Source organism: Musa acuminata, chromosome BXJ2-5 (genome assembly GCF_036884655.1).
Source record: "Musa acuminata AAA Group cultivar baxijiao chromosome BXJ2-5, Cavendish_Baxijiao_AAA, whole genome shotgun sequence".
Taxonomy (NCBI): Eukaryota; Viridiplantae; Streptophyta; class Magnoliopsida; order Zingiberales; family Musaceae; genus Musa; species Musa acuminata.
Genome location: NC_088342.1, coordinates 28799283 through 28943461, shown reverse-complemented (window position 1 = coordinate 28943461; position 144179 = coordinate 28799283). Strand labels below are relative to the sequence as shown.

The following is a 144179-nucleotide window of genomic DNA, read 5'->3' as shown; positions in this document are numbered from 1 at the left end:
CAAAATCTAACTCTAATGGAGATATCTTATTTGTATGCCTGTACATAGATGATTTAATATTTACAGGCAATAGTAGCTCTATGATTAAAGATTTTAAGCACTCTATGAAAAAGGAGTTTGAGATGACCGACTTGACCTTAATGACTTATTTCCTTGGTATTGAAGTTATATAAGATAATGGAGGAATTTTTATCTCACAAGAAAATTATTATGCAAAGGAGGTTTTAAAGAAGTTTTCTATGGAAGATTGTCATCCTACAGATACACATGTTGAATATGACACCAAGTTGACTAAGGAAGGTGAAGGTAAATACATTAATGCAACTTATTATAAAAGTCTAGTTGGATGTTTACGGTATTTGACATGCACTCGACCTGATATACTATTTGGAGTTGGTTTAATAAGTAGATTTATGGAAGTTCCAAAGACATCTCATTTAAATGTCGCTAAAAGAATTTTGTGATATATCAAAGGAACAATTGAGTATGGAATGTTATATTCATCATCTAAAAAGTTGGAGCTCATTGGATATAGTGACAGTGATTGGGCCGGAAACTACGATGATCGGAAGAGTACAACTGAATTTGTATTTTATTTTGGTGAAGCTACATTCACTTGGTCTTCAAAAAAAATAACGAATTGTTGCTCTATCAAGTTATGAAGTAGAATATATAGCAACTTCTTCTAGTGTTTGTCATGCAATATGGCTAAGAAGATTACTCCAAGAACTCCATATGCCACAGGAGAAGTCAACCAAGATTTATGTTGATAACAAATCAACTATTGCCTTAGCCAAGAATCTAGTCTATCATGAAAGATCGAAGCATATCGATACAAGATTTCATTTCATAAGAGATCATATAAAAAATAAAGAAGTGAAGATACATCATGTCAAGACAAGTGAACAAGTGGCTGATATACTTACAAAACCTCTTAATTTGAAATATTTCAACAACTTCAGAAGAAACTTGGCATGCTGGATGGAACAAGTTTAAGAGGGAAGAATGTTAGAATTAAACTTGTTCAAGTGTCATAAAGAGATTCATTTCATCAAAAGAAAGGTTCATTGCATCAAGTGGGAGAATCATTACATCAAGAAGAAAAAATGGATTAAAAGTCTATAGAAGGATAAGTCAAATTGGTTATTGGTTCTTGAAAGGGTTTCTTGAAAGAGAATTATTCATCTTGAATACAATTAATATAATGTATCTTTGGGGATTATATAAACCCCTTGGGTCATGAGTGTAAGAGAGTTTCTGAAATTGTAAAAGTGTTTTTCTTGAGAGAAATATAGAAGATTAAAGCTTGTCCTACTCTTCTTCTGTTTTGATAACTCCATCCCCTCTTCCTATCAAGTTCAACAAGTTGCAACCTACAGTAGTTAAGCTAATTGTCGATATGACAAGAAACTTTTTGTGAGGTTGTTTCCAACGTGAAGCTTTTCGCTGGCCTTTTTCTTTGGTGATAGCATCGAATGGGACTTCGTTTTTACACCAATCGCTTGGCCAAGGCTCAAGTAGTTTTCTTGAAGCCTTTCTGTAGCAATTTCCTTCTCTGTGTTTTCTAGATTCGTCAGTTTCGATTTACGTACAAAAATCCATGCCGACAGGAGTAGTTATATAATGGTTGGGTTTTGTTCGGAGTGATATGAGATGAGGCATTGAAGGGAAGCCCACCAGCAAGAATGATGAAAAGAAGACAGCAGGCAGAGTTTTCTTTTATTTATTTATTTATTTTAATCTTTCCTTCGTTTCTTTGAATCATGATTTAGATGGGGATATATTATTGATATGATGAATAGATATTCAGTCAATTGAATCCAGATTCAATACTTTAAATCTAATGTTTAAAAATAACAAAGTAAGCCAAGGATATTTATGACATCTAGTAAAGATCTCAATCGAAGATATTTTTTCATTTCAAATTCATTTTAATCTTTTAAATTTACCTTAATCATTTATTAACTTGAACGTTGAAATGTAAGTTTTTGTAAATTATCTCGGGGTTCAAACTCCTTAAATCCATATTGAGATTCTACGATGAGATTTTAACATGAAAATACATATTTCAAGATTATGTTAATATATATATATATATATATATATATATATATATATTATGTTTATGCTATTGTTATATGAAAAATTTTAGTGTTAAAAATTAAAATTAAATAATGATAGATCAAATTTACAAACGTACATTTCGATACCATTCAAAAAAAAAAAAAATCTAATATGCCAGGAGTATCATCATTGGATTCGAAAACTGCAACAATACCGATCTACAAAAGAACTAGACTCCTTTTTTCCTCTTATCCTATCCTTTATAAGATCATTATAAGGATTGGGGATTAAGAAAGATTTAGAATAGATTTGTAATTATAATAATTGGTATTTCATATCTAGAAAGTTATGTTCTTTTATTTTATAAGAAAGAGTAAAAGATCTATGATAATAATTAAGAGAGTCTCTCTTCTAAAGAATTCTATCATAATTAGGTTTAATTTTTATTGATCGATAACCATAATCTGAATCTAATTAAATCTATAATATATCTTACCTAGTTAGATAGAAAGACATAATCTAGTATTTTCCACTTGACCCATTAATGGGTAAGATATAAAAGAAATTTAAAATCAAAATAAATGAGGCAAAAATTTATTTGAAAGCAATATTACTTAATTAGATTCTGAAACTTTAAAATACATGAATTTTATCAAATAGATCAATAAGTCCAATAAATATAATAATATCACATTAAGTTTGATTATTAATATGAGTCATATTAATTATATGTTATTAATGTCATATTTTATTCTATTTACCACAACATAATCTTTCTTAATGTGGTCTTGAATAATCTCTCTAATTTATCTTGTCAAGATAATTCTGTTATCATATTCAATCATAATATGTATATATATATATATATATATATATATATATATATATATATATATATGAATAGGATAACAAAAATAAATAATTTTAAAAATATAAATTATGATATGCACTTAAACATGCACCGTTCTTAATTGACATTAATTATGTATAGCTCACAAACCCAATTATAAGAATATATTCTTTTAAACACTTTAAGCTATAAGTCTTAGGTGAATAGATTAACAATCAAGATAGTTGAACTCAAGTTCTTAATTGACATTAATTATTTTTAGAGTTTTTCCTCTGACAATCAAATACTTTATACCATAGTATATAGAACTGCTATAGTACTTACCATTCTTAGAGAAGAAAACTATTGGATATATCATAAAATATTTTTAATAACTTGATAATTGAGTCACATTTTACCAAATCATGAGATAAAAATTTGTAGTCATAAGGCTTGATTAGTGGCCTTAAGGCATGCCACAATTTATATTATTGATAATGCAATGTGAATTGCTTTCTATTTTTTTCTTATAAATTACTCCTTCTAAATATCTTATTATTATTTTTTACAGCCATTTAGTGTTTCATTCCTATGTAGCACTAATATCTACCCAATATTTTAAGAAATACTTTTCTAAATTATTTTAAAAATACTTATTATGAAGAATACCTAGTATTCTAAGGAATACTCTCTTATATGCTGTAATAAATTTTAAAGTCTAAATCTCTTTGAGGTTGGTCAATATATCTTTTCCGAGATAACATTAATAATCTTTGATATTTATTCTTAAATAATTTAATATCAATAATTTAAGTTATCTCATTCATATTAATCATCTTAAAATTTTTTATGAGAAATTTTTTGGCTTCATACAATAAACCAAGGTTAGTTCTAGCAAGCAAAATATTTTTAATATATAGACTAATAAAACAAACTAGCTCCTATTGACTTTCAAATATAAATATTGATCAATAGTATTTTTTTAAAATATGAAAGAAATAATAGTATTATGAAGGTTCATATTCCATTATCTACTTGTTTAAAGTCATACATAAATTTTCTAAATTTGCATGCCAAAATTTATCCTTTTTTATTATGAATTATTTATATTAATCTATATAAATTTTTTATCCAAATTTTTATTTAAAAATTATTTTTACATCCATTGATATAACTCAAAATCATAATGAGTCATTAATGTTATGACAATTTTAATGAGTTTATTTATAAAATAGAGAAAGTATCTCATTATGATCGATGTATTTTTTATGAGTAAAATATTTGCCCATAAGTCTCACTTTTATATTATTCAATATTATCCTTTAGGTCACGTTTTGTCTTAAAAAATATATTTACAATCAACTCTTTTACAATTATTAGGCAATTAAATGAGCTTCTAGACACTATTTTAATCAATCGATTTTAACTCTTCTATCATCACATCATACCACTTTTTAGAATTACTGTTTTTTGTGACTTATGAAAATGATAAGGGGTCCCTTTTAATCATTATATTATAATTATATATATATATATATATATATATATATATATATATATATATATACTATATAATTATCAGAAATGATAGGTCTCCTTTCTTTATCTTTGAGATCTTTCTAAAATTATCGATTTTTATTATTCTACAAGATCATTAGTAGTGACATCAATATCATATGAGAGTTCATCAATATTATTTTATTATGTATCTTCATTAATTATTTTAGTGATTTGAGGAATAACAATCTCTCAGATAAGATATGATAAATGAGTATTAACAATGTATCTCCTCTATATCAAAATTGATCTTTAAAGATTTTTCACTCTTATTAATTTTTTTATTTTCTAGAAAACTTGCATTATAAATTCTACTATTCTTATACCATGATTAGGGTAATAAAATCTACATTCGTCAAATTTTTCTAGATAAATAATAATATATCCAAAAATAGTTTTTAAATTTAATTTCTTTCCATGTGAATTAAAGACTCTTATCACTACAAGATGTTGATGGAATTGACTTACTAAAAATTTTATTCAATATATACATTACGATCTTTACAACTTCTTCTCAGGTAAGAAGAGTAACTCATTATTCTCTTAGTAATATTCATAAGAGTATGATTTTGTATTTCAGCAATCTTATTTTGTTGTGTGACATTGACTAAAATATATTAAGTATAAATACCTCATTTTTTTATAAATCTATTAAAAAAATCAAAATTATGATTGAGTTCATCATAACTTGCTAGTCATAGATGCCCAACAAGCCAATCACGTGAGTGATGAAATATGTGACTTGACACGTAGTATTTTTACTTATTATATTTTGGTATTTATCACTTTATATTATTTATTGCATATATATATATATATATATATATATATATATATATATATATATATTGTGATGTCCTTGGATTTGTGTAATGGGAATCAGATCATGATGAGATCATGATAATGAGACCGATTCACTTTTAAATACAGATCTTTAATAATCCTGGTCATAGGTTACTCGAGAGGGACATCGAGATAACCGAACAGACTAGTGTGCTATATACCCGTCCATATGATAGATACAACTAGTCTCATAGCTGCTCGTGTGGGACACTAGGGATACAGTACAAGTGCTCATTGGAGAATGAGTTCACTAATTGATCCGCTTACGGAATGCTAGATGATTGACGACGCCTTATTATTAGACAACGATTCCGTAGTCCTAGTGGTGTATATAGTTCTTAGACTTGAGATACCAAGGATGTTCTGTATGAGTGCTCCACTTTTTAATACCAGACTTATAGGTTTGGATGTCTCAAATCTAGTACAACTGATTATTGGGAGTGATAGTCAGCCTTGCGAGGACTATTGAGTGTCGATAGAGGATCATCCACTCTCGGTGTCATGAGACGAATATCCCATATATACTTGCTCAAACAAATCTCTGGCCATAGTCATTCAGATTGAGAGAGAAAGAGTTCTCTAGGAGAATCTGATTAAAGCAACACTCGAGTAGAAACCGTATGGGTCTGATAGCACCATGCCCGATATACGGTCTCTGGGATATTAGATAGATGAGGGACTATAGGTAACTGAGGACAAACAAGTCCAATGAATTGGATTCTCCTGTATCATCTGGGGACTGCGGCGTAGTGGCCTAGTACGTCCACAGTCGATGAGTCGAGTGAATTATTATGGAGATAATAATTCACTGAGCCATAAGGAGTTCTAACAGGTATGACTCACGGCCAGCTCGATATTGGGCCTAGAGGGTCACACACATATGGTAGACGTTGCGATGAGTAGAGGTTCGGATATGAGATATCCGTCGGAGCCCTTATCTTATTATATATCCAATAAGCCCATGAATAATAGATCTCATAGACGAGATCCAATAAAAGCCCACGAGAGATTATTGGATAGAGATCCACTAATCTAAGAGACTTGGGTAGTTGGATGAAGATCCAATACCCAATAGGGGAGGATCCATTAGGGTTAAGTTGACAAGGGACCTCTATAAATAGGAGGGATTCAATGGTTCATAGGCTAGAGCATTTGCTTGCCTCTCTTATTTTCCTCTCTCTCTCAACCTCAAAGCAGGTGTAGAGTTTTGAGGAGCGTCGTCATAGCCCTGTTGTATGGATCACCGCTAGAGAGGAGGACGCTTGACCTCCTTCACCCTCTCCTAGAGATTTGCAAGGAAACAAGGATATATGTTCTCCCTAGATAACTCAATATATTCTATATTGTATCCCTAATAGTGAACTCATTCTCCAATGAGCATATGTACTATATCCCTAGTGTCCCCACACGAGCAGCTATGAGACCAACTGCATCCATTATATGGATGGATACATAACACACTAGTCTGTCCGATTATCTTGATGTCCCACTCGAGTAACCTATGACCTAGATTATTTAGGATTTGTGTTTAAAGGTGAATCAGTCTCATTATCATGATCTCATCATGATTCGATTCCTATTGCACAGATCCAAGGACATCACTATATATATATATATACACACACAACAAGTAATATAAAGTGATAAATGTTGAATCTCGGATTTTGATGATGAAATCAATTATAAATTGTTTGATCTAATCTATATGTTAAGAAAAGTGTGTAGGATTAACTACGATAGCAGTAAGACATAAAGCATATGTTGTGCCAGAGTTAAGATTGAGATCTCGTTGGGAGTTCAAGAGTTCGTCGGATGTCCGGACGTTGGTCGGAACTTCTGTCGTAACCAACCGAGAAGTCAAAGAGCTTGCCAAAGAAGCTCATCGAAACTCGCTAAGAAGATCATCATAAAATCCAAGAGCTTGTCGGGAGTCCACTGGAACATTGTCAAGAGTTCGCCGGAAGTTCGCTGGAAGAGCAATTGACGTACTGGAACAAGAAGTATTATGATTATGTCTTAATTATCGTAGTTATATTATAAATTAAGTTAGGATTGTGATGTAATCCCACTAACTTAATTAGGGGCCAGTTGGGCCCTTAACAGGGCTGAATTGGGCCGAATTGAGGATCCCATTCAGCACCTGAATTCTTGGCCGACGATGGCACCACTTGGGAAATAGTGTCCCAGGATATCTGGGCGATGGTACCCCCAGCAGTGAATGCTGCCAGCGATGGCACGACCCCTGTCAGGCGATGATACCGCCTAGTGTCAGACCAACAGTGGTAGCATCGCCCAATAATGATGGTGGTACCATCAGTACCCTGAAATTTAAGGATGTGACACTTTTTTGCTCCAATTTTGAAGCCATTGGGGCCTATAAAAATCCCACCCTTTTCTGCATGAAATGACACGAAAGTGTTAAACATATTCTTGAATCTTTGGGGTGTTAAGTGTTGTAAAAGTTAGAAAGAGTCCTCCCCTCCCTCTCTTAGCTTTGTAAACATCCAAGAAAGAGGAGTGAGGCTTGTAAGGGTTATCTTCTAAACTCGGGAAATGAAAAAAGCGCTGTAAAGAGGTGTTTGGTCTTTATCTATTGAAGGAATGCCTTTAGTGGATGCTAGTAATCTTGTCAGAGGAGGAATCCGAAAGTGGATGTAGGTCACATCGACCGAACCACTCTAAATTCTGGTTTGCTTTTCATTTGTGTAACTTACATTACTACAAATCTCGTTAATCTTCTATTGCACTTTTACGAAAGCTTTCAAGTTCAATTTCTCTTCGAAACGTATTGAATTAAAACCATTTTCGTCGAAATCGGTTTTAATCGAAATAAAGACTTTTGAAATCGGAAAAGTTTTCCACTGCACTAATTCACCCCACATCTTAATGCCGCTCTTGATCCTAATAGTTAGTTAGAGCAAGGTTCACTCTCATTTTGTTTTAAACCCAAGAGAGATGGCATTTGTTGGCAACCAAGAGGATCATTCAATTACACGTCCGCCCATATTCAATGGAACGGATTACACATATTGGAAGACTAGAATGAGGATCTTTCTAATTTCAATGGATTTTGAATTATGAAATATTATAGAAAATATATTTCAAAAGTCTTCTCTTCCAATGAACGATTGGAATGAATTGGAGAAGAAGGCTTTCCCTTTAAACACCAAGGCTATGAATACCTTATTTTGTGCTTTAGATAAAAATGAGTTCAATCATGTATCTATTTATGAAATTGCTTTTGACATTTGGCACACACTCGAAGTGACTCATGAAGGTACTAGTAGAGTGAAGGAATCAAAAATTAATCTTTTAGTGCACACTTATGATTTGTTTCGGATGAAATCGAGTGAGACCATTGGAGACATGTACACCCGATTTACAAATGTCGTCAATGGTCTAAAATGATTTAGTAAAAGTTTCTTGGATTTTGAACTTGTTAATAAAATTTTAAGATCCCTTCCAAAGAGTTGGAACCCTAAAGTCACGATCATTCAAGAGAACAAAGATTTAAATAACTTTTCTCTCGAAGAACTAATCGGATTATTAATGACCTATGAGATGACTTGTAATGCTCATGAAGAGCTAGAGAACAACCTTCTAAAGAACAAGAAGGATATGACTCTAAGAACTTAAGAAAACCACTTGAAAGAAAATTCAAGTGATGAGGACTTTGATGAAGACTTGGCACTCTTAACTAAAAGGTTCAAAAAATTTATAGAAAAAAATAAATTTAAAAATGATGCTAAAAATAAAATTGAACCCAAGAAAGAACAAGTGATATGCTATGAATGTAAGAAACCGGAACATTACAAGAGCGAATGTCCCCAAGCAAAAAAGAGACAACCAAAGAAGAAGAAGGCTCTTAAACCAACATGGGACGACTCAAGTTCATCTGAAGAAGAGGAGCCAACTAATACTGAGTAAGTTGCTCACTATGAACTAATGGCTATTAGAGATGAGGTAACAAGTTTATTAAACGCAAATTTATCTTTCGATGAGCTTTTAAGTGCATTTCATGAATTATTTGATGAATGTAGAACCTTGAGTAAAAAGTATAACTCTTTAAAAAAGGAACATGCTTCTCTTATTAACGATTTTGATAGACTAAAAATTGAGCATGATGATAGTTTAGCTCCCTGTACAAAATGCCATGAAGTAGAAATACTTAGAAAGAAAAACTTACTACTCAAAGAAACCTTTAAAAAGTTTAAGATTGGTAGCAAGTCCTTGAATATGATCATTGTCAATAAGGGTCACGTTCATAGAAAAGACGGAATCGGATTTGTGAGTAGCTCTTACCAAAATTTAACCACCTTTGTTAAAGGCCCTACTTTACATGTTTTACCCCGAAACAAATGTAATTTTTATTATAAATTTAGCCATGTAGCTTAGCATTGTCTATTTAAGAAATGTAGTCAACACAAATTGATTTAGGTCCATAAAAGAACCTCAAATGACTCAATGAAACATAATAAGCTATGTAGATCGATTTTTGAGACACCCAAGGTCAAATGGATATCTAAAAATCATCCTTTTTTGTAGAAACGTTTACCATCACAAGCTAGAGCAAGAGATGGTACCTTGATAGTGGATACTCAAGGCATATGACCGGAGACCCATCTCAATTCTCTAAGCTCACTAGCATAGATGAATGATATATCACCTTCGGAGACAACAACAAGGATAAAATCATTGGCAAAGGAACCATAGATAACAAATCCACCTTTTTTATTGAAGATATGTTGTTAGTTGATGGCTTAAAGCATAACTTTTTGAGCATTAGTCAATTATGTGATAAAGGATACATCATTAGATTTGAATCCAATACTTGCATTATTGAAAAATCATATAAAAATACATCTATGATTGCTCTAAAATAAAATAATATATACACTATTAACATTAATGATCTTTGTAATGAAATATATTTTTCGAATTTGAATGACGATGCTTGGCTTTGGGATAGGAGGTTAGGTCATGCAAGCATAAAACTAATCTATCAAATTTCATCTCAAGAACTTGTAAGAGGAATTCCTCACATTAAGTTCATCAAAGACAATGTGTGTGATGCATATCAACTAGAAAAGCAAATAAAAAGTAGTTTCAAACCAAAGAACCAAATAAGCACCTCTAAGCGATTGCAATTAATCCATATGGACTTATTCGGACCAATTGCTACATCAAGCCTAGGAGGAAGCAAATACGCATTTGTCATCGTTGATGATTATAGTAGATACACATAGACTTATTTTTTGGCATACAAAAGTGATTACTTTAGGTATTTTTCTAAGTTTTGTAAACTTGTTCAAAATGAAAAGGGTTTTATGATTTCATTAATTCGGAGTGATCACGGTGATGAATTTCAAAATCATGATTTTCAAGAATTTTATAAATCTAATGGATATAACTATAATTTCTCTACTCTAAGAAATCCTCAACAAAATGGAGTAGTAGAAAGAAAAAATAGAAACTTACAAGAAATGGCAAACGAACATAGCCTACCCAAATATTTTTGGGCCGAAGCCGTAAATATAACATGTTATATTATGAATAGAGTTCTAATAAGACTATTACTCACCAAAACTCCTTATGAGTTGTGGAATAACAAAAAACTTAATGTTTCATATTTTAAAGTTTTTAGGTGTAAGTGTTTTATCTTGAATGAAAAAGATGCTTTAGGAAAATTTGATGCAAAATCAGATAAAGAAATTTTTCTTGGCTATTCTTTTATTTCTAAAATATTTCGTATCTTTAACAAAAGAACTTTAATTATAGAAGAGTCTATTTATGTTGTTTTCAATGAAGTTTTCAAAGTCAAGAAAAATAATTTTGATGATGATGGTAATTTTGTTACTTTGAATTTAAATGAAACCCCTTCTCTATCTAGCAACTTGGATGCATCTTCTTCCGAAACATCCTTACCCAAGGAACGTAAGCATATAGAAACTCATCCTAAGGAGCTAATTATAGGAGACACATCAAAAGGGGTTTAAACTCGTTCTTCTCTTAAGAATTTTTATGCCAATGCCGCTTTTCTCTCTCAAACCAAAATGTATTGATGAGTGGCCAAGGGTAGATTAGTGGCAAAGGGTTTCAACCAAGAAGAAGGTATCGATTATGAAGAAACTTTCGCTCATGTGGCATGATTAGAAGCCATAAGGATACTCTTTGCCTATGCTAGTAGTAACAATTTTAAGTTATTTCAAATGGATGTTAAAAGTACTTTTCTTAATAGCTTTATTTTTAAAGAAGTTTATGTTGAACAACCTCCCGAATTTGAGAATGATAATCTCCCTAATCATGTGTTTAAATTAACTAAAGCTCTTTATGGATTGAAACAAGCCCCAAGGGCTTGGTACAAGAGACTTAGCTCATTTTTTATCGAAAATAATTTCTCTAAAGGCAAGGTCGATGGTACATTGTTTATAAAAAAAATAAAAAATAATTTTCTTATTATTCAAATTTATGTTGATGATATTATTTTCGGTTCCATGAATGAATCTCTATGTGAATCATTTGCTAAAAGTATGAGTCTTGAATTTGAAATAAGTTTGATAAGAGAATTAACTTTCTTTTTAGTCATTTTGTTGATGATAACGGGGGAGAAGTGGACGAAATCCCTCTCTTTTATTATGCTTACTTTGATGTTGTAATCTTATGTTGTTTACTCTGATGTTGTAATGATGCTTACTTTGATGATAAAACGTTGTGCTTACTTCGATGTTATAACTCTTACTTTGATGTCAAAACTCTGTGCTGCAAATTTTATGATGTTGTGATCTCTTTATCATACAAATGATGCATTATTAGATTCTTAATATTGTGAACTTTTGAATGCTACAATGAGAAATGGGTTTGATGTAATGCTCTTCTCACTATGAAATTTTATTCGTGAATTTCTCCTTCATGTGATACTCATCTCCTATGAATTCTTTCTTATTCTTCTCATGAAAAATGAATGAATTCCAATGGATATCTTCATCCTTGAAAGATGAATTTTCATGTGTGATAATTATTTGCAAGATTGGGGATTTGATTTCATATGGATATCTCAATCTTTTTCATGAATCTCTTCTCTTTGTCAAAATAAAAACATGTTTTAATGAAAACTTATTTATCATTTTTTACTTGATTCAAATCATTTCATAAATTTAGTTCTTAATAGATTCCCTCCTTAACTTCTTTCATCTTCTTCGTACAAAATTATGATGACAAGGGGGAGAAGTTGATGGAATCTATCGTTTTAATGTTGATAACATTTAATGATGAGAACTTTTGAGTGTGAAATATACTTAAATTTTTTTACCACACTTCCATTATTAAATTTTTCTCCTTTTTATTGATGACAAAAGGGGAGAAATAATACCAAAATGTGATAAATTGATGATAAATGTATGCAATATATTTCATCATATATACTTGAAATGTTTACTTGATAAATTTCTTTTATTATGATAAGATATCTAGAGCTTAACTTGCTATTTTACAATTGATATCTTGTCATATAATAATAAATTACTATCTTTGCCATCTTTCATATTTGAAATATCATACTTGAAAAATACTTGATATCATTTTGAGAAATACTTGGCATCGTATTTTGAGAATGTTAGATCATGATAGGAATCATGATGTGCATGTTGATAAGTTTAATGAACTTATCTTATCAATTTGTTTCTTGAATTCAAAGGCCTTGAATTCAAGAATGTCTTTTCTCAAGTATGACATATAGATAGGGGGACTTAAGGTTAACTCCGTCATCAATTGATTGTCATCATAAAAAAGTGAGAGATTGTTGAATCTCGGATTTTGATGATGAAGTTAATTGTAAATTGTTTGATCTAATCTATATATTGAGAAAAGTGTGCAGAATTAACTATGATAGTAGTAAGACATAAAGCAGGAGTTATACCAGAGTCAAGATGAAGATCTCGTTGGAAGTTCAAGAGTTCGTCGGAAGTCCAGATGTTCATCGAAAGTTCTACCAGAACCAACCGAGAAGTCCAGGAGCTTCCCAAAGAAGCTCGTTGGAACTTGCCAAGAAGATCGTTGTAAAGTCCAGGAGCTTGCCGGGAGTCCATCGGAGCATTGTCGAGAGTTCATCGGATGTTCGTTGGAAGTTCACCGAAAGAGCAATTGACGCATCAAAACAAGAAGTGTTATGATTATATCTTAATTATCGTAGTTAGATAATAAATTAAGTTAGGATTAAGAGGTAATCACACTAACTTAATTAGGGGCCAACTAGGCCCTTAACAGGGCTGAATTGGGCCAAATTAAGCAGCCCATTCAGCACCTGAATTCTTGGCCGACTGTGGCACCACTTGGGAAATAGTGTCCCAAGATATCTGGGCAGTGGTATCGCCGGCAGTGAATGCTGCCAGTGGTGGTACTGCCCCTGTCAGGCAGTGGTACCGCTCGGTGTCAGACCAACGACGGTGGTACCACCTAATAACGATGATGGTACCAGCCAATAACGATGGTGGTACTGGCCAGTAACAACGGTGGTACCGCTAGTACCCCGAAATCCGATGATGTAACACTTTTTGGCTCTAATTTTGAAGCTATTGGAGCCTATAAAAACCCCACCCTTTTATGCATGAAAGGGCATGAAAGTGTTAAACATACTCTTGAATCTTTGGGGAATTAAGTATTGTAAAAGTTAGAAAGATTCCTCCCCTCCCTCTCTTAGCTTTGTAAACATCCAAGAAAGAGGAGTGAGGCTTGTAAGAGTTATCTCCTAAACCCGAGAAAAGAAGAAAGAGCTGTAAAGAGGTGTTTGGTCTTCACATATTAAAGGAAGGCTTTTAGTGGATGTCGGTGATCTCGTCGGAAGAGGAATCCGAAAGTGGATGTAGGTCACATCGACCGAACCACACTAAATTATGGTTTGCTTTTCATTTGTGCAACTTACATTACTACAAATCTCCTTAATCTTCTCTTGCACTTTTACGAAAGCTTTCAAGTTCAATTTCTCTCTGAAACAGATTGAATCGAAACCATTTTTATTGGAATCGGTTTTAATCGAAACAAAAACTTTTGAAATCGGGAAAGTTTTCCGTTGCACTAATTCACCCCCCCTCTTAGTGCCGTTTTTTATCCTAATAATAAATGCCAAAATATAATAAGCAAAACGATTGCTTGTCAAGTCACACGTGCTATTACTCATGTGATTGGCTTGCTGGGCACCTATGACTAGCATGAAATACAACACTCGAGGAGGTGGGCGAAGTCAAGTAACCATTGCCTTCTCAACTCTTAAGAGAATGGGCAAAACTGAATACCCCAATTCTCTTGTCTATCCAGAGGAGCTCTGCATAGGTTCAAAGACCCTTCAAAGATAATGGAAGATAATAGTTGTCAAATCCTCACCAATGGTGATCAGTACTACTAAGAGTAGATTATCTATTTCATTTCCAAACAGAATGCCAATCGAAAGTAAAAGTGATGCGAATCTACTTGAAAGTGACAACTAAGTGAAGGAAGAGTCAATGGACAAATTTTGTGTAGGAAGGATCCAAAACTTTAAAAAGTTTACGATGCGATGCTCGTTAAAGCTCCAACAAGCATCCACCCAGTTCAAGCAACCTGAGGCATTTGAGAGACTAGTGCATAGTGAGGATGGTCTTTTCCTTTATCTAAAGGATCCGCATGAACCACTAGGGATCAACACAACTCAGCCAACCCCATACTAGAGTCAAAGTTATTGGTAAGTTGAAGCAGCATGGCAAATCAAAAGTTCTACTACTCAATAATAGTAGTGGAGAGTAGTTGGGAGCCATGAGATGCATTATAGTTGGAGAAGAAGATTGAAGACTCAACGAAGGCGATGAGTTACAGTGTCGGCAAAGGCTTCGACGAGGACGTCGAAGGAATAAGTGGGGGAGCATGTCACGGAAAAAATTCTAAATAAGATGTTTGATATAATACTTATATATGTCCATGTCTTTTGGTTTATTCATGCTTTGTACAGTATGTAGAGGGATGATCAAAGGCTTAACAACCCTATTTTAGTTAGGTTTGGTGGTCATTTTAGATATATAAATAAAGATTATGTCATGTGGACACTTGTGCGATATATTCGGTCTGTAGTGGATATTTTTGATCCTTTGTTGTGCAACCATTCAGAGCTTATAAAGTCTATTTGTAATTTGCATTAGCTATGAAGTGTTTTCTGAAATGTTTGCTTATGGATCTCGAGTAAGGCGTTTTCTCTAACTCGTTTTCTCTTTTCTAGATCCTAAGGCACTATGGGAGGTTTCGGGGAGGTTGACCTTTACGGACGGACACGCAAGGATGTCACACGACTTAGGCAAAACTAGCTAAGTCCTTGAAACTACGTGCGACCTGCCCGCTGGCGCGTTTGCTGCCCGTGCCCATGTGCGATCGTTGCTTACGCGGTTGCCGTCGCTTACGCATCGCTAACCGCGGTTCTTGCCCGCGTATGGCCGTCGCTTGGGCATGGCCTACCCGCGCACTACCGTCGCCTGTGCATGGCTCCTGCCCGCGCACGACCACCGCCTAGACGCGGGTTTTGCCCGTGCGCAGTTGTCGTGTGTATATGCTACCGCCCGTGTGGCTGCCTACACGATCAGCTCAGCGCTCGGCCTGTGCTCGTGAGTGGCTATCGCCTGTGCGACGACTGCTACGATGCGCACGTTGCTCGGTGCAATCGCTATCGCTAGTAGATTCGTTGGCCGTATGCAGCATGGTCGACGATGACCATTGCTGCTTCGTGATCATTGGGGATTGCATTTATAATAAATCTAACATTGCCAACAAACAGAATAGATAAAAATATAGATCGATGAAATATGGATCATTCAAACATCATAAAAAAAAATAATAGATCTAACATATTTGATCTTAAGACCCTAAGCTTTGATACCAATTGTAAGGATAAAATCTATAATATGCTATATTAAATACGGAAACAATCTTTTATGCCAAGATTGAAATCAAATAATATTAGAAATGGTTTTATAATACATATCTTTTGATGCCTTCTGAAAAAGGGATCTCTATATGATATGAAAAGGTAACTCCAAGATCGCTATCAATATGCAAAGAGAATTAGATCCTTCTCATTTTCTATCATTTCACAAGACCATTCAAATTAATGGTTAGGGACTGTAATCTCTCAACTGAATCATCTATGAGATGCATAACATGCCTCATCCAGTCCTTAGAGGTTCTGTCTATTTATAGACGAGAGCAGAGGATCTAGGATAAGTTATTATGAGAGTTTCTCCCATCAAAAACATCCTTTAAGGAATCATATTTTAAATATTTTTATTGGTCAATATTTGTCATTAGAATCCAATTAAAGGAATCGAACAGCATAAATCTGCACAGTGATCTTCGCTGATAAATATTTTGATTGGGTTATCCCGATTCCCAAACCGAAAGTGAACACAAGTATAACCTAAGTGAAGAACAAATACTGTACAAATGACGTGGTCCGATAAATATTTTGATTATCATAAATCTAGAAAAGTTAAATAATTTAGAGAGGGACCCAATATATTTATAAGCCTTAACATTTCGAGTGGCCGATGTCTTCGTAAGTATTACATTCAACTGACATGTATGACACAAACATCAGGATGTAATTGCCCTCCATTTAATGACTAACTCTTTACATGTTTTCTTTCTCCTCTCCAAACTTTTTTATTTTCTTGCATTCCTCTCCCTTGAAATCTTAGTTTTACAATCAAACAACGAAGAGCCAAAGATTGTGACCGTGTAAAGTTGTCATTGATTCGTTGTTTACAAACGTAGAAAGTTTTACACAGGTGAGGACAAATAATTGGATGGATGGATGGATGTTTTTCCAATACTACCCCCACTTAACTATAACCCAATCACTTTTGAGTTGGGAGAATAAGGTGGAATCTAACTAACTCAAGTGACAGTAGCTTTATTAATGCCATGTATAATTTCTTCATGACTTTGAGATTATGTTAGTTTATAAGATCAGATAATAGCCTGTACTATTGGATTTTATTTTTCTAAAAAATATAATTTTTTTATTACATTAAATTAATTGCATGCATGGAAGACGATCTGTGACGGATTCAAATCTGAGGATTCAAATCTGAGGCTAATAATGCACTGACCACCGAGATGTCTCGGCAGAGAGTTTAGGTGATTATTCTGTATTAATTCATTTCAAATTGAGCTACAGTTTCCAATTTTCTAATTCATTTCAACAAACCATTAACAATGGCGTTTCTACTCATCTGAGCGGCCCACAGAAGCATTATTGGCTACGGAATCATGATAGAGAAATCCAGGATGAGTATTCCTTCATTTGCAGATTTAAACATGAAAAAAACAAAAAGAAAGAAAGAAAGAAATAAAGAAAAAAAATTCATAATACTTACTTGATTGCAGCCTTTTATATGTGATAAGTAAGTAGATGAGATTTCCATCTCTCACTCTGTTGAGGAGGGAGAGGAAACTTCTCCCTATAAAAGGAAGGGGATATATTAATAACAATCAACTTCTTCTACATTTGTTTACTCTTTGGCGACAGCAATATCGCCGTGTGTTAGCCAAGCGGCTACAGTAACAAGCTGCGCTCATCCACTTCTTCTCTTCCTTCATTGCCGGTCTTGCTCCTTCTCCTATTTGCTGCCTACAGCAGACACTCTTCGTCGCCGTCATGCAAGGAGGAAAACATTCTCTCACTGCCTCCTTAATAGCGATGAACGGCGAACAGCGGTGTCTTCCTTTGCTTCCCGGCCAGCAGCAGTCGCAACTACTACATCTTCCTCTACCGCAGCAACTTTCGCTGCCGCTTCCCTCTACACAACGGCGCCTCCTTAACGGCGGTGTCCTCCTCCTCAATAGCGACGAACGACGAACGGCGGTGCCTTCCTTGCTTAACAACGGCTGCCGTGTCTTCCTCCTTCGCTGTCGCAGCCGCTTCCCGGCCAGCAGCAGCCGCAACCGCTGCATCTTCCTTCCTCTACCGCAGCAGCTTTCGCTGCCGCTTTCCTCTATACATCTAATTGCTGCAGATTTTTCTCACCGCAGTTTCATTGAGTACCGCTGCAGATTTTCGCAGCCATTTCCCGGCGAACCGCAGTCTTGAGTACCGCTGCAATTTTCGTGGCCATCTTCCGGCGAACTGCAGCCTCTACAATCTGCTGCAGCAAGCAGCAATCCACAGCAGCGAACCGCAGTCTTGAGTACCGCTGCAGTTTTCACTGCCATCTTCCGGCAAACTGCAGCCTCTACAATCTGCTGCAGCAAGCAGCAATCCACAACAGCTGCCGGCAGCTTTGGGCACTGTTGTAGATTGCCCAATCTGCTGCAGCAATTTATAGCAGCAGCCCCCTCCCTCATTCTCCACCTTGTGTGACCTGAGTATCACACAAGGTTCGCTGCATCTCTTCTACAAAAAAAAAAAAAAAAAAAAGTCTTCATTCACTTCTTCTGATGTTTTAGTTCCTGTAGGGACTCCCACTTCTTGTTCTTCTACAGGGCTTATCTCCATCAATGCTGCCACGCTGATCCCCTTTAAGTTATCAAAGGGTGGCAACTATGCGTCCTGACGAGTCAATTTTCTAATCTTTTATTTGGATACGACTTGTTAGGTTACATCGATGGCTCTTTCAGTTGTCCTCCGGCCATGCTCAACATCCCCGGCGATCCCAGTCCAATACCCAATCCAGCTCACAAACTGTGGCTACGTCAAGATCGTCTCATCCTCCAAGCTATTCAAGCTTCAGTTGCTGGATCCGTTGCTCCCTTGATATCTTCATGTGTGACAGCTGCCGATGCATAGTCTACACTGCAAACCACACTGGCAAATCATTCGCGTACTCGCAAGCTCAGTCTTCTATCCAAGCTTATGGTGACAAAACAAGAGGGAAGTACTATCTCTGATTATCTATAACATATCAAGGTTATCATTGATGACTTGGCCTTGATAGGTCATTCCCTATGTGACGAAGAGGTTGTCATTCATACCCTCAATGGTCTCGACACCGACTACAAGGAATTGGCTGCTGTAATTCGGGCGCGCGACTCTCCAATCTCTTTTGAAGATCTCTATGATAAGCTGACTGACTACGAGATGTACTTGAAGCGTGCGGACAAACTGCTTGGATCAACTGTCACAACTCAAGTCAGTCACACGTCTAAACGGAAGAGCACTCAGTACTCGCCGAACATCACCCAAGGTTTGGCTAATGCGCCTCTTGATTCTGTGAGTTCCATGCAACACCCCTCCTATCCTCCTAGTCATCACTTCTCGCAAAGTGGCAACTCCAGCCATCATCCGTTTTGGCATCCTGCCCTACCGAGCCATCAAAGACGGGTCGTTTGCTAACTGTGTGACAAAGTCGGCCACTCCGCTAAAGTTTGCCGGTCTCGTCCCCGCCTCCCTGCTCCGTCACACTGGCCTCAAGCAAATCTCCTAACTTCTCCGACACCTAGCCAGTCCACCTGGATTGTCAACTCTGGTGTCTCTCATCACATCACCACTGATCTTTAGAATTTATCTCTTCATAATCCCTATGGCGGCGATGAAGATATCATCATCGGTGATGGTAAAGGACTTCCTATAACTCATACTAGTTCCACAACGCTTAATTCTGACTCTAATACATTTACCCTCGATGATGTTTTATGCGCCCCTCATATTAAACGCAACCTCATTTATGTTTCTCAATTTTGCAAACATAACAATACTTCCATTGAATTCTTTCCTGATTCATTTCTTGTTAAGGACTTGAGCACGGGGCATCATTGGTCCAAGGCCCGAATAAAGACAACATTTACGAATGGCCATCAGCCTCTCAAATAACCCAACCCACTGTTTATTCTTCTGTTGCGGCTCTAGTTGATGTGTGGTATCGTCGGCTTGGTCATCCCTCGTCCTTTATTCAGCAGAAATTATTATCTCGTCACTCTCTTCCTCTTTTTAAGTCAACTAATTCTATGATGCATTGTGATGCTTGTCTTAGTAATAAGAGTCATCGGCAACCGTTTGGCTCATCTTCCATTTCCTCCTCTAAACCTTTTGAAATTATATATACTGATGTTTGGGGTCCTGCTCCAATCTTATCTTTTGATAAGTTCCGATTTTATGTTATTTTTGTAGATCACTTCTCTAAGTACACATGGATATATCCTCTTTCCCATAAATTTGATGTTTCTCGCATTTTTTCCACTTTCTAGAAGTTGGTCGAAAACTATTTTCAGTTTACCATTAAAACAATATACTCTGATGGTGGCGGTGAATATCAAGCCCTGGCATCCCATCTCTCAGCTTATGACATTCAACACCTCAAGTCTCCCCCACATACTCCTCAACTAATTGGTTCTGCCGAACACAAACATTGGCATATAGTAGAAATTGGACTCACACTTCTACATCAGGTTTCCATGCCTTCAACTTTTTGGACAGTAGCCTTTCAAACTGTTGTCTACCTAATTAATCGAATGCTTACACCAGTTCTACAATACCAATCCCCCTTTGACACACTATTTCACAAACCCCCTAGTTGGTTCTGCCGAACACAAACATTGGCATATAGTAGAAATTGGACTCACACTTCTACATCAGGTTTCCATGCCTTCAACTTTTTGGACAGTAGCCTTTCAAACTGTTGTCTACCTAATTAATCGAATGCTTACACCAGTTCTACAATACCAATCCCCCTTTGACACACTATTTCACAAACCCCCTAACCTTCGTAAACTCCGAGTGTTCGGTTGTTTATGTTATCCTTGGTTACGTCCCTATGCCTCTCATAAGTTAACATCCCGATCTATTCTTTGCGTCTTTATTGGTTACTCACTTGAACATAATGCTTTCCGCTGCTACGGGATAGTTCACAATAAAATAACATTGCAACAAAAATATATGATTGTTAGGGCAACAATTAGTAATACGTGAAAAGTGATTCCTGACATTTAAGCTTCAGAGTTCACCAAATCTGCAACCATCTAACGTTTAAGCTTCCAACATTTGGACCGAAATGTGATATCACAACTATAGAAAGAGCTGCATAACTTGAATCATCAAGTTATACAACCCACAGCTTCTAAAAATTATACATGCATTTGCACCACCAGATGAGGATCGAGGACCTTACAAAGGCAACTAGATCTTAAACCCGAAACTTGCTCTGCGTATTTGGGATATATGCGTGGAGGAGTACGTAAGAGAGGAGAGAGATATAAGTGCAGAAAGGGGGTTCAATGATATGAACAATTATAATTATTAACTCCGACTAACTATATTAGAAGAAAGCCGACCAGAAAGTAAGCCACTCAGCAATAACATGATACACTCAACCTTCCGGACATTAGAATTGAAACACATGTTTCCAAGGAAGCATGATTAAACTAATTGGAGTATAACACTCAGTCGGAGTAAATGCCACAAAAGCTCAAAATTATAAAGCCCCATTAATGGGGCACGAGAAACAAACAAAGCTCTAATGCAAATAAAATAAAAAAAAAGGATTAAAAGAAACACAACAGATACAATTTTGGGGAGCAAACCTTGGCAGCGCCGGTGCTGCTAGGAACAATGTTAAAGCTAGCAGCTTCTACCACCCCTCCAATCCTTACTTGAGGGCCCATCAACAGGTTTTTGGGTAGCCGAAAGGCAAAAAAGCAAAATTGTTGAAGCTCGATGAGTGACAGAATTCAACATTACCATAGATGTTTCACAGAACATTTACCAGTAATTGCATGTACTGTGGTCATCAAACCCTCAATGATACCAAATTGATGACCTGCCAAAATTCACACGAGATAAGCTCCAGTTGCTTGGGCATCCTTGCTAGGAGCATCCTTGCTAGTTTACGCCCACTACAAACATAGAGCAGAGATAATGACCTTCTTGGCACCACCCTGTGTGATCATGGGAAGCAACCTGATAAAGAAAACTCATTTTTTTCTATCCTGGGAACCATGAAGACAAAGGAGTACAAATTCCAAAAGAAAGTTGACCAGTGTTTCTCACATTGCTATTAATATGAAAACGCCAGACGAATGACTCCTACCACAAGTTCACATGAAGAAATTCCAGCAATTACGGTCTAATTCACGCAGGGTAAAAACGTGTTCGAGGGTACACACGGCTTTAAAATGCCACCAATCTGTTTGATAAGGCTACTGCCACTTTTAACGACCGTACAAATCATATATCATTTGATGACGAATCCATCCATCAGCCTCCGTTCGGTATCTCGATGGTAGCCCATCGTTCCTGCGGCACACATCTTTTTCTGTATCAAAGCAGGAAGAATACTAATACGAGTAACAAGTACCAGATGTTTATTGGGCAAAAGGACGCAACTCGGAGTAAAAATTCGTTAGATACACCAATCTTCCCTTCTTTTTATTCTTTAGGAAGGAAGGATGACTGTCAGTCAAACCTTTACTGACATGCGTAGATCCTCACGTAACCCAATTTTATAGTCATGTCAGATGCGATTAGATTCGTAGGATGCTACTAATCGACCGATACACTAGAATGATGATGTGAACAATTAATCGCAAGATTTTGAATATAAATCTCATAATTTCGTTCATTTATATTAAAATCCCCTGGATTCACAAGTTTAATATGTCAAAATAGTTTTGAAAAAAAAAAAAAACTAATATTTAATTCTCTGCTTTTGCTCAACATCCGTTAACAGTTACACATAGCAGAAAGAAATCACATCCATCATCCCGAGAACTCAAGTCTTCCATTTTCGGACTCGCTTCTCTGCTTTTGCTCAACATCCGTTAACAGTTACACATAGCAGAAAGAAATCACGTCGCTGCTATGTAGAGCCACTCTCGCCACCAATCGCCCGAATCCTGACACATAGGATCACACATAATCCACGTCGCTAAACACGACATCGAAAATCCATCAAAATCCATCAAAAAAATGAAAAGAAAAAGATAAGCGCACCATTGATCCCGATCTTGATCTTCCCTGAAAGATTCAAGACAAACAAGAAGAAGAGGAATCAGATTAGAAACCAAAGAACGAACGATTCGAGAATGCAAGAGAGGATGCTTTACCCATCGCGAGCGAAGTCGAAATGAGAGAGAGAGAGAGAGAGAGAGAGAGAGAGAGAGTTATAAGCTAACAAAGAACGTGAGGGGCTCTGAGCGCGCTTATATAAGGTAGGAAAAGATTTATGCCTTCCTAAAACGACAGCCGAGTATATTCACCGAGGCTCGTACCAAAAAGAAAATGTGGGGGGCCCATCGACGGGTTCAGCGACGGATGGGTTTATTTTTTTCCCTCTTCGTTTATTATCATCTCCGCGTTCCGAAGCAGGATGGTCCGCACTCGTGGACGCAGTTCATTGGCTCATCGATCGTATTTCAAGAAATCCTACCTCGTAATCTGTATTAATAGAAGTGGAGAGGGACATTTTAATGCATTCAAACTTTTTCATTCAAAGTTTCTTCAATAAATTTTCTTAAATAATTCTTCTTATCTTCTATTCTTTTCAACAATTAATCTTTTACCTTTTCCCAACGTTGCTCTGTAGCTCCAATGGCTTCCTCGACCCCTCCCGTAGCTCTTTGTCCTCTTTCGAGAGTTCTCTAGAATGAAAGAAACTAAATGAAACCGAACACCTAACAGAATCACAAGAAAGAAAATAAGGAGGATGGTAGAAGAATTTCTGTTTCATTAGCGGAAGAGAAGCTGTTCCACGATGCTGACTATCAATAGCCAGCCAAGAACTTGACAATGTATATTCCACATAAATTTGTATTGAAATTCAAGTTAAGACATCTAATGTTGAGTAAAATATGATTAATGATGCAAGTGTATGTGAAAGTCAGCACTCGAATGTATAACATTACTTTGCAGTCATCATTTGAAGTAAAATGAGATTAAATAGATTCTGGTATATGGAATAATATCTCGGTCTGCACTTGTGTTGGTAAAACAGATACTGTAATGGTTGCATGTTTGAGTTATCAATGAACTCAAATCAAGTTGGCGAACAAAATTCCTTCAAACAAGATCGTACCATGTCCTGATGGACCCTGTCATTATTTCTTCCTACAGTTCTAACTATTTTATCTGTTGAAAATTCTTCCTTACAATGTTCGATTGCCTTCTTCCCTGTATGTGTGTTCGGTAAGCTGGCCATCACTAACAAGGATGTTACAGGTCCACTTATTTGGATAGAAAGTGATGCAAAACTGGTGAAGTAGTTGCATTCATTTGATAACAAGGTAGGATGAGATCAATCAGCGTAGGTAAATATGATTTAGTCATGGCACTACTTATTTTTCTTCGATATGTCCAACATTTAACGTGGAACCAACGGAAGAAGAAGAAGAAGATTTTTATAAAATAATTGATTAGGTCAATTCTAAAAAATGAAGCTAATTAAACTTCATCAAAGGAGCCTACTTTGAAGTTTTAAATCTTTCAAAATATATTGGTACTTGAGGAGTATAATATATGATTGCACATATCACATGACGATCTATAAGTAGCAAGATCTAGTCAAAGACATCATGAGAAGACTATTTTCAAATAGCCTAAAGTTATCTACTTATCATTTTTTTAATTATTTTACATTACTAATCAATTAATTTTCAAGGTCTAGAATTAGTATAAATAATGATCCTCTCTAAATCTATGGGATTATAAATAAAAATAATATATTTTAAGTATTGTAAGAAGCCTCTCTAATACAAGGACTTAATTCTTTCTTCCCTCTTGATAAGCTTAGTTTGCTAAAATCATTTCTCATAGTATTTTCTTGATTTTGTTTCCAGAGCCTTGCTCTTGGTATTAGCATAATAAATTTGTGGTAAGAAAATTAAGAAATATATTAACTTATAGTGGATCTTATATATCGAAACGTACAACTCTATAGCCCATCAAGATGAAGTCTAATGAGAAGTGAAGCTTCTTCCCTCTTTGTAAGCTTAGTTTGCTAAAATCATTACTATGAGCTTTGCTCTTGGTATTAGGATAATAAGTTTGTGGTAAGGAAATTAAGAAATATATTAACTTATAGTGGATCTTATATATCAAAAATTTAATTTACAAAGTACTACTAGGCTTCCCCACTGTTGATTTTCTACTGCTCTAATGAGTTGTGCTAAAGTTTCATCAGACATAATGAGCTCAAATTGGGATCTGAACATGCTATATGAATGCTAAATTATACAACCCAGAAAAGATTTGGTGTGTGAAGATGAATACTCTAGAATTAAATGTTAGATATATGCCTTTCAAAGTTATGTATTTGGCAATGATCAACTAAATCATCATATGCATAAAAATCACATGTGGTCAGAAGAAAGATGAAAAGTTTGGATTCAATAAAGGAGGATAAATCTGGTTGGAAGAGAAGTGTATATAGTCTTAAAAATCTCATATAGGACTTCTTATCATAGATTTCATGAGAGGCAGAGACAAAAGGTGAAGATCTCCCACCATATCAGGTCTGTGAGACCAGTTTCTGTGGTGACACAGCATTTTCTATTGATGACTAACAAAGTGATATCCACAATAACAAATAACCAAAAGAAGATCTAACCCTTCTTTAAATATTTTCTATTCCCTCATTCTGAATTCTGATAAAACTGCATATAATGATCTTGCTCAGATCCTACATTCACAGAAATTTCCTGTGATCGACCATCCTTTTTATTTTTATAGAGTATGTACAGACACATCTACTTCCTTCGTAGCCATTCTGGCTTGACAAACTCCAACCTTGCTAACCTGTTGCTTACTGGATTGTGCAAAATCTTGATATCCACTATCAACAGCATGTCAACTCTTTCAAACATAGTCAGACAAATATATACAAACATATTGGATATATATGAACTTCCTCCATAAAGAGACAACATTTTTGACCTTTCACATAAACACTACAGTAGCCTAATTCTCTGAAACTTTCATTCGTGTAGGTTATCTACAGGCGTCATAGGGCAATGCCACCACAACTTAGGGGTGCATTAAACTGCTGGCTATAGAAGAAATTATCCAGTTAGGCTTGCACTGCTACCACACCATGATGTTCCTAATACTTGCTAACAATTCTCAGTTGGACTATGTTTGATATATCATAAAACCGTAGAAGAAAAAAAAAAAGACTCCCGTAGCTGGGTTTCTGGTACCAGATATTCGTATATTGATTGATTGCTAATCACTGAGCAATTTCATGCCCTGGTACATAGCACCTGGACGAAGATCATCCAGTGTAACGACATTTTTAAAGCTGCTCAACTCCCTTAGGCCAGCCCAACCACGGTGGGAGAGGAAATCACGGAAGTCATCTTCGGTGTAGAGTGTCTTTTCTTCAGTATGAACTGCAATGCGGTCAGTTTCTTCATAGATACAAACTTTGATACTTATCCCTGAGAAAATAAAATGAATCAATCTAAACCTTGAAAGATGTGTGTGCACTCTATTTGCAAATAGAAACAGCAGATCAATAATTAAAGAGTTTGAATGAGAAAACAGGAACGAAGAATTTTAACAAAGTGGAAGAAACTAAGAATTGAGGAAAAAAAATCATAAATTGTAAGTAAACAATATTTTTCTACATTATTTAGAAAATGTTCTGTGCATTGACCTGTGCATGCACTCAACACTCAGTCATGAACTCTGTAACATTGTGCATAGAGTGTATCGTATGGAAGTTATAACACATGTAGCCAGTAAGATAATTCAAACTAATGAACAAGAAAGATTATTTATTGGAAAATACCCTAATATAAATTTTGGTGAATAATTAGGTAGCATCAATCAGTCCCTTGTATTTTTGAAGTTTAGTGCATTACTATCATATGACCTTTCACAAATCTCATATTCATATGGTCAACCCTAAATAGTTGGGATATTACGGCTTTGTTATTATTTTATTAGCATTATTATCAACACAAACAAGCACAATGGTAGTTGGAAAAGCAAACTTTTTCGATGCTGTATTAGAAATAGTACTCAATCAGAGTGTTCTGTATTTCACTCTCTTGGGCCTTGAACCATGACCTATCACAAGTTGACAATGTTGACTTCTTAAGCATTAAGCATTAACCATTTCCACCCATAATTCAATAAAAGCCTTGAGTTTACACTATGAAGAAGTAATCATCTGTGATTTTCATTATTCATGATGAGAAGAACATCATGGTCATTAATGCAAATAAAAACTGGGCTAGGTTACTTCAAAAGGTAGATGAAGAGTTTGACAGTTCTGATTTCAGATAAATAAGATCCTGATGGTGCTAAAAGTGACAATGAAAAGATGATAAGATGATGGAAGGCAAGGGGATTACTGTTGCACTTGTGATGCAGGAGAGAGAGGATCTTATCATAAGTTAAGATACTTGTAGGCCTGCTCATCAAGGAACTTTGTACATGTAGACATGGTTTATATCATTTATAATACTAAAGAAGAAAAATGGTTTGAGGCTTGGGTTCCACCATCTCAATATATATAGCCATAAGATATAAAAAGAAGGAAAATCTCTACCATATCTTATCAGCTTCCTATATCAGTGGAACACGTGCAAATCATGTCCGCTAAACCACATTCCAGAACCTTTCAACAGTTCTCAGTCTCAGAATACTCTGACATTCAAGACACGCACTGAACATTAGGAAGTATAAAGAGTGAATCATCAATTACACTACCTTATAGTGTGAGTTGAGTATGATATTTGTCTATGCAAATTTTATAGTAGGTCACAAACTAATAATCAACTTTTTCATGATTATGCGTTAGATGGCTAGGCTCTCCTGCGCAACAAGTCGAACACTCACTGCACTATGCAATCTTGCCACATGGTCCTGACACGGTCAAAACTGGCCCTTCTGGACCATTTTTGCATGCTATGGAAACTATGAATAAGGGGACGAATCCTCAGCACCTTCGAACCCTTCGGATTGCATAGAGCTAGATAAGCCTCCATGTAGCAAATTGATTACTAGAGCCATCTGCATAACCGCAACATGGGCAAACTTGCTGGTCTTGGACTGTTTTCGAACATTGTGGTGGCTATGGTATTTCAAGTGAAACATCAGCCATCTCAACATCCTTGAGATCCTCGGGTTGTCATGGACAGCCGTCATGCGCCAGCAACACCTTCGTCCATGGACTGTTCGTCACTTTTGTTTGCTTGCACATTTGTTTGGCAATATATTTTGTCTTATTTTGTATGTTTTTACTTAAAAACTGTAAGCAGGAATAGTTTGCTGAGCTACATAGCGAACGCTCACCAAAATGGGCAAAACTGACCCAAAATGTCCCAATTTTTGCATGTCATGGCCTGCTTTCTACAGACTACAGTGCGGTGCGAAACGTCAACCATCTCAGTATCTTGGAACCACCCGAGTGGCACAGGACTTGATGGGGGTGTGGAGAAATGTTGTCCATTGATTGGATTCACAAGTTCGCTTGTAACACCTACGAGGACTTGCGAATACACCTGACACTCGATCCACAGTCATTAGTGGACTTGCGACTGTTCGTTTGCCTTGTAAAGTCATTGTTTTCCCTTCCTCTCTTTTTTCTCTTGCACACCAAGTGTTTACTGAATTGCTTGTAAAACTGTCCTCTTTGCAAGACGTCGGGACTTGTCCACCACTCGTTTTCTGAACTATTCTATTTGCTCTTTTATAGGTCCTTTGGGACCCAAGTAAGGTTGCATCTAAGCTGGCCTTTTACGGACGGATAATATAAAGGTGCATCACAGCTTAGGCAATACAAGTTAAGTCCGTGACATTTGGTATCAAAACGAGCAAGTGATTCAAGCAATAGTGAAAGTTTGCAATCTCGCCATGACAAAGCTCTAGTAAATCGAGCAAGACAGGACAAGCTGGGCCATTGCCCCAAGCAACCGCAAGTGGGTTGCAACTGCAAACTTGCACTCAAGTTATTGGAGTAGCTTAAGAGGAGCACAACAATGAGAATGGTGAGCGAAAAATTGGCTATTCTCCATGACTGAAGGAAACACAATCTGGAGTGCCAATTGGAAAACATAAGTCATAAGGAGAGGCTTCTTGCTATAGAAACCCAATTCGATGTTCTTCAAGCAAGCTTAGAGGAACTCTACCTAGAACAACGAAGGCTTCTTGGGATAGAAAACTCGCAAGAGGAGCCAAAATCTAGGTTGAGTCCCGAGTCAAGCGATTGATAGAAAACACCAATGAGTCCATGCAGCACCTATAAGATGTCGTGGCAGACCTCACGACAAAGATTATGTTGCTCACAAGGGCTTTTCATACAGGGGAAAACAACACCCGCATTGCTCCATCGCAAAACTTGAAGGCACCCGAGCCGTAGTATTATGGTGGGGCTAGGAACGTGAAAGAACTCGAGAACTTTCTGTTTGACATGAACCAGTAATTCCAAGCAACGAAGCCCAACTCGGAAGAAACCAAAGTTTCGATAGCAACCATATATTTGAATGGGAACGCAAAACTCTTGTGGTGGACGTGATGAAGAAATCCAAAAAGGCGATGTCGAGTGGACACATGGGAGGACTTGAAGAGGAGTTGATAACTCAATTCCTACCTGAGAACACTAAGTTCATGGCATGAAGGAAATTGAGACAACTCTGTAATAACACTTCTATCCGAGATTATGTGTAGCAGTTTTCAACATTAATTCTAAACATACACGACACGTTTAAGAAAGACAAGTTGCTCAACGTTCTTTATTACCTGAAGCCATGGGAGCAACAGGAATTGCATCAATAGAATGTTACTGATTTAGTCGAAGGAATCGTCACTACTAAGAGGCTCACGGACTTTGTTTCCTTGAAGGATTCGGGGAAGAAGAAATAATCTTCGGAAAATCACCCACCTAAATATTCTCGAGGGAATGAGTCTACACTCGACCCGAGCAAAAGAAAAAGAGTTCTCATAAGGGGCCGAATTCAAAAGGCAAAGTCCCAAAGGTCGATAAATGCTATTTGTGTGGGGGACCGCACATGGTGAGAGAGTGCCCACAAAAACAAGCAATCAATGCATTGACAACATCAATCGATCCCCCAAGATCAAACACCAATGATGAAGAGTCAAAAGAACCTCGGATGGGAGCAATGCGTTTCGCGGGAGCCCACAAAAGCAAAGCAACAGAAGGCAAGGAGCAGTGAGCTGATGCAACATGGGAGTACCTAATTTGCTATAATCAGCTTGTGTGGATCTTACTGATCCTATGGTATTCTCTACAACCACAATGTTGTCTTATAGCGTTAACCCAGCCCACTCAAATATGATAGCTCATAGGCATATTCCTTAGACAAAGTTAAAATTGTTTCAATATGCTTTTCTTCATAACTAAGTTATACACTAAAAGGATTAGTTACTAACTGTAAAATACTTAATTTCGTAATTTCCTATGCATGAAGGGTTGTTTCATACATAAGCACTTATTTTAGTGTTTTGGGTTAGAAAAGAGTTTAGGAACTAATGATATTGGTAGAAGCTCTGTTGGAGTTCTCTCTTAAACTCTGTATCTTTTGGATGCTTCCTTGAGTGGTGAGTCTTTTGTTTTCAGTTCTGTATCCTTGTTTATTATCCTTGGTGTGGTGAACTTTCTGTATCCCTTTGTGATTTTAAACTTTGTGGTGAGCTATTTTTCGAATTTATTAAAGTATTATTGTGAGTTTGTTGCTTTTCTATCTAAAAAACTTATTTTAACAAATACAACTGTACTATCGGCTTTCTTTCAAAATCTATTCTGCATTACCCCGATATCAGTTTGGTACCAGAGCTAAAGGTTAGAGATCATGACAAGGCAGAATGACAAAGATGTAATTGATGAAGGTAGCGGCCATGAAGATGATGTTGATCCCTTGAGACTGCAGCTGCGAAGATTGCTACATAGTCTATAAGAAAAAAATAAAATCATTGAAGAACTTCGAAAAGTAGAAACAACCAACATGAAGATAATGCTTAAAACTATACTTCTGATGATGATACACCTCACTCAAGAGAGTCAGGAAGATTTCGGGCAAGGCATAGAGTCCAAGATGAGTGACAAAACAAATACAACCCAAGATTAGATATTCCGGAGTTTGAAGGTAAAATCAATGTCGATGACTTTATTGATTAGCTTAATACAGTGAAAAGAATATTCGATTTTCATAAACCACTATAACAAAAGAAGGTAAAGCTTGTAACACTCAAACCCAAATGGAATGCATCTTTTTGATGAGAAAATCTGAAGAAGCAAAGAGAACGTGAGGGGAAGAGTAAAATCATGACATAGGAGAAAATAAAAGGGGAGTTAAAGAGGAAATACTTATTTGACAACTATAAGCAAGAGATTTTTCTCAAAATCCATGATTTCAAGCAAAAAGATCTTAGTGTGAAATATGAGATTGCTAAAGCGATTTAACTCCAACCATAGTAGTCTTTAAATGATGTGAGCAAGTTGGTTTTAAAAGTTGAAAAGCAATAGAAGTTTGAAAAAAGTTCTCGGTATGGGCCAAAAGAAGACTATACAAAAGGAGGAAATTTCAAACCTACTCTCCAGAACAAGGTGGTATCAAAGGTGCAAGACAAGGGTGAAGGATCTACTGGCAGCAAACAAACACATAATTCTTCTATCCCAAGTAGCCAAAAATGCTTCAAATGTCATGGTTTTGGGTATATTGCTTCAGATTGTCCAAATAGGAGGATTGTTACTTTAGTTGAATATCATAATGATGAAAAAGGAGATGATACCAACGACGAACCAAAATATGACGATGATGAGGAAGAGGTAACTTATGCTGATCATGGATTGTCTATTGTATTACATCATTAGCTTATATGTGTCCTATGTGGCTAAGGATGAAAGTTGGGTGAGAAAGAACGTGTTTCACACCAAATGCACTTCTCATGGTAAAAAATGCTTAGTGATCATTGATAGTAGCAGCTTTGAGAATGTAGTATCTTTGGAGATGGTGCAAAAGCTAAAGTTGGACACAATCCCTCGTCCACATCCTTACCATAATCCTTACCAACTATGCTGGCTGCAAAAAGGAAATAACATTAAAGTAACTAAAAGATATTTAGTTCCGTTTTTTATTGGCAAGTATTATAAAGATGAAGTATGGTATGATGTTGCTCCTATGGATACTTGTCATTTGCTGTTGGGTACACCTTGGCATTATGATAGGAGGGTATTATATGATGGCTACCAATAAACTTATTCTTTTAAGACGAATGAAAAGAATATTATTTTAGCTCCATTATAACCTTTTGAAATCAATGCATCAAAGAAGGAAGTTAGTGCTTTTATGTCCTATGGTAAATACAAGGGTGAATTAGAAAGGGATAGTCATGTTTTGGCTCTAGTAGTAGTAGAGAAGAATGAACAACACAAGGAGACATCAACAATCATGAAATCAATCATGGAGGAGTTTCAAGATGTTGTACCGAAAGAGATTCCACATGGCCTTCCACCCGTAAGAGACATTCAGCATCACGTTGATCTTATTTTGGGGGCTATCCTACCTAACAAGGCAGCCTACAAAACGAGACCCAAGAAGCATAAGAACTTCAAAGGCACGTAGATGAGTTCATGGAAAAGGAATTGATTCCGAAGGGCATGAGTCCTTGAGCGGTTCCAGCCTTATTGGTGCCGAAGAAGGATGGTTCTTGGAGAATGTGTGTGAATAGCTGCGCCATCAACAAAATTACAATTGACTATTGTTTTCTCATTACAAGGTTAAATGATTTACTTGATCAATTGTGTGGTACTTCTATTATCTCTAAAATTGATTTGAAGAGTGACTATCACCAAATAAGAATGAGGCTTGGAGAAAGTAGAAAACAATATTTAAAACTACCAAAAACTTATATGAATGATTGGTTATACCATTTAGGTTATCTAATGCTCCTAGCATTTTCATGAGATTTATGAATCACATACTTAAGCCATGTATTGGGACTTTTGTTGTGGTTTATTTTGATGATATAGTGGTGTACAACAAGAGTGAACAAGAGCATATAAATCATTTTAAGGAGATCTTTTTTATTTTGAGACAACAAAAGCTTTATACTAATCTGAAGAAGTGTGATTTTTTTACTCATAGTGTGGTGTTTTTGGGATATGTTGTTTCGAAAAATGGAATCATGATGGATCAAAGTAAGGTAGAAGCTATTCTTAATTGGCCAACATCTGCTTTATTGCATGATGTGAGGAGTTTCCATGGCTTAACTTCCTTTTACAAAAGATTCATCAAGGGTTTCAGCTCTATTGTTGCTCCAATCACCGAATGTCTGAAAAGTGATAAATTCAAATGAACTAGTGAGGCTAATGATGCTTTTGAGTAATTAAAAAGAAAGATGACCGAAGCTCCTATCTTAGTACTACCTAATTTTGACAAAGTGTTTGAGGTTAAATGTGATGCCTCTAATATGGGAATTAGTGTTGTTTTGAGTCGATATAGAAAGCTCATTGCTTTTTTTAGTGAGAAGTTGAATGAAACAAGGAGATATTCTACCTATGATAAGGAGTTCTATACCATTTATCGAGCTTTATCTCATTGGAGTTAGTATCTTCTTGCTAAGCCATTTGTCCTATATTCTGATCATGAGGTATAGAAGTTAATTAATTGCCAACACAAGCTAAATGAGAGGCATGCAGTTTGGGTAGAGTTCTTGCAATCTTATAACTTTACAATCAAGTATAAATCTGGTGTTCAAAACAAAATTGCTGATGCATTGAGTAGAAAGCATTCTTTATTATCAGCAATGGAAGTCAAAGTGGTTGGATTTGAAACATTCAAAGATCTCTATGAGAATGATGTGAATTTTAACTCAATATAGCAGAATTGCAAATCAGGTTCTTTTCAATAATTTTTTATTTTTGATGATTTTTTTTCTTGTGTGTTCTATCTTGTTCTTTGAGATAAGAAATTCTAGCTAAAGCACATGGTGGTGTTTTGGGAGGACATTTCAGTAGGGACAAGACTCTAGCTCTAGTTTAATCAAATTTTTATTAGCCTAATATGTTCAAAGATGTGGAGAGACTTGTAAAGCAATGTCAAGTGTGTCATTTGGCAAAAGCAAGAAGTCAAAATTCTGGTTTGTATACTTCATTGTTAGTGCCTAATGCTCCATGGGAGGAAGTGAGTCTTGATTTCGTTTTGGGACCGCCAAGAACTCAACGGAACAAGGATTCTATCATAGTTGTTGTTGATAGATTTTTAAAGATGTCTCACTTTATTCCTCACAACAAATCAAATTATGCATCTCATATTGTTGATTTGTATTTCAAGGAGATTATCATATTACATGGTATTCCAAGAACTATAGTGTCTAATCAAGATTCAAAATTTCTTAGTCATTTTTAGAGAACTCTTTGGAGGAAGCTGGGTACTTCTTTGAATTTCAACAGCTTACATCATCCACAAACCAATGGGCAAACTGAGATAATGAACAAAAGCTTGGGAAACTTGCTTAGAAGCTATGTTGGCAAGAACATTAAGCATTGGGATCTCATTCTTCCACAAATAAGTTTGCCTACAATCGTTTCATGGATCATAGCATTGGTAAGAGTCCTTTTGAGGTTGTTTATGGTGCTAATCCTACTGATCTTTTGGACTTAATCCCTCATTCTACAACTAAGCAATTTAGTGGAGATGCTGATGAGAGGGCTAAGTAGATAAATAAGCTACATGAGGGTGTTAAAGCAACCATTAAAAAACAAAATGAGTGGTACATGCAAGCTGCCAACAAACACATAAAACACGTGGAGTTTAATACAGGTGATTTGGTTTGGATTTATCTAAGGAGAGGTTTATACCAAGCAAACTTGAAAAATTGAAACCAAAGGCTGATGGTCCATTCAAGGTGCTTAAGAGAATTAACAAGAATACCTATGAGATCGAACTACCTGAAGATTATGAAGTGTCTCCAATATTCAATATGGCTGATTTAAGTCCTTATCATAATCATGTTGATGGAACAAATGAGGACTTGAGGACAAGTCTTTCCCAATCAAGGGAGATTGATACGGGAGTGCCTAATTTGCTACAATTAGCTCGTGTGGATCTTGCTGATCCTATGGTATTCTCTACACCCCACAATGTTGTTTCATAACCTTTAACCCAGCCCACTCAAATATGACAGCTCATGAGCATATTCCTCAGACAAAGTTAAAACTGTTTCAATGTGTCTTTTCATGACCAAGGAATACATTAAAGGAGTTTTTTTACCAATTATAAAACACTTAATTTCGTAATTCCCTATTGTCACGGACTTAACTGGTTTTGCCTAAGTCGTGCGGCACCCTTGCGTGTCTGTCCGCAAAGGTCAGCCTCCCCGAAACCTCCGATGGTCCCTTAGGACCTACAAAAGAGAAAACGAGTTATAGAAAGCGCCTCACTCGGAATCCACAAGCAAACATTTCAGAAAACACTTCATAACCAATGCAAATTACAAACGGACTTTACAAGCTCTGAACGGTTGCACAACAAAAGGTCAAAATGGTCCACTACAGGCTGAATATCTCTTACAAGTGTCCACATGACACAACTTTTATTTACAAGCCTAAAATGACCACTAAACCCAACTAAAATGGGGTTGTTAAGCCTTCGATCGACCCTCTAAATGCTGTGCAAAGTATGAACAAACCAAGAGACACGAACATACATAAGTATTACATCAAACATCCTGTTTAGAATTATGTCCATGACATTCCACCCCACTTATTCCTTCGATGTCCTCATCGAAGCCTTTATCGACACTGCAACTCCTCGCCTTCGCTGAGTCTTAAATCTTCTACTCCAGCTACAATGCGTCTCTTGGCTCCCAGCTGCTATCCGCTGCTATTGTTGAGTAGTTAAACTTTTGATCTGCCATGATGCTTCAACTCGCCAATGACTCTGACTCTAGTGTGGGGTTGGCTGAGTTGTGCTGATCCCTGTTGGTTCCTGCGGATCCATCACATGAAGGAAAAGACCATCCTTACTATGCGCCAGTCTCTCAAATGCCTCATGCTGCTTGAACTGGGTGGATGCTTGTTGGAGCTTTAACGAGCATCGCCTCGTAAACTTCTGAAGTTGAGTCATTCCTCCATAAAAAATTACCTATTGACTCTTCTTTCACTTAGTTGTCACTTCCAAGTAGATTCGTATCACTTCCGCTTTCGATTGACATTCTTGCTGGGAAATGAAGCAGATAATCTACTCTCAGTAGCACTGATCACCATTGGTGAGGATTTGACAACTATTATCTTAGATTATCTTCGAAGGGTCTTTGAAACTGTGCAGAGCTCCTTTGCTAGATAGATAAGAGAATTGGGGTACTCGGTTTCACCCATTCTCTTAAGAGTTGAGAAGGCAAAGATTACTTGACTTCGCCCACCTCCTCGAGGGTCATACTCTATGCATCAAGCTGGTTACTGGCCTTCGCCTGCTCTTTGCTTACACTTCTGAAGCACTCGAAGTGTTTGCACTCCTTGCATTGAGTTAGTTACTATGATTCACCTTCTCAATGCCATCGAACTTTTGGAATGCAGGAAGTTTTCACCCTAACTTGGAGCAAGTCTCTTATAGATTTGGTCGCCTCTAGGATTGTACCGTCTTCTCCATCAACTCTGCCGCCTACTCTACCGAGTAGTAAAGGTACAACACCGTGTACTGCCTGCTTCGCTCCTTGGTTGTGTACTCTTGCACGACCCGAAGTCCTTCACTTTCGGTTATCTTAATGAGAAGCTCGTTGACACCAATCTTATGAAGTTCCTTGGCCTCTACCCTTCAACCTTGTCCTAGTACTTGGAGTTTGCCTCTGCATGCTCCACCTCCTCGGCCCCTTTCACGACCAAGCGCTTATAACTCCCTCCATGAGAACAAGGGATCGATGATTTCACGGAAGTCCCGCCTCTGCTGTACCATGGCGTTACCATGCCCATGGCCCTACTATCCGTCACCTCGCATCTGCATCCCTTTTCTTCATTATCGGTAGATATACCTCTATGGCACTCTTTCGAGTCCACCTCCATTCTAACCGATACTTTGTTTTAGGTAGCTAAGTCCCTCTGGACTCGTCGTCGCTTCCTCGCCCCTTTCGACCCCTTGCTTCAACATCTCTGTGTTCTCCAAGCAGTTCCCCTTGGTCGATGGAAAGACAAACTGTAACTCCCATGCATGGCCTCTACCATCATGTTGTAGGGTTTACACCGATTCTATTCTCCTTAGCTTCCTTGGTAGCAACGTTCGCTTACTCAACCTTGTCCTCTGACTTGCCGGGCTCCCTTAAGCGAATATGGGCTTTAGAGCAGTCCAACTCTCCAGCTGTTTCGATAATACCTTTGCATGATCAAGTCCTCCCATGGGACTCACTAGTACTTGCATTCGAACTTTTCCCTCGGTGGTACATAGCCCTCATATGCTGATAACCAAGGCTTTCATCCGATGCAAAATTCGATGCACGCACGGAAGACCCGCCTCTGCAGTACCATGACCTTCACTCCTTAAATCCATAACCCTTCTTGTCGTCGTGTTGTTCACCGAAGTGGAGCACCCAGTAGCTGTCGATCATACCTCCGTATGATATAGTCTTATTGTCGTGTTGTTCACCAAAGTGGGGAGCACCCAGTAGCTCTCGATCATACTTCCGTATGATATAGTCCCTCACGAGACTATATTCGTGTGTATCGCATTGCCACGAACTGTTCCACCACGATTCGTTGCACCATATCACATCCTGGTGACATCTCCATTGTATTCCGATCCTTGTGGGATGAACTCGAATTGTGATCCCTCTATGTGCGGCCTCTGCCAATACATCGCAGGGTCTCTTCCACCTTTGATTTTGTTCGCTCATTTTGGCAATCGACATTCGTCCATCCACTCTCGAGTCACACTCAGACGAAACACAACTCTAGGACAGTCCGTTGCCTAATAGCTCTCGAAGTCCATCGACTTCGCTGAAATCGGTATACCATTTCTGGATCCTGGGCCTTTGCCCCTACCAGTGATTGCAAAAGGCGCTCAGGCGCTCGCCTAGACGCTCGGGCGAGGCGAGGCGAGGCCCGAGCGCCTCGCTAATGTCCCAGGCGGCGCGCTTCAAACAGGCGCCGCCTGGGCGCTCGCCCGAGCCCAAGCGCTGGGCGCTTCGGGCGAGCGCCTAGGTAAACCAAGGCGACCGAACCAGAATTTTAGGTCTGGTTCGGTCCTGGTTCGGTTGTTAGTTAGTTCAATCGAACCAACTAAACCGATATAACCCCAACCCTAACCCTAACCCTAACCCAACACTAACCTGCTGCCGCTGCCGCTCTCGATCCCGATCCCGATCCCGATCGCGATCTCGTCGCTCGCTGCCGCTGCTCGTGCCTCCCGCGAGCCTTCCCGCTGCTCGCGCCTCCCGCGAGCCCTCTCGCTGCTCGCGCCTCCTGCGAGCCCTCCCGCGAGCCCTCTCGCTGCTCGGGTCTCCTGCGAGCCCTCCCGCGAGCCTTCCCGCTGCTCGCGCCTCCCTCGAGCTCTCCCGCTGCTCGCGCCACCCGCGAGCCATCTCGCCTCCTGCGAGCCCTCCCGTGAGCCTTCCCGCTGCTCGCGCCTCCCTCGAGGCCTCCCGCTGCTCGTGCCTTCCGCTCCCTTTCCCTTTCCCGCTGCCGCTGCCGCCGTTGCCGTCGCTCGCTGCTGCTGCTGTCGCCACTGCTGCCGCCGTTGCTGCCGCCGCTTGACGCTGCTGTCGCCGCCGCCGCTCGCCGTTGCTTCCTCGTTTCTCCATCAGGCTCAGTATACTCTTAATATTAAGTTTATTTGAATTTTGAAATGATTAATTTTCTGTTAATAGATTAATAATATATTATTTTGATTTTAATGTTGTTAATTTTTATTTATTTGAAATTATTGTTATAATTATATTATATATTTTTATAATTTAGATAATTTTAAATAATTATATTATATATTTTTATAATTTAGCGCCTCGCTTCGCTCGGGCGAGCGCCTCGGGCGTTTGTGGACCTTGGCGCCTTTTGGCACCTAGCGCTTTTTAAATCACTGGCCCCTACCAGCACAATCTCCGTTGCGCACCGCTTTCTTCATGGCAATTTGAATGGCAGCACTATGGCATATTCTTCAAGAGTACCCGCCTCCGCGTCGTCTTACCCCGTGTTAAGGCCTTCTAAACCCAACTTTGCCTCCGCAAGTTGAGTCTCCTTAGTTCCTCCATCAAATGCTTCTCCGAAATAAGGTGCATGTGCCTAGAAGCTCCCTTCGTCTTTGGCACCATGCAAGATGAGTTCGCACCATTAGAATAAAGGACCCATGGAACGACATGATCCCGCTCTTATCTCTACAAGAGTTCATGTCCTTGATCTCTATCCAAGGAAAGTTCTATGCCTCCGCTCCATGTTCTATCTTCTATGCCAGCTCCCTACATGCGGCTTGGGTACTTCGCCAAGTTACACCCAAGTTGCTCCGCTCCTCGTTTTACATTGAGTTGATAGTGGCCCTCGCGCCCACCATTCCACGGGTCAGCCCTCCCTTGAGTCTGATCTCCATATCAACTCCAAATGTGCCTTCATTTGTGTTGCTTTAGGTTGCTCCCCCACTTGATCTTGCAATACATCCACCAATGCACTCTCTCAAGCGAGATGATGCGACGACTCATCGCCGCTCGTTCGATCCATTGAGCTTCGTGGAGTTATTGTTTTTGAGGTACTACTCCTCAACATGTGCAGTTCATTGCATATGATTCTCCCTCTAGAGTGCCGGGACTTATCTCTCCTGGATATCTATCCCATTGGAGCAACATCTCTCTTCGTTTCCTTTCCTATGAAAGTTTCAAAGACCACCATCCCCTTGGACTACTCTGACTTGATGAACTATGCATTGTTCTGCCTCCAGCAAATGCACTTGCTAGATTGCGACTCCATGTCAATACAGTCCCCGCTGCACCACTCAAGGCCTAACAACATGTTGAACTCACTGCACACTTCAGCCTCCCACGGATGTATCCTTTTCATGCCGAAGAGAAAGTTTCAATGCTCCATGGTGTCGAGTTTCGGTCGCCTTGGGATAGCCACGAACATTCTATCGTTTGCATACAAGCCCTTGCATGAGTATCGAATTCTTCGAGTTAGCAATTCCCCTCACCTTTGTGAGCTTTGCACAATTCTTTCGGTCGCTGAGCAACCCATTCCACCTTGCTGGTCTCCTCCTTTACCAAGGGCCTCGCTTGCCTTAAGCACCATCAAGTACGGTTGTCAACGCCGAGCCGTAGCTCGAACTCAGTCATCCTAACCTTTGTGCGCTACGCATTCTTCCCAGCTTACTTGTCCTCATAGTGCCTCTTGCGCGAAGGGTTGGCCATTCCTCCGAATGCCAATCTTAGATGCCCGCGCCTTTGAGCGACTCCTTTTCCTTACATCCCCATGCCCGTTTTCCCCAAAACGGTCGCGCGTGCTAGCTGCCCTCAACACAGGCCCGCTAGGTCCCCCACGTTTGCATGCCAAGTGTTTCTATGAGTGCTTGTCCCGCTCTGATACCATCTGTCACGGACTTAGTTGGTTTTGCCTAAGTCGTGCTGTCACAGACTTAGCTGGTTTCGCCTAAGTCGTACGGCACCCTTGCGTGTCCGTTCGCAAAGGTTAGCCTCCCTAAAACCTTCCATGGTCCCTTAGGACCCACAAAAGAAAAAACGGGTAAGAGAAAACGCCTCATTCGGGATCCACAAGCAAACATTTCCTAAAACACTTCATAAACAATGCAAATTACAAACAGACTTTACAAGCTCTGAACAGTTGCACAACAAAGGGTCAAAATGATCCACTACAGACCGAAAATCTCTCACAAGTGTCCACATGACAACCTTTATTTACAAGCCTAAAGCGGCCACCAACCCAACTAAAAATGAGACTATTAAGTCTTCGGTCGTCCCTCTACATACTGTGCAAAGCATGAACATACCAAAATATGCGGCCTCTGCCAATACATCGCAGGGTCTCTTCCACCTTCGATTTTGTTCGCTCTTTTTAGCGATCGACATTCGTCCATCCACTCTCGGGTCACACTCAGACGAAACACAACTCTAGGACAGTCCGTTGCCTAATAGCTCTCAAAGTCCACCGACTTCGCTGAAATTGGTATACCATTTTTGGATCCTGGGCCTCTGCCCCTACCAGCACAATCTCCGTTGCGCACCGCTTCCTTCATGACAATTTGAATGGAAGCACTGTGACATATTCTTTAAGAGTACCCGCCTCCGCGTCCTCTTACCCCGTGTTAAGGCCTTCTGAACCCAACTTTGCCTCCGCAAGTTGAGTCTCCTTAGTTCCTCCATCAAATGCTTCTCCGAGGTAAGGTGCATGTGCCCAGAAGCTCCCTTCGTCTTTAGCACCATACAAGATGAGTCCGCTCCGTCAGAATGAAGGACCCATGGAACAACATGATCATGCTCTTGCCTCTGCAAGAGTTCATGTCCTTGACCTCTGTCTAAAGAAAGCACTGTGCCTTCGCTCTATGTTCCATCTTCTATGCTGGCTCCCTTCATGCGGCTTGGGTACTTCGCCAAGTTACACCCAAGTTGCTCTGTTCCTTGTTTTTGCATTGAGATGATGGTAGCCCTCGCGCCCACCATTCCACGGTTCAGCCCTCCCTCGAGTCCGATCTCCATATCGACTCCAAGTGTGCCTTCATTTGTGTTGCTTTGGGTCGCTCCCCCACTTGATCTCGCAATGCATCCACCAATGCATTCTCTCAAGCGAGATCATGCGACGACTCCTCGCCGCTTGCTCGGTCCATTGAGCTTCGTGGAGTTATTGTTTGTTGAGGTATTCCTCCTCAACATGTGCGGTCCGTCCCACATGATTCTCATTCTGGAGAGCCGGGACTTATCCCTCCTAGATAACTGTCCCGTTGGAGCAACATCTCTCTTCGTTTCAGAGACCACCACCCCCTTGGACTACTCTGATTTGCTGAACAAACTGTGCATTATTCTGCCTCCTGCAAACGCACTTGCTAGATTGCGACTCCACGTCAATACAGCTCCCGCTGCACCACTGAAGGCCTAACAACATGCTGAACTCGTTGCACACTTCAGCCTCCTACGGACGTATCCTTCACATGCCGAAGAGAAAGTTTCAATGCTCCATGGCGCCGAGTTTCGGTCGCCTTAGGATGGCCGCGAACATTCCATCGTCCGCAGACAAGCACATGTATGAGTACCGAATTCTTCGAGTTAGCAATTCCCCTCACCTCTGTGTGCTTTGCACAACTCTTTCGGTCGTTGAGCAACTCATTCTACCTTGTATGGTCTCATCCTTTACCAAGCGTCTCGTTTGCTTTGAGCACCATCAAGTATAGTTGTCAACATTGAGCCGTAGCTCAAACTCAGCCACCCCAACCTTTATGCGCTCCACATTCTTCCAAGCTTGCCTGTTCTGGTAGTGCCTCTTGCGCGAAGGGTTGGCCATTCCTTTGAATGCCAATCTCAGATGTCCGCTCCTCCGAATGACTCCTTTTCCCTACATCTTCATGCCCGTTTTCTCCCAAACGGTCGCGCGTGTGCTGCCTGCCCTCAACATAGCCCCGCTAGGTCCCCCACGTTTGCATGCTAAGTGTTTATATGAGTGCTTGTCCCGCTCTGATACCATCTATCACGGACTTAGCTGGTTTCGCTTAAGTCGTGCGACACCCTTGCATGTCCGTCCGCAAAGGTCAACCTCCCCGAAGCCTTCCATGGTCCCTTAGGACCCACAAAAGAGAAAACAGGTTAGAGGAAACGCCTCACTCGGGATCCACAAGCAAACATTTCCGAAAACACTTCATAGACAATACAAATTACAAGCAAACTTTAAAAGCTCTGAACAGTTGCACAACAAAGGGTCAAAATGATCCACTACAGACCGAAAATCTCTCACAAGTGTCCACATGACACAACCTTTATTTACAAGCCTAAAGCGGCCACCAACCCAACTAAAAATGGGACTATTAAACCTTCGGCCGTCCCTCTACATGTTGTGCAAAGCATGTACATACCAAAAGACATGGACATACATAAGCATTACAACAAACATCCTGTTTAGAAGTTTGTCCGTGACAATGCGGCACCCTTACATATCCGTCCGCAAAGGTCAACCTCCCCGAAACCTCCCATGGTCCCTTAGGACCTACAAAAGAGAAAACGGGTTAGCGAAAGCGCCTCACTCGGGATCTACAAGCAAACATTTCAGAAAACACTTCATAATCAATGCAAATTACAAACGGACTTTACAAGCTCTGAACGGTTGCACAACAAAGGGTCAAAATGGTTCACTACAGACCGAATTTCTCTCACAAGTGTCCACATGACACAACCTTTATTTACAAGCCTAAAACGGCCACCAAACCCAACTAAAATGAGGTTGTTAAGCCTTCGAACGTCCCTCTACATGCTGTGCAAAGCATTAACAAACCAAAAGATACTGACATCATAAGTATTACATTAAACATCCTGTTTAGAATTATGTCCGTGACACTATACATGAAGGGTTATTTTATGCACTAGTACTTATTTTGGTGTTTGAGGATTAGAAAGGAATTTAGGAACTGATGATATTGGTAGAAGCACTCTTGGAGTTTTCTCTTAAGCTCTGTATCTCTTGGATGCTTCCTTGAGTGGTGAGTCTTTTATTTTCAGTTCTGTATCCTTGTTTATTATCCTTGGGGTGATGAACTTTCTGTATCCCTTTGTGATTTTAAACTTGGTAGTGAGCTATTATTTTATTTTATTAAAGTATTATCGTGAGTTCGTTCCTTTTCTATCTGAGAAACTTATTCCAACAAATACAACTATACTATCAGCTTTCTTTTAAAATCTATTCCGCATTACCCCGATATCATGATGTATGCGAATATCAAGCAAAAAGGTTAAACAACTCGTGTAATAATGGACATGGGTGCTACCCATAATTTCATCGCTGACCGTGAAGCAAGACGACTAGGACTGAATCTGGAGAAAAGCTCAAGTCAAATGAAGGCGATAAACTCAAAGGCTAAGTAGATCTTTGGGTTGGCGAAAGGGGTCTCTATCTAAATTAGGATGTGGAGCGAAAGCACCAACATGATGGCATTACTGTTGGACAACTTCTAAGTGATCGTCGGAATAGAGTTCATGCACATAGTCAAGATGGTGCCAATGTCACTTCTAAACTCTCTATGTCTGATGGGAGGTGACGACCTCTGTATGGTTCCAGTTTCTCGAGGAACCAAGGACCTGTAACAACTATCAGCATTACAATTGAAGGAGTGTGAAAAGGTAAATTAACTTTTGTAGATATAGTGAAGCTAGAGCCACTTGATATAGAGCTTGCTCGAGAACCTATTATAGTGGCAAATGTTTTGAAGTTCGTAGATGCTATGCTACTTAAGTTGCCGAAAACTTTACTTCTACATAGAAGCATGGATCATTGCTTCGAGCTAGAGCCAGGACTGAAGCCTCAAAGCAATTAAATAAATGGTTAAACGGTGGCCTCATCTGTAGTTCCAAAGCACCATTTGAAGCTCCAGTTCTCTTCCAGAACAAACAAGATGGGAAACGATATTCTCAAGAAGAATACCCTATTCGTGAAAAGAGAAAATGCTACTTTGCTTAGATAGAGATTTTATTCTTGGAGCACCAAGACGATGGGGATCAATTCAGGTGGATAAATCGAAGGTGCTGGCTATGACAGAGTGGAGAATATCAAAGATGGTACTGGAGCTGAGATCCTTCCTTAGTTTCATCAACCATTATCAATACATATCTGGATACTTGAAGCACATAGCTTCACTAACGGAGTTGCTAAAGGAGCAGCCTTGGCAATTGTCAAACAAATGTGAAATGACATGCCAAGACCTAAAGGTTGTTGTGTTAGAAGAACCAGTGTTCAAATTGCGGAACTATGGGAAGTCTTTCGAAGTCCACACAGATACTTTGAACTTTGCTATTGGAGAAGTACTAATGCAAGCGGGTCACCTAGTGCCCTACGAGAATCGTAAGCTCAATAAGACCGAGCGATGATATCTAGTGCACGAGAAGGAGATAATAGTGGTGGTCCATTGTCTACAAGTATGGCGGAAGCCAGTGGGCCTTTTAGAGCCATTACCAGTACTAGAAAAGCTATTGGATAGCATTTCATTAAACTTCATATCAAGCTTGCTGATAGTAGGGGGACTTGGATCAAGATACTTGTGGTGGTCAATCAGTTCTCAAAGTATGCAACATTTATCGTTGTATCCTACACTACTTAACGGAGGAGGCAGCCAAGTTGATGATAAAGAATGTGGTGAAGAATACGACCAAGTTATTGCACTCCTACACTGCTCAATGACCGAGAAGCATGGTTCTTGGGGCGGTTCTTACGATATGAAGAAGCAGTCATCAAAGCCTACCAGCAAGCGTCGACGAGGGCGTCAACAGTTTAAGTGAGGGAGAATATCATAAATAGCCATCGTACACTCATAACACCTTCATCAATGGACCGTTTGTCGCTTTTGTTTGCTTATACACTCGTTAGTAGTGTGTTTTGCCTTGTTTTTGTGTGTTTTTGCTTGAAAACTGTAAGTAGGAATAATTTGCAAAGCTATAGAGCGACTGCTTACCAGAATGGGCAAAACTACCCCAAAATGGTCGAGTTTTCACATGCCATGACTTGTTTTGTGCAAGCTATTGTGCGGTGTGAAACCAGAACCCTAGAACTACCTGGGTGGCACAAGGCTAGATGAGGGTTTGAGGTAGTGTTGGGTGTTGATTGGATTTAGAAGTTCGCACGTAAAACCTATAAGAACTTGACAACGGACCCGATACCCGATGAGCAATCGTTTGTGGACTTGCGACTATTTATTTGCCTTTTAAAGTATATGTTTTCCCTTTCTTTCTTGCACACTAATTGTTTGTTGAATTGCTTGTAAAGCTATCCTCTTTACAAGATGTTGGACTTGTTCGTCACTTATTTTTTGAAATAATCAATTTGCTTTTTATAAGTCCTTTGGATCCTGAGCGAGGTTACATCTAAGCTGATCCTTTGCGGACGGATAATGTAAGGATACCTCATGACTTCGGCAATTTCAGCTAAGACTGTGATAGGATGGCATAGGAATGAATGGCCTCCCAAGAAGTGGGTTTGTCCTTTGTGACACTGAAAATTTGTTGGTCACAACATTGATAACACTGGCCTATTTTGGATCAAATTCACATGCCACATAGACTGCAATGTGCAGCAAAAACCCAAAAACTATCAGCAGGTTGTGCCTCTAGTAAGCAGGTTGGTCCCTCACCATGCTCCATAAGCTCATCGTGCAGCCGTGACATGGGCATAACTTGCTTCTTTTGAACTGTGACACTATAATGGAACTTTTCAGTGCAGATACATGGGTTTGTGCTAGGGCTCCTTAGAACCAGGTAGGTTGCAATGGATGTTAGAAGAAATTTCTATAATATGCTTTACTTGCCATAACAAACTTGCATAAAATTCCTTACGAGGACCGGTGGTGAAGAGGTAGGGACCTCTGAAATTTTAACTAGTAAATAGTAAAAGATACTTGCATGATACTGCCCTACATGGATCTCAATTGCAAGAAAATATCTAAGTATGTATCCAACTCCAAGTAATTCTTCTGAGATATTATCGCTTCCTTTTGTTGTATTCTCTGCAAAAGTGCACTGATGATAAGTTCTGTCGTGTGTTGCAAGAGATTTAATAGCAGCTACCTCTAGATATCCCATTTACCAGATCGTAAAAAAATGAAGACTGTGCCCTCATATGTTTTCTTTTGCAACCTTCAGTTTCTTCAACATGTTCTCCCATGTCTTGATCTTGTATAATTTTGAATTTCTCCGGTTTACCAACTGCTGAATCATTAAGTTGTAGATAATTAGTACCATTTGCATCTAAGGTTTTAAATTTCGACCGATATCAGGTTACCAAGTTTTAAACCATATCAACCAAAACACTGATCACTGGCAACCAGCTCTCCCTTTCTTGGCAACCCTCATCCTACTACTCCGGACAGCCAGAAGCACCTCTTCGCTAGTTTTTATGACAAATTTTTACATCTACTCTCCAATAATTAGATTCAACTTTCTCCATCAAGCACCAATCACCCTCACACCCATTGAAAACCTGTTGAAGTCATGTTATTTCCATGTCCGTCCTTATTTTTCTTGTATTCTTGCAATTAAGAATCAAATATTTTTTGTCTTATCTGCCTTCTGTGGCCACTTTGCTCACCCAGTTGTGCCATCAGCACTCAGCATGTTGGTCATACTGAGTGTTGTTAAGGAACAACACCATTATTACACCAAATGGGGGGCAAGGACCAGTACCAATATGACCCTTGACTGTATCTTGCAAGGCACAGGGCAAATCTCTGAATTCATTTTTTCTATACCATATTAAACCATGACCACACTTTGTTTCAAATTCACTATATTCCTACATATTCAGCATTTGATGCTGTCACAGATGGATAAAATATGCTTGCTCAATCGAGTGGTGGAAATACATGGTGAACAAAGAAGAGAAGAATTAAAGAGAAACCAAAACAAGAAAAGAGAAGACTGAGACTTGCAACTAGTGATTCAAAAAACGCTAGGCGCCAAAAGGTGCCAAGGTCTCAATATGCTCGAGATGCTAGGCGCTCGTCCGAACGAAACGAGATGCTCTGAAATATTAAAATATAAAAAAATATATAATGCAATTGATAAATATGATTATATGAATAAAAATATGATATTAACTACTGTTAACAGTAGATTATCTACTGTTAACAATAGTTAGAGGGAGAGAAAAGAGTCATCGATAGTGGAAAGTAGGGAAGGAAAGGGCAACAGTGACGGAGGAACTTTTGGACGACAAGAGACAGATATACTAGTATGTTAAATCCTTAAAAGATGGGATAATGTACAGCACTGATATCTATTAAATAATAATCTAAATAAACAATAATATACATGACAATGCTTGACATTCACTTAAAAGGACTAAGTTTTAACTAGCTTACCTATCATATTCATCACCAAAGAATTTATTTTTAGTACATAGTACTTCAAGAATGCAGAAAAGATAACAATAATATATGATAAGGGAAGCTAAAAGCATCATGTTCATTTTGCTGATCATGCTTTGGTACTTGATATTAACCACATAATACAGTATATTTAAAATCCTACAGTCACCTCATCCATAATAAAAGATCAACATATATGGATAAAGAAAAGTTCTCTTAAATAACACAAAGTATCAATAACAATCTTAAACATGACTAGAAACATCTGTAATTATTTAAAAGTCAGATACCTTGAGGAAGTATAGGACATGCATCAAGGATGAGGCAAGAAATTTGAAGTATTTGTGCTTTATGGAAGACTAGCCAAACAATTAGATCTGTGTTAGATTTATCCTGATCTCATATTCATATAGAGCAGATCACTCTAGTTGTAAAAGACATGTATATTTACCTTTATTTATGAAGAACATGCAATTACTTCCAAAGATAAAAAATATGCAATGACAATGTCATACTTAGAAGGAAACAAAACAACCGATTGCTTACTAAATATGCAATTACTTAGAACGAAACAAAACAACTTGTATATTTACCTTTATTTATGAAGAACATGAAATTACTTCCAAAGATAAAAAATATGCAATGACAATGTCATACTTAGAAGGAAACAAAACAACAGAGTCCTACTAAAACATTTTCTGATGAAGAGGATATTTCAATATCAAAGTTCAATATAAATAACAGTTAACTGGAAAATGTCAAGCTCGCTAAATCTGTACAGTTCATATTGGAGTTTGATATGGATATCTAATCATTGTCATTACCTTCATCAAGATGGAGAGTGTAGGAACCTAGAGGCATATCTCTATCAAGGCTGCGAATCACATTTTCGTCATCCTCTAGCCAAAATGCCCTTTTGGTTCTTAAACCAAATGCAGACTTGATGGCCTCCTTAATTGCCTCGGCAGTGCCATCGATACCAATCCTTCTTGAGTAATCACCCCATTTGACCAAAATAACCCTTCCATCATAGGAGGCATTATTATCTGCTTAGACAGTAGAAATGAACAATCTAGTCAAAACCAGGGATACTAGCAGTACGTCATGCTACATCTGTTTTGTGTTTACACTGATATATTTGCATATATCACTAGTAATACATCAAGAAGTTGCATGAATGTTCTGAAGCAGTCAAACCAAAATGTTCCTGTTTTCAAGATGATGTTCAAGAAGAAACAAATAAAAAAGTTATATATTTCTATTAGAAGACATACAAGGACCTTACCATTCACAGAAGGATCTCGCCAACTCCAAGGATTTACACCACTAGCTGCAACCGCTTCAGCAGCTGTTATGGCCAGTGGATGTCTATCATGCTCCAGAGGTCTGTCCATGTTGAGTGGTGATCTACCGTTTGCTAGATAATCATGGATATAGCTATTGTTATACACTGAAAAAAGGATATATATATATAGGGGCACAAATATTACTCACGATACAAAAGCTCTTGTAAGTAGCAATACAACTAAGATTACCACCAATAACAGATGATAAGAAAATGAAGAGGATATTTTACCAGAGGAACCTCTAACAAGAAAATAACTAATAGCAGCTTTATTCTTGACAAAAAGAATTTAAGTCATAGTGGAAGAAATCAGCAAAATAAAGGCTTCGTATAGAGAGGCAATGGAACTTGCTACTAGGGAACAACAAGTTCGATGCTTCAGAGAGAAAAATTTTACTAAAATTGTTACAAAGTAAGCATATTTCTAAGTTCTAACCCATCAGTCATCAAGTCTTATCCTTTCTCATCATCCAATGTGGGATTAACTAGGGTGTAATAAGCACTACTCCACTTAAATATTTGAGCTCCACATGATCTCAAGACATATAGCTAAAAATCGCTCTCACTATAACTCATGTCAGTCAATACAAAGGACTCAGATTGATTCAATGACATTTATCATAACTTAGTAGCCTACCGGCATGCCTACTAGCAAAAATTGGCCTTCAAAATGAGACCAAACATAAGGGTTCCATTTTTTGTCTCAACCATATGGACCACGTCCAAGCAGGCAAAAACCAGGATAAAGAATATCTCTTTGCCCAAAATCCATATCCAAGCAAAAACTAATATATGGTATTATAACGAAATGAGGTTCAGGTTTTATGCAGTGAAAAAAGTGGGTCTGCATTACCAAGTAGACATCAGATCAGTCTAAGTGGGCTGAGTCCAGGTTATATGTAGTTCTTTATTATTTATCAAAATGAAAATGTGAACTAGCTGTTATACTTAAAGTTTGATGAAAATTTCAGGTCAACCCTATCAAGTTTGAGTAGATTGAAAAAAATAATGACCAACAAAGTACATAGATTAGCCTTCATATCGCAACAGTGAAATATCATTAGGTTTAAGTTGTCCAAATGTCAAAATTTTGAGTTATTGAAGGGTTCAGATTTTGATTCTTACAGTACGCCCTAAAGCTATTCAATCAAAATCTGATCCAGACTTGTTGACCTTATGTCACGGACTACCACCGTGTGCCTGCAACACCTTCGTCAACGGGCCATCGCCACTTATGTTTGCTTGTACAATTGTTTGACATTGTGTTTTGCCTAGTTTTTGTGTTTTTTCCTTGGTTTTTGTAACCCTAGGCAGTTTGCAAGGCTGCACAGCAACTATTCGCTGAACAGGGCAAACTGAGCCAAAACTGCCTTGTTTTCACATGTTGCGGCCTGATTTCTCAAGCCTGCTATCACGGATAAAATTGTAAATGGGGTGTTTAATGTAATGCTCATGTATGTTTGTATCTTTCATTTTGTTCATGCTTTGCACAGCATGTAAAGGGCTGACAGTAAGTTTAGCAGCCCCATTTTGGTTGGTTTTGATGACCGTCTTAGGCGTGCAAACAAAAGTTGTATCATGTGGGCACTTGTGAGAATTTCGGTCTGTAGTGGACCATTTTGGACCCTTTGTTGTGCGACCGTTCAAAGCTTGTAAAGTCTGTTTGTAATTTACATTGGCTATGAAGTGTTTGCTAAAATGATTGCTTGTGGATCCCGAGTGAAGAATGTTGAATCTCGTATTTTGATGATGAAACCACTTGATATGTGTTTATGATTTAAACTGCATTTTGAGCGATGCAGGTCTACTCGATCAGGTTTAGACAGTTGACGCAGGAGGAATTGACGTTGCGCCGGAAGAGATCACGTCAGGATATTGGATGGCTGAATGCTTCGGACGTCGGGCATCGGGCCAAGGAGAGTGAAATTGTGCCAAGGATATCGGGGTTGCGGAGGTCAATCGCCGATTGGGCAACAAGCCGCAAGAGAGGACGATGCACCGAAGAATCGGACGAAGCGCCAACCAATGACGTGCCGGGCAACAGAATGTCAATTCGCGTTGTAATAATTGTCTAGATCAGAGTTGAGTTTTGGTTTGTGTGTGCAGGATTAACTACGACAACGATGAAGACATAAAGCAAAACAAAGTGCTGGAGTCAAGCGCGAAGAATTCATTGGGAGTTCGAGAGTTCGACGGAAGTCCGAAAGTTCGTCGGGAATGCTGCCGGAACTAGCCGAGAATGAGTAGGGAGCTTGCCGAAGGGTTTTTCGGAAGCTCGCCGGAAGGTTCGTTGGAAGTTCACGGAGCTCACCGAGAAAGATCGGAGCTTACCGAAGAAGCTCGTTGGAACTCACCAAGATTAAATCGTGAAGTCTAGGAGCTTGCCGGGAGTCCGCAGAATGGTTTCCGAGAGTTTATCGAAAAACCGTCGGAAGTTCGCCGGAAGCTCGCCGGAAAAAGTCTTGACTTACGGACTTTGTAATAGTTTAGAAAATGTCTTTAAATTCATAGTTAGCACGTTAATTAGGGTTAGGATAAGGTGTTAATCTTATAACCCAAGTAGGGGCCAATTGGGCCCGAGTTCGGACTGGTTTGGGCCAAGTTTGGAGCCCAACCAGTGAGCTGAATTGGCCTAGGCGGTGGCACCGCCCAGCACCCGAGCACTGGGCAGTGGCACCGCTTGGCTGGGCGGTGGCACCGCCAGCATCGGGAACATAAGATAATTCAATTTTTTGGAGCCCAAATTTGAATCCTCTTGAGGCCTATAAATACCCCTCAAGTCTCAGCTGAGAAGACAACTTTTTGAGCAGCAAGTGTTTGAGAGAAAGGTCTTAGAAAAGTCCTAGCTAATCTTGTTTTCATTTTGCTAGTGTTCACCTCCTTCTTTCTTGCTGAAAATTTGTAAGAGAGTGAACCGCTTGTAAAGAGTTGTAAGAGGGGTATTTACCCTTCCCTTTCAAGAGATTTGCTAGTGGAAGGTGGGAGCCTCATCGAAGAGGGGCCACGCAAGTGGATGTAGGTCATTTGACCGAACCACTTTAAAATCGGCGTAATCTCCGGTTTGCGTTTATGTTTATGCATTTATCTTTCTGTAAACCTTTACTTTGCTAAGTTCACTGCCCTCATCTTATTACGTACGCTTTCAACGTAATTGAAACAATTTCAAACGAAACATTATTTTTATCGTACGAAAGATTTTCTAAAACCAAAGTTTTAATCCGCTGCACTATTCGCTGAACAGGGCAAACTGAGCCAAAACTGCCTTGTTTTCACATGTTGCGGCCTGATTTCTCAAGCCTGCTATCACGGATAAAATTGTAAATGGGGTGTTTAATGTAATGCTCATGTATGTTTGTATCTTTCATTTTGTTCATGCTTTGCACAGCATGTAAAGGGCTGACAGTAAGTTTAGCAGCCCCATTTTGGTTGGTTTTGATGACCGTCTTAGGCGTGCAAACAAAAGTTGTATCATGTGGGCACTTGTGAGAATTTCGGTCTGTAGTGGACCATTTTGGACCCTTTGTTGTGCGACCGTTCAAAGCTTGTAAAGTCTGTTTGTAATTTACATTGGCTATGAAGTGTTTGCTAAAATGATTGCTTGTGGATCCCGAGTGAAGAACTTTCTCTAACCTATTTTCCCTTTTGTAGGTCACAAAGGACCATAGGAGTTTCAGGAATGCTAACCTTTGTGGATGGGCACGCAAGGGTGCCGTACGACTTAGGCAAAACCAATTAAGTGCGTGACATATAGTATCAGAGCGAGACAAGTACACTTAGAAACACTTGGCATGCAAATGTGGGGGACCTTGCGGGGCTGCGTTGAGGGCAGCTAGCACGCGCGACGGTTTGGGGGAAACTAGCATAGAGATGTAGGGAAATAAGTCGCTTAGAGGAGTGGGCATCTGAGATTAACATTCAAAGGAATGGCTAACCCTTCACGCGAGAGGCACCACAAGGACAAGTAAGCTGAGAAGAATATGTAGCACACAAAGGTTGGGATGGCTGAGTTTGAGCTACGGCTCGACATTGACAACCATATTTGATGGTGCTCAAGGTAAGCGAGGTGCTTAGTAAAGGATGAGACCATGCAAAGTAGAATGGGTTGCTTAGCAATCGAAAAAGTTGTGTAAAGCTCACAGAGGTGAGGGGAATTGCTAACTCGAAGAATTCGATACTCATGCAAGGGCTTGTATGCGGATGATGGAATGTTCATGGTCATCCCAAGGCAACTGAAACTAGGCGTCATGGAGCATTGAAACTTTCTCTTCAGTATGGGAAGGATATGTCCATAGAAGGCTAAAGTGTGTAGCGAATTCAGCATGTTGCTAGACCTTGAGGGATGCAGCAGGGGTTGTATTGGCGAGGAGTCACAATCTAACAATGCACAGTTTGTTTAATAAGGCGGAGTAATCCAAGGGGATGGTGGTCTCCGAAACTTCCAGAGGGAAGGACGCAAAGAGAAAAATTACTCCAACGGGACAGATACCTTAGAGGAATAAGTCTCGGTTCTCCAGAGGGAGAATCATATGCAACGAACCGCACATGTTGAGGAGTACCTCAAGAGAACTCCACAAAGCTCAACGGACCGACCAAGCGACAAGGAGTCGTCGTATGATCTCGCATGAGGTAATGCATTGGTGGATGCATGACAAGAACAAGTAGATGAGCGACCCAAGGCAACACCAAATGAAGGCACACTTAGAGCTGATATGGAGATCAAATTCAACGGAGGGTTGACCCGTGAAATAGTGGGCGTGAGGGCCATAATCAACTCAATGCAAATCGAGGAGCGGAGCAACTTGGGTGTAATTTTGTGAAGTACCTAAGCTGCATGAAGAGAGTCGACATAGAAGATGGAATATGGAGCAGAGGCACGAAGCTTTCCTTGGACACAGGTTAAGAACATGAACTCTTGCAGAGGTAAGAGTGGGATCATGTCGTTCCATGAGTCCTTCATTCTGATGGAACAGACTTATCTTGCATGATGCCAAAGACGAAGGGAGCTTCGAGGTAAATGCACCTTTGATAAGACCCTAGGGTTTTATCATGGAAAAAATGGGAGAAAAGGGGATGATCACTTCGAGGGGATTGGCCTTCTAGGATTTGTCAAAAGACTTAATAACATTTCATTGTCTGTTGAAAAAAAACGATTACATCACTATTTATAGAGTTTCACCTAGAGTCCACCAGGACTTAGACTCTTGATAATAAATAAATATTAAATAAACCTCTACCCGACTCTAACTGAACTAAACAAACTCAATAAATATTATTCAAAAGCTCAGAAAATAAAAAGATCCTAACAAATCCTCCCTCTTCAAATCAGCCTTGTCTTCAAGGTTGAGCAGCATCAAACTCGGAGAGTTTCTCTTTCAACACTTCAGTCACAGGATATCTGCGGTGCATCACAACCCGTTGATCAAGTAAATATGGTCTCCACTTCTTGATAATGTAAGCAATAGATTGGCCTTTTGGTGTTTAAGTCTTCTGAAAAACCCTCTCCATCTGATGGCTAGTGGCAGTTGTGACCTTACTTCCACATCTTCCCTTTAGGATCACCTACTTTCCATTAATAAAAAACTTCATGATTAGTTCAGAAAAATTCCATGAAACATTACCCAAAGTTGATAGTCATTCAATTCCGAACACCACTTCGAAGTCTTCCAAGGGTAGTAAAAAAAAGTCTACATGCAACTTTTTGCCCTACAAAGTCAGTTTAATCTTTGAGTACTTGCTATCACGGGTTAAAATCCGTCCATTGACGACCTTTACTTCGAATTTGTTAGAGTCTTCAATGTGGTAGGCTAATCGGTCGGCAACCTTACTGTCTATAAAATTATTAGTGCTACCAGTATCAATCAAAACTGTAAAATGTTGATGTTCCAAAGTTCCTCCAACTTTCATAGTTTGCGAGTTAGAGTAGCCGGGTAATGCATGCACTGTATGTATGATAGGTCCGACATCATCATCAGAATCCATACCTTTATGATCGGAGTCTACATTGTTAGCTTCTGATTCCGCCTCAATTGGTTCACTCATAAGAAGTTGCCCTTGTTTACATCGATGCTTCCTACTCCACTTTTCATCATAGTGCCAGCACAAACCCTTCGCTGATCTTTCCTTGAGTTCTTCTCGGGTTAGTCTTCGAATGTTAGGATTTCAACTAGGAATAGATGGGGTGGGTGGCTTGCTAATCATCTATTTGTTGTCACTTCTGTTTCGACGATTTTCCCTACTAATTTTTTCCTTACGTAAATGTGCAAATAATATCGCAGCGATCATAATGCAAGGTTGACGAGCTTTAACTTCACACCGGATATCTAGATTAAGTCCTTCGATAAATATACCCACGAGCTGTCGTTCAAATCAATCTCTAACTTGATTTGATAATCTTTCAAACCTGCTATGATATTCCGACACTGTAGAAGTCTGATGAATTTTAGCGGGCTGTCCATCAACATTCTCGTATTCAGATAGACCAAAGCGAACAAGAAACTCTCTCTTGAACTGCTCTCACGAAGGAACTCCGTGACAAGTTTCATACCAATCATACCACTGGATTGCATCTTCGTCTAGCTGAATTGAGACTATTTCTACCTTGGATTCTTCTGGGGTCCTGTGAAAACGAAAAAAATTTTCTGCCCTAGAGATCCAACTGGTTGGATCCCTATCTTCCCATCTCGGAAATTCTATCTTAATGCGTGGGTAGTTTGTGTCACAATCTTGGGGCTCTTTTCCTGTATCTCTAAATTTGTTCAACGCAGAACTTGAGCTCCCATCTTGTTGAAATTTGATAAGGCTCTCCGGTAGGCTCTTTTTAAAATTATTAAGTATTTCTTATAGTCAGTTCTCAATTTTGATTTCCAATGCTTCCATTTGTGCTTTCACTGAGTTATCGGTAGCCATTGCGTAAGATTGCAAATCCGTAATTCTTAGTTCTTGTTTCTGATGTCTGATCAAGGGCATTAGCACTATCGACGCGAAGCTGCCGAGGAAGCGGATGCCGAGGGCAGTGCTGCGGTCGCTGCGAGGAAGAGTTGCTGCCCTGTTTCTATCGCCACGAGGAGCGAGGCAGCGTTGAAGCGGCCGGGGTTGAGAAGAGGAATCGGTGGTGCGTGCGTTACTGGGGTTAAGGCAGGGCAGCGCAAGGATATGCGGAGGGAAGGTCGCTTGCCGGGGAGTAGCAACAGCGGTAGTCGAGGAGGCAACGAGGGTCGTGGCTAGGATACGAGGGGCAATCGTCGTTGGCCGAGGAGTTGCGGTGGTGGAGAGGGGAAACAAGGGTACGTGGTAGCCGACCGGGAAACTACGGTTATCGAGCAACTGCGACTGCGACCCAAGGGGAGGCAGCGTGGGTTACGGCTGGGAGGCGGGCGACGGTCGTCGCTAGCCAGGAAGTTGCGACGGCGGTGGTGGCAACTGGTGCCTGCTCTGTTTCTGTCGCACCACAAAAACAGTGACGCCGAAGGATCGTGTGACCGAAGCTGCGACCAAGGGGAGGCAGCGATGGTGGTGCGTCTAGGTGCAGCGTCGTCGATGATAGAAGCGACAAGGGGGTGGTTCGATGGCTATAAAATAGCAGTCGTGGCCCTTCTCGCTCGAGCGAGATGGGGCAACAAGGAGGGAAGGTCGCTGGCCGAGGAGCAGCGACAGCGGTGGTCGAGCGGCCGGGAAGCAGCAGCGGCGATGGAGGAGGCAGCGAGGGTCGCGGCAGGGGTGCGGACTGTCGGGGAGCAGGGGCGGTAGTGGGGAGGTGAGTCGCCCTGTCCGAGAAGCAGTGGCAGTGCTGGAGAGGGGGAGGTTAGTGGCCGAGGAGAAACGGTGGCGGTGGAGAACGCGTTGCCTTGCAGCGGCGGCGATGGTGGAGAAGGGAAGTAGGGGTGCGACTGCCGGCCTTTTCTCTCTCTTCTCTCTTTTTTTTTCCGATGATAACTGTAGCGAGAACGCCGAGGATCGCTACTTTGATACCAAATGATAAGACCCTAGGGTTTTATCATAGAAAAAATGGGAAAAAAGGGGATGATCACTTCGAGAGGATCGGCCTCCTAGGGTTTGTCAAAAGACTTAATAATATTTCATTGTCTATTGAAAAGAAACGATTACATCACTATTTATAGAGTTCCACCAGGACTTGGACTCTTAATAATAAATAAATATTAAATAAACTTCTACTCGACTCTAATTAAACTAAACAGACTCAATAAATATTATTCAAAAGCTCAGAAAATAAAAAGATCCTAACAACCTTATCTCAGAGAAGCATTTGATGGAGGAACCAAGGCGATTCAACTTGTAGAGGTGAAGTTGGGGTCAAAAGGCTTTGACACAAGCAAGAGGATACAGAGGCAAATACTCTTGAAGAATATGTCATAGTGTTGTCATTCGAGTTGTCATGAAGGAAACGGTTAACAGTGAAGATTATGCTAGTGGGGGTAGAGGCTCAAGATCCAGACAATGGTGCACTAATTTCAACGAAGTCGGTGGACTTCGGGAGCTGCTAGGCGATGAAATGTCCTAGAGCTATGCTTCGTCTGGGTGTGACCCGAAAGCGGATGGAGGAAGGTCGATTGGCAAAGGAGCGAACACAATCGAAGGTGGAAGAGGCCCTACGATGCGTTGGCAGAGGCCACACATAGAGGGATCACAATCCAAGTTCATCCCATAATGATCAGAATGCAATTGAGATATCACCAGGAGAAGACATGGTGCAGCGGATCATGGTGGAACAGTTCGTGGTAATACGATATGCAGGAAACTAGTCCTGCGAGGGACTAGATCAAATGGAGATATGATCGGGAGCTACTGAGAGCTCCACTTCGATGAACAATATGATGATAAGAAAGACTATGGATTCAAGGAGTGAATGTCATGGTATCGTAGAGGCGGGTCTTCCATATATACATCGAATTTTGCATCAAATGAAAACTTTAGTCATCGGCATATGGGGGCTGTGTACCACTGGGGGCTATGTACTTCTATATTAATTTTCAGAGCCCTGGCCTTATTGCAAGAATGTTGTTCTCTTCATGAACCTGAGAGGGTTAGAGCAGTGTTTTTGAAAGCACTGAGCGCTAAAAGGTGCTAAAGTCCAAAACGCCCGAGGCACTAGTCATGCGCCTAGGCGCCCGCCCAAGGGAAGCAAGGTGCTCTTGAATATTAAAGTTTAAGAAATACATATTACAATCAATAAATATAATCACAATGTGATGAATTTAAAGCTCCTAAGTTCTAACTCCTAGCAAAGTAACAGTACACCACCTCAATATGGCGTAGCAAGTTACTCGACGAAAGTATTACCTATAAAATGAGAAGATGGAGAAATGGTGATTGAGGAAGGTAGGAGAAGGTGGAAACCGACTGCAGAAGAAGTTGTAACGACGAACATATGAAGCCATAGTGGCAAATGAAGCTAATGAAGTTGTCAGCGACAAAAGAGGAAGGTGACAAAGAGTACGAAAGCAACAAATGAAGCTACAATGGTAGACGACACGTATGAAAGCGACGGACGAGCAATAGGTTTTTGCTTCCGATTTCTTTCACTGGTCGTTGTTAGGGTAAGTACCCGTACAACCTACATTAGTTGGTTCGATTGAACCAACTTTCTCACCCAATTGAGATTTGGTTCGGGTGCTCGCCCGATGTGCCCAACACTTGGGCTTAGGCACATGCTTAAGCGGCACTCCATTGAAATGCCTCGCCCTGAGGTGTTGAGAGGCGCTCAGGTATCGCCTCACCTCGCTCGAATGCCTTTTGAAAACATTGGGTTAGAGACAGCCCTGTATACTCTCATAACCACTGCATCTCCAATTTTAATTACATGCTTGACATAAATGATGCTTATTCTCCTTCTGAACATTCTATAATTTTTTTGTTTTTTTGTGTAAGTTTTGGCAATATCTTCAGATAATCCACCAAAACTACAATGGCTATTGGATTCTCCCCATCTTTGACCTTCAACCCCATAATGGCTGAAGCAATAGCTCTCCATAAGGCTCTCCAGCATGCACATATACACAATGGCCAAATCTGCTGGTGCATCTAACTCCCATCGCCTCATCAACTACATCAATGGATCCTCTATCATCCCATGGCAACTTAAACCTATTGTATATAACATTAAACTGCTAGCTTCTAATTTTTCAGCCATTAGTTTCTATTTAAGATCTCTCAACTCTAAGGCTTATGAGCTAGCCTTTCTTCGTAGAGCCTCATGACAAGGTAGGTTCTTCGCCTATTCCTTTGTCATCTTTTTTTAGTAATAGAAGTTTTGTATTTGAATCAAACAAAAAAAATCAAGTCATATAGACTAACAGAATATTTTCTTCTCTTCCAACAACTAGCAAAACAAGAAACAAGAAAAAATAGAGAACATTATTGATAAAGAAAAAGAAGGAAAGAGAGGTAGTGTTAGGCAATGACTATTGTATCGCTCGAAACGGTATGAAATGAATGGTATATACTAGTCCGAACTGTCACGCACTTAGCAGGTTTTGCCTAAGTCATGCGGCACCCTTACGTGTTCGTCCGTAAAAGTCAGCCTCCCCGAAATCTCCTATGGTCTCTTAGGGCCTACAAAAGAGAAAACGGGTTAAAGAAAGCATCTCACTCGAGATTCATAAGCAATCATGTTAGCAAACACTTCATAGCCAATGCAAATTACAAACAAACTTCACAAGCTCTGAACGGTCGCACAACAAAAGGTCCAAAATGGTCCACTATAGACCGAAATCTCCCACAAGTGTCCACATGACATAACCTTTTATTTACAAGCCTAAAACGACCACTAAATCCAATTAAAATTGGGTTGTTAAGCCTCCAATCGTCCCTCTATACGCTGTGTAAAGCATGAACAAACCAAAAGACACGGACATACATAAGCATTACATCGAACACCCCATTTATAATTTTTGTCTGTGACATTCTCCTCCACTTATTCCTTCGATATCCTCGTCGAAGCCTTTGTCGACGCTGTAACACCTCGCCTTTGCTGAGTCTTCAATCTTCTGCTCCAGTTGCAATGCGCCTCTTGACTCCCAACTGCTCTCCACCGTTGTTGTTGAGTAGTCGAGCTATTAATCCGCCATGCTGCTTCAACTCACCAATGACTCTGACTCTAGTGTGGGGTTGGTTGCTCTTTCCGCACACTTCTGAAGCACTCGAAGTATTTGCACTCATTGCATTAAGTTAGCTACTGTGATTCACCTTCTCAATGTCATCGAACTTCTGAAATATAAGAAGTTTCCACCCCAACTTGGAGCAAGTCTCTATTAGTTTTGGTCGCCTCTTGGACTGTACCGTCTTCTCCATCATCTTTATCGCCTACTCCTTTGAGTCGCAAAGGTATAGTACCGCGTACTGCCTACTTCGTTCCTTGGTCGAGCACTCTTGCATTAACCCAAAGTTCTCCACTTTCGGCTATCTTGATGAGAAGCTCGTTGACACCGATCTTACAAAGTTCCCTGGCCTCTACCCTTCAGCATTGTCTCGATACTTAGAGTTTGCCTCTGCATGCTCCACCTCCTCGGCTCCTTTCACAACCAAGCACTCTCCCTCCAGGAGAACAAGGGATCGACGACTTTACGAAAGTCCCACCTCTGCAGGACCATGGCGCTACCATGCCCATGACCCTACTATTTGTTACCTCGCATCTGCGTCTCTTTCTTCGTGATCGGTAGATCTGCCTCTATGGCACTGTGGCACTCCTTCGAGTCCACTTTCATTCTAACCGATGCTTAGTTTTTGGTAGCTAAATCCCTCTAGACTCATCATCGTTACCTCGCCCCTTTCAACCACTTGCTTCAACACCTCTGTGTTCTCCAAGCAATTCCCCTTGATCGATGGAAAGACAGACTACAACTCTCATGCATGGCCTCTGCCATCATGTTACAGGGTTCGCACCAATTCTGTTCTCCTTAGCAATGTTCGCTTACTCAGCCTTATCCTCTAACTTGTCGGGCTCCCTTCAACGAATATGAGCTCTAGAGTAGTCCAACTTTCCAACTGCTCCAATCATACCTTTGCATGATCAAGTCTCCCCCCCCCGGGACTCACTAGTTTTTGGATAGTTAAGTCCCTATAGACTTGTCGTCGCTTCCTCACCCCTTTCGATTCCCTACTTTAACACCTCTATGTTCTCCGAGTAATTCCCTTTGGTCGATGAAAAAACAGACTGCAACTCCCATGCATGACCTCCACCATCATATTGCAGGGTTTGTACCGATTATGTTCTCCTTAGCTTCCTTGGTAGTAACGTTCACTTACTCAACCTTATCCTCTGACTTACCGGACTCCCTTAAGCGAATATAAGCTCTGGAGCAGTCCAACTCTCCAGTCGCTCCAATCATACCTCTACATGCTCAAGTCCCCCCATGGAACTCACTGGTACTTGCATTCGATATTCTCCCTCGATGGTACACAACCCCATATGCTGATGACCAAGGCTTTTATCTGATGCAAAATTCAATGCACGCTCAGAAGACCCGTGTCATGCCCCAACAATAATCCATAATATTATAATTCAATAATACATTCCAGGATCCAATCACACATTTGAGGATACTGAGAAAACATTCAAGTCATTCATATCTATAATTCCTCAATTCATAAAACCTGTGCAGTTTAAAATCATATACTGCGTTACTCGATGAATCATAAAATTTGAAAACCAACTCACCTAAACAATAACCACCTCATAAATCCATAAGTGTGGTATTCTATATAATCACAAAAAACCAATGTTTACCACGTGTTCATATCATTACACAAATTTACTTAACACTCCAAAATCCTAAACATGAGAGGTTCTTTAAACTTTTACAAAACTCTAAGTTCATATTGACCATCAATATTCCATTAAACACCAAGTGTACTTATACAACAAAAACATATCATTCACTAAAGGTTTGCCCAAAGTCTTCTAGCTTTCCACTGTCGTAGCTCAATTTAAACATTCTAGTGAGCGACAAACTATCCTGAAAAATTTATATAGCAACGAGGTGAGCATATATAGCTCAGCAAGCGACTAACATATCAATGGCGAAAAAAGATAATTTCAAAGCAAATAAGGTACCAAATATAGGGTAGGGATACAAGAGTCCATAGATAGCCGCTCAACGAATGCAGAATTACAATGTCATTTCAATCGAAGCATGTTTTGTTCATAACAAGGGAGTAAAGATTAGTTGGAGCAAATTATTGACGTAATAAAACATTTCGGAACACATCAATGGCGGATGAAATACTTCGGAACATATCAATGGCATATGAAGCATTTCAGAGCATATCAAAGAAAAAATACGAAACAGAAGCTCAAACGTCGCATTGGACGTTGCACACATTTCATTCTTATCCAAAGCACATATAGAAGCACATAACCAAAGCTCTGAATATCATATCAAACAGATAGAAGGTGATATGGGATCCTAAACATAATATAGCTCATCCATTTTTGAATGACCACCAAACATAATCTAGAGCATCGTGGGCTCTAAGCATATGCCCTTTACCATTTTTGGCAAAGGTCCAAATAATCCCTTTACCATTTCTGGCAAAAGTCCAAATAATCCCTTTACTATTTTTAGTAAAGATCCAAATAATCCCACAAAGACCAGAGTACAAAAGGGTATTGTGAATAATAAAATATGACATATCGGAAACACATGTGGAACAACGGAATGCATGTGCCTACACAGAACATTGCGATACAAACATGAACTTTATATAATAGATTCAAGTATGCAAATAATTGAAAGACAAAAGTATACAGGATTTCAAAGCAATACTGTAAAGCTCAACTGAAATAAGGATTTTAGCTGAAATCAATTTCCTAAGAGATGAAACAAGAATAGGTGAAATCGACCAAAGCTCGATTCTGACAAAATTTGAAAGGAACATTTCATGAATTGTTTGGATAACCAATTATGCTCCAATTTACACAAAATAGGTGTCATTCGAAAGATGTATCAATCTATATCTAGATAAATCAAGTTTTGTATGAATTGAAGAGTTCAACATTGAGTTATCAACAGTTTAGTAACCAAAGGTCAGAGAATATTATCTCCATTTTACAGAATTCATATAGTTGATTTGAACATATGAATCAATAGTAATTTATGCTCCAAATCATTCAAATCAGATATGCACAGAAAGATCTATGAGTCTAGTTTCTGATAAATCATGTTTTGCATAAATCAGAGTTTTCAATAAAGAGTTATAAGCAAGAGAGTACTGAAAGGTCAAAACCGACAGTCTCTGTTTTACAGATTTCATAGGGTCAATTGAAATAACAGTTTGGATAGACAAATAGACTCCAAATTTATCAATCATGATATCAAAAGAAAGATCTGTGAGTCTATCTTCAGATGAATTTGATTTCGCCTGAATCCAAAATCGTTACAGAAAGTTATGGCTAGAACAATACAGAAAGGTCAATTCGTCAAAAAATTTCATATTCATAGTTTTGTTCCCAAACGAAAGAAATATCATGTATGAAGCCAAAGTCTTCCAAACTTTTCAGGATTAAAGATGAAATCAGAGATCAAGAGTTATGTAGGAAGGGGTTAGAACACTTTCCTTAAACAAATTTGAGTCCCAAAAATTTGGAATTGATGCAAAATCTCAAGCAAAGCAAAGCTTTTTTTTTCTTCCTCTTCTACTTCAATTCCTCTTGCCTTCTCTTCTCAAACCAACGTTGGCTACAGCTCTTAAGTTTTCCTTCTTTAATTTCTCCTCTGATGCAATAGATTTGGCTAATGTAAGAATTGCAAGGCGGCAAGCATGCATGAAAGAGGCCTATGTGTCATCCTTAAAACAAACATAGATGGCACCATTAGGTTAGCTAGTGACACATGTCCACCATTTTTTTTTTAAACCTAATATGAATCTTTCACAAATTATATTACATTTCTAATATTTATATTTAGGTCCCTACATTACAAATAGGCTCTTACAAAATATTCAAAAATGAGGGATGCTACAACCCGCCTCTGCGATACCATGGCATTCGCTCTTTGAATCCATAGTCTTTCTTACCGTCATGTTGTTCACCGAAGTGGAGCTCCCAGTAGCTCCCGATCATACCTTCGCAAGATCTAGTCCATCGCGGGACTAGTTTCGTGTGTATCCAATTGCCACGAATTGTTCCACCATGATCCGCTGCACCATGTCGTCTCCTGGTAACATCTCCATTGCATTCTGATCATTACGGGATGAACTCGGATTACGATCCCTCCATGTATGTCCTCTACCAACACATCGCAGGGCCTCTTCCAACTTCCATTGTGTTCGCTCCATTGGTAATCGACCTTCGTCCACGATTACCTTCGTCCACCCGCCCTCGAGTCACACCCAGACGAAGCGCAGCTCTAGGACAGTCCATCGCCTAGTAGCTCCCGAAGTCTACCAACTTCGCTAAAAATGATGCACCATTGTTTGGAACCTAGGCCTCTGCCCCCACTAGCACAATCTCCGCTGCACACAGCTTCCTTCATGGCAACTTGAATGGTAGCACTATGGCATATTCTTCAAGAGTACCCGCCTTTACGACCTCTTGCCTCGTGCCAAGGCCTTCTGAACCCAACTTCGCCTATGCAAAATGAGTTGCATTGATTCCTCCGTCAAATGCTTCTCCGAGATAAGGTGCATGTGCCTCGAAGCTCCCTTCGTCTTTGGCACCATACAAGATGAGTCTACTCCATCAGAATAAGGGACCTATGGAACGATATGATCCTACTCTTACCTCTACAAGAGTTCATGTCCTTGACCTTTGTCCAAGGAAAGCTTTATACCTCCGTTCCATGTTCCATCTCCTATGTCGACTCCCTTCATGCAGCTTGGGTACTTCACCAAGTTACACCCAAGTTGCTCCGCTCCTCGATTTGCATTGAGTTGATGGTGGCCCTCGCGCCCACCATTCCATGGGTCAGCCCTACATTGAGTCCGATCTCTATATCGACTCCAAGTGTGCCTTCATTTTATGTTGCCTCGGGTCGCTCCTTCACTTGATCTCATATGAATGCATTACCTCATGCGAGATAATGCAATAACCCCTCGCCACTCGCTCGATCCGTTGAGCTTTGTGGGATTGTTGTCTTGAGGTACTCCTCAACATATGCGGTCCATTGCACATGATTCTCCCTTTGGAGAACCGGGACATATCCCTCCAAGGTATTTGTCTCATTGGAGTAACTTCTCTCTTCGCATCCTTCCTTCTGGAAGTTTCGGAGACCACCATCTCCTTGGACTACTCCGCTTTGCTAAATAAACTATGCATTGTTCTACCCCCGCATATGCACTTGCTAGATTACGACTCCACGTCAATACAGCCCACGCTGCACCCCTCAAGGCCTAGCAACATGCTGAACTCGCTGCACACTTCAACCTCCTACGGACATATCCTTCTCATACCGAAGAAAAAGTTTCAATACTCCATGGCATCGAGTTTCGGTCGCCTTGGGATGGCTACGAGCATTCCATCGTCCGGATACAAGCCCTTGCATGAGTACCGAATTCTTCGAGTTAGCAATTCCCCTCATCTCTGTGAGCTTTGCACAACTCTTTCGGTCGCTGAACAACTCATTCCACCTTGCATTGTCTCATCTTTTACCAAGCATCTCGCTTGCCTTAAGCACTATTAAGTATGGTTGCCAACGTCAAGCTATAGCTCGAACTCAGCCATCCCAACCTTTGTGCGCTACGCATTCTTCTAAGCTTGCTTTTCCTCGTGGTGCTTCTTGTGCAAAGGGTTGGTCATTCCTCTGAATGTCAATCTCATATGCCCACTCCTCTGAGCAACTCTTTTTCCCTAAATCTCCATGCCTGTTTCCCCCGAACGATCGTGCGTGTTGGTTGCCCTCAACGTAGCCCCGCTAGGTCCCCCACGTTTGCATGTCAAGTGTTTCTGTGAGTGCTTGTCCCGTTCTAATACTATATGTCACGTACTTAGCTAGTTTTGCCTAAGTCGTGCAGCACCCTTGCGTATCCTTCCGCAAATGTCAACCTTCCCGAAACCTCCTATGGTCCTTTACCCGAAACCTCCTATGGTCCTTTAGGACCTGCAAAAGAGAAAACGGGTTAGAAAAAGCATCTCACTCGGGATCCACAAGCAATCATGTCAACAAACACTTCATAGCCAATGCAAATTACAAACAGGCTTCAAAAGCTCTGAACGATCGCACAACAAAGGGTCCAAAATGGTCTACCATAGACCGAAATCTCCCACAAGTGTCCACATAATAACCTTTATTTACAAGCCTCAAACAGCCACCAAACCTAACTAAAATGGGGCTATTAAGCCTTCGACCGTCCATCTACATGTTGTGCAAAGCATGAACAAACCAAAAGACACGGACATACATAAGCATTATATCAAACACCCCATCTACAATTTTGTCCGTGACAGAACGTGGGCTGATATGTGGACCATCCCCATTTCTGCAAGGCCAATCAAAATTATAAAAAATAAAAAAAAATAGTGGGACCCATCCAACTTGGCATTAAAAAAAGAAGAAAAACCAAATAAAGGCTAATGAACATGAGCCCTCTTCTTGTGTATGATGTTGCTGCCATTACTGCTGTCGTTCGTGACGTCATTGCCAATGCTGTTGGCACCGCGTTCCTTCTTCTAAGCAAGGTTAGCCATACCGAGGTGTAATACTCGGTACGGGCAATCAGTACTAGTCCAACAAGGGATCGGTATGCGGATCGTCTATACCGGGTGGTAGCATTACATAACACTGTATCGAGTGATATAGGGTATGTACCAGTTGGTAACAGTCAAAATCCGATCATTACCAACCTGTATCGATCGATAATGGCTGGATTTTGACCGTTACCGATCAAGGGTTGAGATTGCTCTGCTTCAAATGGTCAAATTGATTATTTGAACCCTAAAACCCTTTCCTCTCCCCTCTTTCAACTCATTTTACTCTCTCAATCAAGTCAGACTACTAAAGGAACCAAAGACACCCAACCATCATAGTCGTCCGCCCAGCGTGTAAAGGCAAAGGCAAAGAAGAAGGCAATACCATCAATCGCACTGTTGGAAAGAATTAATTCGGACGACAAGACACCTCAATCGCATTCAACAACCCGCTCGGTCCAGAGACATGGCAGCGACATGGACAACAATGCCTCGATCGATAATGACAACAATACCGAGGAGTCAATGGTCTCATCTACACAATTTAAGGGTGGTGCATTGATCGAAAAGCAATATTTTACACATATCACCCAACATTTAGATCATAGAGCTCGACAAGATACTAACCAAGTTCATACACGGAAGGGGAAGGCAATACATCATTTTGAGTACATGCGACAAAGCTTACACGACATAGACACAAAACAAAGCTCATCGTATTCATAGTCGTCATATTATAGAGAATCTTATGGCCAACAGCAATACAATGATCGATCGTATGATATGAAGCAATAGATCAATGGCGAAAGTAGAAGTTCTAACATTCTCCATGCTCCGCACTAATACATGTCATAATCATCCTTGCCTTAGGAGCTGCCTTGGACACTTGTGGTTCACGACGATCAGACTATGATCATCACCACATTAATGCATCAATGACATACGGTGTATCAATATACTATATCGTGAAATCAATTTCATGATTAGGCCCAACAAACATATCAAATTGATATATAGATACATAAACTCGAGGACCTCGATCCAGTGCTCGCAGAGTCCTATCATTAATTTTGATGGCAAAACCAGGTATATCCATCGATTAATTACTTGATTCATTTGAATCTTAAAGTTTAAGTTGTTTAAAGAATAGTCTAACAATTCAAATCATTTCTTTGTAGATAATTTAATAGTAACAGAAGGATGGTCTGGAACATACCACAAAGCTACTCCTCAAAGCTCGAAAAAGATATGTCATTATTCTTTCCTAATTAGATTATGTTTGCTAAAATTATACTAAATTTATATTTATTTTTAACTTAAAAACCCTAATTTAATTTTTTTATTTTTTAAAAAAATTTGGAGTTATTTTCGACTATTTTTTGTGTCGTCGATACGTCTCATCATATCGACACACGATACGTTAGTATGCCTCGGTATGTACCATACTGATGGTTAGTCAGTACACTGATAGGGACCGATAAGGCGAACCTTGCTTCTGGGTATACTCTCGTCTCTTCTCCTCTTCTTCCTTCTTCTTCCTTCTTCTTCCTACACCGTTTCCTCTTTCTTCCTTCTTCCCTCCTCTATTCCTCTCGGAAACACTGGTACATACCAATGTACCATGTGTCGGTATGTCGGTACATACCAATCCGATAGATCACCGAAATGGGTTCGGTACCCGAAACGACGATTCTTGGTGTTAGGAACTATACCCCCTAGCCTCCGTAAGACTAGCTTGAAAGAAAGATAACCATTTTGCTACTGGTATAATAAAGTAAAATAACAAAGAAATAGACTAGAGTCTTGCAAAGCTTATTTGCAAGCTTTCTGTCAATCTGATTATAAGTAGCTTAAGGAGAAAGGCCTAGAAAATACTATTGTTTCCTCTCTACTCAGCCAGCCAAACTTCCTTTTATTGATTGTTTGTTTATTGATGTGTATGTTGGAGACCTCAACGCCCACTTCGATTAGGATGATAAAGCTCTAGAGCCTTCTAGTCCTGGATGGGAACCGGCAAATCAAGACTTCTTGTTCTGTTATTTGTCAGGCTTGAGTCCTAGTCTGCTGAGACAGAAAAATTTCTCAACCCAGTCTGCAGGGTTAAATGGACCTGCTGCTGTTGGAGGCTCCCAGATGGGTCCGAGCTGAGCTGCTGCTTTTGTTGCTGGACACTTCTGGCCAGACAAGACTGTTGCAGCAGCTGACCTTATCCATGGCTTATTGCAGCTGTTGACTGTTTAAGATCATCATAATTGATAAAAAGATAGGGGAATAACATTATTGATAAAAGCCCATGACCAAGAAAACTCCATTCGTTGATGATAAGAATTCAAATGAAGATGCTAGAAGAAAAATAAAGAAAATATGAATCAAACTCAAAAGCTTTTAACAAACTTAAACAAACCTGAATTTAACTAAGACCTGGCTACTTGTCCTATTATTACCTCCCTTTGATAGGATAAAGTTTATCTCAAGATTTATATACCACTAATCAAATTCTTGTTATTTATTATATCTTTGATCAGTAATATGCATCTTAACCATACCAAGTTGATGTTGTTGTCAGTGTCACCACGATGCTAATTGCTAGCCATAAAACTTCAAATCCCTCCATGCAAAGACAATAGATGATAACAAAACTCAAGATGTCTTTAATTTATAGATACCAAGATCCAGTGTTCTATACAAGAACCACAACTGGTCTCCCCAACATGGATCTGCAATAACCCTCTTTTTGGATGCTTCTATCTCCAATGAACTCTGAGATATTTTACTTGCTCCAAATTGTATAATTGAAGAAAGTTTCTTGTTCTATCAGGATGTAAAAAAAATGTCAATCCATACTCAATGTGTTAGCCCCATATCACAAAGCACAGCTATATGTGAAGACATTTTACGGACCTTAATAAGCTGAATATTTTATGCGATCCTCTGTCGCACAACATAAACTCTTGAAGACACTTCCTAAGTTTTATATCATTGTTATTGTTCCTTACTATTTGGAACTCTTTAATGCATGAAGAAGGTTTTTAGCATCAATAAAGCTCTCATCACACTTTCTAAAATTCTCGAGGATAATTTTGATGGTTGTCGTCAAAGCAAACAACCAATTTGTCAATCGTGTACCTTAATTTCTACAGCATGTTCTCACAGAAATTAAGTTAAAAATACATAGAAAACAACTACTCAAACAAATGTGTGAACTACAGAGGTGGTACCAAAATGAGGTTGTTAAAAGAAAGATAACTTGCACAAAAGCATTTCAAAGGTCAATAGATGCAAAGATGAACAGTAAATGGGAATATATTAAAAAAATATTACCATACAAAAGAAAATAGCACAGGAGTATAACTTCTTAATACCTTCCACAGGCCCCAATGGAATATTTGCATCTTCAAGACCTACAAGAACATGTCAAATGATAAATGACAAGAATACAAAACAATAAGGTAAAGAAGTATGTTTATTCATGTTGCTTATTCATAAGTACAGAAAAAGCATAATGTAATTTCAAGACTAGTTAATGTGCTAGTCATGGAAATCGAAAAAATATCAATTTTCAGAAAAGAAAATGTGTTTGAATAAGAGCAAAAAGGAGAAAACTTTGCAGCATAAATAGAGAATAGACCTCAATTTAGTCGAGGAAACAGTTACCTTGGCATTTTGAGGAAATATACCATAACCATAGGTAAGTGATTCCAAATAATTAGATGTTGCATTCTGTCTTATTTAAGCAATATACAATCATCTGGCCATCTGTACAATATTACTAGTTAAAATCCATAGTTTAAATGCCTCATGTTAATTTCTTGATAAAGTAACCATGATAGACAGGAGACTTTTCTTCAATGATTACTTCACGAAGAAGAAGAATTCTGAAGATGAGTAAAAGCCAACACACAGAACCAATATATTATTGAACTAGCCACATAGTCCATTGAGATGATAAAAAGAATCTAATAAACAAATACCATACCAATGTCAAGAACTATCCAATTACAGCTGATAGATATCTTTGAGCTTCATTCCAGCCACAATGGCTTGGGACAAATTTTAGCAGGCATAGGAAGTCTCACCAATCAATGATGCGAATTAGGTAGCTCGTCCAACCCTCTTGCCAAGATTTTCTAAGTCAATGAAAGCTGCTTACCTTAAAAAAAAGGCAAATTCTATTCTACTTTCAATAGAATCACTCAGGAATCAGAGGACACAATATGTCAAGAATATAATTCAATATATCTCTTCTCCTCTATTGGCTTAAGCTTTTACATGGAATGATGATGATCAACAATTAGCCATTGTATCAGAGTGGAAACCTTGTATTTGAATCATCCCACCCCAGGTCAGACTTAGAAAAAAAAAGTCATCCCTGACCAATTCAAGTTCCATGTAGTGAATTTGGGTCAAGCTTCAGACGGAATGACAGTGATAAAAATTTAACATGTCGTATGAGTTTTTACAATTTGTAGTTGTGAAAATGGTTGGCATTACAACAAGTGCTGTTCATGTCTGGAGAGCTAATGGGGTGACTGATGAGTCGTAGAAACATGTGGAGCAAAGTGAGCAAGCCTTAAAAACAAAAGGCAGCCCCTTACATAAGTGAAGAAGCTATGCTCAGACACCTTGCAAAGACACTGAGATAGGAAGATGAAGAGAAGACAACTTTCAAAGATCAAAATTCCATGTTCATCTAATAAATCTGTCAATGCACCTCGAGAATTGAACAAAAAAGAATCGACTCCAGTACCACCATTCCAAATTGTGATCTCGCAAACAATTAAGAACACATTAAGTCCAGCACTGGAATCTGAAAGGGGCAAGAAAACGGCACCTTTATCAGGAAAGTGCAGGTAGGCATCAACCTTGGACGCCGCAGAGCTCTTGAATCCGGCCTTCTTGCTCCTCTCCTTGAGTAACTCATCGAGTTCCTTGTAGTACGACATCTTCACCGACCCACTCCCTTTGATCTGGTGCTTCGCCTTCTTGAACTCCTTCAGCAAGTTCCTCCACTTATCGGTGCACATGGTGGGCGACCGGTCGAACCCTTTCTCCCGCATCTTCGTCGAGATCTGCTCCCACAGATGCCTGTTCGACTTGGAGGTGTTGAAGAGCCCATCTATCTCCCGCCGGAGCGCGATGAGGCTCTTCGTTTCCTCTTGGATCCACGTCTCCGCGCGCTTCTTGGGCGCCCTGACCTCATGGTCCTCGCCGCTGCTCTCCGCCAGAATCATCTGCGGCTGCTGTTGCGGCGGCGGCGGCAGTCCGCCGTTGTAGAAATCAACGCCGCAGGGCTTCTCGGCTGAGTACATTCTCCTTGCCGTCGCGACCGCCGCGTCTTCGCCGATGACGTTTGCTCGGCTGTGCAAGGATCGGGAGAGGAATTGGTCTAGGGTGAGGAGAGACATCGCCGAGGAGGTCCAAAACCACCCATGTCTCAGAGGTAAAATGTGGGATTTTTATGGTTGCTGTCTTTGTCTCAGAGAGGGGAATGGGGGAAAAGAGAGTGGCAGAGCAGCATGGGGACGGGGAGGATAAGATTTGGGGAAAGAATCTCGGAGATCACCATTGATAATAAAAAAAAAAGAGGGAAGGAACTGAAGCAGTGGGGGAAGTGTGTTGGGGTCATGGGAGCACCAACCAGTGAGTGAGACTTTTAATGTTGTCTCGATGTCTGTTGGCCGGTCCTGTTCAAACAGACCCTCAACTCCGTGGCCTTATCTCAACCAATTAAACTTGCATTGCCTTGGTCTCAACGTGCAGCGTTATTCTAAAAGCTGGGCTTAAACATTGTTTATGAAGCCAATTACGTTTAATCCTTGATTTTGGATCAGCACCGTAATATCTCAATTTAATCTCGTATCGGATAAATAGATTTTTAAGAACTCCATGAATGGTACGATGCTATTCTTAATTTGAGCTTAATTATTTTAAATTAATAAAGTTATTTGGCCTCTAATCTCATCTGACTGGAACGTGAAAAATCCAGTTGGAAATTATACATGGCTTGTCTCCATCTCCATCTAGTCGAAGGACCAAGGTTTTGTGGTGTGAGCAATGAGCATTATTACTTAACAAGGCAGAGAAAGCTTGAAACTGGTCATTTGTTTGTTCTGATCCGACTTAGGAGAATCTGGATATTGTGGTCTGAGCAATGAGCATTACTTGAACAAGGCAGAGAAAGCTTGAAACTGGTCATTTGTTTGTTCTGATCCAACTTAGGAGAATCTGGATATTGTGGTGTGAGCAATGAGCATTACTTGAACAAGGCAGAGAAAGCTTGAAACTGGTCATTTGTTTGTTCTGATCCAATTTAGGAGAATCAGGATAGTGGTAGAGAAGTAACATAAAGAAAAAACTAATCAATCAGAAAAAGAACATGACAGATCAGTATGGCTGGGTTAATTTGGATGGTGTAATGATTAAGTAACATAAAGAAAAAGCTAATCAATCAGAAAGATAACATGATAGATCAGTGTGGATGGGTTGATAGGTCATGATAATCAATTGCATCTTCATCATCAAAACCCTGAATCTTATTAACTGATTTGTTTTGTAGGCTTTCAACTTTTGCCGTTCTGCAACTTTACATCATCCACGTTTTTTTTTTCTTTCTTTCTTTCTTTTTTTGTAGGATTGATTTCCTTTTCTGTGTGCTTCTGGCTGTGGGAATTGCCATGCTTCTCTTCCTGCAGAGTTCAGAACCAACAGGTATTTGAAGTATTAGCAAAATAAAGAGAAAATAATTTAATGAGGAAGAATCACAACTATGCTTTGTAAGAATTGGAGAGGAAAAATCAATCTTTTGGGATCATAACAAAGAACTTGGCATTTCATCTTTTCTAAATGTCCATAAATAGTGGTTCTTCATGAGATTTCTAAGGGAATGATTACAAATCACATCCATCTATCTTGAAAGACATAAAAACAATTTCTGATTTACAGTAAGAAGACGAAGACCATGGCCATGACATGTTGTTGGAGATTATCAAATGTTTCAGCTCATCTAACGTCACTTTTCTATTCTTAAATTGTGAAAACAGGAGGATGGTTTTTGAATGATATTTTATCTTAACTGCAGCTAAAAGTGCTCAAATCAAACATTGTTCTGCCACGAGCTCTGATCACGACTGCATTATACTCTGATAGTACAAGATATCAGCTATACCACTGAAGTTAATAATAGTTTTTGTCAACGATAGGTTAAAGTGCAGGGATTGTGTCAGAATATGCGAGATTGATTTGTTTATGGAAGGAACTACATAAACAAATCCAGAGCTGAAGATGAAATCAACCAGAGCTGAAGATTACATCAGTTTCAATTGATTCAATTAAATCCAGTTATCTGAAACCAAGTGGTTTCATCCTGACAAATTTCCACCAAAATTGATGTGTTTTCAGATCCACCAAGAGCTTGGGATCTTCCAAATCAAAGTAAATAGAGATTCCAAAATCAACTATTTCTTCCTTTTCCTTAAGATTTAGGCAGTGATACCATTTGTTATAAAAAGGTTTGCGCTTCGCCTAAAGAAATTCTTAAAATGTTCACTGAAAACTTCAATATTTGAAATTTTAAACATGATGGCTTGTACTTGTTATTTGTGTAATCATATGTTCTACAATTTATAAAGCATGAGAATATTGTCTCTCTTTTAATTGTGAATTATTCCGATATGGTCGTATCATCGAAAGAAAGCTGTCTATTAGGCCAAAACAAGGATCAAAACTGATGTCACAATTATGACAAGTTGGGAACTCCCATGGCCTCTGCCACCACCAGAAATTGTAGGCCATACTTGTGAACTCCCAAGTCAGTATGAGAAGTTGGGAAAATTGTTTCGCTGCATAAAGTTTTAATTTTTTTGAAACTAACATTCCATTTTGTTTTCTGGTGTTGAACTTCTTGTGGCATCTGAATCACTTTCCTAGAGCCAATTGATTTTGAGTTATCAAATAACTTCTTAGTTAGCTTAGCTGGTAAAAATTTTGATGGTTCATCGCAGAGTCTTAGACTCGAATCTCATCTTCGTCACTTATTCTTTATTAAAAAAAAAAAAAAAAAAAGGGACTTCTTTATGTGTTAAAACAGTATAAAGCAATGCCACAACCTATCACCATGAATTAGAACCCAAAAACCTTCGAGTCTACTTAAATATAGAGGAAGATAAAAGAAATGATGTCATTCATCACAACTGGGAGTCTGGAATGGTAGATCAAGAACGGGATGTTAGTATCAAAACAACACTGTGTACACGTCTCCAGGAGGACAATGACCATTGGAGATTTTGAAGACTTTGCATGTAGTCACAGATTCACTGAACTGATCTACCTGTAACTTGAACTTGCAAAGAGGAAAAAAGGCTACAAAAAGGACATAAAAAAAAAACTTAGTATAAAAAAGAAAGGCTAAGAAACTACTAGGACAGATTCACTGAACAGAATACATGGCGAAGAAGGGTTACATCTCTAAAAGAAGCCTAATCTCAAGGTGAGAATGGCAGCTACATAGATGAAGGAGCACAAACAATACAAGCTAAGAGGAGAATGGCAGAGGCCGTAGCATCTTCTTCCTCGCTGAAGCTACTCCTCTTGAACTTGCAGACCTTTTGCAGCCTCATCACCTCTTGCTTTGGGTCCTTCACCTTCACCTCAATGTCCTGCTTACTTCTCTTCATGGATTCCTGCCTGCTGAACCTGGATTCTTCTACCTTGGACACCATCTTTTGCCAACCCAAATTATAGAGAGCAAAGCTATTTGCTTATGCATGGATAACAAGTCTACATGGTGGCATTTATAGAGGACTAAATTGAGATGCCGCTGGATTCTCCTCATTCATGAAACTGCCCTTTATCTCTGATGATATTACGACTCTGCAACACCCACAGATAATAAACCTTGGCTATTTGGACAATTCACTCTCACCATCTTGATTGAAATGGTTGGTTCTACTTGCAGGTCCTGACACAAGCCAGGTTGTTGAACTATGTAGCTGAATTTAGAAGATTCAGAAGATGTTTAATCTGAACTATTGTAGTAATTCTACCTCTCACAAGCTTGAATCCAGAACGTTGCAGTCAACAAATCATTTTGTTTTTGCTCAATGAAAGAGATCATATCGTTAGCAAGCAAACAAAAAAGACATGGCAAGAGCACATGAGTGCCATGTTATGCTGTTGAAAGAGGAGCAAGGTCATATGACTCTTGTGATTTGCATCAGAAAGTGGTAGGGAAACAATGGAAAATGAAGGCAAAATATGTAGCTTCTAATGGATTCCTAAATGCTTTGCCCCTTTCTATCTCAATCACCAGTTCATCTGTTTGTGGCTACTTTAGCCTCAAGGAGAACTAACTACCTTCATGTGCATTGCCATGTGAGCATGTTGTCTTGTGACCCTACCTAATTGTTGTTCCCTAATAATTACCAACCTTTTATGCTGTAGTCTTTTTCAGATCATAGCTCACCAATAAAACAGATAAAAGAAATGATATCCAGGCCTCATTTCTCAAAACCATTTCTTGCATTTCTCAAGCATAAATTATTGCTGCTCTTATGATTCATGTGGCAGGTCTGCAACTAAGTTTGATTATTACAGTCAACAAAAGACCACATCTTAATTATAGAGTTTTAGTCAACAGAAATTTCATCCTATCTCAGAAACATCCATTACCTGCACATGCATAGGATCTAACATCAAGAGTCTCATGTCTCTGTAGCGCATGAAAGGAGCCCATAGTTGAGTGAGTGGTATGATGCCATAATCCACAACACTGAGAGAATGAATGAATGAATGGGGTGTAGATCACTGAGAGAACAAGGACACAGTGGTGGGTTCCAAAGCTTTTGGCTTCATGTCCCACTCACATGTCATGCATATGAGCTCTCACGTCTTTTGTGGAGGTCCACGGCCAAAGCCACATGGAAGCTGAAGGTATGGGAATGGACTGTGGTCTCCACCTTACAGTCACACACCCCCTGGAGTATGTTTCGGTGCATCCTCAATGCTGTATGGTATCAGTCTGACGAGAGAAAGAATTCCTAGTATATTTGTTGACTGTTATACCTAGTGCAATAGCATGAACTGGCACCAGAATAATTGAAGTTGCCAGTTGGAGATTCAAAGAGTATCATCTGCAGGAAGACAAGCAATGATGGTGTTGTTTTGTTATCTGAATTCATCAGCCTATTGGTGTCCAACTCCAATTATTGTCAGTCATTCATGCAGAAATCACAACGAGAATTCACTGACATTGGGCTTCTTTTACAGTTCATTTCCTGACGCAGCTGCCTCATCGACCTGATCCTTGTAAAGAAAACAATGTATGTAAAAGCTTCGATGTTGTGTTCATTATGTAGGAGGAAATATATACATGGTAGGTAGAAGAATGATGAACGATGCATCAAAAGATAGCTTCAGAATCTTTTACCAACAACACAGGCACTCAAAAAAAAACTGTGATTTATGAATGCATTCCATTAAAACATGAACAACCATTGGATGCGTGATTTAATTGGTACTCTGATGTTAGGGAATGAGGTGGGTGGAAGAGTCGGAGTAGTTAACGAATCCCCACTTGGTCTTGCATCATGACTTACTTTGGATTCACTTAATGTGCTTCTAATCTATATTAATATAGATTAATATTGGATGAGATGATAATTGTATCCTTTAATCATTTTCGGTGAAGAGGAATATTATGTGTAATAAAAAATATTCTCTATTCCACTTTTGCTAACGTGGTAGGGTTGGCGATTGAGGATTTTTTTTTTTTTTTTTTGTGTCTTTCTTTTGCTTACTAGGATACCATGGATCGAGCTATGATTGGAGGCGAATATTAATCATATTATCTTTAATAGTAAGATATTTAAATTATATGTATTTAATCTTATACATGATACTAAAAGTCAAAATATATATTTGTTTTTTTCAAAAAACAAGTGGTGAAAACACTGGATTTGAACATATGACCTTATAATAAACCGTCAAGTCAAAGTCTTTACCTTATAATATGAAACTTGTTGATATGCATCCATTAAAATGTAAATATGCAATAAATCATGATATTTGAAGTTCATTTGTCCATCCAATCACTCATCGAAGAATGTGTTTAATCCTCGCATCACTTGTTAAATCTGTAAATGAACTTAAAAGTGTCATAATTTTATTATGATTATTTTTGGAGGGAGTCAAATTACATCAATAAATTGGACCAACAACTTTCTAATCGATGCTCGGATTTTAGCCTTTTACCCGCAAACAATTACTTTGAAATTTCGCATAGACTTACCTGAAAGTTTACGGTATTGTGGGGTGTAGAAGAGTATTCCTTCCTCCCATCGTTGAGATTCCTGCGACAACCTAACATTTTTATCTCTTTGATGAGCCAATAAGAGAAGTCTACCTCTTCTTGCTAATCTTCAATGCTCTATATAGAGAACTCGATCTTTTAATTGCCAACCTACCATTGAATTAAATTCTCACGAGTTTAAAATTTTAGAAGCTTTATTAATCTGAAATTCTAAATGTTTAAAGGCGATTAGGTTTGCTTTGATAGTGCAAAGGTTATAAATAAACTGGCTTTGTGTAAACAGAGATCAATTTAAGAACATGGTGAATCATACTTTGGGATGATCTTCGCATCAGATCTGTATGATAAGAACACAAAAATTGATCCACTACGGAACAAATTTGTATAAAAAGAGCAAATCGGTATGATAAAGATAAGAAAGATACAACCCCCCTCATGACCATAAGTACAAGAAAGAATCACGATAACCCGGACAATGATAAGTACAAGAGACGAGAGAGCTAATAGAATAATAATACAGAGGAAGACAAGGAAACATCAGATACAAGAAGCAGCAGAACAGCAGAAGACACAAGTGAAGCTATCTTCTCACTAGTAGGCAAGGGAGAGGATGGATACGAACGAGACGAAGAAGGCGAAAGCAACGGAAGGAAGCTGACGAACCGAGAAGCTCTCGCCGCCGCCGCCGCCGGTAGTCGGTGGCGGCGAAGGGCCGTCAGCGGCCATGGCTGCCGTACTCATGAGCACCATTAAGAGGGCCAAGGAACTGATCATGGCAAGAATTGTTCTGCTTGCTGCCATCACTAGCTAGCCAGGTAGAAGCAAGATTACAAGAGAGAGATGTGAGAGGAACACTACACCCCTTCATCATCTCTTATAGCATGTTACATGGGAACGAAGCAAGTCAAGGTCATCTCGGAGAGCTAACAGGTGCAGGATTGGAAGTCAGGAAAGTAAGATCAATCATTTGGCATTGCTGGCAACATTTTCCAATTATCTTGCTTAGAGGATACGTAATGGAGAACAATTCAAGAGTTGTCCCCGAAGATTCATTAAAGGAAGGGGAGGAGCAAACGATAGTAGGTTTGACCTAAAGAGAAGCTTCTTACGTGATGGCAAAGCATGCATGGAGTGCATGGCATACACAAGTCAGAAAAGGAGGCTTCCAATGCCAAAAAAAAAACTTTTTTGTCTTTTTATGCCACCAATGTCAACAGCTTCTCCGGAATTTGGCACGTCAACAAAAGCTGCATTTGGTGTGACATCTGCTACTAAGGCATATTAAGACATCGTATAGTATATTTACTTTTCGCGCAAAGAAAATTATGGGACAAGTTTACATGGTTGATGGCTGGACTCCGTGCTAAGTGATTGTTAGTTAGGTGGGTTTGGCGACGACTCGCAGCTGCATGCTGCTATCGTCATGGAATAGCTAAAGCAAATTAATTAATTACTATCAGTTCCAGTGCAAGGATTAGGTCAATTAGATAGCGCGTTCTTTGTATCTGGAACAACCAAGACAATGATTATCATAACCGTGGTTTATTTTTCAGAATGATTATAACTGCAAGAAGATGCACCTACGAAAAAAATGACTCCTTCCCAAGGACGTGGCCTCAGAATTAAGAGATCTCACCGCTATCAAGAAGACTAATTATGCTAAATGTTTCATTCTTTCATTCTCGACCGAGATTGATATACTCTTTTGGGTTTTGGCGTTTCCATTCAAAGTTTCCTAGATCTTCTTATTCTCGTAAATCCATTCAAAAATTGGTTTCTCAAGAATTAAAGATGGAGGATTCAGGAAAGCCATTCCAATGGTTCATCCACTGGAGAAAGCTTATCACCTTTCACACCTGCGGCAATCCATCACAGGCTTCTTGGATTACTCGAGGGAAATACAAGTAGGGAACAATAAACATAATGCGTACAGACCAAGTAGTTGATAAGGTGACAAAAAAATCTCTGCTATTGATCAAGACATGACAATTACAAGGATAAATTGACACAAGTTAAACAAGATTTAACATCAGAACATGAAAAATGGTGGGGGCATCATTCTATTTTCTTGGAGTTGACCAAACTGTTGTTAGTCTAACAAACTAGAACAAACCGTATGTTTTCCTTCACCAAAGGAAAATTTGCAAACATCTAGCTTTTAAGGAGCACTAAACTCTTGACTAAGATCGACTTACATTTGTTTTCGTTTTAATCAAAACTATGACAGAAATTCTAAGCAACATTAAACATTAAACGTCTTACTAAAGTTTTCATATCAAAGGCCAAAGAACCCAAGCTCGCTGGCCCTCTCCTTCTCAAATGTCTCGAAGTATTGATATATGATTGTCACCGCAAGAAGGATTCCAGTTCCAGAACCAATTGCACCCATAAAATCTGCTACAACTGTCAATGCACCAATGCACATGCCACCAAAAGCTGCTGCAGTAGGAATGTACCTGTTCAATTCCTTCTGTAAATTTGACTCCCGATGACCTGGCATAACCATTTGTTGATCCTGTGAAACACCACATTCAGGAACCAATATTAGAACTCAAATATACAGACTAGCAAATTAGAATATACAAGTCTAGGCAGCACCCTCTAATTTTAATATGTTGTCATTTATGCAGTCCTTAGCCATAACATGACTGTAGCATCCAAATCATAAGCCTACTTGGGTATTAGAGCTCTATTCCACCAATGAAGATAATGATCTATGTCCTATAGATTTTGGTAATTAAAATTTGCCTTTCACAGTACAAAAATTGTGCCTTAATTATGCAAGTTACCTGAAATATCTTTTGGCTGTGAGAAAGAGCACAATCAATGTTTTCAAAAGCTACTGTGGGATGTGGGTGGTGAAGACACATGTATGTGGGTTTAAATGTGGTTCAATTAAAAAGATGGAAAAATGTGCCACTAATTATAGTTTCATAAGTACAAATAGATAAACGTGTGTCATGCTCAAATCATGAACATTTGAAGCCATTTTTATGAACATTAAGTCATGTAAATGATAAGTTATAAGAAATATAAAAATCATTAATCATGTTTATATTATTAAAATAAACTAGTAATAGAACTAAAAGCAATACACATTTCGGGAAGAGAGAAAGTTTAATCGGGAACAGTTAGCAAGCTCCGAGGTATCAAAGGCCAATGAGACGGTGATCGGTTGAGCCTATGGGCTCCAACACAGAATAAGCATAAAACTGACAAAGAGAACACCATGATAAGCAGGTGACCACCTCAAGAGGTTCTTGAGCTATGAACAATTTCCAGCATTGCATATGATATATAAGCATTGCATATGAATTGTTCCTTGTGTTTAAACATGAACCTCAAGGAGCTAGTTAAAACACAGAGTTCTGTTTTGTGCCATTAAATGGAAATAGATTATAGACAAATTATTATTGTCAAATATCCAGTAGTGCAAAGAAAGAAATAGAACAGGCTGCAGCTTGTTCTTTGAGCCACAATATGCTATAAACCATGAAATATAATCATATTGCGTCTCAATCAAGGTTCGTCATATTGTACCGTACCGATGTTTCGATCCGGGCTCGATACGGTACGGTAACGGTGTACCAGGCAGTACATCAGGGCGTACCGAGCGTTACACCCTGGTGTACCGAACAATTTTATATTTTTTTTCATACTGTAGCAGCGCTACAGTATAATACTGTAGCACTGTAGCAGGCGGTCCGTGTACCGGTAACTTGTCGGATCGGTACGTACCACCCGATATGGGCGGTATGCTTCGGTATGGCAGACCTTGGTCTCAATATTATTATCCTACAGGCAACCAAGAGTTCTTAAGATATATTTTGTGTTTTGACACTATTCCAATTTCATGTGCAATGACATACTATTAGTCAAGGATTGAAATATCGTACCGTACCAGAGTTTCGAGACTCGCTCGGTATGATATGGTACTATATACCGAACAATATATTTTGATATACAACTTTGTCACGGCCTTAGCTGGAATTGCCTAAGGCGTGAGGCACCCTTGCGGCCAAGACGCGAACTTAGCTTGCGTTGCCTAAGTCGCGCTTCGCCCTTGCGATATTACTCCGCAAAGATCAGCCCACTTGTAACCTCTCGCAGGTCCCGAAGGACCTGTAAAAGAGAAAGTTGATTAGTTCGAAAGAATGAGCAACGGACAAGTCCCGAAGTCTCGCGAAAAGGGGAAGCTTTACAAGCAATTCAGCGAGCACCTTGCGTGCACAAGAGAAAAGAGGGAGAGGGGGAAAACAAGGGCTTTAAAAAGTTGAACGAACAGCTGCAAGCCCACAAACAGCTGCTCACCGAGTCCCGGGCGCGACAACAAGTTCCCGTCAAGGCAACGTGCGAACTTGCGAATGAGTGTTCAACGCCCGGTACTATACCGAAGCCCCATCTAGCCCTGTGCCACCCGGGGGTTTCAAAGGGGCTGAGATGGTTGACGTTTTGGTGAGCGGAGGCAGATTCCAGAAATCAGCCCGTGGCACGCGAAAACGGAACTGTTTTGGGGCTGTTTTGCTCGGTTCGGTGAGCGGTCACTTTGTAACGCTGCAGCTTGTTCGAACTTACATTTTTACAAGCAAAATGACCCAAAACCAAGAGAAAACATGTTGTTAAGCAGCTGTACATGTAGGTGTGAGCGACGAACGGTTCGTTGAACGGAGTTGTTGCGTGTGCGCGACGACCGTTCGTGACATTCTCCCCCACTTAAACTATCGACGCCCTCGTCGATGCTTGTTGGTAGTTGTTGATGATTTCTTCTTCATGTCGCAGGGCGTCTTCAGGCTCCCAACTGGCTTCAGTTCGGGGAAGTTTTCGTCACTTCACCAAGTACTCTGTCTGCTCAGCTCCAGTGGGTAGCTTTATCTTGCGGTCCGCCAGAATGGTTTCAACTCGCTTCTCGTAGGAGGCTGTGATGGGAGGTAGCCGAGTTGGAACACTTCGGGAAGCATCTTGCGGATCCGAGTGGTAGGCTTTTAGGTTGCTGGCGTGAAAAACGTTGTGAATTTTGAACCATGCCGGCAGCTGCACTTGTAAGAGACGTTGCCTACCCTGCTGATAATTGGAAAGGGCCCTTTATACTTGCGCACCAATCCTTTGTGGACTTTGTTCCTAAAGAATTGGAGTGATGCTGGTTGGAGCTTTACCAACACCAAATCGCCAAATTTGACCTCTTGCGGTCGCCTTCCCAAGTCTGCCCACTTCTTCATTCTTCTTGCCGCCTTCTCCAAGTAAGCCCGCGCAATATCTGCATATCGGTGCCACTCCTTTGCGAAGTGGTAAGCTGACGGACTACTCCCAGTATACCCAATCGCCATGGTGTGAGGAGTTGATGGTAGTTGTCTTGTAATAATCTCGAATGGGCTCTTGTTGGACGTAGAGCTCCGCTGCAAGTTGTAGGAGAATTGGGCAATGTCCAACAACTTCACCTAATCTCGTTAGTTGGCACTCACGTAGTGCCGAAGATATTGCTCCAAGAGCGAGTTTATCCTTTCAGTCTGGTCATCCGTTTGAGGGTGGAGGCTTGTGGAGAAGTATAACTTTGACCCCAACAATTTGAATAGCTCGGTCCAGAATCGTCCCAGGAACCGAGCGTCTCGATCACTGATGATATTGTGCAGGACTCCTCAATACTTCACCACATCCTTCATCATCAGCTTGGCTACCTCTTCTGCTGAACAGTGTAGGGGAGCAGCAATGAAAGTTGCATACTTTGAAAACCGATCGACCACCACGAGTATCGATCCGAGTCTCCCCACAAGCGGCAAGCTTGATAAGAAGTCCAAGGAAATGCTCTCCCACGGCCTTTCTGGTACGAGCAACGACTCCAAAAGTCCCACCGGCTTCCGCTGCTCCACCTTGTCTTGTTGGCAAGTAAGGCATGTTCGAACATATTCCTCCACATCAGTCCCCATCTTTGACCAGTAGAAGGCCCTCTCCACGAGAGCCAACATTCTGTGAATGCCTGGGTGTCCAGCCCAAAGGGAATCGTGACACTCTTTTAATAGTTCACGCCTCAAATTGTCCACTCGGGGAATATAAACCCTATTCCCTTTTGTGTAAACGAGTCCCTCCTGGACCCAAAATTATCGTGCCTTGCCTTCTTTGATGAGCTGCATCAGGATAACTGTTTGGGGGTCACTATACAGTCCATCCCTGATCCTGGAAAGGAAGTTGGAGTGCAATTGACTTGCTTGGCCTCCGCCGTCCAATTATGCGGCATTAACACGCTCCACTTTCCGACTCAATGCATCGGCCACGACATTTGCCTTTCCAGGCCTATACTCCATTGCCATATCAAATTCAGCCAGGAAGTCCTGCCATCGCGCCTGCTTTGGGGAGAGCTTCTTCTGAGTTTGGAAATAGCTCAGAGCGATGTTATCTGTCCTCAGCACAAATCGCGACCCGAGGAGATAGTGTCGCCAAACTCGTAGATAGTGGATCACCGCTGTCATCTCCTTCTCATACACTGGATACCGCCGCTCGGTCTCGTTGAGTTTGCGACTCTCGTAGGCCACCGAATGACCCTCCTGCATGAGTACTCCTCCAATAGCGAAGTCCGAAGCATCTGTATGGACTTCAAAAGGCTCCCCATAGTCTGGCAATTTGAGCACTGGTTCTTCCATAACAGCAACCTTCAGATCTTGGAATGCTCTTTCACATTTGTCCGACCACTTCCAAGGCTGCTCCTTCTTCAGTAACTCCGTCAGTGGAGTTGCACGCTTCGAGTATCCCGCTATGAAGCATCGATAGTAGTTGACGAAACCAAGGAAGGATCTCAACTCTGGCACCTTCTTTGGAGTTCGCCATTCCGCAACCGCTTGCACCTTCGACTTATCCATCCGAATGGAGCCATCACCGATTCGATGCCCCAAGAATAAGATATCAGTTTGAGCAAAGTAGCATTTCTCCCTTTTCACGAACAAAGTGTTCTCCCTGAGAACCTTGAAAATTGTCCGAAGGTGTTTGACGTGCTCCTCGAGCGTTTGACTATAGACGACGATATCGTCCAAGTAGACGACCACGAACTTATCCAAATACTCCTTGAATAACTGGTTCATGAGAGTGCAGAACGTGGCCGAAGCGTTGGTTAAGCCGAAAGGCATCACCAAGAATTCAAACGCTCCATACTTGGTCACACAGGTAGTCTTCGCTTCGTCGCCTTCAACAATGTGCACCTGCCAATACCCTGACCGAAGGTCGAGCTTCGAGAAATACTTAGCTTTGCCCAATTGGTCGAACAAGTCCGCGATGAGCGGGATGGGATACTTGTTCTTCACTGTCACTTTGTTAAGGGCTCGGTTGTCGACGCATAATCGGAGGCTTCCGTCTTGTTTCTTCTGGAAGAGAACTGGAGCTTCGAAAGGTGCTTTAGAGCTGCGGATGTGACCACCGCTTAGTAGTTCACCTAACTGTTTTCTGAGTTCCACCAACTCTGGCGGGGACATGCGATAGGGTGGTCTCGCTGGAAGCTTCACTCCTGGCTCCAGCTCGATGCTGTGATCCACGCCTCTACGTGGTGGAAGAGTCTTCGGCAACTCGGGTGGCATAACGTCATTGAACTCTTTCAGGACGTTCGCCACCACAGCAGGTTCTTGAATGGCCTTCTCGTTGAGTGGCTCTAGCTTCATAGCAGCCACGAATGTTAATTCACCTTTTCGCACCCCTTTCTTCAATTGTAATGCCGATATATGTTGAGGCTCCTTGGTTCCTCTCCGAGAGACGGGAACCACGCAGGGGTCGTCACCTCCCATCATACATAGGGAGTTCAAGAACAGCATTGGCACCAACTTCGCCGCATGCATAAACTCCATTCCAAGAATCACTTGGAAGTCATCCAGTGGCACTGCCATCATGTTGGTATCCCCGCTCCATGTCCCGATTTTGATGGGAACTCCCTTCGCCAACCCGGAGATTCGCTTGGCCTCCGAGTTCACCGCCTTCATTCGGCTTGGGCTCTTCTCCAAGATCAACCCAAGTCGTGCTTCTCGATCGGCTATGAAGTTGTGGGTAGCGCCCGTGTCCACCATTGCACGGGTCGTTTGGCCATTTAGCTTGATGTCCACATACATCAGCTCACTACTTCCTGCTTTTTGTAGCTTTGTTTTCATGTTCTCCCCCACTTGACCCCGCATAGCGTTCAACAAACGCATTGCTCCCATTCGGGGTCCTTGCGACTCCTCGTCGTCACTGCTGGATTCGGAACTGCTCGAACTAAGAGCAACAGCTTTGTCCTTGTCCGATCGGGGGGGGGGGGGGGGGGGGGGGGGTGGATGGAAGCCGTCAAAGCATTGAGTGCATGTTTTTGTGGGCACTCTCTCACCATGTGCGATCCTCCGCACAAGAAACATCCTCCAAGTTTTGAGGCCTTGCCTTTCGGGTTTGGCCCTTTGTGGGAACTCTTCTTCTTTTGTTCGCCCCCGAGCTCCTTCCCTTGAGAATGTTTTAGAGGGCGATTGCCTAAAGATTGTTTCCTTCTCCCTGGGTCTTCGAAGGAAACAAAGTCGGTGAGCCTTTCTGCAGCAGCAATTACCCCGACCACATTGGTAACATTCCTTCGATTTAGCTCATGTTGAGCCCATGGCTTCAAACCATCGAGGAAGCTGAACAACTTGTCCTTCTCGGACATGTCCTGTATGTCCAGCATTAGTGCAGAAAATTGCTTCACATAGTCTCGGATGGTGGTACTCTGGCGAAGTTGTCTCAACTTCCTTCTTGCGACGAACTCTGTGTTCTTCGGCAGGAACTGAGTTCTCAACTCCCGCTTCAAGTCCTCCCATGTGTCGACTCGACACCGACCTTGTTGGATCTCCTCCCAACGGGTTCGCCACCAAAGTTTCGCATCTCCGTTCAGATACATTGTTGCTATAGAAACTTTGGTATCTTCAGAATCGGGCCTCGTAGCTCGAAAGTATTATTCCATGTCGAACAAAAAGTTCTCGAGCTCCTTGGCATCTCTAGCCCCTCCATATCCATGAGGCTTGGGTGCCCTCAAATTTTGTGGCGGTGCAACGCGGGTGTTGCTTCCTCTCGCATTTAGTGCTCTAGTGAGCATAGTCAACCTTGAAGTGAGTTCCGCCACAACTTCCTGTAGGTGTTGCACGGAGTCTTTGGTGTCATCAGACAATCGGTCAACTAGGGCCTCGACCTTGTCGATCCTAGACTCCGCTTCCTCTTGCAAGCTCTCTACCCCGACAAGCCTTTGTTGGCCATGGTAGAATTCCTCCACGCTCGTTTCAAGAACATTCAGGCGGGTTTCCGCCGTTGTGAGTCTCTCCTTGTGACTCTTTTTCCCAGTTAGCGCTCCAGATTGCGCTTCCTCCGCTCGCGGAGAGTAGCCAACTTCTCGCTCATCATGTTCGCTGCCGCGCTCCTCTTGAGCGGCTCCAACAGCATGAGAGCGAGTGTGCACATGCAGCCCACCTGCGGCTGCTTGGGGCAAGTGTCCGGCTTGCCCCGTCTTGCTAGATTCGCCACGATGCTTTGCCATGGCGAAGTTGCGAAGTTCCTTCGCTGCTCGCTCGAAGTGCTTGCCCGCTCTGATACCATAATGTCACGGCCTTAGCTGGAATTGCCTAAGGCGTGAGGCACCCTTGCGGCCAAGACGCGAACTTAGCTTGCGTTGCCTAAGTCGCGCTTCGCCCTTACGATATTGCTCAGCAAAGATCAGCCCACTTGTAACCTCTCGCAGGTCCCGAAGGACCTGTAAAAGAGAAAGTTGATTAGTTCGAAAGAACGAGCAACGGACAAGTCCCGAAGTCTCGCGAAAAGGGGAAGCTTTACAAGCAATTCAGCGAGCACCTTGCGTGCACAAGAGAAAAGAGGGAGAGGGGGAAAACAAGGGCTTTAGAAGGTTGAACGAACAGCTGCAAGCCCACAAACAGCTGCTCACCGAGTCCCGGGTGCGACAACAAGTTCCCGTTAAGGCAACGTGCGAACTTACGAATGAGTGTTCAACGCCCGGTACTATACTGAAGCCCCATCCAGCCCTGTGCCACCCGAGGGGTTTAAAGGGGCTGAGATGGCTAACGTTTTGGTGAGCGGAGGCAGATTCCAGAAATCAGCCCGCGGCACGTGAAAACGGAGCTGTTTTGGGGCTGTTTTGCTCGGTTCGGTGAGCGGTCGCTTTGTAACGCTGCAGCTTATTCGAACTTACATTTTTACAAGCAAAATGACCCAAAACCAAGAGAAAACATACTGTTAAGCAGCTGTACATGTAGGTGTGAGCGACGAACGGTTCGTTGAACGGAGTTGTTACGTGTGCGCGACGACCGTTCGTGACAACTCAGTATATAAATATAAATATATATATATATATAAAGTAAAAAAAAAATCTTTTTCGATTATATATATATATATATATATATAATATAAAGGCGACGTCGCCCAGCATCGAGAGAAGAGAGGCGACGTCGCTGATATTTTTTTTTACTTTTATATATAAATATATATAAAAAGTAAAAATATATATATATATCTGCGACGTCGCCTTTCTTCTCCCCACACGGGGCGACGTCGCCTTTATATATATATCGGTCTGCTAGCAGACCGGTATGTACCACCCGGTATGGACAGTATTATTCGAAATTGAAGACCTTGCTATTAGTATTTTTAGGAACAATATCAATCTCTTCCGGGATCGATTCAATGAACAAAATCTATTAGTCCATTTTTGTCTGACGTAGATCACAAGTTTGCTTCATCTATTTCTAATTTAATTCATGAGGAGTAAATCTAAAAGAAGGTATGTTTTCCAAATATGGTTTAATGAATCAGATCTCTATGATTATATTTCAAATATGCACAACAAATACTAGCTAATTTTAATCAGATAAGACATAACCCAAGACTAGTGGGGAGTAAATCTCATGAGATCACATAGGGCCATAGGCTCTGTCAAATGGCCTCTTTTGACACCATCACTGCCAAGGGAAGACTTTGGAAACTTATAGGTCGGTCTACTACCAAATGTCCACAATATAGTTAACCTTCTAACCTCAACTCCCTTTTCATCAGGTTCACCAGAAGATGGCTTCCAAACTCTTCGTTGTCACTATTGGCCTCGTTCTCTTCACTCTCTTGTCGAGCTTGTGAAATCTACCAATACATATCAAAATTATAAAAGACCTACATCAGTTTTGTGTCACCTCATCCTATGAACTAGGTCTAAGTACTAATGATGATTATTTAGCTTCATATTGCTGCATGAATGTTGTGTTTTCTTGCAGAGAATTCAGTAAAAGACTTGAAAGTATACTGTTGTTAAACTGGGGACTGCCAAAAAGTTGCTGATGGTTATGTGACATGCATTCATGCCGATCTATATTAGGGGCAGTGTATCCCTGATCCCTCCGGCAGTGATAAGAACATGTGTTGCTGCAATATATGATAACTTCACATAGAGATTATGAGTGCCTTTGACTTAATCAAATAATAACTCAGATATCATGAAACATGGACAATGGCATCCTTTCATGTTAATTTCAGGACATGTTTTACTATTCTTTGGAGCACATCTTTATGTATGTGAAGGTGATAGCTTTCTACTTCCAAGAGATTCAGAAACAAGAAACTAAAAAGATGTTGACACCATTATCATTGGAGAATCAAACTATATCTCTGATAAATTTGACCAATATAACTTGTTTACTAAATAAAATCATTCCAACCAAGTGTTTATGACTCATTATCTTAAGACTTGCTCTATACTATCCACAATATGGATATATAGTTATTTATATGACATTTTATTTAACTGAAATGGTATAAGTTCAATTACATGATCAAGATTTTGAATTCAATTTACACAATATATAAACAAAAAAAATCCTACGAGCTACATTTTCAATCCATTTTAACATCTCAAATAGTTTACCAAATCTAGAACTTAATTTGTTATGTATTCCAAATCCCACAATACTTTTGTTTAGAGACTCTTATGATCTTCATCCTGAAATGCCAAACCAAGCATTTATATCATTTTAACAATAATGATTTAAAAGAAAAGGCTCCTACAATCAAGTTTGACCAATGCCAAATATGAGATCAAATTTAAGAGGACAAGACATTCAAAATTTTGCAAGAAACCAGTAAGAATCACATTCAAGCATCAACGAATCGGGTATCCTTCAAACATTAGCATGCCAATTTGTATCAACTTACATAACAAAGGTACATCTGGACAGCAACATGATATCAGAAATTCTTGAAAATACCTGTTTGTAATAGCTACCAATAGGACTCTAACATTCTAAAGGTAGTCATAACCTTGGTTACATAAATAAAAGTTGGATTTTACCAATAAAAAAATTAGCAATCCTTACTAGCTGGAGTCGGCTTTTATTCTCTTTTCTCTCGATGAAAGAATTCTAAGAGGTGCATAAAAAATTAACACACTGTTTTGCATTAAACTAAAGCCTATGTTTCAAATTTTATATTGGTACATGTTTAAACTATGATTTAGGCTTTAAGTTGTAAGATAGTCTTTTTACCATAATTTTAAACTTTTAAATGTTCAGATCAATAAACATATCACAATTTCATTATCTAATCAATATTATTATTTTAAATGTTAATATTACTCAAATACCATATCATTCAGTTTGATTTACAAAGTAAAGGTACTATTGTCTTTTGAATTTGTTGAAAATAGGCATATTCATGCTTAAGCAATAGTTCTTGTGCTTCAGCAGAGAGTAAGTCTAATGATTCCATCCTATTTTCTAACACACCCATTCTTCTAAAAAAACCAAACTAGCCTCCAAGCTAGTTGATTTTTTTCAATTGAACCAGTTGGTTCAATCCAGGTATGATTATTTTTCTTCTAATCCAGCTCACCTTATTCAGCCAGCCTTGATCCCAATTTTAATTGTCTAGGACAACAGACAACAGATCAAAACTGGATCCTAATTTTCTATAACTTGTGCTAAACTTGTGAAGATCTCAATTTGATGCTCACCACTATAGAGCATGTCAAAGGTATTGATGAAGAATGTTTAAAGACTGCGAGATACGTGCTATCTTGATAATGCCAAAATTATTTATCAGAAAGGTTTCAAAGACAAAAACATGAAAACAAAAAGGAAATTTATATTTTGGACAGGCAGAAAAAAATGTGACCTAATGCATGAGATTCATATCAATGTAGGTTTAGGAAGGATTAATATACACAGTCTTGCCATGGCTTAAGCCTTGTAGCCCAAGTTGAAGAGAAGCAATCGTACCATTATACTATTGCATACCCTTTATATTTTAAATAAATTACATGAAATTTTTTCATGATAGGAAACACAAAAAATAGATAAATATTATCGGTACTTTCATTTATCACTTATACATGCCACCGGTGATGTTAGCCAAAAAGGTGCATCATTTGTTTCTTCAAAAACTATATTGCACAGCGACACTTTCCCACAAACAATTAAGGTGTATAACTTATAATACACTAGTATATGTGCTTCATTCATTCAAGGTACTATCTTGAACTGCCATTATAATATCCTAGAAAGGTTTAAAAGAAAAAAAAGGCAGAAAAGAAAAAAATATATATTTACATCATAGATAGACAGGAACCAAGAGAGCCCACTGCACAAGCCTATCAGTGAAGGGTTTAGAAAGGATAAAAAAATAGTATTGTCCTAATAAGTAAGAGAATATTTTTCATGAAGACGAAAATGTATCATTATACTATGGTTTGCCCTTTATATTTTAAATAGATCAATGAATAATTTTCATAATAGAAAACACAAAAAGAATATAAACAATAAATATGTTTGCATTTATCACTTATAGATCTTATCTTTTGTTTCTTAAGAAACTATCGCACAATGACAAATTCCCACCAAACTATTAAGGTATACGCCTCATCATGCAATCTATTATGTTTTTTAACATCTAATTCTTGGAAATTTAGCATTTTCTGATATCATAATAAATATGTATCATGTATTTCATTCATTCATCATGACTCTGGCAGAAAGTTGTCATCAGTAATAAGCATATATATATTTCCAAAATTCTCCATTACCTAGCTTGTAGAGGATATCAAGAAGTAAAACTAGCTAGAAGGAAAAATTGTTACAGTTATACCTTAAGCTGCTTGGCCACATCTCTCGCAGATGATCCAGAGACTTCTATCCAAGTTTTGGAGAAAAGTGCACAAGCTGAGAGCATAAAGACTATATAGAAAAGTGCGTGGAATGGATTTGCTGCCATATCTGCCAAGCTGCAAAACAAGGTCCCAAAATAAAGATGATAAGCAATACAAGTAAATGAAAAGGCAAAAAAGGCAGATATAAAGAAAAGGGCAGAAATGTAGAGAGAGAGAGAGAGACCTTGATGGTGCTGTAATATAGTAAGCTATACCACCTACAGGGATGGATTGACCAGAATACTCGGACTCTTTCCATTTACCAAGCAGATTTACAAGGAAGTTTCCACTGTACCTCCTGTATAACAACTACAGTAATGTGGAAAACAGTTAAGATTGAATAATATGAAAAGGTCTATATGGTTCTACAGCTATATCTCTGAAAATGTATACCTGGGAGATAAAATACAGGTTAGAGACAAGAGCTGACTGTAAAATGATGGGCATATTAGAGGTGTAGAATAACTTGATAGGGTAGGAACCTTGCTGCCCACGAGCATTCTTTGACCTCACAGGCAACACAACACGAAAACCTTGGAAGTAGATAACTATGAGAAAGACCAGAACTGTAGCAAGCAAGTTGGTCACATTTGGAAGATTCTGACGGTAGAAAGCCTCACGAAGAGCACGGACCTTATCAGTCCGAGTAATCAGTAGATGGAATAAGGCAATAACAGCACCTTCAAATTCAGCACCACGACCACTGTTGATGGTTGTTGGGCTAAATGCCTTCCAAATGATATTTTCACTGCAAAGTGAGTACAATTAGGATTCTTACCACCCATAAATGGACAAGAGAAAAGAAAAATGTTCACAAACGTACCAGATATTGGTAGCAATGAACAAAGAAATACCAGATCCCAGACCATATCCTTTCTGCAGGAGTTCATCCAAACAGATGACAATGATACCCGCAAAGAAAAGCTGAAGTATAATGAGAATGGCATTTCCAGTTCCAAGTTGGCTGACACTACCATACATCCCAGATAGAACATATGCAACTGCCTCACCAATAGCAATTAGAATACCAAGTAACTTTTGTGCACCATTTCTGAAAACAAAAAAAAAGACAATCTTTGTTGTAATTATAGAACATACCCTTGGCCTTAAACCAAGCATTGATATATAGAATTTGTTTAAGGTCATCAATTGCCTAGAAAAGCAAAATAGACATGACATACAGAAAGGAAACAAGGAAAAAACAAAGGTTATAATACACAGGTGATTTGTTTACAACATGGGACACCATGGATATTATTGGAGCCTAAGAATAGTTCCCTCACACATATGATGCTCTTAATCACCATCAAACAAGTAGCAGCAAAGAAATATATTACAACAGATGATGCTATCATCAATCAAAACTCAGTAATTGGTATACAACTTAAGATGCCTTAAAACATTACAAATGCCTAAGATTTGTTCCATCATACATGTCATGTTTTAAATCAATACAAAACAACTAGCAGCAAAGAAACAAATCAAGACAGAAGGTGCTATCATAAATCAAAACTACGCATATAAGGCAATATTTTCTTACTAACAATGTTGCCCAAACAAGCTTACCTCTAGAAAATGATCCTGCAATTTAACTACGCCACAAGTAATTCCTCCTAATGTTTAATGGTACTCCAACTTCATGTAGCCAACAAAATAGTTGGGAAATTACAGATTGTCATTGTTGTTGTTGTTGTTGTATCTAATGGTATTCAGATTCCATTATTGTGTAAGAGGTAGTGTGAACTCATAATGAACTCAGTCATCTGATATTAATGGAGATTAAACCAGGTTGAGGACCCAAAAATAGTCTGGAGGATCACCTGTTCAATTAAGTGTTAAGACTCCATACAATGACTACAACCCAAATGCTAGTTTCCTAGAGATTGACAAGACATGACTCGTGCTGATTAAACTTCACTTACTGTCACGACCTTAGCTGGAATTGCCTAAGGCGTGAGGCACTCTTACGGCAAAGACGCGAACTTAGCTTGCGTTGCCTAAGTCGCGCTTCGCCCTTGCCATTTGCGTCCGCAAATATTAGCCCACTTGCAACCTCTCGCAGGTCCCAAAGGACCTGTAAAAAGAAAAAGTTGATTAGTTCAAAGAACGAGCGACGGACAAGTCCCGACGTCCCGCGAAAAGGGGAAGCTTTACAAGCAATTCAGCGAGCACCTTGCGTGCACAAGAGAAAAGAGGGAGAGGGGGAAAATAAGGACTTTAGAAAGTTGAACGAACAGCTGCAAGTCCACAAACAGCTGCTCACTGGGTGCCGGGTGCGATAACAAGTTCCCGTCAAGGTAACGTGCGAACTTGCGAAAGATTGTTCAACGCCCGACACTATACCGAAGCCCCATCCAGCCTTGTGCCACCCGGGTGGTTCCAAGGGGCTGAGATGGCTGACGTTTTGTGAGCGGAAGCGGACTGTAGAAAACAGCCCGTGGCAAACGAAAACGGAGCTGTTTTGGGGCTGTTTTGCTTGGTTCGGTGAGCGGTCGCTTTGTAACACTGCAACTTGTTCGAACTTACATTTTTACAAGCAAAATGACTCAAAACCAAGACAAAACATGCTGCCAAGCAACTATACATGTAGATGAGAGCGACGAATGGTTCGTTGAACGGAGTTGTTATGGGTGCGCGACGACCGTTCGTGACATTCTCCCCCATTTAAATTATCGACGCCCTCGTCGACGCTTGTTGTTAGTTGTTGATAATTGTTTCTTCATGTCGTAGGGCATCTTCAGACTCCCAACTGGCTTCAGTTCGGGGAAGCTTTCGCCACTTCACCAAGTACTCGGTCTGCTCAGCTCCATTGGGTAGCTTTATCTTGCGATCCGCTAAAATGGTTTCAACTCGCTTCTCGTAGGAGACTCTAGTAGGAGGTAGCCGAGTTGGAACACTTCGGGAAGCATCTTGCGGATCCAAGTGGTAGGCTTTTAGGTTGCTGGCGTGAAGAACGTTGTGAATTTTTGAACCACGCCGGCAGCTGCAACTTGTAGGAGACGTTGCCTACCCTGCTGATAATTAGGAAGGGCCCTTCATACTTGCGCACCAATCCTTTATGGACTTTGTTCCTAAAGAATTGGAGTGATGCTGGTTGGAGCTTTACCAACACCAAATCGTCGACCTTGAACTCTTGCAGTCGCCTTCCCAAGTCTGCCCACTTCTTCATCCTTTTTGCCGCCTTCTCCAAGTAAGCCCGTGCAATATCTGCATTTCGGTGCCACTCCTTTGTGAAGTGGTAGGTTGACGGACTACTCTCAGTATACCCGATTGCCATGGTGTGAGGAGTTAACGATTGTTGTCCTGTAATGATCTCGAAGGGGCTCTTGTTGGACGTAGAGCTCTACTGCAAGTTGTAGGAGAATTGGGCAATGTCCAACAACTTCACCCAATCTCGTTGGTTGGCACTCACGTAGTGCCGAAGATATTGCTCCAGGAGTGAGTTTATCCTCTCGGTTTGGCCATTCGTTTGGGGATGGAGGCTTGTGGAGAAGTATAACTTGGATCCCAACAATTTGAATAGCTCGGTCCAGAATCGTCCCAGGAACCGAGCATCTCGATCACTGATGATATTGTGCGGGACTCCCCAATACGTCACCACATCCTTCATCATCAGCTTGGTCGCCTCCTCTACTAAACAGTGTAGGGGAGCAGCAATGAAAGTTGCATACTTTGAAAATCGATCGACTACCACGAGTATCGATCCGAGTCTACCTACTAGTAGCAAGCTTGATATGAAGTCCAAGGAAATGCTCTCCCACGACCTTTCTGGTACAGGCAACGGCTCCAAAAGTCCCACCGACTTCCGCTACTCCGCCTTGTCTTATTGGCAAGTGAGGCACGTTCTAACATATTCTTCCACATCAGTCCCCATCTTCAGCCGGTAGAAGGCCCTCTCCACGAGAGCCAACGTTCGGTGAATACCTGAGTGTCCAGCCCAAAGGAAATCGTGACGCTCTCTTAAGAGTTCACGCCTCAAATTGTCCACTCGAGAAACATAAACCCTATTCCCTTTCGTGTACACGAGTCCCTCCTGGACCCAAAATCGTCGTGCCTTGCCTTCTTTGATGAGCTACATCAGGATAACTGCCTGGGGGTCACTATACAGTCCATCCCTGATCCTAGAAAGGAAGTTGGAGTGCAACTGACTTGCTTGGCCTCTGCCCTCCAATTGTACGGCATTCACGCGCTCCACTTTTCGACTTAATGCATCGGCCATGACATTTGCCTTTCCAGGCTTGTACTCCATTGCCATACCAAATTCAGCCAGGAAGTCCTGCTATCGCGCCTGCTTTGGGGAGAGCTTCTTCTGAGTTTGGAAATAGCTCAGAGCGATGTTGTTTGTCCTCAGCACAAATCGCGACCCGAGGAGATAGTGTTGCCAAACTCGTAGACAGTGGATCACCGCTGTCATCTCCTTCTCATGCACTGGATACCGCCGCTCGGTCTCGTTGAGTTTGCGGCTCTCGTAGGCCACCGGATGACCCTCCTGCATGAGTACTCCTCCAATAGTGAAGTCCGAAGCATCTGTATGGACTTCAAAAAGCTCCCTATAGTTTGGCAATTTGAGCACTGGTTCTTCCATAACAGCAGCCTTCAGATCTTGGAATGCTCTTTCACATTTGTCCGACCACTTCCAAGGCTGCTCCTTCTTCAGTAACTCTGTAAGTGGAGTTGCACGCTTTGAGTATCCCGCTATGAAGCGTCGATAGTAGTTGACGAAACCAAGGAAGGATCTCAACTCTGGCACCTTCTTTGGAGTTCGCCATTCCGCAACCGCTTGCACCTTCGACTTATCCATCCGAATGGAGCCATCACCGATTCGATGCCCCAAGAATAAGATATCAGTCTGAGCAAAGTAGCATTTCTCCCTTTTCACAAACAAAGTGTTCTCCCTGAGAACCTTGAAAATTGTCCGAAGGTGTTTGACGTGCTCCTCGAGCGTTTGACTGTAGACAACGATATCGTCCAAGTAGACGACCACGAACTTATCTAAATACTCCTTGAATAGCTGGTTCATGAGAGTGCAGAACGTGGCTGGAGCGTTGGTTAAGCCGAAAGGCATCACCAAGAATTCAAACGCTCCATACCTGGTCATACAGGTAGTCTTCGCTTCGTCGCCTTCAGCAATGCGCACCTGCCACTAACCCGACCTAAGGTCGAGTTTTGAGAAATACTTGGCTTTGCCCAACTGATTGAACAAGTCCGCAATGAGCGGGATGAGATATTTGTTCTTCACTATCACTTTGTTAAGGGCTCGGTAATCAACGCATAGTCGAAAGCTCCCATCTTGTTTCTTCTGGAAGAGAACTGGAGCTCCGAATGGTGCTTTAGAGCTACGGATGAGACCACCGCTTAGCAGTTCACCTAACTGCTTCCTGAGTTCTGCCAACTCTGGCAGGGGCATACGTTAGGATGGTCTCGCTGGAGGCTTCACTACTGGCTCCAGCTCAATGTTGTGATCCACGCCTTTGCATGGTGGAAGAGTCTTCGGAACTCGGGTGGCATAACGTCATTGAACTCTTTCAGGACGTTCGCCACCACAGCAGGTTCTTGAATGGCCTTCTCGTCGAGTGGCTCTAGCTTCATAGCAGCCACGAATGTTAATTCACCTTTTCGCACCCCTTTCTTCATTTGCAATGCCAATATATGTTGGGGTCCCTTGGTTCCTCTCAGAGAGACGGGAACCACGCAAGGGTCATCACCTCCCATCATACACAGGGAGTTTAGGAACGGCATTGGCACCAACTTCGCCGCATGCATGAACTCCATTCCAAGAATCACTTAGAAGTCGTCCAGTGGCACCGCCATCGTGTTGGTGTTCCCGCTCCATATTCCGATCTTGATTGGGAACTCCCTTCACCAACCCGGAGATTCGCCTGGCCTCCGAATTCACTGCCTTCATTCGACTTGGGCTCTTCTCCAAGATCAACCCAAGTCGCTTTGCTTCTCGATCGGCAATGAAGTTGTGGGTAGCACCCGTGTCCACCATTGCACGGGTCGTTTGGCCATTTAGCTTGATGTCTACGTACATCAGTTCACCATTTCCTGCTTTTTGTAGCTTTGTCTTCGTGTTCTCCCCCACTTGACCCCGCATGGCGTTCAACAACGCATTGCTCCCATCCGGGGCCTTTGCGACTCCTCGTCGTCGCTGTTGGATTCAGAATTGCTCGAACTAAGAGCGACAGCTTTGCCCTTGTCCGATCGGGGGGGGGGATAGTGGATGGAAGCTGTTAAAGCATTGAGTGCTTGTTTTTATGGGCACTCCCTCACCATGTGTGGCCCTCCGCACAAGAAACATCCTTCAGGTTTCGGGGCCTTGCCTTTCGGGCTTGGCCCTTTGTGGGAATTCTTCCTTTGTTCGCCCCCAAGCTCCTTCCCTCGAGAATATTTTGGAGGGCGATTGCCTGAAGATTGTTTCCTTTTTCCTGGGTCTTTGAAGGAAACAAAGTCGGTGAGCCTTTCTGCGGCAGCAATTGCCCTGATCAAATCGGTGGCATTCCTTCGATGTAGTTATTGTTGCGCCCATGGCTTCAAACCATCAAGGAAGATTAACAGCTTATCCTTCTCGGGCATGTCTTAGATGTCCAGCATTAGCGCAGAAAATTGCTTCACGTAGTCACGGATGGAAGTATTTTGGCGGAGTTGTCTCAGCTTCCTTCTTGCGACGAACTCGGTGTTCTCCGATAGGAACTAAGTTCTCAACTCCCACTTCAAGTCCTCCCATGTGTCAACTCGACACCGACCTTGTTGGATCTCCTCCCAACGGGTTCTCCACCAAAGTTTTGCATCTCCGTTCAGATACATGGTTACTATGGAAACTTTGGTTTCTTCAGAATCAGGTCTCGTAGCTCGAAAGTATTGTTCCATGTCGAATAGAAAATTCTCGAGCTCTTTGGCATCACTGGCCCCTCCATAACTATGAGGCTTGGGTGCCCTCAAGTTTTATGGCGGCGCAATGCGGGTGTTGCTTCCTCCTGCATTTAGCGCTCTTGTGAGTATGGTCACCCTCGAAGTGAGTTCCGCCACAACTTCTTGTAAGTGTTGTACGGAGTCTTTGGTGTCATATGACAATCGGTCGACTAGGGCCTCAACCTTGTCGATCCTAGACTCCGCTTCTTCTTGCGAGCTCTCTACCCCAACAAGCCTTTGTTGGCCATGGTAGAGTTCCTTCAAGCTCGCTTCAAGAACATCCAAATGGGTTTCCGCCGTTGGGAGTCTCTCCTTGTGACTCTTTTTCCCGGTTGGCGCTCCAGATTGCGCCTCCTCCGCTCGTGGAGAGTAGCCAACTTCTCACTCATCATGTTCGTTGTCGTTCTCCTCTTGAGCGATTCCAACAGCATGAGAGCGAGTGTGCACATGCAGCCCACCTGCGGCTTCTTGGGGCAAGGGTCCAACTTGCCCCGTCTTGCTTGATTCGCCACGATGTTTTGCCATAGCGAAGTTGCGAAGTTCCTTCGCTGCTCGCTCGAAGTGCTTGCCCGCTCTGATACCATAATGTCACAGCCTTAGCTGGAATTGCCTAAGGCGTGAGGCACCCTTGCGGCAAAGACGCGAACTTAGCTTGCGTTGCCTAAGTCGCGAGGCACCCTTGCGGCAAAGACGCAAACTTAGCTTACGTTGCCTAAATTACGCTTCGTCCTTGTGATTTGCGCCCGCAAAGATCAGCCCATTTACAACCTCTCGCATATCCCGAAGGACCTGTAAAAAGAGAAAGTTGATTAGTTCGAAGAACGAGCGACAGACAAGTCCTGACGTCTCAAGAAAAGGGGAAGCTTTACAAGCAATTCAACGAGCACTTTGTGTGCACAAGAGAAAAGAGGGAGAGAGGGAAAACAAGGACTTTAGAAGATTGAACGAACAACTGCAAGTCCACAAATAGCTGCTCACCGGGTGTCGGGCGCGACAACAAGTTCCCGTCAAGGTAACGTACGAACTTGCGAAAGATTGTTTAATGTCCGACACTATACCGAAGCCCCATCCAGCCTTGTGCCACCCGAGTGGTTCTAAGGGGCTGAGATAACTGACGTTTTGTGAGCGGAAGCGGACTGCAGAAAACAGCCCGTGGCACATGAAAACGGAGCTGTTTTGGGCGGTTTTGGGGTTGTTTTACTCAGTTCGGTGAGCGGTCACTTTGTAGCGCTGCAACTTGTTCGAACTTACATTTTTACAAGCAAAATGACTCAAAACCAAGACAAAACATGCTGCCAAGTAGCTGTACATGTAGATGAGAGCGACGAACGGTTCGTTGAACAAAGTTGTTGCGGGTGCGCGACGACCGTTCGTGACATCACGGTAGAAAGGAAAAAACAACTACAACCAACATTTTTTGGTGAAATGTACTGATTATAATCACATGTATTTTTCAAGTACAAGAAAATGGTCGAAGAGTGCCCCGAAGATGCCAGATTAATACATAACATCTAACATTTCATGAACATTAAAAACTTTCACCAGCTTCAACATTCTCATTTGTTGGTATATGGATTTTCTCGAAGAGATCACCAATTGAAAAGCCTAAAACTATATTTCTTTTCTACTGTTATAGGATTTTGTTTCTTATTCACAGGTCAATGTTATATAAATACCACAAGAGGAAAAGCAATTGGGTTAAGATAATATGATTTTGGCCTTTTTATTTATACCAGAAAGAAAGAACAACTGAACAAGCATGTCACAAACTTGCTGACAATAGTTCTTCAATATATGTATAACTAAAGAGATAAAACAGAGGCATATCCCTAAATAGCTGCAGCATATCAACCATAGGCTACAGTATAGACTAACATGTACCTAACAACTACACTTACATTCATCAAAACTCAACCATATTGGATTGACAAAAGGACAGGCTCCATATCGGTTAGTGATTCACTTATACGCATAAAACTAGGAACATAATGTTTTCCTTTTGTATTAGGTAAATAGAGAGATCTGGAAGATGGGAATCACTTGAGCAAAACAACTCTTAGTGATGGTTAGATGTCTCACATGTTTGCTAAAGCTAATTGTGACTTTATGACTTTTGTGATTTGAATACAGTAACCAGCTTCAATTGCACCCTCTTATAATATAGTAATACACAACAAAGCATATGTTAGCTAACTATGTTTGTTCTACATTTATATGGGATATGGCAATGGCAGACCCTCAAGTATCTCAAGTGTGTATCTAGAAGTAGCAAAATACCATTCTGAATGTTTTGCCACTGATCTATGCATATCTCAGAGATGAAAGGTTCCTGTAATAGCAGCAAATATTTTCATGAGCAACACTTACAAAAGAGCACGATCCTCTCGTACACTGTTGTCAACTTCAATAATCTTGGAACCAACCAAGAGTTGCATCACCAGTCCAGAAGTCACAATTGGTGTAATTCCAAGCTCCATAACAGTTCCACGATTAGATGCAAGAATAACACGCATCCAGTAAAATGGATCGGCTCCAGTAGTTGAATGGATGCCATAAAGTGGAAGCTGACTGCAAACCAGAAAGATAAAGAGAGAAATAACAGTGTAGATGACCTTTTCCCTGAATGGAATTTTTCGATCAGCACTCTGAACTTCAGGCAAGAAAGCCAGAAACGGTCTAACAAGATGAAGCATTCTAAATCCTCCCGCCATTGTCCTGCAGCATGATAATAGCAAACGATCATTTCATGAAAGAATGAACAAAAGTGACCAATATAAAATAGCAAAAGCAATTCTATTCCTTGATCAACTACAATATCAAGAGTTGATGGATAAAGATAAAAATGCAGCTGCATGGAAGATGGAGAGGGACATACTCAAGATATATCCTTGGAAAAGAAAAAAATTGTGACCAAATAAACCAAGACAAAATTCACATTTGCAGACAATTAATGAAGGTGAGTAGAAATATGGGTTTACCAGATTCATCTCAGAAAAACAACAAAATCAAATTACTAATGGTCCTGCTAAATGTTTCTCATTGAATCTATTTCCAGCTGCAATTATTTGTCCATTCTCTTTCAGAACAAATGAGATTTATGACAAGAACATTTAGGAAAATTATTCAAATGTACCAAACTCCCTTGCAGCACCATTTTGTTAAGCTATAAGCAAAAGGACTTTCAGCGATTTCAGTTCCCATGTTCCAACCAATTGTTAATGCTAATTAACATAGCGTTAATCTAGGATTGAATCAGTAAATGTGGCCCTTAAATCATATTGAAAATTGAAGCGTCTTTGAGCACGCAACTGCCTGCATCCGCAATCATTTCTGTCCATACAGAAGCACATCAGCAAGGGTTGCATCATGAATAAACATGAGATGTGGGTACCCAGGCAAGCAACAGGAGTAATTGTACTCTGCATAGGTCTCGAAAACAAGAGGAAGGTGGTCCACAATCAACAAAAAGATGAGATACTTATTTTATACACTTCCCATTTTAATTATTTAGATTTCAAGGATTTCCTAATCATATTTTTCAAACTCATTTATATTTTTATTTTAAAACTATTTTTCTCCAGCCCAACCAACAACTTTGAATGCCATTCCCAAAATCCCAAACCCATGTAGAAATAACTATTCAACAAATCATGATGGAGCCAAATGGAAAGGAACAAAAATACAGTAATGCATAAGAACAGGAAAATAACCCAAAGAAAACAGATGTACCCAAAGAAAATTATTCAAATGCCAGCTCACATTTGGCTAGTTACAAAACTAATCAAACAAGTAATACACCAGGAGCAAAAAAGCCATACTCAGTCTAACCAATGCAGCAATCTAATTGGCAGATAAGTGAAAATATGTAACCAAACAGAAAGCCTCTTCTTAAACAAAGAATAATCCAGAAAGATCAAAACCCAGCCAAAACAGGCATCAAAGATGTAATAACGAATCCACCCACAATGCAACAGTAAATGGCAATATATAAAATTGCATTCACTGTCATCAAAACACAGCAGATATTCAAGAGTCAAAAGGGCAGAATAACACATTTGTTATCCTGAGCCATAAGAACAGATGGATTTTTTAGAAACATTAAACAAAAGCGTAGAATGCCCTCTGGTCTAATGAAGAAGAGCACATCTGCTACCTGTCACTTAAGTTGTAAATTAGATGCGTCAAATTAGACGTATTAATTGATGAGAAAAAGAAGACAACAGCTTTAAATCAATATGTCCCTGAGAAATCTGACGCTGAAAGGGAAACTTCCAAAAATGGTCTGACACCACGATAGGGTATCTCCAAGACTCCCAGAACTTGGAAGATGATGGGCTTACCTTGAAAGACACGAAAGATCATTCCTCAAGACAGGACAATGCATTCAATAATGATGATTTCTGACGGAATTCCACATGGATCCACGAGATCGAGTACCAATATTCGTATGAACCGATCCGATATAGCAAAATCGTGAAAATTTAGGATGTGACACAGATCAATTCAAACAGATAAAAAGGGAATCACAGCATAAAAATAATCCATAACAAAAAAGGAAGAACTTTTGGTTAAAAAAAGGAAGTACATCCATGACCCAAGAAATCGAGAACATTCTAACACGAATCAAACAGAAAATAGGCAGAAATTATAAATCAAAGGCAAGCAGCCATAAGCAAACGAGATCAAGAACCAGCAAATGAAACCGCACATGAACAAACAAATCTATACAAATCTGTCCCGATCCAGATCTGCGCAAACAATACACGAGGGTTGCTTCATTACCTCCCAAACCCGATTCACGGTTGCCTCGGTCGGATGGTCACAGACACAACACACACACGGACTCTCTCTCTCTCTCTCTCTCTCTCTCTCTCTCTCTCGGTGTTAACAGGGCACCAGACCCCGAGACATCTCCCCAGATTTATCAGGGTAAAGGATCCTCGGGGGATCGAGGAAGAGGTGACTTGGTCGACGTCCTTCGAAAGAAAAACCGGATACGGGTTGACCTTTGAAACCCGACCCGCAATCCAACCGGTTACAGGTACATATACAATTAAAATGAAAATTTGCCATTTATGTCTTTTAATTAACCTCTCTTAATTTTGAAAAATTAATTAATTAAAGGTCTTGCTTGGTTATTTTTAAAATAGATATAAATTTATATTTATTTGTATCATGAAGATTGAATATCAGCACAACAAAATCTAAACTCATTAAATTATAAGTTAGACTATAATATTAATATATATATATATATATATATATATATATATATATTAGTCTAACTTAAGTTGAATTGAAGTTGGTTGGTTTTGGATGTTGAATTCAATCGATCTTGGTTTAATCAAATTAAGTTGAATCATTTCTGATTATAACTCTCATTTCCGTGATTGATCTCTGAATCTAGAATTGAAGATGAAAATTTTCTTTTTAATTTTTTTTTTTTATGAATCGTCTTGTTATAGTCGATTTTTGCCCTTTACATCCCATATGAAAACTGTTTTAACATCTCATTTTATGTGAGTACTTTTTTTTTTTTTCTTGTGATGATGATGTCTTCATCCAATGGTTTTTCCTAATCAGACACTTGGTCATCTATTGTGGATAGCGTCTCGCTTAGCTTGTAGTCTAACATTTACAGCTCAAATACCTTTAAGGTATTTGTGTAGATAATTATATTGATTAGATTGATTTGAAGATTGGTTTAGTAAATTTGATTAGTTGATTTCAAATAAATTGGAGTTTTACAATTGATTAATATATAAGATAATAAATTTGACAAGTTGATTTCAAATAAATTAAAGTTTTATTATTGATTAAGATATATAATATAAATCGAGCATATGGATGACTAGTATGGATTGTGTGACTCAGAGTTACCAAGATATCAAAGGAGATGCAATCAAACTTGAAGGTTTTCTATAATATCTATCTTTTGTAAAATTTAATTTAGAGAGGATGTTGGAATATTAAATTACCACAACGATGAAGGTTGTTATAATGGGCAAAACGCTGATGGGGATATAAACAGGAATAACCTTTGTATAGGAACAAATACTAGAAGACCAAAATACGCAGCGGAATAAAATGGAAACACAATCAAACATAACACCAAGATATACGTGGAAAACCCCTTCAATGTGAAGGGTAAAAACCACGGGGCAAACTAGAGATAATCCACTATGAGAATAATGAATATACAAATCTCAATCTCTTGCCCAAAACCCAAGCAACAACCACAAGAGAATAACTGGGATACAAGGATCACGTTACTGCCCACAATATCTAAAACCTCCCAAGTAATCACAGCAAGAGCCTACTGTAGATTTGATCTAACCTGAGATGAGAACACTGCTAGATGATTGTGAACAGTCTCTCTGCGTTGTCCTTGTCTTCTTCCCTTTCTTTCTCTTCCTCTTCTGCCTTGTTCTCCTTCTTCTCTTTGGAATCTCGTCGCTACAAAGATATGCCTCGCTGTTGCCTTTTTATAGCTTTAATCTGCCTCTAAAACGCAGCCACCACACCCCCTAATCTTAATTAGGGTTAGGTTAAGAGGGGGTGTGAGCTGTGGGCTGATAAAGCCCACATGGGCTGAATATGGGCCATCAGCCCAACAACCTCCCCCTTCAGCCCATAAGGGAGGCTGTCCCATGACTCCTCAATGTGAAGCCATACCGACCAACTGTCGGCATATCTCCTGTCTTTCTTTTGTTAAGGTCTTCGTCAACATGTTTGCTCCGTTGTCATCTGTATGAATTTTCTGAAGCTGCAACTGCTTCTCTTCAAATACATTTCGAATCCAGTGGTATCTGACATCTATATGCTTTGACTTGGAATGAAACATTGGGTTCTCACACAAATGGATGGCACTCTGGCTGTCACAATGCATCACATAATTTTCCTGTTTCAGCCCCAATTCTTGTAAGAATTCTTTCATCCATAACATTTCTTTGCATACCTCTGTAGCAGCAATATATTCTGCTTCTGTGGTGGAGAGAGCAATACACCTTTGTAACCTGGATTGCCATGACACAGCTCCCCCTGCAAAAGTAAGTACATAACCTGAAGTAGACTTCCTCGTATCTATATCTCTTGCCATATCTGCATCTGTATAACCTGTTAACGCAGGTGGTCCACCTCCAAAGCTTAAACAAACCTTAGAGCTCCCTCTGAGATATCTAAAAATCCACTTCACTGCTGCCCAGTGCTCTTTGCCTGGATTTGCAAGAAATCTGCTAGTAACACCCACTGCATATGCGATGTCCGGCCTCGTACATACCATTGCATACATTAAACTTCCAACTGCTGAAGCATAAGGAACCTTTTGCATTTTCTCCTTCTCCTCATCACTTGACGGACTCTATTCTGAGCACAACTTGAAGTGACCTGCAAGAGGAGAACCAACTGGCTTAGCATTGCTCATACTAAATCTTTCCAATACCTTCTCGATGTATTTCTCCTATGACAACCAAATCTTCTTGTTTTTCTTGTCACGAGAAATCTGCATGCCTAGTATTTGCTTTGCTGGCCCCATGTCCTTCATTGCAAAAGACTCACTCAGTTCCTTCTTCAACCTGTCAATTTTAGACATATCTTTTCCAAGAATAAGTATGTCATCAACATAAAGTAAGAGAATAATAAAATTCTCACCAAACCATTTGATGTACACACAATGATCTGAAGCCGTTCTTTTGTATCCATTTTCTGTCATAAATGAATCAAACTTTCTGTACCACTGTCTTGGAGCTTGCTTTAGCCCATACAAGCTCTTCTTCAACTTGCAGACAAAATTATCTTTACCTTTGACTTTGAAGCCTTCTGGTTGCTCCATATAAATTTCCTCCTCCAAATCACCATGAAGGAAAGCTGTCTTCACATCTAACTGCTCAACCTCCAAGTCCTGGCTAGCAGCAATACCAAGAGCAACACGAATAGAAGACATTTTAACAACAGGAGAAAATATCTCTTCAAAGTCAATACCTTTCTTTTGACCAAAGCCTTTCACAACCAATCTAGCTTTGTACTTTGGTTGAGAACAATATTCTTGAGTCTTCAACCTAAAAACCCACTTGTTCTTCAAGGCCTTCATTCCATTTGGTAGCAGCACCAAATCATAAGTGTGGTTCTTCTGAAGAGCATCCATCTCTTCCTGCATAGCAACTAACCACTTCTCTTTCTGCTCACTCTCAACTGCTTCCTGGTAACTCTCTGGTTCACCTGCATCAGTAAGCATCACATACTCATCTGTAGAGTATCTTCTGGAAGGTTGACGTTGTCTAGAAGATCTTCTCAATTGAGGTTCTGCGGGAACTTGCTCTCCTACTTCTTCTTGCTCAACATGTCCTACAGGTAAATCAATATCAGGCTCTACACTATTTTCCTGCACATCTCCCCCATCACCCTGATATACTGGAGGAATAACTGGGTCACAATCTGCTAATCCTTCTACAGAAGTCTTGGTTGGTGCCTTCTTCTTCAAATCCTCAAAGGTTTGATCCTCAAAGAAGACCACATCTCTACTCCTGAACACCTTCTGCTTTTCTGGATCCCAAAGCCTGTAACCAAACTGATCATGTGAGTAACCAAGAAAAATACATTCTTTAGACTTACCATCTAGCTTGGACCTCTCATTATCTGGAACATGTGCAAATGCACGACAACCAAACACTCTCAAATGCCTGTAGGAAACATCTTTCCCTGACCATACATGCTCTGCAACATCACCATCTAGGGCTGTACATGGTGATAAGTTGATCACATCAACTGCAGTCCTCAAAGCCTCATCCCAAAACCTTTTGGGTAGCTTGGCCTGTGAAAGCATACATCTGATCTTTTCCATGATGGTGCGGTTCATCCTCTCTGCAATTGCATTATGCTGAGGTGTACCAGGAACTGTCATCTCATGTTGGATCCCATGCGACCTGCAATAGTCATTAAACAATCCCATATACTCACCACCATTATCTGATCTTATGCATTTCAATTTCCTTTCTGTCTCCCTTTCAACCCTGGCATGAAACTCTTTGAAGACATTAATAACCTGATCTTTGGTCTTCAAAGCATAAGCCCAAACTTTCCTGGAAAAATCATCTATAAAAGTGACAAAATAAAGTGCACCACTTATACCAAGAACATCAACAGATCCACCAGGAGTTTTTGTCCTCAAAGGACCACATACATCTGTATAAACACGGTCTAAGGCATGCATTTTTCTAGACAAAGCAGCACTAGCAAATGAAACTCTATGTTGTTTACCAGCCAAACAATCAATACAAGGGTTCAGATGTATACCTCTGAGATCTAGTAATACCTCTCTCTTGGAAAGAGCTTGCAGCCCCTTCTCGCTCATGTGTCCCAATCGCCTATGCCACAACTCCATACTGAAGTCTTTATCTGTAGCATTTAACTGCTCACCATAAGCTTTAGCCTGCAACCTGTACAAAGTATGACATTTCTTTCCATTAGCTATAACAAGAGAACCCTTACTGAGCTTCCATTGCCCTCTGTGAAATCTGCTTTCATACTCTTCATCATCTAGTCTTCCAACTGAAATTAAATTTAGCCTCAAGTCAACCACATGCCTCACATCCTTAAGTACCAACTTACAGTCAAGGTTGGTCTTTAAATGGATATCACCCATGCCAATGATGTCTGCTGTGCCATAGTTGCCCATCTTGACAACACCAAAGTTTCCAGACCTGTATGTAGCAAAAAACTCCCTCCGTGGTGTAGCATGATAAGAAGCACCTGTGTCAATCACCCACTCAAGATCCTGACACACACAAGAAAAAATATCATCAGAAGGAGACAAAATCAAATAATCACCACCCTGCACTGTAGCTGTAGTATTATCCTTTGACTCTGTAGACTCCACTTCTTTTCCCTTTTTCTTGTTCTTCTTAGGTTGCTTACATTGGTTCTTGTAATGTCCTTTCTCACCACAGTTATAGCAAACAATATCTTTTCTTGATCTTGACTTGCTCCTACCCATACGTGAACTGCTTCTAGACTTTGACCTTCCTCTGTTCTCTGAGATAAGTGCCTGTGAATCATTCTGAGATGTTGCCGAACTCTTTCTTCTCAACTCCTCATTCAACAAACTGCTTGTTACTTGACTCATAGTGACAATACCATCTGGCGCAGAATTACTAAGGGAAACCACCAGTGTCTCCCAACTTTCTGGTAATGAACTGAGAAGTAACAATGCCTGCAACTCATCATCAAGAGACATTCTCATAGAGGATAACTGGTTAGTAATACTCTGCATTTCATTCAAATGCTCAGCAATAGAAGCACCCTCTCTATATTTTAGGTTCACAAGTTTTCTGATCAAAAAAGCTTTGTTGCCAGCTGTTTTTCTTTCATAGAGACTTTCCAATTTTTTCCAAAGAGAATATGCAGAAATTTCAGTAGAAACATGGTGAAATACACTATCATCAAGCCACTGTCTAATAAATCCAATTGTTTTTCGATCTAACCTCTTCCACTCATCATCTATCATAGTTGTAGGTTTTGCACTATCCCCTTGCAAAGGTCCATACAAATCTTTGCAATACAAGAGATCTTCCATTCTTGGTTTCCATATCATCCAATTATTTCCATTCAAACTAATCATGCGAGAAATATTACTGGCCTCCATGTTCAAATACAAAAATTAAATCACCAAAACCCCGCTCTGATACCAGTTGATGGGGATATAAACAGGAATAACCTTTGTATAGGAACAAATACTAGAAGACCAAAATACGCAGCGGAATAAAATGGAAACACAATCAAATAGAACACCAAGATATACGTGGAAAACCCCTTCAATGTGAAGGGTAAAAACCACGGGGCAAACTAGAGATAATCCACTATGAGAATAATGAATATACAAATCTCAATCTCTTGCCCAAAACCCAAGCAACAACCACAAGAGAATAACTGGGATACAAGGATCACGTTATTGCCCACAATATCTAAAACCTCCCAAGTAATCACAGCAAGAGCCTACTGTAGATTTGATCTAACCTGAGATGAGAACACTGCTAGATGATTGTGAACAGTCTCTTTGCGTTGTCCTTGTCTTCTTCCCTTTCTTTCTCTTCCTCTTCTGCCTTGTTCTCCTTCTTCTCTTTGGAATCTCGTCGCTACAAAGATATGCCTCGCTGCTGCCTTTTTATAGCTTTAATCTGCCTCTAAAACGCAGCCACCACACCCCCTAATCTTAATTAGGGTTAGGTTAAGAGGGGGTGTGAGCTGTGGGCTGATAAAGCCCACATGGGCTGAATATGGGCCATCAGCCCAACAAACGCAACATCGAAGGATGCTACAATGAGCGAAGTGATCACCTTATATTCCTATCTAAAAACACATTTCTTTGATAGTCTACAACATCGAATTATATTAAGGGAATAAAATCAGGGTGAGGCCACAAAACTTATAAGATATTTTCTAGAACAACCTGAATAATATTTACTTGTGTTGTACAAGTAATTTAAATCCTAATGCTAAACATACTTATCAATTCTAAATACAATCTAAGGGAATCTTCTAAATATAGTTATCACTCTCTGATTAAATTAGCAAAGTGAAAATTTATTCACCTTTACAAGAAAGGATTAAAGGTATCGCTACAAGAAAACATCCTATTAGTCATAAAAATATTACCATAAATATTTAAAATTATCTCTAAAAAGTAGTTTAGTGACAAGGTCACTACACAAAATTTTTATGATAAACCATAATTTATCACTAAAAATTTATCATTAAATCCTTAAATTTTGAATATTAATGATGATATTATTACCATCATTGTCACAAAACTTCTTATTTTAGGATAAAAATTTTATGTTGTGACAAATAATATTTTGGTTGATAATATTTTTTATTATATTGAAGGTACCAACTAGTTGAGTAGGTAAACACTATTGAATCTCGTATTTTGATGGTGAAACCAATTGATAATTATTTATGATTTAATCTACGTTTTGAGTGACGCAGGATGCTTCGATCAGGATGAGACAATTAAAGCATGAAGAATCATGTTGTGCCAGGGGAAAACATGTCAGAAGATTGGACGTCGAGTCGGAGGATCAGTTGACGTATCAACAGAAGGCATCGGGCCATGGATTCGGGCATCAGACCAAGAAGAGCGAATATTGCGCAAGGATATCAGAGTTGCGAAGTCAACTCGCCGATTGGGCAATAGGCCACAAGAGAGGACAATGCGCCGAAGAATCGAATGAAGCGTCAAGGGACCAATGACATGTCGGACAACATGATTAATGCTTAGTATTAATTGTTTAGATAAAATGTGTTTTACATGTGCAGGACTAACTACGATAGCAAGGCATGAAGCAAAATGAAGTCCTGGAGTTAAGAACGTGATTTCGTTAGAAGTTCGAGAGTTCGTCGGAAGTCCGGACGTTTGTCGGAAGTTCTGGTGGAACCAGCTAAGAAGTCTCGGAGCTTGCCAGAGAAGCTCATCGGAACTTGCCAAGAAGATCATAGTGAAGTCCAAGAGCTTACCGGGAGTCTGCAGGAACATTGCCGAGAGATCGTCGGAAGTTCGCCAGAAGCTCGTTAGAAGAATAGACTTACGAACTTGTTTAGCTCAGATTATGTCTTAGATTTCGTAGTTAGCATATAATTGGGTTTGAATTTGGGCCAACCCAATTAGGGGCCAACTAGGCCCATGTAAGGACTGTGTTAGGCCCAATGAGAGGCCCAAACAGTGCCCCAAGAAGTCTCATCGTCATGGCACAATCTTCGAGATTATGTCAGGCAGTGGTACCGTAAGTCTAGGCGGTTGTACCGCCCCTGGCAAGGTGCCAGGCGGTGGTACCACTAGTCTGGGTGGTGGCACCGCCCAGCATAGCCTCCCAAGCAGTAGTACCATTAGACTGGGCGGTGGTACCTAGCATAGTGTCAATGTCAGAGTGACACTGGGCAGTGGTATCGCCCGTGCCCGGGAAACCCGGGATGAGATATTTTTAAACTCCAAGTTTGAATCAACTTGAAGCCTATAAATACCTCTCTTATCCCTGGTTAAAACACACAAGCACATAGAGTTTAAAAGTAGAAAAATGCTGTAAAAATCTTTATGAGAATCCTCCTCTAGTCTAAGTGTTAGAATTCTGTAAGAGAGGAGTGAGTGCTTGTAAGGGTTGTCTCCTAAACCCGGTAAAAGAAGAAGAGGGGTGTAAGAAGGAGGTTGATCTTCGCCTATTAAAGGAAGATCGTTAGTGGATGCCGGTGGCCTCGAGAGAAGAGGAATCAACGGAGTGGATGTAGGTCACGACGACCGAACCACTATAAAATTATCGTGTTCTCTGGTTTGCATTTTATTCTTGTCATTTACAGACTGCAAACTACTTTACTTAGTTAGTCACAATGCTTCCATACACTTTCAAGTTAAGTTTTCGAAATTAATTTTCAACGTAAATAATTTGTAACGTACGAAGGTTTTTTGAAGATATGATTTTACCGCTGCACTAATTTACACCCCCCCCCCCCTCCCCCCCCCTCTCTTAGTGTCGACCCCATTCCTAACAATTGGTATTAGAGCCTCGTGATTTCTTAATTGGTTTAACACCCAAGAGAAATGACTCTTTTCGTCTTTCAAGAGGGCTACTCTCTCATTCGTCCTCCCTTTTTTAATGGGATGGACTACAATTATTGGAAAACTCGAATGAGAGTTTTCTTGCTTTCTTTGGATTTGAATTTATGGAATATTATTGAAAATGATTTTCGAAGGTCTTCTCTTTCAATGAACCATTAGAATGATTTGGAGAAGAAGACGTTTTCTCTAAATGCTAGAGCTATGAATGCTTTATTTTGTGCCTTAGACAAAAACGAATTCAATCGGGTTTTTTTATACGAAATGACTTTCAATATATGACGCACTCTCAAAATCACATACGAAGGCACTAGTAGAGTAAAAGTTTTGAGGATTAATCTATTAATGCATGATTTCGAACTATTTCAAATGAAGCCGAGCGAAACTATTATTAACATATACACCCGCTTTACGAATGTCATTAATAGTTTAAAAGCTCTTAGCAAATGCTTTTCAAATTTTGAACTCGTTAACAAGATTTTACGATCGCTTTCTAAAAATTAGGATTCGAAAATAACGGCTATTCAAGAATCAAAGAACTTAAACTATTTTCCACTTGAAGAACTTATAGGGTCTTTAATGACCTATGAAATGACGTGCAATGCACGTAAAGAACTTGAGAACTACCTTCCAAAGAACAAGAAGGATTTTGAACTTAGAATATTTGAAGACCACTTAAGCATAAGCTCAAGTGATGGTGAACATGAACTCCTCACTAAGAAATTTAAAAGGTTCATGAGACAAAAATTAATGAACAAAACGAACGGAACTACTTACTTTGAACGCAAGAAGAAGAACATAAATTGGGATAAATCGAGCTCCTCCGAAGACAAGGAGAAAATCAACAAAGGCGAGGTGGCAAACTACGCCTTAACCACTTTCAACGATGAGGTAATCGAAACCCCCTTAATTTATTTCGAAATTACATGATACTTTTTGTGATGTTTTTTTAATTTATTTTTCTTATAAATTACATGTTTAATAATGTAATAAAAATACAAAAAAAATCATGCTTATCCTTCTAGTAATGATCATAAAAAAATTACATGTGTTAAACAAACTAAATAATATTGATTAAATATACCTTATAAAATCATGCTTGATAATTTAATGCATAATGATCATGCTTAATGAGTTTATCTTTCGAAATGATGCATGATGATTTTTGAGATTTATGGATTATCGATTTTTACATTAATGAACGTGGCCCTTTCAGCTTTAAACTATGATGTATGTTTTCATTAAAAAACTTAAGCATATTGATTTGAAATCATGTTTAATAGTTTTATAATTCATGATGAATCTTGCGATTTATGGATTATCGATTTTTACCATAATGAAAGTGCCTTATTGATCTTTGTCATAATAAATCTTGCACTTTCGGTTTTAAAAATGATACATGTTTTTATTTGGCATAAATGAAATAAAATCATATGAATTGAGACAACTAAAAAGAGGAAAATATTTTTCTTGAAAATTATTTTTCTCTATCTTATTGATTTTGATGAATCCATTTGTATTATTTTTATGAATCTCTTTGACTTTGAAAATGATTTTGATGATTTAAATTTGAATAATTTTTTATCCAAATCATGATCTTGATTTCTTGATATTTACAAATTAAGATTTATTATGAATCAAGATTTTTCATTAATCATTCTCTTACCATTCTTCTTGGTATTTCATTTAAGAGGAGATTTAATATATGAATCATGTCTTTTGGTATTTATATGATCTTATCTCTCATGATATTATTTATTTTTGTATAACTCCTTGTATTCATCACCCAATTAATTTTTCTTAATGAGATGAAATGAACGTGATGAAATAAAAATATGCATGAAATATGGGATACAATGTAATTTGACATTTAGATACCATCATGCTTTAAAATACTATGATTTGTTGCTAAAATGATGTATTATAAATGTTGATTTAATGTTTTATATCATGAATACTCTAAATGATGAATGTTTGGTATAATGATCAAAATGTTGATAAATACATAAAAATTTTAATGTTTTAGTATCATGTATGATATGCTCATAATGATGATTGATTTTTCGATATCGTGCATGAAAAATAAAATGTAAGGTTTTGAAATTATAATGATGTACAAATAAGATTGATACTTACCTTTGTCATAATCAGAAAATTGATATAAAGGGTCTTCCCTTCTTTTTGACAATGACAAAGGGGGAGATAAAAGATGCTAGCCACATAATTCAAGAAGAAAGCAAAAAATTACACTTCTCGAAAGAGAAGAAAGAACTTGCTTCTTGAACATCTCAAATTGTTAGCTTCCATGTTGTAAAATAATGTAACATTTTGTTAGCTTACATTTTTACAAAAGAAGCAAAAATAATCGCACTTCCCAAAAGAGAAGAAATTACCATCTTGAAAATAACTAAGAATTACTAGCTTGAAATCTCAAGAAGGTGCAAAAATATGCTATCTTGCACATCCCAAAGAAAAGCAAATATGTCAACTTACACATCTTTAAATTTGCTAGCTTGTATGTTGTAAAATTTATATATCTAAAACTGGATAGCTTGCATGTTGTAATATGATATAGCACTTGCTAAATTTTTGCTATCTTGTATGATGATAAAAATGGAGATTATGTTTTTCATGTAATATTTGAATTTATATCTCAAACACATGATAGTTGGAACTTCTCCTTTTTGTTGATGACAAAGGGGGAGAATTACGTTAATGTCATGCATGATTTGATCATGACATGTTGCTTGGATTTTTGAATCCAAGAGTTTCTATCAATATGGCAGGGAGTTTGTTTAAACTCTGAGAGTTAAGGTTAACTCCGTCATCAATTGGTTGCTATCATAAAAAAGGAAGAGATTGTTGAATCTCGTATTTTGATGATGAAACCAATTGATAATTGTTTATGATTTAATATGTGTTTTGAGTGATGCAGGATGCTTTGATCAGGATGAGACAATTAAAGCAAGAAGAATCATATTGTTCTAGGGGAAAACATGTCAGAAGATTGAACGTCATGTTACCAACAAACTTCTAAACAGGATGTTTGATGTAATGCTTATATATGTCCGTGTCTTTTGGTATGTTCATTCTTTGTTTAGCATATAGAGGGACAGCTGAAGGCTTAATAGTCCTATTTTAGTTGGGTTTGGTGGCCGTTTTAGGTTTGTAAATAAAGGTTGTGTCATGTGGACACTTGTGAAGGATTTTCGGTCTGTAGTGGACTATTTTGACCCTTTGTTGTGCAACTATTCAGAGCTTGTAAAGTCTGTTTGTAATTTGCATTGTCTATGAAGTGTTTTCAGAAATGTTTGCTTATGGATCCTAAATGAGGCGTTTTCTCTAACCCGTTCTCTCTTTTGTGGGTCCTAAGGGATATGGGAGGCTTCGGGGAGGCTGACCTTTGCGTATAGACACGCAAGGGTGCCGCACGACTTAGGCAAAACCAGTTAAGTCTGTGACAGATGATATTAGAGTGGGACAAGCACTCATAGAAACACTTGGCATGCAAACGTAGGGGACCAAGCGGGGCTGCGTTGAGGGCAATCAGCACATGCACGATCATTTATGGGAAAAACGAGCATGGAGATGTAGGGAAAATGAGTCGCTCAGAGGAGTGGGCATCTGAGATTGACATTCAGAGGAATGGCCAACCCTTCACGCGAGAGGCACCACGAGAACAAGTAAGCTTGGAAGAATACAAAGCGCACAAAGGTTGGGATGACAGAGTTTGAGCTATGGCTCAACGTTGACAACCATACTTGATGGTGCTCAAGGCAAGCGAGACGCTTGGTAAAGGATGAGACCATGCAATGTGAAAGTAGTTGCTCAGCGACCGAAAGAGTTGTGCAAAGCTCACAGAGGTAAGGGGAATTGCTAATTCGAAGAATTCGGTACTCATGCATAGGCTTGAATGTGGACGATGGAATGTTCGCGGCCATCCCAAGGCGACCGAAACTCGGTGCCATGGAGCATTGAAACATTCTCTTTGGCATATGAAGGATACGTCCGTAGAAGGCTGAAGTGTGTAGGAGTTCAACATGTTGCTAGGCCTTAAGTGGTGTAGTGGGGGCTGTATTGGCGTGGAGTCACAATCTAGCAACTGCGTTTGCAAGAGGCAGAACAATGCATAGTTTGTTCAGCAAATCGGAGTAGTCCAAGGGGATGGTGGTCTCCGAAATGAAGAGAGATATTGCTCCAATGGGACAATTATCCAAGAGGGATAAGTCTCGGTTCTCTAGAGGGAGAATCATGTGGGACGAACCTCACAAGTTGAGGAGGAGTACCTCAATAAACAACAACTCCACGAAGCTAAATGGACTGAGCAAGCGGCGAGGAGTCGTCGTATGATCTCGCTCGAGAGAATGCATTGGTAGATGCATTGCGAGATCAAGTGGGGGAGCGACCCAAAGCAACATAAATGAAGGCACACTTAGAGTCGATATGGAGATCGGACTTAAGGGATGACTGACTCATGGAATGGTGGGTGCGAGGGCCACCATCAACTCAATGCAAAAACGAGAAGCGGAGTAACTTGGGTGTAACTTGGCGAAGTACCCAAGCCGCATGAAGGGAGCCAACATAGAAGATGGAACATGGAGCGGAGGCATAGTGCTTTCCTTGGACAGAGGTCAAGGACATGAACTCTTGCAGAGGCAAGAGCAGGATCATGTTGTTTCATGGGTCATTCATTCTGATGGAGCGGACTCATCTTGCATGGTGCCAAAGACGAAGGGAGCTTCTAGGCACATGCACCTTATCTCGGAGGAGCATTTGATGGAGGAACTAAGACGACTCAACTTGTGGAGGCAAAGTTGGGTTCAGAAGGCCTTGGCACAGGGTAAGAGGACGCAGAGGCAGGTACTCTTGAGGAATATGCCATAGTGTTGCCATTCAAGTTGCTAGGCAGGAAGCGATGTGCAACGAAGATTGTGCTGGTAGGGGTAGAGGCCTAGAATCCAAACAATGGTGCACAATTTTCAGCGAAGTCGGTGGACTTCGGGAGCTACTAGGCGACGGACTATCCTAGAGCGGTGCTTCATCTAGGTGTGACCCAAGAGTGGGTGGATGAAGGTCGATTGCCAACGGAGCAAACAAAATCGAAGGTGGAAGAGACCCTGCGATGTATTGGCAGAGGCCACATATGGAGGGATCACAATTCGAGTTTATCCCACAAGGATCAGAATGTAATAGAGATGTCACTAGGAGGCAACATGGTGTAGCGAATCGTGGTGGAATAGCTCATGACAATACGATACATACGACATAGTCCCGTGAGGGACTAGATTATACAGAGGTATGATTGGGAGTTACTGGAAGCTCCACTTCGGTGAACAATACGATGGCAAGAAGGGCTATGGATTCAAGGAGTGAAGTCCATGGTACCGCAGAGGCGGGTCTTCCGTGTGTGCATCGAATTTTGCATCGAATAAAAGCCTTGGTCATCAAGCATATGGGGGCTGTGTTCCACCAAGGGAAAAGTTCGAATGCAAGTACCAGTGAGTCCCATGAGAGGAACTTGATCATATAGAGGTATGATCGAAGCAGTTGGAGAGTTGGACTTCTCCAGAGCTCATATTTACTTAAGGGAGCCTGGTAAGTCTGAGGACAAGGTTGAGTAAGCGAACGTTGTTACCAAGGAAGCTAAGGAGATCAGAATCGGTGCAAATCCTACAACGTGATGGCAGAGGCCATGCATGAGAGTTGCAATCTGTCTTTCTATCGATTAAAGGGAGCTTCTTGGAGAACACAGAGGTGTTGAAGTAGAGGGTCGAAAGGGGCGAGAAAGTGACAATGAGTCCAGAGGGACTTAGCTACCCAAAATCAAGCATCAGTTAGAATGGAGGTGGACTCGGAGGAGTGCCATAGAGACATATCTACTGATCGTGAAGAAAAGGGATGCAGATGCGAGGTGACGGATAGTAGGGCCATGGGCATGGCAGCGCCATGGTACCATAGAGGCGGGACTTCCATAAAAGTCATTGATCCCTTGCTCTCATAGAGGGAGAGTGCTTGGTCATGAAAGGGGCCGAGGTGGTAGAGCATGCAGAGGTAAACTCCAAGTACTGAGACAAGGCTGAAGGGTAGAGGCCAAGAAACTTCGTAATACCAGTGTCAATGAGCTTCTCATCAAGATAGCCGAAAGTGAAGGACTTCGGGTCAGGCAAGAGTGCACGACCAAGGAACGAAGCAGGCAGTACGCGGTGTTGTACCTTTCCTACTCAGTGGAGTAGGCGGCAGGATTGATGGAGAAGACGGTACAGTCCTAGAGGCAACTAAATCTATTAGAGAATTACTCCAAGTTGGGGTGAAAACTTCCTGCATTCCAGAAGTTCGATGACATTAAGAAGGTGAATCACAGTAACTAACTCAACGCAAGAAGTGCAAACACTTCAAGTGCTTCAAAAGTGTGAGCAAAGAGTAGGCGAAGGCCAGTAACCAGCTCGATGCATGGAGTACAACCTCAAGGAGGCGGGCGAAGTCAAGTAACCTTTGCCTTCTCAACCCTTAAGAGAATGGGCAAAACTGAGTACCCTAATTCTCTTATCTATCCAGTAGAGGAACTCTGTACAGGTTCAAAGACTCTTCGAAGATATTAGAAGACAATAGTTGTCAAATCCTCACCATTGGTGATTAGTGCTACTAAGAGTAGAGTATCTGCCTCATTTCCTAATAGAATCCCAATCGAAAGCGGAAGTGATGCAAACTTACTTGGAAGTGACAACTAAGTGAAAGAAGAGTCAATGAGCAAATTTTGTGGAGGAAGGACCCAAAACATCAGAAGTTTACGAGATGATGCTCGTTAAAGCTCCAACAAGCATCCACCCAGTTCAAGCAGCATGAGGCATTTGAGAGACTGGCGCATAGTAAGGACGGTCTTTTCCTTCATCTGGAGGATCTGCAGGAACCAACAGGGATCAACACAACTCAACCAACCCCACACTAGAGTCAGAGTCATTGGCGAGTTGAAACAGCATAGCAGATCAAAGGTTCGATTACTCAAAAACAGTAGCGAAGAGCAGTTAGGAGCCAGGAGGCCCATTGCAGCTGGAGCAAAAGATTGAAGACTCAGCAAAGGCGAGGAGTTGCAGTGTCGGCAAAGGCTTTGATAAGGACGTCGAAGGAATAAGTGAGGGAGAATGTCACGGACAAACTTCTAAACAGGATATTTGATGTAATGCTTATATATGTCCATGTCTTTTGGTATGTTCATTCTTTGCTTTGCATGTAGAGAGACGACCGAAGGCTTAATAGTCCCATTTTAGTTAGGTTTGGTGGCCGTTTTAGGCTTCTAAATAAAGGTTGTGTCATGTGGACACTTGTGAGGGATTTTCGATCTGTAATGGACCATTTTGACCCTTTGTTATGCAACTATTCAGAGCTTGTAAAGTCTGTTTGTAATTTACATTATCTATGAAGTGTTTTCGGAAATGTTTGCTTGTGGATCCCGAATGAGGTATTTTCTCTTACCTGTTCTATCTTTTGTGGGTCCTAAAGGACATGGGAGGCTTCGGGGAGGTTGACCTTTGCGGACGAATATGCAAAGGTGCCGCACGACTTAGGCAAAACTAGCTAAATCTGTGACAGTCAGGCCGGAGGATCGATCGACGTATCGATAGAAGGCTTCGGGTCATGGATTCGGGCATCGGGCCAAGAAGAGCGGATATTGCGCCAAGGATATCGGAGTTACAAAGTCAACGGACCGATTGGGCAATAGGCCGCAAGAGAGGACGATGCACCGAAGAATCGGACGAAGCGTCGAGGGACCAATGACATGCCGGACAACATGATTAATGCTTAGCATTAATTGTTTAGATCAAAGTGTGTCTTACATGTGCAGGATTAACTACGATAGCAAGGCATGAAACAAAATAAAGTCCCAGAGTCAAGGACACGATTTCATTGGGAGTTTGAGGGTTCGTCGGAAGTCCGGACGTTCATCGGAAGTGCTTGCAGAACTAGCCGAGAAGTCTCGGAGCTTGCCAGAGAAGCTCGTCGGAACTCGCCAAGAAGATCATAGTGAAGTCTAGGAGCTTGCTGGGAGTCCGTCGGAACATTGCCGAGAGATCGTCGGAAGTTCGCCAGAAGATCGCTAGAAGCTCGCCGGAAGAATAGACTTATGAACTTGTTTAGCTCAGATTATGTCTTAGATTTTATACTTAGCACATAATTGGATTTAGATTTGGGCTAACCCAATTAGGGTTAGCTAAGCCCATGTAAGGACTGTGTTGGGCTCAATGAGAGGCCTAAACAGTACCCACAAGAAGTCTCACCGTCATGGCACAGTCTTCAAGATTATGTTAGGCAGTGATACCGCTAGTCTGGGTGGTTGTACCACCCCTAGCAGGGTGCCAGGTGGTGGTACCGCTAGTCTGGGTGGTGGCATCGCCCAGCACAGCCTCCCAGGCAGTAGTACCGCTAGACTGGGTGGTGGTACCGCCCTTGCTCGAGAAACTCGGGATGAGATATTTTTAGGCTCCAAGTTTAAATCAACTTGAAGCCTATAAATACCCCTCTCATCCTTGGTTAAAACACACAAGCACATAGAGTTTAAAAGTAGAAAAACATTATAAAAATCTCTTGTGAGAATCCTCCTCTAGTCTAAGAGTTAGAATTCTGTAAGAGAGGAGTGAGTGCTTGTAAGGGTTGTCTCTTAAACCCGGTAAAAGGAGAAGAGGGGTGTAAGAAGGAGGTTGATCTTCGCCTATTAAAGGAAGATCGTCAATGGATGCCCGTGGCCTCGAGGGAAGAGGAATCAGTAGAGTGGATGTAGGTCATGACGACCGAACCACTATAAAATTACCGTGTTCTCTGGTTTGCATTTTATTCTTACCATTTACATACTGCAAACTACTTTACTTAATTAGTCACAACGCTTCCATACGCTTTCAAGTTAAGTTTCCGAAATCAGTTTTCAACATAAATGATTTTTATCGTACGAAGATTTTTTGAAGACGTGATTTTACTACTGCACTAATTCACTAACCCCCCTTTTAGTGCCGACCCCGTTCCTAACAAATACTTAGTTTATCGTAAGATAAGCTACTCATTCATCACTTATTCTTAGAAAATAATAATAATAATACCAATTTTTGTTGTCATCACCAAATCCTATATTAGTGACAACATATTTTTTCCACCAATTTATATACTTATTTTTCTATATATATATGATTATAAATGATCTGCAACTTGTTAAATCTCTTTATGTAAACCCTAACGGAGAAATAAATCACATGAAGAAATATCTCTGCTTCGAGATGATAGGATGGGAGCCCAAAACCTTATGATAAACTATCTAACACATTCTGCCATCCTCTTCACTTTTGAATATTTTAAATTTTATAGCCAAAAGAAAAAAAAAATATTTTAATGATAAGGGAAGTTAAGAAAAAATGATGATTAAGAGAGGAAAAGATAAGAGAAAACAAAAAAAAATGATGTGAGAATATAACATATAATAATAAAATAATAAAAAAGTATGACTGAAAAATGAAAGAATTGGGTCAGATGTAAAGGTTTTATCTCAAAAGAACTAAAATGCTCAAGCAAATAGAAAAATCAAAAAGTATTTTAATTGATATGTATCTAAAATGACGTAATTAACATATCTGATCGGCTAAAATTTTGGCTTACAATTTTCAATCAATAATTTATTTATGAAGATTATACAGTTTTAGCTATTCTAAATGTAAAAGGATAAGTATGTATTATAGATATGTATTGCAAAAGGAATCATCCACCTGACGGTCATAAAAGCCCAACTCATTGTCCCTTTTTTACGTCCTCTGTTCCACTCCCAAAATTATCGCTCAACTCTGAGAATCCTAAACCAGATTGAGCGCTGACGGCACACCTCAATCTGTGTTCTTATATTCATATCCTAGCGTTTTCCCATTTTCTTTGGCATAGATTTACCCCGAATTTATAATCTAACAATGATAAATGATGTTACCGTGTCGATGGTGAAAGTGGTGGCGATGTCGAAAAGGAAGCTGTGACCATGAACGATGCTACCTCGTTGGCGGCAGAGGCCGATGTTGATACTGGAAAGGAAGCTGCCATGCTACAACCAGACACGAGGTGGATACGTGGCCACAGCGGCGATAGAGGATGGCAAAAAGAAGGGTGATCTATGATGGGACACGGAGTCATTGGGCCATGCTAATTTCACGTCAGTGGAGCGCTATAACTTTTTGCATTTCTATCTGTTTTTTTTTTTTCTACCAAGTATAAGACATCCTTAAGTGACAGTTAAAATTTGAGGCTAAATCATTTAGAGCTAAGGTTTGATGAGTAATTTGAGGAGCTAAAAGTGAATATAAATTTGAGGAGCAAATATTGACTAAACTTTCAATCTATCAATTCAGTCATAGTGTTGATTGACTTTGTAACTTACAATGAAGATTGTAAGGGAATCTTTAGAAAATAATTATCACTCCACTATGACTGAATTGATAGATTTAATGTTTAGAAAGATTGAAGGCATGAATGATGACTTGTATAAGTTTCTTTGGACCTTATTATTCCCTTGATTTGATGAAAAAAATTATTAGAGATAATTATGATGAGAATTATTTTCGGACTAAATTATTAAAAAAAATTATTTTGGATGGTTTTAGAGATATGAAAGATGAGGAAGATTTTTAAGTCACTCTTCAAACAAAAGAAAAAAAAAGTTATTTTTTTAATAGAGAAGAAGATAAAAAAGCACTGATGCTTATCTCTCAACTTATAAAAAAGATATTATTTTGTAAATCTTTGGAGATAAGATAAGAAGAGATATTTAGTTTATCGTAAAGAAAATTTATGAAAGAGGTATATATCCACTTATATTGTCGTCTGAAGGTAATCAGAATAATAGTTTGGTAAAGAACGAGAAAATACTCAAAATAAATTTAGAAAACAAAAAAGAAAAAGTAAGAACTCTTAAGAGAAGAAGACAAAAATGATATCTCAGCAAATATGGCATATTCCACTTATAAGATTTGCTACTAGTATTGAAGATGTCAAGATCGTACAAGTGCAAGATTCAAACTATGATGTGGATAACATTGATTTTATTAGAGTATATGATTTTGCTTGCATCAAGAACATACAAGGTTTTTGACCTCCTTTTGAAAAACAAAAAAATATAAAGTTGATCATAAAAGATTCAAAAGAAGATATTGCTAATGCGGATATAAAGATCATCATTATTCAATATATAAAAGTTATAAAGTCTGTTAAATAATATGATAAAAAGGTTTGATATATATGTTGATGATTTTGTTGATTAAATTGATTCTGTATTTGTAGATTGGTTCAAGAAATCTAATAATATTGATACCAAACAAATTTAAGTTTTACGATCAAAGCAAATAAGACATATCAATCACATGGATAACTCCTGTGAAATATATGACTTAGGATTCAGATATTCTATAAAACACTACACGTAACAATGACATTGAAGGAGATTATATTAAACTTCAAGGCTTTTTATTATATATATTTTTTAATTCCTAATTCTGGGGAGGGTGTTAGAATATTAAGTTATATTTTATTATTCCATATAATTTTGATTTAAGAGTTTTAGTTAAGATAGGAGTTACTATCATAGTGGAGTTAATGTCTTGAGTTTATGCATGCAATTGGGAGAAAATATAAGATAAAATCAAAAGAGGTTTAGAGTTTTAGGGTATAAGAGATTATAAATTTTTATTTTTAATTTAAGTTTTTAGTTTTAAAGTGACTTTTCTATTTTTTTTCTACGGTTAATATTTTATTTATTTATTAATGTCCATCAACTTTTTTTTAGATATTTTTTAAGAAAATCAAGACTATAGGAGGAGAGGTAGGAGAAGGCACATCCCTTTTGTTGTCGTAGAAAGACTTGGAGGATGAAGCTAGTTGATGTAAAAAAAAGCTTAATGAAGTTCATAAATAGTTTTTTGTAATTTATAAACATGGCTTGTATATTGATGGTAGATGAAGCTAGGATATTGCTGCATAAAGATATCTTCAATTAAGATCCATTATAAAAAAAGCATGCTAACATCTAATTGGTATATGTGCTAGCCTTGATTGATAGTCAAACTTAAGATAAGTCAGATTATTATTGATTTAATAATTGGACTGAATATTTCTGTGAAGTCAACACCTAGTCGTTGGTGAAACCCTTTGGCAACTAGACATATTTTATATCTAACAATGAATCCATCTAGGTTCCACTTAATTAGAAAGATCCACTTATATCTAATGATATTTTATGTATGATGAAATGATACAAGGGTTTGTATGACATTATAGAGTAGGATATCATATTCTTCACATATGACTTTATGCTAGTGTGGAGATTTTCGGGCTTGGGTAATGATTGTGGGTTCAATAGGTTTAGGTCATTTTTGAAGTTTCTTATCATGTGATGTTTATGTTGAATCTCATATTTTGATGATGAAACTAATTGATAGTGTTTATTCGATTTGCATTTTGAGTGACGTAGGAAGCTTCGATTAGGGAGAAACAATTAAAAGCATAAAGAATCATGTTAGGCCGGAGTAAAACATGTTAGAAGATTGGACGTCGAGCCGAAGGATCAGTCGACGTATCGACAGAAGGCTTTGGGCCATGAGTTTGGGCATCGGGCCAAGAAGAGTGAAAATTACACTAAGAAAATCGGAGTTGTTGAGGTCAACTGACCGATTGGGCAATAGGCCACAAGAGAGGACGATGCACCGAAGAATTAAATGAAGCATTGATGAACCAATAACATGTCGGACAAAATTTGATTCAAGCTTTGTAATAATTATCTAGATCGAAGTAGGTTTTAGGCGTAATTGGGTTGGAATTGGGCCAACTCAATTTGAGGCCAACTAGGCCTAAGTTTAGGCTATGTTGGGCCAAGTGAAAGGCCCAAATAGTGATTCAACAAGTGGAACCATCGTGGTATAGTCTCCGAGTTATGTTAAGCAGTGGTACTGTCAGACCAAGTGGTGGTACCACCCAGTGTCAGTGCTGTAGGCGGTGGTACCACCCAGCATAAGCGGTGGTACCGCTAGTACCCTGAAAACTAGGGATGAGACACTTTTAGGCTCTAAGTTTGAATCCACTTGAGGCCTATAAATACCCTTCTCATCCCTAGTTAACATACACAAGAATTGAGAGCAAAAAAAGAAGAAAACACTATTGTAATCTTGTTTGAACTCTTCTTAAACTTTAAGTGTTAATGAAGTTTAAAAGAGGAGGTTGTGGGGGTGTAAAGGTTCTCTCGTGAGTCTGTCAAAAGGAGAATAGAGTTATAAAAAGGTGGTTAGTCTTCATCTATTGAAGGAAGACCGTTAGTGGATGCCAATGGCCTCGACGGAAGAGGAATCGAGAGTAGATGTAGGTCACGATGACCGAACCACTATAAATCCAATGTGCTCATTTCTATTCTACTTTTATTATCATTGCCATTACTCTCTAAGTTAATTGCTTAGTTCATTGACTCTAAGTCAAGTTTAAACACTCTTTTTCGAGATCGATTTTAACAAACAAATATTTTTCAAAACTGATGTTTTTATCCACTACACTAATTCACCCCTCCTCTTAGTGCCGACTTGATCCTAACAGTTGGTATTAGATCCACATTTTTTTTTGGTTTAACAACTAAGAGAAATGGGTTTTTTTGGCTTTTAAAAGGGTCACTTTATCATTCGTCCACCTATGTTCAATGAGACAAACTATACATATTGGAAAACTCGAATGAGAGTTTTCTTGATTTATTTAAATTTCAATATATGAAATATCATTGAAAATGGTTTTCAAAAGTCTTCTCTTCCAATGAATGATTGGAATGATTTGGAGAAGAAGACTTTCTCTTTGAATGCCAAAGCTATGAATGCTTTGTTTTGCGCCTTAGACAAAAATAAATTTAATCGTATTTCTATTTGCAAAACCGTGCACGATATTTGGCACATACTTGAAATCACACATGAAGACACTAGTAGAGTTAAAGACTCTAAAATTAATCTTTTGATGCATGATTTTGAGTTGTTTCGAATGAAGCCAAATGAAACTATCATTGACATGTATACCCGTCTTACGGATATCATCAATAGTTTAAAAAGTCTTAGAAAATGATTTTCTAATTTTGAACTTGTTAACAAAATACTAAGATCCCTTCCAAAAAGTTGGGATCTAAAAGTGATGGCAATACAAGAAGCAAAGGACCTAAATAACATTACTCTTGAAGAACTTATCGGGTCATTAATGACTTGTGAAATGATATGCAAGACACATGATGAACTCGATGAACATAAGAATAACCTTCCAAAGAATAGGAAGGATTTGACACTTAGAACTCAAGAAGACCACTAGAGCGAAAGTTCAAGTGATGTTGATATAGAACTCCTCACAATAAAACTTAAAAATTCTTAAAACAAGAATCAAAGAACAAAAATGAACCTAAAAAGAAGAAGCTATAAAGGAAGAAGAAAACACTCAAGGTGGCTTGGGATAAATCGAGTTCATCAAAAGATGAAGAACAAACTAACAAAAGTGAGGTGGCAAACTATGCCTTAACGGCTTTTGATGATGAGGTAACCAAAACCCGAATGCTTTATTTTAAAATTACTTGATGCAGTTATTTTTAAATTAGTTAGTAAAAAAATATTAAAAAAATATAAAAATATCATGCTTCTTTTTCTAGTGATTTTAAAAAAAATTAGCATGAAAATTGCATGTTAAACTCCTAGCACTAAGCATGAAAAGTTAGATTCATTTAAAAAGGAAAAATACAATACAAACAAATTGATTTTGATTGAAAATGCTTTATATTTAATGAAATCATGTTTAATGATTTAATGATGCATAATGATGTAAGACATAATAAAAATGTTAAAAGTTTTGGTGCCATACTTAATGATTTAATTATGCATGATGATTTGAAGTCTTGGTGATTTTTGTGATTAATCTTGTCTTTGTCTTTTGATTTTAAACAATGATGCATGTTTTGATTTGGCGTAAAAGCTTGGGCATGCTAGTAAGAAATCAAATCACTTAAATTAAAATAACTAAAAAGAGGAAAGAATTTTTCTTAAAATTTTTTTTCTCTCTATCTTATCGATTTTTCAAAATGAGATTAATGAATCTATTCTTGAACTATTAAAGTGACTTTGTTGATTTAATAAATTGAATGAGTTGAAAATGAATGATGATTTTTCTCTTGATCATAACTTGTGATATATTTTTTTATATGAATCATCATCTTGACTTCTCGATATTTGATACATGAGATTTATCAAGATCTTGTTTTTGAACTTTCATATTTCTTTTTGCTAATTACTAAAAAGAAAAATTATTTAGATGAATCATTCACAATTGATCTTTCTTGATCTTCCATCTTTCATGTCATGATTTTCATATAACACCTTTGTATTTATGTGATGCTTAGAGCATTGATGTAAGAAGGAAATGAATTGCACCATTATGAAATTCTCCTCTTCTTCTTTTTTGTTTAAAATGAAAAAAGGGAGAAAGAAAATCGCTAGTATCTCAAGAGATTGATAAATCTATTATGTCATTTTGAATCTCTTGAAAATGATTTTGATAATTAGATGATTTGAATCTAAATGAGATTTTTCTAATCAAATCATGAACCTTCTTTTGATTTCTTAACTTGAGATTTTCTTTTATTCTCGTATGATTCTTGCATTTTGAGAAAATTTTCTATATAAGTCATATCTTTTGGTATTGAAATAATTTTTGATATTATATCTTTTATGTCATGATTTATTTATGATACTCCCTTGCATTCATAAATTGTATATTTCATCATATTTAATTTAAATTTATCTTTGTCATGATATGAAAATTGATGTAAAGGGAAAAGAATTATAAAATTGTATTCTTCCTTTCTTTTTGACAATGACAGAGGGGGAGATAAAATTTGCTTGCTTACGCAATTTAAGAAGAAGCAAATCATGCTAGTGTGTCACAAAAAGAGGCAAACTTACTAGCTTGCACACTTTAAGAAAGTACAAAAACAAGCTTTCTTGCATTTCTCAAAAGAGAAGAAAGAAACTCACTAGCTTGAATGTTCTAAAGTGATGAATTTTTTTTTAAATAGCTAAGTTTTTATATCTCTAAAACTTGATAGTTGCACTTCTTCTTTTTGTTGATGACAAAAGGGGAGAAGATATGATGATATGAGAATCATATATGGTAGGATGTAATATACTTTGATATTTTGATACCATGATGATTTGAAATATTTATGATGATGCATGCAAAACTTATGATAATGACGCATGCAATGCAATGATATGCATATAATGTGTTGCATATATTCATGATGAAATATTGCTTTGACTTGAATTCAACTTGAATTCAAGGTTCTATCAATATGAAATATTGATAGGGGGAGTTAAGGTTAACTCCGTCATCAATTGGTTGTCATCATAAAAAAGGGGGAGATTATTGAATTTTAGATTTTGATGATGAAACCAATTGATAGTGTTTATCTGATCTATGTTTTGAGTGACGGAGGAAGCTTTGATCAGGGAGAGATAATTAAAAGCAGGAAGAATCATGTTGGGCCAAAGTAGAACATATCTGAAGATTAGGCATCGAGCCGGAGGATTGGTTGACGTATCGACATAAGGCTTCGAGCCATGTGTTCGGGCATCGGGCTAAGAAGAGTGTAAATTGCACGAAGGAAATCAGAGTTGCTGAGGTCAACTGACCGATTGGGCAATAGGCCGCAAGAGAGGATGATGCGCCGAAGAATTGAACGAAGCATCGATGAACCAATGATAAGCCAGACAATATTTGATTCAAGTTTTATAATAATTATCTAGATAAAAGTAGGTTTTAGGTGTAATTGGGTTGGAATTGGGCCAACTCAATTAGGGACCAATTTGGCCCAAATTTGGGCTGTGTTTGGCCAAGTGAAAGACACAAATAATGACCCAACAGGTGGAACCATCATGGTATAGTCTCCAAGACTATGTCAGGCAGTGGTATCGCCAGACTAGACGATGGTACCACCAAGTGGTAGGGTGTCAGGCGGTGGTACCGCCTGATTGGGCTATGGTACCGCCTAGTGTCAGTGCTGTAGCGGTGGTACTACTATTACCCCGAAAACCGGGGATGAGATAATTTTAGGCTCCAAGTTTAAATCCACTTGAGGCCTATAAATACCTCTCTCATTCTTGGTTAACATACACAATAATTGAGAGGAAAAAAGTTAGAAAACACTATTGTTATCTTGTATGAACTTCTCTCAAACTTTAAGTGTTAGTGAAGTCTAAAGAAGGAGGTTTTATGGGTGTAAAGGTTCTCTCCTGAGCCTGTCAAAATGAGAATAGAGTTGTAAGTAGGTGATTGGTCTTCGACTATTGAAGGAAGATCATTAGTGGATACCGGTGGCCTCGACGAAAGAGGAATCATGAGTGGATGTAGGTTACGACGATCGAACCACTATAAATCCGGTGTGCTCATTTTCATTCTATTTTTATTATCATTGTCATTACTCTATAAGTTAATTGCTTAGTTCATTTACTCTAAGTTAAGTTTAAACACTCTTTTTCGAGATTGGTTTTAATGAACGAATATTTTTAAAAATCAACGTTTTTATCTACTGCACTAATTCACCCCTCTTAGTGTCGACTCGATCCTAACAATTTAGGCATAGTGATATTATTTGGTTGTGTTGGAGGTATGAGAATTGGTGGAGTCACCAACACATACCTAATTAGGCTGATACACTTCGATGTCACTTGGTTAAGGAGAGGACAAAGATATTAGATGTGGTGCCAAGGGTGTTGCTTCATCGAGCATTACAAGGTGAACTTGCGGAGATAGGTGGAGAATTACAAAGGGGGTGAGGTGCTACTGAACTAGAGTGATAAGGAAGTGCATATTTTGAGGAGAACTAGTAGATGACTTTATATTGATTGTTATTATTGGAACTTTTTGTAGACTTGACAAAAATAATATGGTGTGATATAAATACTTTTTAAGTTTGAGAATCATAGCACCATAAAGCATTATATTTAAGAGAGTATCCTATAAAGATGCAAGGCTTGGATCTTGATATTAACTTATGCAAAGTATATGGACGTAGCTAAGGATAACATAAATAACCAAATAATTTGAGGTTTTGAAGGTTTAGAATTTTATAAAATACTTTCTCAAATGATGACTAATGTTATAAGAATGGGGTAAGTATGTGGTTAATGAGGTAGACTATGGTCTGAAAGACAAATGACCAAAAGGTTAGTGGCATAGAGGATTGGTGTCAAAGGGTGAGACCAATTTCAACTATATATTGATGCTTTCATTCGGTAGAGTCAAGTAGTTGATGTGTGTGTTGTGGTGACCTAAGATGTATATCACAAAATGAGAGGTAAGATTTTAAGGCTTGGTATTCACCTCTTATATTAGAGTAAACAGTTTTAATGATAGATTGGAAGAAGTTCTCAATCATTTTTCTAAAGTGAGTAAAGAATATGGTGACTTTATATTTATGTTTGAGAGGGTATATATCACACCCCCCCCGAATCGATAATATTATAATTCAGAACAACAATCCATTTCAGGATCCAAACACACATTTGAGGACACTAAAAAAACATTCAAGTCATTCATATCCATAATTTCATAACTCATAAAACTTGTGCAGTTTAAAATTATATACCACATCACTCGATGAATCATAAAATTTGAAGCCAACTTATCTAAACTATAACCACGTCATAAATCCACAAGTGTGGTATTCTATATAATCATAAAAACTAATATTTATCACATGTAAATATCATTATACAAATTAACTTAACACTCCAAAATCCTAAATATGAGAGGTTCTCTAAACTTTTATAAAACTCATAAGATCAGATTTACCATCAATATTCCATTAGACACAAAGTATACTTATACCACAAAAACATATCATCCACAAAAGGTTTGCTTAAAAAGTCTTCTAGTTCTTCACTACCTCAGCCCAATTTAAATATTTTAGTGAGTGATAAAATATCCTAAAAAATTTATATAACAACGAGGTGAGCACATAATGCTCAGTAAGCGACTAACATATCTATGGCGAATGAGGAAAATTTCAAACAAATAAGATACCAAATACAAGGCAAGGATTTAAAAGTTCATAGATAGCCACTCAACGAATACAGAATTGCAATATCATTTCATTCGAAGTATGTTTTCATCATAACAAGGGAGTAAAGACTAATTAGAGCAAATCATTGACGTGAGGAGCATTTCGAGGCATATCAATAACATATGAAATGTTTCGGAACATATCAATGGCATAAGAAACATTTCGGATCATATCAATGGCGGATGAAATATTTCGGAGCATATCAATGGCGTATGAAATGTTTCAGAATATATCAATGACATATGAAACATTTCCGAGCATATCAATGGAGGATGAAACATTTCGGATCATTTCAATGACAGATAAAACATTATGGAACATATCAATGATGTATGAAATGTTTCGGAACATATCAATGGCATATAAAGTATTTTGGAGCATATCAATGGCGGATGAAATATTTCGGAACATAATAATGGCGGATGAAATATTTCAGAGCATATCAATGGTGTATGAAATGTTTCAGAATATATCAATGGTTTATAAAACATTTCGGAGCATATCAATGACAGATGAAATATTTTGGAACATATCAATGGCGTATGAAATATTTTGAAACATATCAATGGCATATGAAGTATTTCGGAGCATATCAATGGCGGATGAAATATTTTGGAACATATTAATGACAGATGAAATGCTTCAAAATATATCAATGGCATATAAAGCATTTCGGAGTATATAAATGACATAAGAAGCATTTCGGAGCATATCAATGACGTATGAAATGTTACGGAGAATATCAATGGCATATAAAGTATTTTGGAGCATATCAAGGATGTGTGAAATGTTTTAGAGCATATCAATAACAAATAAAATATTTTAGAATATATCAATGACATATGAAATGTTATAATGTATATCAATAGCATATGAAGCATTTCGGAGCATATCAATGGCGGATGAAATATTTCAAAACATATCAATGGCGGATGAAATGCTTCAGAACATATCAATAGTATATGAAGCATTTCGGAGTATATCAATGGCATAGGAAGCATTTCGGAGCATATCAATGGTGTATGAAATGTTTCAGAGCATATCAATAACAAATGAAACATTTCAGAACATATCAAAGAACAAATACGAAACAGAAGCTCAAACGTCGCATATGACTTTGCATACATTTCATTCTTATCCAAAGCATATATAGAATGACATAAACAAAGCTTTAGATATCATGTCAAACACATAGATGTTGAAGTGGGATCATAATATAATATGGTCCATCCATTTCTAAATGACCACCAAATATAATCTATAGTATCACGAGCTCTAAATACATACCCTTTACCATTTCTAACAAAGGTCCAAATAATCCCATTACTATTTCTAGCAAATGTTCATATTATCCCATAAATATCAGAGTATAAAAAGGTATTATGAATAATAAATTTGGGATATATCAGAAACATAAGCGGAACAATGGAATGCATATGCCTATACGAAACATTACAATACAAATATGAAGTTTACATAACAGATTCAGGTATGCAAATACTTGTAGGACAAGAGTATATATGAATTCGAAGCAATAATATAAAGCTTAACTGAAGTAAGGATTTTAGCTAAAATCAATTTCCAAAGAGATGAAACAAGAATAGGTGAAATTGATCAAAGCTCGATTCTAACAAAATTTGAGAGACACATTTCATAAATTATTTGGATAATCAGTTATACTCTAATTTATACAAAATAGAGTCATTCGAAAGATGTATCAATCTAGTTTTAGATAAATCATATTTTACATGAATAGGAGTTTTTAACAAGGATTTATAAATAATTTAGTAACTAAAGGTTAGAGAACATTATCTCTATTTTGTAGAATTTATATAGTTAATTAGAATAGATGATTCAATAGTCATTTATGCTCCAAATCTTTCAAATCAGATATATACAGAAATATTTATGAGTCTAGTTTCTAATAAATTATGTTTTATATAAATCAGAGTTTTTAATAGAGAGTTATAAGCAAGAGAGTACTGAAAGATCAAAACTGACAATCTCTATTTTTTAGATTTCATAGGGTCAATTGAAATAATAGTTTCAGTAGTTAAATAGACTCCAAATTTATCAATCTTAGTATCAAACAAAAGAGCTATGAGTATATTTTTGGATGAATTTATGTTTTCTAAAGGTAAGAATCTTTAAAGAAAGTTATGGCTAGAATAATACAAAAAGGTCAAATCTCAAAAAATTTTAGATTCATAATTTTATTCCCAAATGACAGAAATATCAAGTATGAAGCCAAAATCTTTCAAAGATTTTTGAATTAAGATGAAATTAGAGATCAAAATTTCTATAGGAAGGGGTTAGAACACTCGCCTTCAAAAAAATTTGAGTCCTAAATGTGTGGAATTGATTTAAAATCTCAAGCTAAAGCAAATCTTTTTCTTTCTCTTCTACTTCAATTCCTCTTCCCTTCTTTTCTCAAACCCATGTTGGTTGCAACTCTTAAGTTTTCTTCCTTTAATTTCTCCTATAATGTATTAGATTTAACTAATATAAGGATTGTAAGATGACAAGCATGTATGAAAGAAGCCTATGTGTCATCCTTAAAACAAACATAGGTGGCACCAATCTTAGGTTAGCTAGTGACACATATCCACCATTTTTTTTTTAAAACCTAATATGAATCTTTCACAAATCATATCATATTTCTAATATTTATATTTAGGTCCCTACATTACAAAGAGGCTCTTACAAAATTTTCAAAAATGAGGGATGTTACACTCTCCCCTCCTTGAAAGAAAATTTTAGTCCTCTAAATTTGTCAAAAAGTTGAGATCAAGATTGCGCCTAGATTAAGGCCATCAATATCATTAAGTCTTGCCCTTTCTTCATAACATTCAAATCAAAATTTTCTTCTAATAACTTCCATTGTTTCACAACCTGTCTAGCCATAAAACTTGTTGATTTTATGCTAAGTGCATTAGCTACAATATTGGTTTTACCCGGATGATAACAGATGGTATAATTATAATCCTCTAGAAGTTCTATCTATCTCCATTGCCTCATGTTTAACTCTTTCTAAGTAAAAATATACTTGAAACTCTTGTGATCAGTAAAAGACTTCAAATGTCTGTCCATACTAAGTAATACCTCCAAATCTTTAGAGCAAAACTAATTACTGCCAATTTCAAATCAAGAGTTGGATAATTCAATTCATAACTTTTTAATTGTCTAGAAGCATAAGTAATCACTTTTTCTTTTTGCGTCAAAACACATCCAAAGCTCTTTCTCGAGGTATCGGTATAAACTACAATTCCCTCGTAACCACTTGAGATAGTGATAATAGGGGCACTAGTCAATCTTTTTTTTTTAACTTTTAAAAACTTACTCACAATCATCACCTCATATAAATTTTGCATTCTTTTGAGTGAGTTTTCCTTTTCCAAATCTAGACATCTTGACCCTCTTATAACTTGTTTTACATTCTTTCCCTCTCTTATTTTTGCTGTTATCTTTCTTACCATTGATTTTCTGAATTTCCTCAAAGTCTCATTCAATTATCAAAGATCTTTCCATCACATCACCATATGCTTGGAGTTTTATGGTTGATATTCGACTTCTTATTCGTAGCCTTAGACCCCTTTCAAATTTCTTTGCTTTTCTAATTTCATTATCAATTATACGAGTGGCAAATCGAGAGATTCATACTTTGCTACTATCAAGTTTCCCTAGATGGGATTCAAGAACTCCAATTCTTTTTGCTCTCTAATGCAATATGGGAAATATTTATCATTGAACTCTTCTATGAATACCTTCCATATGATTGGCTCGTGTTTAACTTCATAAATCCTTTTTATCGTTCTTCACTAGTGCTAAGTCTCTCCTTCCAACATAAAGGCAGCAAGAGAAACCTTCTAATCATTAAAGTAATTTAAGAAGTCAAATATTTTCTATATTCGCATCATCCATCGTTTTGCTACCATTGGATTAGGCTCCCCACTAAAACTGGGAGGACAACTCCTTAAATTATCTCATTCCTAGTCCATTCTAATTTGATGTCCCTGATCAACACTTTCATCTCACTCAATTATTCAAAGAAGATGAAGCAAGAGGACTAGATGTTCTCTACATCTTAGATTCCTAAAAGACATCAAAGTAATGTTTCACCGATCACTATAGTTTACTAGACCTTAATATATTTTACACATCAAACATATCAAATATCTCAATGATCCTTAAATCATGCTTTGATACCATCTTTGTCACGCCCCCCTCAAATCGATAATATTATAATTCAGATCAACAATCCATTCTAAGATCTAAACACACATTTGAGGATACTGAGAAAATATTCAAGTCATTTACATCTATAATTTTACAATTCATAAAACATATACAGTTTAAAATCATATACCACCTCATAAATCCACAAGTGTGGTATTCTATACAATCACAAAAATCAATATTTATCACATGTTCATATCATTATATAAATTAACTGAACACTCCAAAATCCTAAACATGAGAGGTTCTCTAAACTTTTATAGAACTCATAAGTTCAGAATTACTATCAACATTCCATTAGACACCAAGTATACTTATACCATAAAAACATATCATCCATAAAAGGTTTGCCTAAAGTCTTCTAGTTCTCCACTGCCTCAGCCCTATTTAAACATTTTAGCGAGTGATAAGTTATCCTGAAAAATTTATATAGCAACGGGATAAGCACATAGAGCTTAGCAAGCGACTAACATATCTATGGCAAAAGAGGATAATTTCAAAAAAATAAGGTATCGAATATAAGGCAGGGATATAAGAGTTCATAGATAGCCACTCAACGAATGCAGAATTACAATATCATTTCATTCGAAGCATGTTTTATTCATAACAAGGGAGTAAAGACTAATTGGAGCAAATCATTGACGTAAGGAACATTTCGGGGCATATCAATGGCGTATGAAATGTTTCGGAACATATCAATGACATAAGAAATATTTCATATCCTATCAATGACGGATAAAATATTTTAGAGCAATATCAATAGCGTATGAAATGTTTCGGAATATATCAATGGCATATAAAACATTTTGGAGCATACCAATGACGGATGAAACATTTTGGAACATATCAATAGTGGACAAAATATTACAAAATATATCAATGGCATATGTAATGTTTTGGAATATATCAATGACATATGAAGCATTTTTTAGCATATCAATGGCAGATGAAATATTTCAGAACATATCAATGGCGGATGAAATATTTTGGTGCATATCAATGACGTATAAAATGTTTTGAAATATATCAATGACATAAGAAATATTTTGGAGCATATCAGTGATAGATAAAATATTTTGGAATGTTAGGATCGAGAGCACTAAGAGGGGGGGGGGGGGGGGGGTGAATTAGTGCAGCGAAAATCTTTCGACGATAAAAACAAAACTGCGATAAAAATGATTTCGGTGTGAAAGATGATTCTAAGATTACTTTAACTTAAGATCAAGCGAGATGACATTAAAGTCAATCTATGAAGGCAGTTTGCAGTTATGATGAAAACCAAAATAAAAGCGCAAACTGAAATATGACGTTCGTACGAAGAAACTGATTTACGTCTAAATGCTGATTCGTAAATCACTTGATTAGGCTAGATGCAGCTTAAGCAAGGGTATGAAAGCAGTTTTCAGTTAAGATAGAGATCAAAACGTAAACGCAAACTGGAATGTGATGATCGTACGAAAAAATAGATTTACGTCTAAACGCTGATTCGGAAAGTGCAAAGCTTGAAACTCGATCGTATATGCGCAGAAAGCAGTAAGCTTTAGAGGAGGTTTGCAGTAAAGATAATATGCTCAAAGTAAATGCAAACCGAGATTTAGAGTAGTTCGGTGAATCTTGACCTACTCCACTTTTGGCTTCCTCCACCGACGAGGTCACCGACGTCAACTAGAGGCCTTCCTTCAATAGGCGAAGGCCAACCACCCTTTTACAGTTTCACTCCTTTTGACGGGCTTAGGAGACAACCCTTACAGAATTTTCTCTCCTCTCTTTACAACTCAGAACTTGGAAGAACAGAGGGAGAAGAACTTTTGGCCTTTACAACAATTTTGAGCTCCAAGAATCACAGAAAAGGATCAAGATTTCAGTGTATGTCTGTGCTCTTTCAGGGCTGAATGGGTGGGGTATTTATAGGCCCCAACCCAGTTCAAATTTGGAGCTCAAAACTGTCAATTCCTGGAATTCCAGGATCAGGCGGTTGCACCTCCTGACTGGAGCGGTTGCACCGCCTGGCAAAGCTCGAAGACTGAGCCTCTGGGCGGTGCCACCTCTTGTCAGGGGTGGTTGCACCTCTTGCCAGAGCTCGAAGACTGAGCTCAGGCGGTTGCACCTCCTGACTGAGGCGGTTGCACCGCCTGCCAGAGCTCGAAGACTGAGCTCAGGCGGTGCCACCTCTTGGCTGGGGCGATTGCACCGCCTAGTCTCGCTCGGAGACTTAGCCTAGGTGGTGCTACCTCTTGGCTTGGGCAGTTGCACCTCCTGCCAAAAATCAGTGTCCGAATGGGTTGATCCATTCGGCACAATTTGGGTTTTTCAGGGGCCCAATTGCCCCAAGATTAAGTTAATGGGATCACCTCCCATTTCCAACTTAATCATTGTGCTAACTACAATTTTTCCTAAGACATTTACTGCAACTTGCTTCGGTGCGTCAATCGCTTCTTCCGGCGAGCTTCCGGTGAACTTCCGTCGATCATCCGATGAACCCTCGGTGATGCTCCTACGGACTTCCGGCAACCTCCTGGACTTACGACGATCCACTTGGCGAGTTCCGATGAGCTTCTTTGGCAAGCTCATGGACTTCTTGGATTTGTTCCCGCAGAACCTCCGACGACTGTCCGAACTTCCGTCGAACTCTCGAACTCCCAACGTGATCATTATCTTGACTCCGGCGCAACTCCTGTTGCATGTCTTTCTTCCATCGTAGTTAATCCTGCACACTTAAAACAAAACTTCGATCGAGATAATTAATCCTAAGCAATTAACCAAGTTGTCCGGCATGTCATTGGCCCCTCGACGCTTCGTCTGATTCTTCGGCGCATCGTCCTCTCCTGCAGCCTATTGCCTAATCGGCCAGTTGACTACGCAACTCCGATATCCTTGGCACAATACCTGCTCTTCTTGGCCCGATACCCGAGTCCACGGCCCGAAGCCTTCTATCGATACGTTGACCGATCCACCGGCCCGATGTCCAATCTTCTGACATGTTCCTCTAGCACAACATGATTTTCTTGCTTTAATTTTCTCATCCTGATCGAAGCATCCTGCGTCACTCAAAATGCAGATTAAATCATAAACATATATCAAGTAGTTTCATCATCAAAATATGAGATTCAACAATCTCCCCCTTTTTGATGATGACAACTACTTGATGACGGAGTTAACCTTAACTCCCGTAGTTTAAACAAACTCCCCCTATCAATATGCCATATTGATAGAATCTTGAATTCAAACTAAATTCAAGTCATTGCAATATTCATCATGAATACTTGCAACACGTCATCATGAACTTATGCATAAACTTATGCATAACATGTCATATCATCAACATACTTCTCCCCCTTTGTCATCAACAAAAAGTTGAAGTACCACAATCAAGTGTTTGTGATTTTGGTTCAACTCATTGCATGAAAAACATAATATCAAGTTTTATCATCATGCAGTTTTGAATCCAAAAAATTTAGCAAATGTTACATCATGCTTAGAACATTCAAGCTATCAAGTTTTAGATATGCAAGTTTTATAGCATACAAGATAGCACTTTTAGAACATGCAAGCTAGCAATGTTACAACATTTTAGAACTTGCAAGCTAGCAATTTAGAGATGTTCAAGAAGGCAACTCTTGCTTCTTGAAATATGCAAGTTGGAAGCTAGCAAATTTTTACGATATGCAAGTTTTGCTTCTTGAGATAGGCAAGATAGCACTTTTGCAATTTTTGTTTAGCAAGCTTGTGATGTTCAAGAAGCTCTTTCTTCTCTTTTGAGAAGTGTCATTTTTGCTTTCTTTGCAAAGTGCAAGCTAGCAAAATGCCAAACTACCAAGAGATAATGTTTTACATGAGGCAAGCAAACAATTTGGCAAGTGTTACATTTGCATCTTCTCTTTAGAGGAGTGTAATTTTTGCTTTCATCTTGAATTGTGTAAGCTAGCTAGTTTGCCTTTTTTTCATGATGTCCACACTAGAAATTCTTACTCCCCCTTTGTCATTGTCAAAAAGAAGGGAAGACCCTTTTTTCAATTTTCAGATTATGACAAAGGTAAGTATCAATTTTATTTGTGCATCATTATATATTCAAATTAAAACATACACAATTTCAAAAGCCTTATTTTTCATACACGATACCGAAAAATCAATCATCATTAATGGGTATGTCATACATGATACTCAAACATTAAAATTTTTAAGCATTTATCAACATGTTGATCATGATACCAAACATTCATCATTTAAAGCATTCATGATACATTTCAAATTCGTGAATATTTCATCATTGCATGCATCTTGCCAAATCATAAAATATACAATCATCATTAATGCATGATTCCTAATCATCATTTATTTTGCAACATGATGGTACCAAATTTGTCAAATTATATCCTACCATACATGATCGAAACTTCTTATTTGTATACATCAAAACAAATTAATGAATATTTCATGTATTCTTCTCATCACATAAGGAATATTAAGAAGAATTATTAGGTGATGAGATAAACATTTCATGAATATAAGGAATTACATAAAAATCATATCATAAGTGTTTCATGTATTCATATTATCACATGAAGCTTACAAGACAACAATGCAAAGAAATCATGTCATGAAGAATATCAATATGAAAATTCAGCAAAGATCACATGATACAATCGCAAAGCATGATATAATTACGCGATATATCATGAGATGATAATTTATCATATCAATGAAAGATATCAATGAGGATCAATTCGTGAATACCAAAGATATGATTCATGGTTCATTAAAATTCTTCTTAACAAGTTCACGATCAAGATTCATATAATTCTTAATAAAGCAAATTGATGTACAATCATCACACAAGACATACAAGGCAAAGAAATCTTGTTATATGATATTAAGGCTCATGATTCATTTGAAAAGATATAGTACAATGAGCAACTTAAAACATTCTTATCAAGATCACATTTTAAAATATTCCAAGTATCAAGATATCAATATGACACTTCATTGAATTATGAGAAATCAAAAGACAAGTTACATTTCATTTGAAGAACTCCTTTTTGATAAATGTAGGGAGCATAATGAACGATCTTGATTTATAAAGAGCTTCATGTTATAATTATCAAGATCATTATTTTCTTTAGCAAAGAATCACAAAAGCACTTTATTTTTGCATAAGAAATCTCATTATATTATGATTTATAAATTCTTTTTCTGCACATGAATCATAGGAGATATGTATGTGAAACAAATCTTTGCAAGCAAAAACACTATCATTCATATTTCAAGATGGAATTTATAAGTAGGAATCATTTCATCAAATCTATTTCAGAAAAATATTTTTCATATAATAAGTGTATGAGAAAGTCCAATTGTTAGGATATCAATTGTTAAGCGAATCCGAAAATGAAATTAACACTTTCATGCATTCGGACAAGATTTTGCTATAGATTTTTCAAGTTCAATCATGAAGATAAAACATGCTCATGATCATAAAAATTTATGTATCCAAAACATATAATTTTCAACATGTTATTAAGGCATGTAATAGTGTAAAATCATCATGGCAATTAAGTGATTTGAACATTGAATCAAGAAAGTCGGAAAAATAATCTTAACACGTTCATGCATTCGAGCATATTTTTGCCATAGTTTTTCAAATATACTCATGAAAATAACACATGCTTATCATCAGCTTAAAATCTCATGCATAAAATTGTTAATCAAAATATCATTATGCATTTCTTCAAATCAAACATGATTTTTAATCAAAATCGAGAAATAACAATGGAAATCAACGTAATACACATTATTACTTCTTAACCATGATTTCATATTTTCAATCAAGATCATTTTATTTGTTTATCATAAAATATGCAATATTATCATTTTTGAAATTACTTAGCATGATCATAATTTAATTTAAACTTTTTTTAAAACATGTAATTTTTAAGAAAATTAATTCTAAACTAAAAGAGAAAATACATCATGAAAGCATCAAGTAATTTCAAAATAAATTAGGGGGATTTCGATTACCTCATCATTGAAAGCGATTAAGGCGTAGTTTGCCACCTTGCCTTTCTTGATTTTCTCCTCGTCTTCGGAGGAGCTCGATTCATCCCACTTTGTTTTCTTCTTCTTTGACCTCTTCCTTCGTTCAAGTTTATTGTTTATTTTAGATTTTTGTTTAATAAACTTATTAAGATTTAGTGTTCGAAGTTCAAGTTCATCATTGTCCTCATCACTTGAGTCATCGCTCAAGTGGTATTCATTTGTACGGAGTTCCAAATCCTTCCTGTTCTTTGGAAGGTGATTTTGTTCATCATGTTCATAATGTGCATTGTGCACCATTTCATATGTTATCAACGAACCAATTAGTTCTTTAAGTGGTAAGTTGTTTAGGTTTTTAGCTTCTTGTATTGTAGTTACTTTTGAATCCCACTTCTTAGAAAGAGAACGCAAAATCTTGTTTACGAGTTCAAAATCCGAAAAACATTTTCCAAGAGCTCTTAAACTATTGACGACATCCGTGAAACGGGTGTACATGTCGCCTATAGTCTCGCTTGATTGCATTCGAAAAAGCTCAAAATCATGCAATAAAATGTTAACTTTCGAGTCTTTGACTCTACTAGTTCCCTCGTGCGTGATTTCAAGTGTTCGCTAAATGTCAAAAGCCGTTTCGCACGTAGAAATCCGATTGAACTCGTTTTTGTCCAAAGCGCAAAATAAGGCATTCATAACCTTTGCGTTTAAAGAAAAATACATCTTCTCCAAATCCGACCATTCGTTCATCGGTTTAGAGGGAAGTTGAAAACCGTTTTCAACGATATTCCATAAATCCAAATTTGTAGAAATCAAGAAAACTCTCATTCGAGATTTCCAATAAGTGTAGTCCAATCCGTTAAACAACGGTGGACGAAAGACCGAAAAGCCCTCTTGAAAGCCATGAAGAGCCATTTCTCTCGGGTGTAAATCCGAAATGAGAAATACCGAGCACTGATACCAATTGTTAGGATCGAGAGCACTAAGAGGGGGGGGGGGGGGGGGGGGGGGTGAATTAGTGCAGTGGAAATCTTTCGACGATAAAAACAAAACTGCGATAAAAATGATTTCGGTGTGAAAGATGATTCTAAGATTACTTTAACTTAAGATCAAGCGAGATGACATTAAAGTCAATCTATGAAGGCAGTTTGCAGTTATGATGAAAACCAGAATAAAAGCGCAAACTGAAATATGGCGTTCGTACGAAGAAACTGATTTACGTCTAAATGCTGATTCGTAAATCAATTGATTAGGTTAGATGCAGCTTAAGCAAGGGTATGAAAGCAGTTTTCAGTTAAGATAGAGATTAAAACATAAACGCAAATTGGAATGTGATGATCGTACAAAAAACCATATTTACGTCTAAACGCTGATTCGGAAAGTGCAAAGCTTGAAACTCGATCGTATATGCACAGAAAGCAGTAAGCTTTAGAGGAGGTTTGCAGTAAAGATAATATGCTCAAAGGAAATGCAAACCGAGATTTAGAGTGGTTCGGTGAATCTTGACCTACTCCACTTTTGGCTTCCTCCACCGACGAGGTCACCGACGTCAACTAGAGGCCTTCCTTCAATAGGCGAAGGCCAACCACCCTTTTACAGT

At 39.1% G+C, this 144179-nt stretch overlaps 2 protein-coding genes across 3 annotated transcripts; both read right to left on the bottom strand.

Annotated features, from left to right (window-relative positions):
• Positions 1-26042: 26042 nt before the first annotated feature.
• Positions 26043-72816, bottom strand: LOC135612604 (trihelix transcription factor GT-1-like). Of its 2 annotated transcripts, none has more exons than XM_065109080.1 (5): positions 72047-72813; positions 70578-70616; positions 49518-49649; positions 49057-49278; positions 26043-26668 (listed from the first exon to the last, which is right to left on the bottom strand). In XM_065109080.1, the coding sequence occupies exons 1-5, from the start codon at positions 72618-72620 to the stop codon at positions 26454-26456; spliced, it is 1182 nt and encodes a 393-aa protein (XP_064965152.1). In that variant the 5' UTR covers positions 72621-72813; the 3' UTR covers positions 26043-26453. The 2 variants fall into 2 exon arrangements, with proteins under 2 accessions (XP_064965152.1, XP_064965153.1); XM_065109081.1 differs by lacking the exon at positions 26043-26668 and adding an exon at positions 48500-48591 and having other exon boundaries at positions 72047-72816.
• Positions 72817-80557: 7741 nt separating this feature from the next.
• LOC135612603 (uncharacterized) lies at positions 80558-104532 on the bottom strand. Its single transcript, XM_065109079.1, has 7 exons — positions 104370-104532; positions 101955-102302; positions 93499-93726; positions 93069-93423; positions 92860-92984; positions 92615-92750; positions 80558-81035 (listed from the first exon to the last, which is right to left on the bottom strand). The coding sequence occupies exons 2-7, from the start codon at positions 102296-102298 to the stop codon at positions 80796-80798; spliced, it is 1428 nt and encodes a 475-aa protein (XP_064965151.1). The 5' UTR covers positions 102299-102302; positions 104370-104532; the 3' UTR covers positions 80558-80795.
• Positions 104533-144179: the final 39647 nt, after the last annotated feature.

What these genes read in the sequence shown, in the direction of transcription:
- LOC135612603 (XM_065109079.1), bottom strand. Translation starts at nt 102,298, where the DNA reads ATGGCGGGAGGATTTAGAATGCTTCATCTTGTTAGACCGTTTCTGGCT. An exon ending in ACCTGTATTTTATCTCCCAG is followed by an intron (nt 92,985 to 93,068) that starts GTATACATTTTC and finishes ACATTACTGTAG; the next exon opens with TTGTTATACAGGAGGTACAG. An exon ending in TATATTACAGCACCATCAAG is followed by an intron (nt 92,751 to 92,859) that starts GTCTCTCTCTCT and finishes CTTGTTTTGCAG; the next exon opens with CTTGGCAGATATGGCAGCAA.
- LOC135612604 (XM_065109080.1), bottom strand. Translation starts at nt 72,620, where the DNA reads ATGTCTCTCCTCACCCTAGACCAATTCCTCTCCCGATCCTTGCACAGC. An exon ending in CCTGCACTTTCCTGATAAAG is followed by an intron (nt 70,617 to 72,046) that starts GTGCCGTTTTCT and finishes ATGTTCTTGTAG; the next exon opens with GTCTTGAAGATGCAAATATT. An exon ending in CACTCTCCATCTTGATGAAG is followed by an intron (nt 26,669 to 49,056) that starts GTAATGACAATG and finishes TTATTTTCTCAG; the next exon opens with GGATAAGTATCAAAGTTTGT.